The sequence below is a fragment of the Alligator mississippiensis genome, chromosome 12, assembly GCF_030867095.1.
Source record: "Alligator mississippiensis isolate rAllMis1 chromosome 12, rAllMis1, whole genome shotgun sequence".
NCBI lineage: Eukaryota > Metazoa > Chordata > Crocodylia > Alligatoridae > Alligator > Alligator mississippiensis.
In genome coordinates, this window is record NC_081835.1 from 28,464,540 (window position 1) to 28,608,718 (window position 144,179).

Here is a 144,179-nt window from a genome sequence, read left to right on the forward strand (position 1 = left end):
GAATAAGTGCCACCCTCCTCACTCTGCACCTATTTGATTTTTTTTATTTGCTTTCAGAACCTTGAGGTGCACTTTCACAGAAACCCCTGCACCACTCTGCCTGAAACCTGGCAGGCCTCATGCCCACACAAGGGGCTACCATCCCTGCTGCTTTCATTCCACTGTCTTAACATGTCCAAGTGATAGGAGTTTGTCTTTCAAAATTTTGAGGTGTACTTGGTAGCCGTGTACACCCCTGAAACATGGAAGGTGCCGAATTTTAGCCGATTTTGGATTTTAAACTTCATTGCAGAACATCAAAGTTTTTTTGCCTCCCTGCCAGCCATCTGACACCTCCAGGGAAGGAATTCTACCTGATCAACACATCAAAGAGCTACTCAACACAGCTGACAAAGACACTCATGGACCCAGAGGGACAGACTTCCATTTTCAGCTCCCTCTGTGCAAAAATGAAGTTTATTTCCCACCTATGGGGACTTTTTACCATCTTGTACCATCTACACTTTTCCCAGAGCCTGACAAAGGGACTTTGCTCCCGAAAGCTTGCAGAAAAGGACAATTTTCTTGCCATTTTCCAGTTGGTCTAATAAAAGGTAACATTTTGGAACCAAGAGTTCTAGTTTTTTGTATAACATTTTGAGATGCACTTTCACAGAAACCCCTACACCTATCTCCTTGAAAATTGACAGGCGTCATGCCCTCGGAAGGGGCTACCATCCCTGCTGTTTTCATCCAAATCTGCAAAAACATGACAAAGTTATAGGTATTTTAGTGGTTCCCCATTATAGTCTATGGCCAAATCTCCAAATCGGTGCTGAATATCCAAATCTGAATCGACCAGATCGAATCAGGACAGTGATTCGAATCACTGAATCAAATCACTGTCCCTCCGAATCGGCCGAATCTGAATTGAATACTTGCTGCTTTGCACTGGCCTAGTACTGACAGTATATTAAAATATAAGAGTCACAAATATAATTTAGAGATTAAGAGAAAATTGTGAACTCACTCAGATACAAACCTAAGCAAGAGCTGAACACAGAATAATAGCTGTTTTAAATGGCTTGATGTTTTAAATTACACAGGATCAAGGGCGTGTTTTTAGCTCTAATGTGTGATAATAAAAGGACACCGGTTTTAAACTCACCTCAATAAATTGTTACCCTCAGTTAATTCAAGCTTACAACAGAAGTGCAGTCACACTATCCTTTATGTGGTTTAAAGGATATTACTACTAATTGTAATTATTGGCTTATTAATCACAGGGGTTCTATTCACAAATCTTTCTAAACACAGATCAGTGACCACATAACCCAAGAGGTTTCTGTCCTACTGGGTACATTCTTCTGGTGATACTTATATCCCCCAGTCAGCTCATTACTACCACCCAAGTATTAAATAAGTAGTTAATAATACATTGTATTATCTGAGATTGCAATAACTGAACACCGTTTATTAGCTAAAGGGTGTAATTTAAATTTTAAAATATCTGCTTCTATAGAATTAAATACATTCTTTACATGTTCAATCTGCTACTTAGCTCTGCAGTGTCGGCTTCTCTCAGAGACCTGAGGAAGCATACTGTGGTACCTGGAAGCTTGCCTATGTCTATCCTAACCATGCACTTGGTCCAATAAAGATATCACCCACAATACTTCTTACCTCTGACAATTTTTACATATGTGTTTATTTAAAAGCAGTACTCCGCATTTCCATTGTGTCTTCTGGTAGGAAACTACCAAGTACTTTACATGCCTTTTTTTTTAATATCAAAGATCACTAGTTCCTGTAGTAGCTCCCACAGGGGATGGAATTTCCATGATAATTTCATTGTGATGTTTTTCTTGCCTATCATTACATTAGCTGAACCAGCAGGGTTTACTGTCCTCTCTCATATGTTGACGGGTCCATCCTCAAACCCAACAGACATCTAGAAAGGCAGGACAAGCTGAAGCCTTATCTCTGCAATGGCTTTAGCCCCCAGAGACCTACTCATCTGATCCCTGGCAGCCTAACTCTGTTGGAGCTGTAGGACCAATGATACAATAGACCCCTGGGTGAAAGGGCTCACTACAAAGAACAGAGTGTTGGGTTTTATAGTCTTTAAATACCAAATGTCAAAGGTTCAAAAGAATTAACTGTTACCATTTTATAGTGGAGGGAGATTCATCCATGGAGTGCCCCCTTCAGGCACCAATTCAAGGGACATGATACAAGCCAATTCACATTTGGTTTCCCAACACTTAAGTAAACATAATCTGCATTTTCCAGGCAGGAAACTTCAGCATATGACAACTGTCCAGGGTCTCAGAGAAAGTCAGTGGTGAAACTTGAAACAGATTCAGATTAGTCTCTTGATCCTGTGCCTTTCGCCACAAAACCACTCAGCCTTCTTTCCTCCCATGTACTTGAAAAATTATTTCATATCTTGACATCTGTCAAAGCAGCTTTCTGGTTGTACTGAACACATTTCACAGGGGTATCTGAAGGGAACATGACTGCTTCCATTCTTGAATGCTAGTAGTAAAAATGACTGTCATAATGAGCATACAGTGTTTGCAGTGGGAAATGTGGCCAGTCTTGCACACAGTTACACTGTAATGGGACTACTCACCCGTGCAAAGTTAAACACATATGTTAGTTTGCAGGATAAGAGCTCATGACTTGCAGAGTGAAATCCTGTCTTGGGAGTCAGTCACAATGCATGTTAATTGGAATATTCACTGGACTATAGATACCAGTGTGCATTTGTAGAAAGGATTGAAGAGATTGAGTGGAGCACAAATCTCTTTAAAGATCCTAACTCATTAAGCTCCCTTTTGCTTTAAAAGTAGAAAATAAGGTCAATAATAATGTTCACTTAAAATCATTAATATAGGTGTTATTTTGCTGAGGTTCTAGTTATATAGTCAGTGTGGAAAATGCATATTTTCCTTCGAATAAATGTTGTTCATCATTCATGTCTTCTCCAAAAAAAATGCAATGTGAAAAGAAAAGTCTACAGTAGAAAAATTCAGTCAACATTATTCAAAGTAATTTAATTTCCACTAATAAGGAATATAAACATATTAAACACAAACCAAAACATTTTTAAAAGACTGTATGGCATTATAACAGTGTTTTAGCTCAATACAAATGTAACTTGCAATTTTATAAAAATTATAAGAAAGTATAGCAACATTTTTAAGTAACACATCAGACAGTATAGAAAAAATAAATCTCAACATTAATAGTACTTTAAACATTTTCAATGTAAGAATTTTAAAAGTGCTTTTTAATGACAGTTTCACAACTCAAAATTAGTGCAATATGCCAAATACATTTTAAGCAAATATTTATAGCAAGTTGTACAATTTTCTATAACTAACAGACCAGAAGTCTGAGAACTAGTGTTAACTGAGGTAAGTATTTCAATTGCAACTAAACATTACTTAAGTGCCTTACAAGCTGATTCTATCACTAGGAAGAAAATATCGGCATCCCTTCATGTATGCACTGAACCCTAAACAACACATCATGAAACCAGCACTACATCAGTGAATATTTAGAAGTAAAATGGCTTCTCCAAAATATTTCAACTGCTTAGAAAACTTATAACTCTATGCCACAAACAGTATTTAATACATAGGATATTAACCTTAAGTATCAAAGCCTTTATATAGGATAAATGTACCTAATTAACCTTTCAGCGCACTATTTTGTTTACAATTCATAACATATCTAAAAAAGCCCCACTTCCAAATTTAATAGTTAGCATATCTTGAAAATTAAGCAAGCTTCATTTGGAAATTTCACAGTATGTTTATCACTGAATAAGTACATGACTTTGATTACCAGAAATGACAGTTATTGGCATAGCTACTGCCAAGCTCTTTAAGCGAATGAAAAAGGGAACATTAAAAGAGAAAAGAATCCCTCCCCACTACTATACACACTCTGATCCACTACAAACTGATAAAGGTAAGAGGCACATGGTACCTCTTAATCCGGGAGTACCTTCCAAAGCTGCAGAGAACTGGGCAGAACTATGCCCCAAGCAGTCCTGCCTCCCCACCCCCTTGTACCTTCCTTGCAAAGACTTGGGCTCCAGAGGCTCTGGCACCAGGGAAGGAAAATCAATAGGACAGTGCAGGAGCAACAGCAAGAGGTTCACTATCGCTGAGGGAAGATATTGACTCATTTTTTTGCCGCAGAGACACGTCCAGCAGCCTATGGTTTTTGGTGAGACAAAAAGGAAATGACATACCCCCTCCCCCCAGAAACGATATTTCTCAAAATGCCCTTTACTGCATGCTCTTGCACAGCGGCTGTTACTGTGCTTCCCCCCCAACCCAGACCTGAAGCCGAAGGAGAGAGGGGAGTATGGGACAGTGAGATGCCTCCACTCCATTCTGGTGTCCTCCCCTCCCCTCCTTCTTCAGCAGCCCCCTGAGGTGTGCTTCACTCTTCGCATCCTTATGCTACTCCACAGTTAACCTCTTCAAGCAACAATACTTACTTTTTTAACTGACATTCTTCATAATACTTATCTTTATTGAACTGAATGTCTTAAATGTTGATTATTCAGTCTCTTTTTGTTAAAGCCCTCACTTTTAGAGACACAAAAAGAATAATGTAATAACTGAATCCTCAGGCCTCCTATGTAGATTATGACAAGTCTTTTTATTCAATTCCTTTAAAGTTCATTTATAAAGGAAGAGTTTAGTCATTATGTGGAAATGGAGTAAATTATAAGCCAATGCATTACTTTATATAGGTTAGGCCTGTTGTCACACAGGCCATATGCTGCAGGGGCAGACTTCCAGGACCCTCCTGCACCCTGCATTGGCTGTGTGGTTGGCACATGGCTCTCCCCACCACATGGGCTGCATGTAGCCCCCACCTAGGTCTTCCTCCATCCTGCTACAGAAGGAGAGGCAGCTGCATGGGCCTGTGTGGGCCCACTGGATGGACAGCCCTGATATAGGTGACGGCTTAAAAAAGCCAAACTACTTTTTTTCATAGTACTGCATGTAAACATCAATACTGAATTGATCATTAAAGAACAACCGCTTTGTACCTCCACTGGATAAAAAGAAATAGATAAGTACTATAAATCAGAACATAAAACAATTTTACATCCAGTTTCCATTTGAATCTCTTTTTCTTTACTAAGAGCATTAGGAATTTAGGGTTTAATAGACACAAAATATTTTAACTACCTCCCAGTATCAAACTTAAGCATTAATTAGATTTTTTTTTAAATAAAAGTTATTTTTATCTCTTATTGACAGGAATGGTTAATAATGGTGGCCATACCTAGAAAAATTCAAGTAACTAGATCATTTACTAAACAAATGACTCTGATGGTATACATGTGAAGAGTGAAACTCTATTGCTTATCATTTCAATAATTTATATTTGGCAATTTTTACTCCTGGATAATAAATTCTTGGTCATTAGTGAGTTATATATTCATTTATTAATTTTTAAAGATTTCCAATCTATGTAAACATGAACTTTTTTGATCCTTCAATATTTTGAATTGCATGCTAATATTAAATGAGAAAAAATACTATACTTAGAGCAAAATATTCAACAGTGACATAAGATCATATTACTAGTACTGGTATAAACACAGAGAAGTATTATAGATTACTGAAGTGGGAAAAGATTTCTGACAACTGTTTGAATAAATATTATTCCCTAATCTCACAGTGAAATGTGAGAGATTGCACACCTAGAGTTGTTTGCATATTGTTGAAAATCTACTCCAAAAAAGTAGGTAAATTGAGTCACCCTTTCTATTACTCCTCTCCTCCCCACAGTCTCTTAGTATTCCTTCCTTTTCTGCTACTCTGTCCTCTCCACAGGATCTGAATGTCAAAATACATGATCAAAATCTGGAAAATGGAGGAGCAGCATAAAAAAGCTGAATCTGCATTTTCATTATTTTTAAAAAGATTGAGAAGTCCTCATTCCGGACCATTCTCGCTCTGGACTCTGCCTCCTTCCATGTACTAATGCCATTAAAGAGAGGCCTTGGACAGTCTTCAAATCTTACCCATGCAAGTCTTTTCAAGAAAACAGTAAACTCTCCACAAAAATAAGAGAAGGAATTAAAGCTTTCTATACCATATGATATAAAGACAAAGACACTGTTCTTAAGTACACACCTAAATTAAACCTCAAATATCTGCAGCTTTTCATATCACAGCTGCTCAAGAGGGCTTCAGGAGCCAGTCAGACATTTAGAATCATTTTGGGACCACCTATTATATTCAATTCTGTTAATGTTTTATAAGGCAAGTCAGTCTTTTGCAAATGTTAAATTAACCCTGATGGAGTTGTGGAGACTTCTTGTCCTTAAGTTTAACACACAATACAATTAGTAAGTTTTCTTTTCTCAAACTTAGTATTGTCTTACTGCAGTGACTATTTAGTTAAATCTGAACTGGAACCTCTAATCATCAGCTCTACCTTGGGGTTTTCCGCTCCTCTGGTTGCTAGCTCCTTGTTAATAAGTCGCAGGTTGTGCAAATTAAGAATGGAATCAGCAATTATCCGTGCTGTCCTCTTCTGATAGCCTCCAGATGTCACCATCAAGATAGGGATTCTGCGGCTTCTGGCCGCCATGAATACTATTTCATCTCTTTTAACGATTCCCTAGACATTTACAACAATAATTAAAAAATCAAAGTGAAATTATTTTAAATGTGATGGTTTAAGTTTTTACTATTACGTATTACCAGTCTATGGCTTATTCATTGCTACTTTTATGTTTGAGAAACCACTATTATGCCACTTATTTGTTTTATTTCATAACAGGAATTCAATGAAAAGCTGTTAAATAATCATTTCACATATACTTTATGAACATCCCATCCATTAGCTTTGGCTTTCTGTCCAACACCTTTACAAAGATTATTTATTATTGGCATCACACTTCTGATTTAAGGCCAAAATAGACTGGAGTCCTTCTTCTGCTAGATGTACAAATTCCTAAAAGGAGTACCAGCCCCAAAATTATATAGATAAAGAGTAGGAGAAAAAGCTATATTTCTCTTTCAGAAATATATAACACCCCCAGTTCAAGACACTGAACTTCATCAGGACCACTCTCATGCTTAAAATCAAGTGACTTCCCACAGATAACAAGAGAAGTCAGTAGCAGACCCTGGAACTCAACTCAGCCACTGGGTCCATATTCATTCTAGTCCATAGCATCATCCATCCTCTTTTAAAAAGAGTGCCACATTACTGCTATAAAATCGTATGCATATGTTGTGTTGCTGAACAGGGTGTTTCATGATCCAGAAAACAGAAAGTCTCAAAAGAGACTCCAAATGTTCCACACCAAAGCAATTTCTTATTAATAAAGGAGGAAAGGGACTAAAACAGCAAAGGAAAGCTTGATGACAAAAAGGGCAAGTACATCATAGAATTCAGCACAGAAAAGAATGGGCTCATACAATGAGTACAGATATACACAATTTCAAGAAAGCATATTTGGAGGAATGGGGGAATTCAGAAATTTTAAATGAAAAAAAGATAATTAAAATCCACATAAATAGAGAAAGTAGGACAAATATAAATGATAGATAATGAAAGGTGTTATCAATCTACTATAATGCTTGCGAAAGAAACTACAGCTTCAAGATGAACAGCTCAAAAAACTAAATGTTAACAAACTACACAAATGGAGAAAGCAGGGAGGGCTAGGCAATATGCAGAATCATGACATTGTCAAAGGGGCAGAGGAAATACCAGAGGTGATACAGAATGTGCCTACACTAGCCTGACATGCTAAGAACAATACTGCTCCTCATATCTATCAGGAAAGAATAGTGGAAAATTAGAAAAATGCATGCACACACCAACTGCTGAAACTTCCTTAGCCTGACGAAGGGTTTTTGAACCTGAAAGCTTGCTTAATAACTATTCTCCAACTATTTGGGTTGGTCTAATAAAAGATATCAAATTCACCCAAGGGACCTTGTCTACCTATGACCATAAATTTATAACTCCAGCAGATGAAAATAAACATTAATCTAAAATTGATACAAATGATTCGCTAATAATGTTTGGCTGTTTAAAAGGGTACCGTAAGACAACAAAGAACAGTAAAATAAGATTAAAATAAAACTACATTAAGAATGAAATGTAGAAGATGGTAAACTGCAAGGAAAAACTCTGACCTCAGAGGAAGATGGAAACTTATAGCTATGCTTTACCAAAATCATACAGATGCAACCTCAATAAATAATCAAGCACCACAATCCAAAAACAAGGATTCTCAAAAGAACATGCACTTTTCACATTATTAAGAATTCTGTAATTGTAAGACCAGTAATAAAAGAGTCTGTATAATAGGGGGAAAAAAACCAGCAACAATTTTGAGCTGCTAGAACACTTTCTGGTCCAAGAATCAAAATGCTTTACAACAGGGGTGAATTAATCCTCATAAAGTGATGGTCTACTGCAACACAAAGCAGCTTGCTCCATATCACATGTACTCCACGAGAGAGCCAGAAACAGAACTTAGATCTCCTGACATTCACTACTCTGCTTTAAACATATCACCTATTTTCAACTATGTACAACTGGCAGTTTAATTCAAACATTTTTAGAGCCAAAAATGTTGTACTACAGTCTTTTAGTTATAATTTCCTTCTAATTTTATTTTAAAAAAATTTTTTTAGTTTCAACACAGAAATTTTTAGATTCTTTTAAATATACATTATCTGGTAAATAAAGTATGCAGTGTATTCTGACTCAGCAAAAAATGTACTCCAAAACTCACTTTAAAAATTCTATCAGCGTAACTGATTTCTGATTAAACTCCTTTTTAACCTGCTTAAATATTTACATCATAGAATAAAATTAATAATAGCAGTTGTTCTGATGATTCTTCAGTTACCTAATACTTAGAGATTCATCAATTCAGCTTTGATACTAAACTTCTCTTCTATCATCAATGACAACAGAAAATGAGTATAATCACTCAAACCAACACTGAACATCAACCCTTTGGCACACTATGTTATTATTCAAGTTTCTGCCAAAATGTCTACATCCTGAAGTATTTTAGCTGATTTCATAAAGTACAAGACAAGAATCATTAGAAAAATACTGAATACAAGTGAATAAAACAGAGCTGGCTTCATGTTACCAGCAAAGGCATATTAAGCATAGACCTACGGACATTTAGAACTGCCCTAAATTATATGAAGAAGTGTGGGTTCCCTGGGTCCTAAAGGGACAAATCATTACTTAAAATGGCAAGGACTGAGCCAAAAGGTAACTGGCAGTATTCACAGGCCCCTGGGTTAATTAAATGGTGCAATGGGATCGGAACACAGATCCAAACAATCATGCAGCAGGATGTGCACCACAGGACACAATTTTGGGGATGATGGATCTCCCAATTACAACCTGCTGGTGCAGGCAACAGCATTCTTTTAACTTGTCAGCATATGTGGAGTCCAGGATTGTGATCCCTTGATCAGCTGCTCCCCAACACACCAAGTTCAAAGCCAGGTATCTGGCCACCCCACCTGCAGGGATGCTGAGCTGCCAGGCACACAGCTCTGCAAATGCTGGGCTGGGGTGCAAGTTCAAAGCTGGGCAAACGATCAGCTCCCTACCTGGCTCTTGCAGAGCTCTGGGCAGCCACATCCTGGTTCAAACTACCCCAGTCCCCATGCCCATAATAATCAGCTGATTTTTAAATCAGTCTCAAACTGGGCCAAGGCTTGTTGTTAGCACAGGTACTAGGGCACAATACATGTTCAATTTAAGGCACCATACAAACCAGCCATTTCATTATATGTGGCATATCTTTGTGGCTGGTTTGCCATTTTATGGCTCCATAATACATTGGCTGAACATATGGCATGTTGCCATCTACAGTGGGATTAACACGTTAATTGTATCATAAATGTAATGTCTTCCAGGGGCCACATTTGACTAGATGGCCCCATCCTCCCCACCAGTTTCTGCAAGCTCATGTCTTGCTGATTAGAATGGCATTGAAGAAGAGAGAGCTGAAGCTTGTCCAAGTATCTGTTTGCTGCCAGAAGGGACAACAGGCAGGTTAAAATGACTCTACAGCACATCTTATACTTGATGCTGCCTTCTACATATGAACACGGCCAGAGGAGACTACTGCTGACATTTCCTCCGCTCACATCTAGACAACACACTGACTGGAAGCTAGATGGTAAGAAACCTTGCATTCTCCATTAAGCAACACCTTGAGCCTGAGCATGGGCTTAGTTCTGCCGCAGAGAGGTGCCATCACCAACTCCTTCTCCGATAGGTGGCTGAGTCTGCAGCTTCTCAGAGCACTGCCGCACTGTCTTCTAGCTCAGGATCCCACCCCACACTTTGTGGTCAGCAAAACCTCTTTTCTCCCCACTAGTTTCTGTCCTTCTCCACCCTCTGCTCACTAACTCCATTCTTGTGTACCTTCTAACTTACCTTCTACCTTTAAGCAACACAGATATCTACCACTTTTTGCCCTTTCTTATATAGAAGATGTTGTTCTTAGGAGTCTCCTCCTGTACTCCATTGCTCCCTCCATTTCTGCCCACTATTCTTCTCTTCCAGAAGATGGGAAGTCAGAGCACATGTAGGGTCCTTTCTAAGCTAACTAGCAGAGACCTCTAGACATCTCAACTCCTTGCCCCTGCTTGCCACAAGAGCAGAGCTTGGAGAGTCCCAGCAGTTTATGAAGTGAAGACACCCAGCTCACAAAGAACTTAGCAGGCAGAGAAAGAGCACTGAAAAGGAAGAGAATGTTCAGACTAATGAGGAGGCTGAGAACTGAGGGCACGGCAAAGAACATTAAAATAGGTTTCAAGGAAGGAAGAAGGTATTGAGCAGGGAGGGATGCCTAGGACCTGTGGGACAGCCTGACAAATGAATGGATTAAAGGAATCCAAGAAATGAACTGATGATTAGAGGGCTCTGAAAAGCAGTGAATTAAGAGATGGAAGAGTGTATGTTATTGGATTGGTAAAGAGGAAAAATAACTGATTTTTGGAATGTGACAAAGCACTGAATTTATGAACTGGCTGAGAAGTAAACTAAATCAACTGGTGAAGATTTGATAAATTAGACCAGGGTAGGCAATGTTTTTTGGCTGGAGTGCCAAAAAAAACCACCCTGGAAGGTGCCAGAGTGCTGGCATGCCAGAAAAACAAAACGAGGGCATGGGGTACATATCAGGATGCCCTGCTTGTGCCTCTTGCCCGCCACCCAAAGCCCATGCCCCCCAGCCCTGCTGCCCTGTGCCCCGACCCAAAGCCCCTGACCCCAGCCCTGCTGCCCCATGTCCCCCCAAGGCCCTGCCCCCCAGCCCTGCTGCTCATGCCCCTTGCCTCCCACCCAAAGCCCTTGGCCCCACCCCTGCTGCCCCTGCCCCAAAGCCCTGCCCCGCAGCCTTGCTGCCCCTTGCCCACACCCAAGCCCCCTGCTGCCTCGTGTCCCCCAACCAAAGCTCCTGCCTCCCAGCCCTGCTCATGCACCTTGCCTTCCATCCAAACCCCTTGCCCCCCACCCCTGCTGCCTCTTGCCCCACACCCAAAGCCCCTGCCCCCCAGCCCTGTTGCCCCCGCTCCCCAGCCCAGGCTCTGTGGCTATCAGCAGCTACCCAGAACCTGGGCCGACTGCAAACATCTGCTGCCTCTCAGCTCCAGCCTCAGCTACCTCCCAGCCCCAGACTCAACCCTGGGCAGGCAGCAGATACTGGCAATGCTCCCCACTGTGCTGCCCTTGCCACCGCTTCTGCAGAGCAGCATTGGAACTTGGCGCAGCAGGGGGCACACAAAGCTGCCTGCCACTCAGAGCTCCCTGCTGCCCTGGCCACACTTCCCTTGCAGGCAGGGGCAGCAGTGAGGGGCACAACCCTGTGTGCTGCCCATGCTGTTCCCATGCACAAAGGGGAAGTATGAACCAGCAGCACAGAGCTTGCAGCAGCAGGCAGCTTCCCTGTGCGGCCCCTCTGCGCTGCTGCTCTGGGTCACAAATGCTGCACTCTTGGGCCTGCTACGCTCCCCTGGGCCCTCTGGAGTGCAGCATGTGCAACCTGGAGCAGCAGCTCACAGAGGGGCTGCACAGGGAAGCTGTCTGCTGCTGCAAGCTCTGCGCTGCCCAGGTCACACCTCCCCTGTGTGCATGGGAGCAGCATGGGCAGCATGCAGGGTTGTGCCCCTCGCTACTGCCCCCACCTGCAGGCAAAGTTTGGCCAGGGCAGCAGGGAGCTCAGAGCGGCAGGCAGCTTTCTGAGCCCTCCACAGTGCCCTGCTGCACTGGGTCCCACACATTACTCTGCAGAAGCAGCAATAAGGGGAGCACAGTGGGGTGCATCGCTGGTATCTGCTGCCTCCCTAGAGTCCAGGGCTGGGAGGCAGCTGGGGCCAGAGCTGGAGTGGGGAGGCACAAGCTGTTTGCAGTTGGCCCAGGTTTTGGGTAGCTGCTGATAGCCACAGAGCCGAGGCTGCTTGTAGCAGGGCTTCCATCCTCCCAGCCTGCTGCTGGGAGCTGGGGCGGGGAGGCAGCAGCTGTTTGTAGCCTCCCAGCTGCAGCCAGTCCAAGGTCTGGGGTAGCTGCTGCCAGCCATGGTGCCTGGACTGCTCCCAGCAGCCTGCTGGCAGCAGCTATTGAGAGCTGGGGATGGCAGCAGCTGGGAGACTGCAAACAGCTGCTGCTTCCCCTCCCCCAGCCTCAACCCCAACCCCAATGCATGCCGAGGAAAATGGCTTTGCATGCCATGCTCAGCATGTGTGCTGGGGGTTGCCAACCCCTGAACTAGACAATACAGAGACATGGAAATTTAGGGTTTCTTTCTAAGAATTCAAAATTTAGCAGAATAAGAGGGAAATACTCTGATACATAAATACCCTAGCTGAACCAAGTAAAGATGGGATGAGAAGCTGAAAACTGAATTAATTAGAAAAGTAAAAGGATACCTGAAGAAAGGAAAGAGTAGGAGCAGCACCGATAAATTAGATGAAGGAGACAAATAGGATTAAATGATTACACAGTATGGCTTAACTGGTGTAGGAGATGGGAGAGAATGCGGAATGGCTTTAAGGAAATCAGGAAAGTATGAATGATGGAGGGAAGAATTAATATTTAATTGTATGTGGGGGAAAACCAGAGAATGGATTGTGCAAGGCAATAAAATGGATAGAGAGGAAGAAAAAGGAAGGAGCAGACAGAGGCATAGGGAAGGTAGCTGAATGGAGAGAAGAGAAAATTGATTCGCCGATAACAGAGAGAGCAGATTTTTAAAAGGAATGGAGGCTTTAATAAACTATGGTGATACTGAAGCAGGGAAATGGAAGGTGGGAATAGCTGAAATTAGAAAATAAGAGTGAGAAACAAGTAAGAAATAGAAGACTGCAAGCATGTTGAAATAGAGCAAGGGGGACTTGGAAGAGTGAGACTAGGTGTGAGGGAAATATGTAAGCATATTGGATTTTTTGTTTTGGGGATGTGTTTTGTTTTACTTTTTGGCTTTTTTGGTATGTGTAGGATTAATTTAATTTAACAGTGAAAAGTTTTTCTGATAAAGAATTCTAAACACTGCTAAATACTCAGCAAGCTTGCTTTATTATATATGACATTTTTAAAGTGTTAAAATCTTCCTAAATGTGACTGACTATCTGATAATGTTCTGGAGAAAAGACCCAATAACACACCTCAATTCTTTTTTTTTTTCTTCTACTGCTCTCATTTAATATTGTTAGCTATGGGCTAGAATCGGGAACTATATTCATCCTTTCCTGGGGATGGAGAGAGAGGAACCTGGCATTTAGCTGAAGAACAGTACAATGATAAGGGTAGAGAGAGATCAGAAAATAAACTCTGCATGAAGGATGCAGTTTGGAAAAGCAGGAGAATTCAATACAAGAAGTGTGGTTGTGGCATAAGAAAGAACAACATAGTTGAGATCCAACACAAGGCAGGAGACCAGGAACACTGGTTGAATGGGTGAGACAAACTTCAGAGGTAGTCTCAAACCTTTAGTGTTGAAAGGCAAAGCTACAGTAGACCCAATCCTCGGTATTGGTATTTAGTGCATCCCGCCCCTCCCCCAACCAAAACCACAAAGTTTGCTGAAAATCCCCAAAAAGGGATTGGATGAATTCTTGGAGGAACGGGGCATCAGTAGCTATTGAGCATGGGGGTTAGGGATATAGCCTCTGAATTAGAACCTCCTAGACCTTAAATGCTGGAGACTGCAAGTGAGAGGAAGAATGAAAAAAAACCCTCATCCAAAGAACCTTGTCTGCCATGGTCATACCCAGTTCATTCTCCCTTTTAACATCTACTCTCTGCTACTGTCTGACACAATACTGAGCAAGATAGACCTATGGTCTGACCCAGTAAACGGTAGTTCTTATGTTCTTATGAAGAAGAAATATTATACAAACCTGAGGTGAAATAGCTAGACCTCCAAGTGGATCACCATCGAGGATATCAGTTCCAGCATTATATATTATTATATCTGGTCTCGATTCATTTAATGCCCCTTCTACATGTGTTTGTACTTTCTGAAGATATTCTGTATCCTCTGTACCCCCATCCAATTCAATCTTCCGCTTTATGGCTCCTGCAAGAAATGTTTTAATAGTAATGGATCAAAGAAACAAAATTATTTGCTAAGAAAGAAAAAGCAAGATTTACACAAAAGCAAAAGCGAAAAAAAATTACATGATTTATCAAAATCTTGTCAATAATAATATATTATTATAAATATAATAATATTTTCATAGGATCTTAAGTTTAAAAGATGATTTTAGCTACTGCTTTCTTGAAAGAAAATAACTGGTAAACTACGGCATTACAACCTGGAAACATTTTTATGTTTAGAAGAAAAAATATCATGCAAAAATGAATAAAAGAGACTTGCCTTTCTTAGCAAATGATTAGCAAGCAAGTAGAAAGTGGTTGTTGAATAAGGGAAACTTTCAGTCAAATTTATTCCACAAATATTTGGCAAGTAAGAAAAAAATTAGGAAAAACACCAAACTAATAATGGACCAAGTAGCTAGCAGTATTAAAAGAGATAGATCTGCCCCAAACAGCTTACAACGGAACATCCTACAATCAGATCTGTATCAGCAAAACTGTGCCAATTTACTATCTTGATGTCAATTATGTTCCACACAGATACTGAGGTCTGCTGTGGAAGATTCAGTTTGGTCAAGGTGCTACAAACGCACGTAATAAGGCAACAAAGTCCCAGAGGATGGTGGAAAAGGGTAGGAGATCAGGCCCAAGGTTTTCTGTCTTTGAACTAGAAAATTTAGAATATTTAAAAAATAAATTAAAATAGAAATAAATCATTCAAATAAATTTCAGATTTTGCTTGGTAGAGGAAATGGAGCCTCACAAAGTATTTAACAAAATACACTGTGGCCTAAAATTCTGACTGGAGCCTCCGGAACCACTGAACAGAAATAAAATATATGATGAATACTAATTTGCCCTAACAATCTTTGTGAGATGAGATGCACTGATTCATTCCAGTCCTCCAGCACTGTAGCTAAGTGTTCTGTTTCCTTCCACATTTTTTGTCCTTTTCATCTTTTACATTCTTTCTGATATTATTTTTCCTGATTTCCATTCTTGTTGCTTCATAAATGTTCATAAAATTATGCACAGCTGCACATAACTTTGGACAACATATAGATCATGTTCTGAGGAAATAATGTTATAAACTGAAAAGAGTTTATAAAGCAGAGGAAAAGAAAAGATAAGTACTGGTTAAATAAAGTAATTAAAGAGAAGTTATGACAACCATGGAACCTTGTTGCATAGTTCTGCTGTTGGTTGAACTAATTTTTACACTGTTTAGTCACTGCTAAGTTTTAAGTAATTACCTACTACCAGTGCTGCCCCAGAGATTTCCCTGGGGCTTGAGGTCAGGCAAGTCATGTTGGCTCATAAATCTTCAAAGGCATTCAGATGCCTAACTCTGATGTAGGCACCTGATTCCCCATTAAATCAATGGGAAGTAGGTGTCTAAATACCTTTCAGGATTTTAGCCTTCCCTGTCTGTGCAGCAAGTCTACATATTTAATATCCCTATCCCCATGGACAGATCTAGGATTTTGAAAAGGGGAGTGCAGATTGTGTGGTGCATCATCACAAATAAGTCAATACACACTTTTCTCTACTTAAAAAGAAATTAAAAGCTTTACTAATATGCTAAGGGCCTAGCTCTATATTATTCAGTTTAAGTTTAAATCACAAACAAATATAACTTCACTGAACTGTGCCCTGACTTGCTAGATAATATATGAAGTTTAAAAAAAACCACAACTACCTAGGGAAAAATAGTCAAAAGAGTGTGTTTCATTAGTCCTGTAGTTGTTATAGTTAAATATACATTAGGGCTGTTTAAAGCTTTAGTAGCTGACTCAATTTGGAGGAGATGTGGCCCGATTCGGGGACCAAATCATGAATACGAATCGAATTAGGAGACCAATTAAAAGCTCCGAATTGATTTGAAGCATCCGAATCGATTTGGAAAAGCTTCAGAAAAGATTTGACCATAAACTAAACAGGCAGCTGACACAGCTGTCTCCAGCTGGTAAGTCTGTTGGGGTTGGGGAAGGTGGGGGGCAGAGAAGGGGCATGGGGGAGGGAGGGATTGGGGCTGGGACAAACTGCTCAGCCGGGGGGGCACGGGAGCACAGGATGCAGACGCGGGAGCACTCAGAGCTGAGGCTCTGCCCTGCTGCTACTTGCCCAGCAGGGGTGGGATGCAGGCACAGCTTGCTCCAGGCAGAAGGGGGCAAGCGGCAGCAGGGCAGAGCCCCCATTCCCAGCACTGCCACGCCCACATCTCACACCAGCTGGCAAGTGGCGGCAGGACACAGCCCCCGCTCCCAGCGCTGATGCGGGCATAGAAGTGCTGGGAATGGAGGCTATGCCCTGCTGCCACCTGCAGCGAGCTGCACCTGCATCACGCCACCCCCCACCCTGCACCAGCTGGGCCAGGCAGAGGCGGGCACAGCTGGAGAAGCCATGAGAGAAGCCCCCATGGCTGCCTTGCCCAGCCCCATCCCCCACCTGTCTCAGTCTCCTGGCACTTAAAAAATAAATAAATAAATAAAAAAGCTCGGCACTGGAAGCAGCAATAGGGGCCTCCCAGGGCTGGTGACAGAGCCCCGCACCCCCCCGTTCCGCAATGCAGGGCAGTTGGGGGCAGCAGGGATTCCCCCCCCACTTAGCACCCGCACGGGAGCTGCCCCATGGTGCAGGTGCAGTGTGGCTCAGCAGGGTGTCACATGCTGTGTGGGAGCTGGGACAACTCCACCTGTCAGCCAGAGCCTGGCACCAGTCAGCCCCAACAGCCCCAGATCCCGGACAGCGCACAGCACCCTGCTGAGCTATGCTGCACCCATGCAATGTGACAGCTACTGCGCAGGTGCCAAGTGCGGGGGGGGGCGGGGGGGCGATTCCTGCTGCCCCTGTCTGCCCTTCGCTGTGTAGGGGGACTCTGCCACAAGCTCCCAGAGGCCCCATCCCCACTGCTGCAGTCACAGAGCTTAAAAAAAAAGAGCCGCACTTACTGTCTGCATTTGGGACTTGCGAGGGCTCATGGCAGAGCCCCCCCCCCAAGCAGTGTGGAGCCATGGCAGGTAGTGTGGCTAGGCAGGGTACTGTGTGCTGTCTGGGAGCTGGGGAAGCTCCACATGTCAGCCAGAGCCTGGCACTGCTCAGTCCCAGTGGCCCCAGCTCCCAGACAGTGTGCAGTGCCCTGCCAAGCCACACTGCACCTGCGCCGTGGGGCAGCTGCTGCGCAACTACCAGGCAGGGGGGCAATCCCTGCTGCCCCCCACTGTGCTGCACTGTGCTTCACAGAGGGGCTCTCCCATGAGCACCCAGAGGCCTAATCACTGCCTCTGGTGCCGGTGAGTGCAGGGCTTTTTTTTTTCCCTCAAGTGCTGGGACTAGGCTGGGGCCGGGCGGGGGATGGGATGGGGTCAGGCAAGGCAGTCATGGGGGCTTCTCCCACTACTGCCGCCTGGGAAGAGGCAGGCACAGCAGAGGAGCCACGGGAGAACCTGCAGCCGCCTGGCTGTGCCTGCCTCTCCCAGGCCAATCTGAATCACCCAATCTCTCCGAATCAGCACTGAGCTTCAGAAGCTGATTCAGCCAGATTGATTTGGGACAGTGATCCGAATCTCTGAATCTAATCACTGTCCTCTGAATCAGCCGAATCCGCACTATTCACACAGGCCTAATATACATCTCTTATTCCGATTCATAAAACAAAATCTAGTCTTCTTAAGTGTCTTTAAAGTGACTCCAATACTTCACTGTCAGTCATTTCCATACCTAATTTAATATTACGACACCTAAGTTAATTTTTTTAGCTAGAGATAAAAAGTCTCTGAAACAACACTGTGAACTGACAGCTGTTACCAGGAATGGCTAACAGAAAGCAAAGTTGCAGAAGAAAGGCTACTATGAATAGTGGGACATCATGACCATTAAAAGGAAGAGAAAATCATTAATATCAGAGGAATGAAGAGACGTTAGCAGGGATCAAATAGATTATAATGATCCATGAAGTCAATTGACTGCCTCAGAACTTCGTTTAATTGAAATGCCACCGCTCCTCCCAGGCTGTTGCTTTTAAAGTTGGGGTGGATCAGGAATCAAAGGGAGGTGCAACTGTACCACTGCACCACCCCTGACCCTGGATCTCCCCTGCCACAAGGGAATTGTGAAGATAAACAAAGATTATGAGGCACTCAGATACTACACATAACAGAGCCATATGTGATGGATAACTTGGCTACTAATCAGCAGGGATTCTAGAAATCAGTTTGCTATAGAAAAATACGGAACTTGTGTGTTTACAGAGAATCTTTAGAATCACTGGGGGGGAAAAAATGTACTGAAAATAATAGGCTTATGGCCACTGTAGCAGCCTGCTGGGGAAGAGAAGTCACCAGCACCCAAGGAAGTTGCCAAGATGGCAGCTGCCCCCTCCTCTCTCTGCCACTGATTGGCTGAGAGGGCTGCCTGTCGTGCAGCCCCATCCCTTTCCACCAATCAGTAGTGAGGGGCAGGGCCATATGAACAGCAGCCCTTTTGGCCACTCAGTGGTGAAGGGCAGAGCTGCCACTGGGACTCCTTAGCAAAACAGTTTTTCACATTGTTTTTTTTTCCCTAAACATAGTCATGATTTGCTAACATAGGCTTGGCACTTAAAAATCAACTAAATGCTTTGTTTCTTGGGAAACATTGCAACCTAGTCATAGTCCACATGCCAGAAATGTTGCCATTTAATATGAGTAAAAGAATGCATTGGCCATTCTTTCAAAATTCATCTGTTAGTAATTTACTGTTGATAGGCAGGATGTACTGTGGATGATCATTATTGATGCAAAACTTTGAAATGTGTATGCCTGAATGTAAATGAATAAAGGTTTTGTAAGTAAAAAAAAAATCCAGTCCTGCATGTGTTTCTTGTCAATCATGTAAACTAAGCAAGTGTGCAGTTTGTAGTGACAGTTACATTAAAAAAAATGAGGGCTATATTATGATAGTGTTAAAAAAAAAAAATCAAACCTGGCATAAATTTCTCTATCAAATATAACCAAATCAAAAGGTTAAACACATTTTAGGCTTTTGCCTTTTAATTTGACTAGTCCCAAAATTAATTATGACATGCCATCAAACTTGTACCATGGTTTTTAACAGCTGCATGAGTTTTATTCGTTTCCAAACAGCTTACAAGTTATTTAGAGATTCCTCAGTTTCTACATGCTTATAAAATTACAACATCTTCTCTAGTTATGTTGTAAATTACAATTCTGCAGGGAACATGATCCCTAGTTAGAGTTAGGTCATCCTGAATGAATTATTTTTCAGAATATTTAGTCTAATAAAAACACAGAATCAATTCTAAGTAGTGACAGTTGTCACTAAATCAATAGCAGGTGTAGCCTATTATTCTGATGTTTGGCATGCACTTTCCAAATATACTGCTAACAAGACTTTGTAACCCTGACACTTTGCACTCCAGAAATTCATCCACCACTGAGATGATCTTAAATAAACCTAGTAGGGGTTTTTTTCCTCCCTAATGACCAATGTGTTACAGATGCTTTATATATTTTCAGGTAAGATTACAGGACACTACCCTATAATTACCCTACCCTATTACTTTGCATGAAAAAAAATTTTTTTTTTAAATATCAAGCATCTAAGTCTAGTATAATATTTAAACAAATACAAAATAAAATCCTTGCCTCATGCATAAGGCCTTACTGAATTCGTGGCAGAAGTGGGGCATGCTGCGGCCCCTTTAAACTTGCCATTTTCCCCCCACATCCCCCCCTCCCCCACACTGATTGGGCAGGTGCCCTGCTCCTGATAGACAGGGAGGTGAAAACTGCGGTTTTAAATACGATACCATTTTTGTCTCCTTCCGCTGATTTGGCTGAGGGGCCCCGGTGGGCCCTCTGCTTGCTGCTGACTGCAGGGAGGCAAAGACAGCACCATATCCCTAAATTACCTGGACATATGCTGGGAGGAGCAGTAGGCCAGGTCTGCCCAGTGACACAGGTTCCTAACCTGCATACAAGACCTGCATCTAAGACAGAAGGTATGCAGTCCCACTAGAGGAAATGCCTTACTTCACTTGGTGCTGGCCACATGGGAGGGACTTGGTGGGGGATCTGCAGGTACAAGGTAATCTAGGTGATAGTGACCACCTGTTGATAGGATTCAATATTCCGCAAAAGGTGGGAAAGACAACTAGTAGGGCAGAAGTGCTAGACTTCCAGAAGGCCAACTTCAATGAGCTCAGGAGATTATATACAGTGGGACTGGGAGATAATAACATCGGTGAGTTGGGAGTCCAGGAAGGGTCCAAGTTCCTCAAGGGACTGATCCAGCAGGAACAGAGGGGTACCATACCAGTACACATAACGGGATGCAAAAGAGCCAATAAACCTTCTTGGCTAAACAGGAAAATCCAGGAAAGCCTGCAGGGGAAAAGAGAGGGTTAGAGGCTGTGGAAGCAGGGGACAGCCACCAAGGAGGAGTATACCTGCTTGGCTCACACTTGCAGGGAAGCAGTGAGGAAGGCCAAATGAGAAATGGAACTCAGGCTGGCAACAAAGATTAAGGGTAACAAAAAGTCCTTCTTTAAGTACATAGGGAGCAAAAAGAAGGCACAGGGTAATATAGGGCCACTTTGGGATGGACTAGCACAACTCGTAACAGATAGGATAGACAAAGCTGAGCTCTTAAACGATTTATTTGCATTTGTGTTCCTGGACATGGATACAAACACACCTCCCAATGAGACTTTAGTCTGGCTTGAGGTAGATACCAATCCACCAACGGTTAGCACTGACCTAGTGAAGGGGCATTTGGAGAGGTTGGACATATTTAAGTCGGTAGGCCCCGATGATCTCCACCCAAGGGTACTAAAGGAATTGGCTGGTGTCATAACGAAACCACTGGCACAACTGTTTGAGCACTTGTGGCACTCAAGACAGGTCCCAGAGAACTGAAAAAGGGCTAATGTGGTCCCTATTTTCAAGAAGGGGAGGAAGGAGGACCCGGATAATTATAGGCCGGTTAGGCTCACCTTTATTCTTGGCAAGACTTTAGAAAAAATCATTAAGGATCACAGTTGTGGAAAGCCAGCAGGTAAAACAATGTTAAGGGGCAACCAGCATGGGTTTATAGCATGCAGATCCTGCCTGAGTAACCTGGTCTCTTTTTATGACCAGGTCACAAAGTGCTTAGATGCAGGAGTAGAGGTAGATGTTATTTACTTGGATTTTAAAAATACTTTTGACAGTGTCGCACCCAATTCTTACAAGTAAACTAAGTAGCTGTGATGTGGATTTTTTCACGGTCAGGTGGGTGGAAAACTGGCTTATGGAATGAACACAGAGAGCGGTGGTGGATGGGTCAGTTTCTCCCTGGAGATATGGGCAGTGGTGTCCCCCCAAGGCTCTGTCCTTGGGCCAGTACTGTTCAATATCTTCATCAGTGATTTGGATGAGGGTGTAGAAAGCACTTTGCCCAAATTCACAGATGACGCCAAACTATGGGGTTTAGTAACCACACTAGAGAGTAGGGAGCGAATTCACGTGGATTTGGATAGACTGAGGAAGTGGGTGGATCAGAATCAGATGCAAATTAGCAAAGATAAGTGCAAAGTGCTATACCTGGGGTGAAGGAATCTCCAATATACCTATAGACTGGGAAGTACTATTCTAAGTAGCACAGCAGCAGAAAGGCATCTTGGAGTCATAGTCAATGCAAAGGAGAATGAGTTGCCAATGTGACAAGGTAATAAGTAAGGTTAACCACACTCTTTCCTGCATTAGTAGGTGCATCACAAGCAGGTCTAGGGAGGCGACAGTTCCTCTCTATGTGGCACTGGTAAGGCTGCAGCTGGAGTACTGCATCCAGTTTTGGGCACCACGCTTCAAAACATGTGGATAACCTGGAAAGTGTTTAGAGGAGGGCTACAGGTATGGCTGAGGGCCTGCATGTAAGATCCTATGAAGGCAGATTGAGGGACCTGAATCTCTTCAGCCTCTGCAAGAGGAGACTGAGAGGTGATCTTGTGGCTGTCTACAAACTCATCGGGAGGTCAGCAGAGAATAGGGGATACTCTGTTTACCAGGGCACCCCCTTGGGGTTACTAGAAACAATGGCCATAAACTAAAGGAGAGCATATTTAGATTGGACATCAGGAAGATATTATTTACAGTGAGGATTGCCAAAATATGGAATGGGCTTCCAAAGGAAGTGGTGTTTTCCCCTACCTTGGAGGTGTTCAAAAGATTAGACAAACACCTGGCTCTGGTTACTTGACCCCAGCGCTCTTTCCTGCCCAGAGCAGGGGGTCAGACTCGATGATCTAATAGGTCCCTTCTGACCCTAGAAATCTATTAAATCTATGTTTAAAACTGTAGTTATTGCTTCCATGCCAAACAGTAGTGAGCTGCAACTGGAGTAGTGACCTACCAGTCAGCAGTTGGGGGGGGGGGGGGGTGCAGGGGGATGTACAAATTAAAGGAGCCATAGTGTGCCCCACACTATGGCATTGAATTCAGTAGGGTCTTATGCAGGGAGCGGTACATAGGAAAATTTCTTTCAACATCTGACAGAAAAATTACTCATCAGAAAAAGTTATGAAATGCTATTCCATCTATGCTTCAAGTAGGATAAATACATAAAGTCAAAAGCCCGAGAGAGAATTGATCACAGGGTTTTCTGAGCTGTGTAGTGTGGAGTGTTAATGAACAGGGCTCATGTTCATTCTTTTGCTGAGGAAGACAAACAGATACATGCACTGGCCAAGATCAGAAGGTACGGGGTGCGCTCACATGTCTCTCAATGTACCAGGGTTTTTGGTTGTAGCCATGTTGGTCTAAGGACATAGGCAGGCAAGGTTCTTTGGGCAGATGTGATATCTTTTATTAGACCAACTGAGTAGTTGGAAAAAAGCTCTTTGCAAGCTTTCAGGCACAATCACCCTTCTTCAGGATAGGGAGTCTCTGCTATTCTGAGAGTCCAAGGACAGAAGAGACTCAGAACAGCAGAGACTCCCTATGTCTGAAGAAGGATGATTGCATCAGAAGGTTTGCAAAGAACTTTTTTCCAACTACTCAGTTGATCTAATGAAAGATATCATATCTACCAAAAGAACTTGCCTCCCAATGTACCAGACATTACTAAGGGCACCAGAGCTCAGCCATCCTTCATTGGCTGTCCAACACAGGCCCCCAACCCCCTGCTGTCCCCTCCACATGGGGGGAAACAGAGCCCCCTTTCCTGGCCCGTCAAGCTGGGGTCTGCCCAGATGGGGGGAGGCCCTGCATCATGGGGGAGGGGCTCCCCATCCCTGCCCAGTTGCACAGCCCTGCCCCCTGTAAGTCTCTGTCTCTGATCCACAGCAGGGAGAAGAGAACAAAGTCTCCCACCCGGTCTCAGCCCCCCCACCTGGGGCTAGAGTCTGCCCAGCAGGGGGGAGCCCTATGCTTTGGGAAGGGTTCCCCTACCCGGCAGCGGGCATAGGAGTGCTTTATAGAGGCAAGGATCAGGTCCCACTGCCCGGCACAGGCCTCTTGGTGCATCCCAATGGAGCTCAGCACCAGTAGCAGACCCCAGCTCAGAGGGGGGTGAGACAGGAGTGGGGGAAACCACCTGGGCAGACCCCAGCTCTGGGGGGCCAAAACTAGAGCTCCTCCTGCCCCCTGCAGGTCAGAGGCAGAGACTTGCAGGGAGCAGGGCTGTGCAGCCAGCCCTGCTGGTGGGGAGGTAGGAGGGGAGAACCCCCAGCGGAGTCGGCCCCCCAGCTGGGCAGACCCCAGCTCAGGGGGAGCCTAGGGCTGTGGTGGGGGGCTCCATTCCCCTGCCTCTCCCCCCCCCCACCCCCCCAGCTGGGCTGTTTAACTGGTGGCCACATGCCACAGTTGTGACTCCCCAGTCACTTTGGCTGCAAAAGCAGCCAGAGTCTCTGGACTTCCCCTCCCTCCTTCAGCTTCAGTGTTCTGTGACTACCTAAGGAGCAGTGCAGCATGGCACAGCATGGCGCAGGGTGCTCAGGGTGAGACCAGGGCTGGCACAGTGCAGCGATGGGAGTGAGTGGAGATGTCAATGTGGCAGACAGCTCAGGGGCCTGTGTACCCCACTGGTGCAGCCTGAAGGGCATGCAGCCACTTCAAAGTTGGAGAGCTCAGAGCTACCTGATAAATTATAAGCTAAGCAAGTGCCTTTGCAATTGGTCCCTGTGGCCTACCAGAGAGGACTATGACCAACAAAGCTACACTGCCAACGTTAAGTGTCTCTCTCTATATCTAGCTAGTTCCATTTTATAATAAACAAGATTATTGAGATGTCACTCTCTCTGTTTTGTCAACAAGTTCTGATCATTGCTGCTGTTTTTCTTCATTGTTTGCAAATGCCTCAAATCAAATGGAACAAACATAAAAAGGTGGATGCCTTTAGAATTGATAGGAAAATGCCCTTTTACTGAGTTGAAAAAGTCTTGTTTAGAAATTTGGGCTCTATAAACTTTGACTGCATTCAAGGCAAGATTACATAGGAACTCTTGGATTCTTAGAGGGTCTGCTTCAGGTTTAGAGACTCTGAAAGATCCAGTAGTCAACTGATGGATCCATCCTAAGGCTAGAGGACTTGGAGGTTTCCAGTGTTCAGGGAAATTGATGTTCTTGTGGGTTTCACTAAGAGCTGTGAGGTCTTGGAACTCTATTATTTGCTGGAAATTTCAAAAAAGTTTGTTTCAAATCAAATACACATTAAAAGAAAATGACATTTTCTGCAAACTGGAAACCAGGTTTTATTTTTTTTTCTGACAAAATATGATCCAGGCATAAGAACTCTTAAACAAGTAGTAATACAATATACTTCTTATCAGACCAAATTTAGGAGACAACTGGCCTTTTAAATAGGACCAAACTACCAGTAGATGGTGTAACTTGGTAAAAATGATGAAAAACTCATGCCCCCAGAAGTAAACATTTAAGACAAACACAATGACCTAAATGGATTACTTTGAAGTTGACTAAAAGTAGGAAAATACAGCCAGCCAGCTGTCCCTAAATGCAACAAAGAACTTTGTTCCCTGATGTGAAAAATATAGAAAACAAATTAAACCATTCCCATTTCTGTTTTTAATTTGTATGGTTTTCAAATACCGCCCACCCCCTAAAAAAACTAAACAAAAAGCAACCCCCACAATCTACCTCTAAAGTCTGGCCTATGCTATAAATTTTTGCTAGTATAGCAATGTTATGTGTGTGATACATGTGATATGTGTGTGTTTCCTAGTCTACCAAGAGCCCTAGGGCAAACAGGCATAAGACTCCTCTTACCAACACAGCTAATTTCAGTTGGGAAAAAGAGATGCTGTCAAAAGCACTTTTTTGCCAGTGTAAACTGCATCTCCTCTATAGAGGCAAACTTTCTGTTTGGTCTTGACTAAAGGAAGAAGTATAACTACAGCCTCCTTCTAAAAGAATGAAGTACATCTCAATGACTTCTTTTAATCAAGTTGTATGCAAATCTCAGCCAACAAAAGAACCAGAAGGAAGGGACTAATCAGAAAAGACGGACAATGCAAATGTTTACTGCAACCATTTGCTAGTTTTGCCATTATGACATTTATTTTGCCAACGTCACCAACCTTTTGCATAACGTTGCTGCATACCATATTTCATCACAGAATGAACGTAATTTCATTACAGGTATCTGCTCTGTTACAATTAAAAAACAACCTTTAGGATCATATCAGTTCAAAAAGTACTTACGTTTAGCAAATCCATCCCCTGGATAAATATACCTATTGTATACATCCATGATGTATACCCTTTGATCATCCATGAAGTCCCTTTCATGGCCATTCCCCTAAGGAGAAATTACAGTTGGTTAATTCTAGCAAATCCATGAAGAATTAAAAAACCTGTGAGCATTAAGGAAATAAAGATTACAAAGATGCAGTATTTAAAGTTCCATACACATTCACTTACTGGTTTCCTTAAAGGTTTTTCTCTTATATCAGTTTCATATTCAGCTTTGTTAAATCAGCATCATAATAGGCATCTGAAGATTTAGAAGTATTACAGTGCCCCTTGTAAAAACTGGGTATTGTTCTTTAGCTTTCTTACTGAATCATTCAGTGTCACAATGAAAACCTGTGACCAAGAGCAGAAAATCAGATCTCCCAACTTTTAGCTCTGTAACTGAACCAACATCATTTTATATTCCAGAAATTTGGCCACTATTCAGAGGAGCTTAACCAGGATCAGAGGTTTTTTTGATAACCAAAAAAATTTAAATTGATTTTCAGGAAAGGTCATAGGGGAAAAGATTCATGTAATGTAACAACACATTGTAACATTGTATTTTATCACTATAAAGATAATAATTTCTACTGAAATATTAGACTAGGGAATAAGGAAGGATGGGGAGGGGGGAATCATATAATTTTGCTTCCTCTCTCTTCTTTGAATTCCAGTATTATATTAGTAGCTAAAATAAATAACACCTTCATTTTTTCTGGACAACAAAGGTAATTAGTCTAACAATACAGACTGAGCAGTTTGTAGAACAAGTCCACGTGCTTCCACCTCTTAGATCTTTATTAGGTAGGATTTATGCTGAAAATCCTAGTACCAAATATGAGATTTGCTCTTGGTATACATAGTAAATCACTTCTCCAGTAGAAGGTATTCTGTACTCCACAAGCCTGGAGTCAGGCTTTCCATTGCAAATACTGAAGGTCAAACTCATCTCCTGTAAAGACAGCTGTGATGATTATGTATGCTGAACTAATTATAACTAGTTTCTTGTTTCTTCTGGGATACCAAACAATACTCAGAAATAGCATGCTGAGGAATTATATGCAAGAAAAAATATGTTTATACTCTGGCCACAAGATGGAGCTACAACTCAGTTTAAATTTGCAACACACTAATTTATTGGGATAGTTTTATCCCTATAGCTAAGAACCATAAAATATAATTAAACACCAGGGCTGTTCTGAATAATTAATAATCAAACGCAGTAATTGATTATTTGATGAGTTTCTATAACCAGTCATTCAGATCATATCCATTAATTTTTGCTGACTGAATGTTTGAGAAAGTGGTGAAGTATTAGTAAAAACTGGAACTAGTGTAATTAATACATTTTTCTAAAAGATCTACTAGTTATCTATAGAACTGAGCTACAGTCCCTGTAGCTGAAAGAGAAGCCAATATGACCTTGTCTCTGCTATCCTCTTTTCTTTAGTTTGCAAGACAACTGTAGAGGTATACATCTTTTTCTCTCAGTGACATGAAGAAATCACACACACACACACACACACTGCATTAATAAATGTAAGATGTGCATGTGTGAGCATATGTACCTAAGTGTGATTTCTGCATCAAGCTGAGAGAAAACCCTGACCCCTCCCCCAAAATGTCTGAAAAGCAAAGAAAAATTTCATATGCATAAAAATGTATTTCTTGTATTAAAAGATTAACTTGAATTTCAGTACTATTAACATCGGTTTTAAAAAGTGAAACTTAAAAATAATCCTAATAAATTTGTAGTGGTTGAAATGTTACTGTAGCCATGATGGTTAAAAAATGTATTAAAGATATAACGGGGAAGTGCTGTTCTGCTTTGTTTTGTGATAGCCTTTATTTAACCAACAGAAGAGTTGGGAAAGAAGTCTGACAAACTTTCAGGCACAAAGTACCATTCTTCAGGTCTTGGAAAGAAACTAAACTAAATAACAGAAAAAAATTCTACTTCGACATCTTGTATTCCTTAAATGATTGTTTTTATTTATATGAAGTTAAGCAATTGCCTTCCTTTTTTGCTATCAGCAAATCATTATTTTATTTCAGCCAATGATTAGCATAAACATTTTTCACAAAGACAGCCCAGAGTCTAAAATGAATGCCTAAAAGCTTAATGGGTTTGGATTTACAGAACATAACCAAACAGAGAGTGTGAGTGTGGAGCACAACATGATCAACATCAGCACTAAATAACCTCCTTGAGGATAAGCTAAGCACTGACCAATAGCAGCTTTATAGGGCAAAGCATACGAAAAAAAGATTAGCCTTTCATTGTGCCCTAAAGGCCAAAGTATTCCTGCTACATGAACAGAGGTAAATTCTGGAGTCAAGCACTCTCATTCTGAGTCCCAAGACAAACAAAGGAAGGGACTATTCAAAGATACAACAGCTAATTGGAGTTGTCAAGATAGGTGGTCTCTTAGGGATCTAGACCCAGACTGTATTGATTTTCTCTATGTAGGACTGCAGCTGGAAATGAACAGACAGCCCACTGCAAAAGTCACAGACTAAGTAGCATGTGTTCTGCTTGAGAGCTCTACTTTATATTTTAAATCAAGGAAATTTACATCAGGGCTTACTTAGTCTGCAGAAGAGAAGACTGAAGGGGAATATGATTGCAGCCGTTCGCTACCTGAAGGGTGGTTCCGAAGAGGATGGAGCTGGACTGTTCTCAGTGGTGGCAGATGACAGAACAAGGAGCAATGGTCTCAAGTTGCACCAAGGGAAGTTTAGGTTGGATATTAAAAAAAACTCTCTCACTTGGAGGGTGGTGAAGCACTGGAATGGGTTACCTAGAGGTGGAATCTCCATCCCTGGAGGTTTTTAAGGCTTGGCTCAACAAAGCCCTGGCTGGAATGATCTAGGTGGAATGGTCCTACTTTGAGCAGGTGGTTGGACTAGATGATCTCCTGAGGTCCCTTCCAACCCTAATTTTCTATGATTTTATGTTAAACTCACCTGCGCCCCCAGGCTGGATACAGACTGCAAGAAGCCCCCCTGGGCCAAATCTGGACACAGTAAGAATGGCAGGCTAAGTGGTGGTTCTGGGTTTAATACTTCCCTTCATTGCCAACACATGTGCCCATCTGTGGCTGGGAATTCAGTAGCAGGTCCATCCCTAAAGTCCTGCAAGACTAGGTGAGATGCCTCTATGTGCCAAATCTGGCCCACAGACCACATATTTGACATACCACTAAAAAAATCATTCCATGCCCAGAGGATGCAAACAAACAGATTAAGAGTGGTTTGATAAATAAAAATAAAGTAGGGCTTGTGTGTTTTTTGTTCTTATAAATAAGACTTGTTTAGGAATCCATCCAAGACATTCCTTAATCTAGCTTTTCTTTAGCTTATTGAATTCAAAACATCTAACCGTGAAATAAGCATGCACAAGAATGCAAGATGATCTTCACTCACAGAACTCCAAGTTCAACTGAGATATACAATGGAAGGGTTGCCCTTACCAAAGAATGCTTTAAAGTTGATTGTAACAGCACAACATGTCGGAAGCTGCAGTGGCAAGAAAAGATTGTTTTCTTTGGCTCTCTCCTCAAAAGTAAGAGTTCTAAGGGATAAATCCACAAAAGAAGGGCAACTTACAGTTGTTCATTTCTACTGGTAGAAAAACAGCCCAGAAGCTGGAGCATATGTGCGTTCCATCCCCATGGCTCAAGAGCTACACAGGTGAGCTCTCCAGCCAGGGGCACTAGAAGGCTGCTCCCTGGCCCACTAAGTTAAAGCACCACCACTGGTATTTTGAAGCATGGGGATGCTGACATGACACCAAGGCTGCTGTAGTATGCTAATTAGCAAATCAAGTCTGCTCCGACACATGCTAACTAGCAAGTGTGAAAGCAGGCATCCGGCATGTGTATAGGTGCCCTATCTGCCTGTCAGAGCTCTTATCAGGGGAAGTCTCTTAATATCAAAATGTGTGCATGGCTGAAATATGTGTTCCCTTCTCTACCTGAAAACCTAACAGCAAAAGGCACACATCAGTTTGTGAATTTTTTGTCTCTGTAAAAAATAATTGTTGTCTGAAATAATTGTTTTTGGAACCCAGAACACACGATGGTTAAAGTGTGGATGTAACCATGAGCTTTACAAAGCCTTCACAGTTGCATTTGCTCAGAGACAAAACCAAAGAATACCAAAAAGGAAGAATTAATACTTCCAAAAAGAAGCAAAAAAATAAAAGCCAGTAGAATGGGATACTGTTTCCTATTTTCCAGTTCCTGGTTTATCATGCAGGAAAAGATTTAGATATAATAAGATGATTCCATGCGATTCACCTTGAAAAGAGCTGATCTGAATAAATTATTTCTCTCCAGAAGGTTCATAATAAATAGGGCTGTGTGAAACAGCACCATTCCGATTTGACTTGCATTTCAAGGGAACAGCGTTTCATTTCAAATTTCATTTTGATTTGAAACTGCTGTTCCGTTTCATTTTGTCGAAACAGTTTTGCTGTTTTGACGCTGTTTCAATGTTTTGCCCATAGGCTATTATGGGGAAACTCGAAATAGCCTACAACTGTGTCATTTCTGACTTGATTTAGATGAAACTTGCAGGAAGCCTGCCACATTTCAAGGAGATAGGTGGAGGGGTTTGGGGGAAATTGCACCTCAATCTGAGGAAAAGCAAAACTCATGACATTGGTGACACTGTGTGTGTTAAGGCGCAGCATGGTGAAAACTGCAGAGGTGGTGGCCCCTGCTGAGGCCATGAAGACTGCCAGCTTTGAAGGAGATAGGTGCAAGGGGCTTCTGGGTTCTGGGTGCTGACAGGCAAAACTCGTGACATGGGCGATTGTGGGACTGTGTCCGTCTTGGGGCACAGGGGGGTAAAAACTGCAGGCCTGTCAGCTGTCAAGGAGATAGGTGCAGGGGAGTCTGGGTTCTGGGGCCCCGCACCTCTGGCTGTGGACAGACAAAACTCGTGACATGGGTGGGTGACATTGTGTGTGTGTTAAGGTGCACCCTCACTCAACTGACACCGAGGCAGAAAGCAGGGAGGTTCAAACAATGCTGCCTTTTATGCAGTTTTTCCATCCCTCCCCCAGAGCACTGGGATTGGAAGGGACCTCAGGGAAGGATCACAGTCAATAAAGAGAGTACTCCTTCCCTCCCACCCCTCCCTCTCCTTACTTTAGTTTCTGTTTCCCTGCAGGCAAGCCCAGCTTAAGCTTCGAAACTTGAAACATTTCAAAAATTTCGAAACATTTCAACTTGCCTCATTTTGTTTCAAGGCTGTTTCAAAGCTCTCTGTTTCGTTTTAATTTCGCTGTTTCAAGCTCGAAATGAGTTGAAACAGCATCAAAATGAAATTACTGGCAAAATTTCGCACAGTCCTAATAAGAAACCAAAAGTCAAAACATTTCAATTACTGATTATATTTACACAGCTTACAAGTACCCCCACCCCAACCTTGCAGAAAACAGAGACCCTCAACTCAGCAAAGCATTTAAGCTTTCCGGAGTGAAGTTTAAGGCTCCAACATGCTTTACTGAGCAAGGAAAGACTGCTGAATTTTAACTTAATAAGCAGCAAGAATTTATGGATTCATCCCTTTGCTTACATGACATAATTTGTCTGGGAAACTTTTATGGGAAAAGAAGACAAATAAATTACAGGGATACATCCAATTATGTATACAGGTATGTCACAGGGCACTGAGGTGCCCTGCTCCTGAAGAGGGGAAGCTGCCGGGGAAAGAGCTCTAGCAGGGAATAAAGAGCCCAGCTGTGGGTTGCCTGGGCAACGAGGAGGTCAGCTGACCAAAAGGGGCACGGCCTGGCTCCCTTATAAACCCAAGGAGCTGAAGCCAGAGGCAGTTCCCTGCCAGCAGCTATTGAGGAAGGAGCTCTCTGCTGCAGAAGAGAGGAGAAGCCTGCTGAAGGAGCAGCACATGATGGAAGTGGGATGAAGAACCCCGGTAGGCAAAGCGTGATTATAGCCGGGCGGCTTATGTTTAAACTATAGCCAAGAGGCTCGAGTTTGTGTTGCTGTTTATCACCGGTGGTTTGGCTGAGGCTATTAGGGGTTGGAGGAGGCCTCATAGGGGACTCACAGCAGTGTGAGGACCCAAGCGCCAGTGAGGGCGCAGCATTTGGGGTGCATAGACCCCAGCTTCAGAGAGGGGCAGTTGAAAAGCCCCAGAGAAGGGGGCATTGCTGAGAAGCCCCAGTGCAGGCATGGTGAGCCCCTGAGAGGGGGTGGCTTTACTCAGAAAAGCCCTGAGAGGGGGCACAGGAAGAGAGAGAGACAGGGCTGTCCAGAGCCTGAGTGCCAGAGAGGGAGTGGAGACCAGAGAGACCGAACAATGTCTATTCCAGCTGCGAGGTTTGGGGTGTGGTAAAAGGGGTGTTCGGAGCCACGCATAGCCCATAAGGCTAGGGTGCCCCAAAGCACCCGTTTGCAGGACAAGACCCACAAGGGGTCCGGGAGTCCACGGGGCCACAGGTTACAGCAGACCGCATCCAAGAAGACGTAAGGCAGCCTCCCTAACATATATTGGAACATCAAAGATGCGGCGGGCGAGAATCTGAGGGTACCCTTGGGCCAACTTGGCATGGGAAGGGGGCCTTGAGATCACGGCTCTCCTGTAGGACCCTGCCGTGACAAGATAAAACAACAGATAAGACTTCAGTACTTCCAGCTCTCATGATTTTACTGGGCATCTTACCATATTTAATGGTTCTTTAAACCCCAACTACTGGAATCAAGTAGTTAGGGCAAGATCTCAACTTCCACTAAAAACAGGAAATTCTGAACTCTTTCAGTCCTGAAGACAGAGAACTGAAAACAAACAGTACATCCTAAATGCAGGAGGAAAACAAAGTCAACCCAGAATGGAGTATTATATTTTCTTACTGCATGATTTTAAGTCCATCTTAATGATTTCTGAGGTCTGATTCATTTTTAGACACCTGGCAATGGCAACACTGGCATTAATATTGTTTGTGAATGATACTCGCTCTACAATCAAGCTTCTAGTATTTCAGCCTGGAGGTATGATGACCAAACTAATCACCCAAAGCCAAAATCCACATCAATCACCTCTTGGCATGCTCCCAGCAGAACATTTCTCAAGTGCACTCTACTTATCCATTTCTGCTCTGCACAAGTCAATCTAGAGAAGGACCTGGGAAAGGCACCCAGATGGCTCTATTGCTGGTGTTCTCAAGGAAGGGGAGGGTGAGGGTCAGAGGGGCAAGATCCTACAGAAAGCTGCTTTGGAAAGTGCCACAGAACAGCATCTAATAAAGTGAGTTTCAGCTCACAAAAGCTTGTGCTATATGTACTTTAATTAGTCTACAAGGTGCAAATCTACCTTGCCTTCTAAGTACCACAGAAGCCTTATATACATACCCTTAATCTGCAATATAGGGAACCTGCTGATGACATGGCTACAGGACCCTTAAACTGGTGAGCAACATTAAGAACACCCCCCTTTGCACCTCTGAATTCAAAATCCTATCTCAGTATCTCTAAATGACCTTTGCTGGCGCTTTTCTTGCCATGTGAGGCAAAAAAGTTTAAAGCCCACAGCTTAAGATGCAAGAGATAAAAATCATGAAAAGTTTAGAAGCTAAAGTATAAGTGAGCAAGTGACCAAAAAATGTCAGTAAAGGATGAACAACAAACAATAAAAATGATATGAATATTTGACTAAACATAATCTAGGTAAGCTAATCGGCACTTGAGAGAATCATCAACTGAAGCTGAATATCAATGGTACTTTGTCAGAAACTATCAGACTACTGATTGGCAGACAAAGAAATAGATAAGAGCAGATTTTCCAGTAGCTTAAAGCAGGGGTATCAAACATACAAACTGTAGGTCTTAGACCAGGGTGGGCAAAACGTGGCCTGCGGGCTAGATGCGGCCCACCAGGCCATTCTCTCTGGCCCGCGGGGCCCCTAAAAAATTTAGAAAACTAATATTTATCTGCCCCTGGCTGCCTGTCATGAGGTCCTCAATGGCTTGCTAAATACAGTAAGCAGCCCTCCACCTGAAGTAATTGCCCCCGTCTTAGACCAACCAAGGAGCCAGTCTGGCACATGACTGGACCTGGAGCTGTGAGGATCAGCATGGGGTGCACACTGCATGCAGCTCTCCACCACCATACTTACCATGCACACTGGCTTCAGGGCTAGTCTGGATTGGGCTACGCTGAAGCCAGGGTACAGGGAAGATCCAGTACAGCATGCACCCCATGCTGCCCTGCTAGTGTCACATGCTGCACTCATAGTGCCAGGTCCAGCCTACGCACCATATGCAACATGTGTCAGCCCCTCTCTGGGGTTTGCACTACAAGTGCCACAAGGGCTGCTCCATATCACATACAGCACCAACAGTGCCAGATCCAGCCTATGAACCACGCCAGCCCTCTCTGAGGTTTGCGCTACAAGTGGTGTGCAAGCTGCAACTCTGTGCTTGTAGTATGGCACACTGCCTACTGGCCCTGAGTGCTGGCTCTGGCATGTACAGATGGCCTGGGGTTCAATTTGGACCGGCCCCAGAGCCAGCACAAAAGACCGGGTTCAGTGGGGTATTGCATGCAACGTGTAGCCCTTGCAGACTCCCTGCACTGAAGGCAGCACCCATGAGGCCAGGTCCAGCCCTCACACTGACTGCAGTGCAAGCCCCAAAGTGGAGCCATCATGCACCGACTGTGGCCCAGGAACATACTACATGCAGCACCCCAATGAACTGACCCTGCATGCTGATTTTGGGATGATGTGATCCAGCCCGCAGACCTGCCCAGGGGCCCTCACCTGGCCCACAGTACCAGATGAGTTTGACACCACTGACTTAAAGAAATGAGAAGCAATTCCATAAGTAGAGTGAGAAAATATTTTAATAATATAACATTAATTTAAGAAACATCAGGTAAAGTAATGAAATCAAATATATTATCATGCTTGATTTGATGTCAACAATGCTAAAAATTCATTTCTAAATTAAAGTTTTCTGTTGCACTAGGTTTAACTTTGCACTCTGTAACTTAGATTTTTATGATCTTATTGTTATATTATAAAGATATTATAAAGATGATATCTACTGATGACTTCTTTTTTTGGCAAAGCACATTTACAGTACTGAATAGAAGAATCACTCACCTGATGAGCATCCAGATCTATAATTGTGGCCTTAGAAACTCCTTCTACTCTTTCAAATAAAAACTGGAATTATAGGTTCCATGGGAAAAAAAAAAGAGTTATGAAATTGAATGAGATCAAATTAGAAGCTTGATATTCACATCATATATTTCAGTTTTGAGCTGAACACAAAGCGTACATGCGCACACACACACAACCACACCCACTTTTCACAGTCTAGCTCAGTGGCCCCAGATGCCTGGGTCCCCCGAGGAGTCAGAACTATGCCACAGGAGCAGCAGCACAGGATTTTTTGTCCCAAGTTTCCAAAGTAGGTAAGACATCCTCAGCATCCCCTCCTTCCATTCTATGCTCAGTGGCACATCCCCTTCCCTCCTGTTCCTCCTTCCTTCTCTCTACTTATGCCTCTGAGGAAGGGGAGACGCACTTGCCACTGATACTATCCATGGCTGATGTGGGGACCAGAGAGGCCCCAGAGCCGCTCCTGCCCCACTCCAGCTGGGGCTGCAGGGATCAGCTGCATAGCAAGCTGGGCTCATCCAGAGACAATGGCAGCAAAGGGAGTGGCCCAGGAGCAGGCAAACCCATCCACTGCAGCCACTGTCCCTGGCTGAATCCAGCTCCCTACACAGTCACTCCCTGCAGCACAGCTGAAGCACTGGCAGCAGGCAGGTTTCCTCTTCTTGCACCCAGAGATGTGAGTAGAGAGAGCCAGGAAGGGAATGAGAGAGGAGGGGACATACTACTGAGCTAGAATAATAGAAGAGGGAAGGGGAGATTCTTACTGCTTTCAGGGACTTAAAAGAAGTTCTTAGCTGCTTCTCCTGCAGCATGGTCTGCCAGTCCCATTGGAGGTGGGGGGGAAGGGAGAGGGCAGGAGGCAAGGCTACAAGTGAGGGAGTAAATCCACCAAAGGTGCAGGTCACTGCTCCTGCACCTCACTTTTCAAAATCCTAGATCCCTCTAAGCGCGCGCGTGCACGCACGCACGCACGTACGCACACACGTGTAACAAATTAACAGCTAGGTCATTCTGAAACTTCATTATAGAAAGTTTATATATGGAAGAGATATGGAATTATAGACTATTTTCTGAGGTTATAAAACTATCTTTTTGAGAAGCTTATGGACCAGATATACAAGAATACACAAGTCATATCTTACATATGACCCTATTTTATAGGCTGCTTTTCCGAGTTAGGTCTTGTAACTAAAAAAAAAGTACTGATTTTTTTTTTTTTTACTGTATTTATTTATTAAGAAGATGCAGTGCAGGTTTATTGTAATCAAGGACTTATATTTCTCAAGTATTATGTAGGGAATTCACCATATCTTAATTATAGTGACACGTCAGACTATATTCATGTAAAAAAAACAAAACCTCTCTCTCTCTCTAAGAGTTGGCAAATGTTCTGGTAGGATCAACTTGGCTGAAGTTATTCATAAACCAGCACTGAAATGCATTTAATTGCTCTTCCACATGGCTGAGAAAGTATATTAAAGATATTCAAAAATGTTTTGAGGCATAACCATAACAAGTCTTAATTGTTAACACATGAATGGCAGACATATCTTCTGTACTTGGGTAAAATATGGTAGAATTTTGGCCTCCCAATTTGCGCTGTAATGAGTGGGAGACTAACTTCAGATTAATCTTTGAGATGCGCAGGCTAGCATACACAAAACCAGTTATTTCTGATATTATTTTATCTCATGACTTGTTATGCAAATGTACTCCTGTGAAATTTTAAGTATTTGTTACAAGAGGTTCTTCCTTCAACTTAAGTATACTTGCTTGTTTGCAGAAAATACAATACTAAATATGGTCAAGCATTCCAGAATTTTCCCCTTCCCTGTCAGAGGTTATTTTAGAGGCATCCATACTTTTTGCATGAAACTTTATAAGCCGGATACTGTGACTGGATCTGGGAGGGAGGATGCCTTTCTTTGACTGCCGTCTTTGTTGCAAACAAGGGATACTGTGGGTCCAATTGCAAGATAAGGACAGCTCCCACTGAGGATTTTAAGAGATTATTAATCTATGGTAACTGGAAAGTATTTTACAGAGAGAGAATTGTGACAACATTTTATTTATTTTCAAGACATCTGAACTTGAAGCTCTTCACCGCATATCTAGCACCACTTCAATGGTAATCAATAGGGCTGTGTGAAGCTTTGGTAGCCAATTCAATTCGGAAGAGATTCAGCCTGATTTGGTGGCCAAATCTCTGAATCTGAATAAAAACTGGAGATCAATTTCAAAGATCCAAATTGAATTGGAAGCCTCCGAATCAATTCAGAAAAAATTTGGCGCTGCTTCAGAGATTCAGCCATAGACTAAACAGACAGCAGTTCTCACCACGCTGGACAGAGCTGCGTCCAGATGGTAAGCTGGTTGTGGTGGGTGGAAGGAGGATGGAAGGGGTGTGGGGAAGGGAGGGATTGAGGCTGGGACAAGCTGCTCAGCTGGGGCAGGGGAGTGCAGGACTTGAGGGAGGGGTAGAGGGGGGTCGCAGGATGCAGGCATGGCAGTGCTGGGAGTGGGAGCTATGCCTTGCTGCCGCTTGCCCCCTTCCGCCTGGACTCTTCCCAGGGTGTGCGGGCCCTGGGATCTGTGTGCGGGATGACAGCAGTCTGCTGCTGCTGGCAAGCGATATTAGTTGTGTATTGAACAGTTTGAGGTACAATTTCACAAAAGCCCCTGCACCTATCTCCTTGAAATTTGGCAGGCTTCACAACCTCAAAAGGGGCTACCACCACTGCAATTTCATCCAAATCAGGCAAGAAATAACAAAGTTATAGGCATTTTTATGATTCCCTGTTATAGCCTATGGGCAAAATATCAAAACACATTGAAACAGCGTCAAAACAGCGAAACAGTTTCAACAAAACGGAGCAGTGCTTCGAAACAGTGAAAGGAAACACTGTCCCTTTGAAATGGCAAAACGGAAGTCGAAATGAAACGATGCTGTCTCACACAGCCCTACCCCATGCCCCTTCCCTCCCCGCTCCACCCACTGCAACAGACTTACCAGCTGGAGGCAGCTATGTCCAGAGCAGTGAAGACTGCTGCCTCTCTTTAGTCTATGGCTGAATCTCTGAAGCGGCACTAAATCTTCAGATCTGATTCAGCCAAATTGAAGCAGGGCAGTGATTCGAATCTCTGAATCGAATCACTGTCCCTCCGAATCAGCCGAATCCGAAGCGAATACTTGCCGCTTCGCACAGGCCTAGTAATCAATGCATACATTATATGCTGTAACATCAGACACTAAACAACATTCAGATCAATCCCCTTCTAAATATTGGGTGTTTTTGTTCCTATCAATTAGGATATAAATGAGATTACAGTTTTGATTACTCTAAAATAATATTTTTTTATTTACACAAAAAGTAGAGAATTTTTTTTTTACATTTTCTTACCTTAATAGCCAGTGTGATATCAGCATATGCACAAAATCCTCCACCTTTATCACTTGAACAGTGGTGAAAGCCACCCCCTAAATATAAGGGGGAAAAAATTACAGAGTAAAAAGCTAGATACTGTGGAGTACAAAATGATCACTGAAAATACAGGGTCAGTGAGTAAGCTGAGGTCTTTCTTTAATTGAACAAAGAATCTAAAATTTCCAGCCTAGTGTGGTGCCTACTGGTCATAATGTTTGGCTTATTAGGTCCCAAGATAAAGGAGCTGTACATGCTGAACTTAAATTCTTGCAACTGTACAAAGAATTTGACACACATGACACGGATGTATAAATGCAAGGTAGAGATCTAATAGGGCAGCTGTGGCATGAGGCAAGCAGGCTGTCATGCTGCTAGGGATGTGAAAGGTTAAATGATTGTTTAACCAATAAGTGCAGCAATAACCAGTTAGCATACTGGTTATCCTTTAGCTCGGGGCCTGTGCAGTCTGGCAGGGCTTGCCTCCTCCCCTTGTGTCCAGTCAAAGGGCCAAGTCAAAGTGTTATAGGTTAATCATTTAACTGATATAATAAGAGGAAGTTAAATAAATGTTGTTAAAGTATTTACATCCCTAAATGCTGCTGTCAGCTATTTTTGCACCCCCATCCCAAAAGGCATTGTCCAGGGCTGCTACCACAGTCATGCTACTAATTCAGGGTGTCTCTGTGCTTTACCAACTCCTAGTTATGTCTGCAGGGCCTGGGGTGGTGTGGGCACTAAGGCCCACCATTGACAGCCCAAATATTGCAAGTTTGAGGCCATAGCAGAAGTGCTAATGGTGTGGCTGTGTCCAATTCCAATTAATCTGCAAATTCCGCTAAATACCTTGTCATAAAAACACAAAAAAGAAATGAAGTTGTGTCTGCAGGTTTAGAGTAAAACATAAGGCCAAGTCTTTCCCACTTTGAGGAAGATGAACAACAATTATGAGGGTGCTTCAGAAACAAATGGCAATTTCAAAATAAAATCATTCTGTGTGCAACGATCATTTCCTGAACCACATCACTGCTCTACATAGTCATATATAAGAAGGCAGGCCAGAGTAATTCCATAGCAATACTTAATGATATAAAAAGGAAGCGACTAAGAGGTGCAGGCATCTGTTTTATTATTTGTGGGTTTCGTTTGTTATTTATACTGAGTATTTACTTTTGGTGTGGGATGAGCTAGCAAATAATAGGAAAAATACTGAAAGAGACAGATGTATTACCATACATTTTATATAGCAAATCTGTTTTTGTTAAATGTTTTTACAGATAAAAATTTGCACAGAATTTTTCTTTTTAAGCACGACAGGTTGCACAGATGCTCATTACGTGGGAATTACTATCTTTAGAAATGGTACAAGACTATACAGAGATAGTGGTTAGAAACTTCAGCACTGGTGGCTTCCATGAAGTCCACTAAACAACCTTAATATGATACACAGTTCTGCTTTTATAAATACCACCCCTTTTTGCTCTGTTATAGAAAAAGAACCATATTGATTTTAATTATACCCTTACAATTTATTCAATTCAATTAAAACAAGCAAAATAATCAGTCATTCAACTGGCCTGCTGGAAAATATTCACCAAACAATTAAATATATATGTAACATCAACACTATTATTTCTCTCAATTGTCATTGAAGCACAATAGGTTTTGAAGTTTTGTACGGACGGTATTTCATTTCTTGATTGAGGAAATGGCTATTCTTAATTCCCATGTAATACATCTTTTTCTGAAGGACCCTATTTTTTTTTAATACTATGGCAGAATTGTTGCTATTGCTGCACATATATTTAGCAGAATAGTGCAATTAGGTGTCACTGTTATTTATTTACTTCATGAAGAGATTTGCATGCAAATGTACTGCTGATAATTGATGTTAGGAATATAATATATGTGCCCATAAGCCTCTTTCATTTCTCAAATCATTTGCTTTTATTACTTCACATTTTATGTTTACTGTGTTAAATATTTCAGTTTTGTAACAAGATAAACTGACACAAAACAGCAGAACACAATCTTGCAGTTCAATTACATGCAACATCACTGGTTTTTTGGGATGCTAAAAGGAAACTGTAATGCAGTAAGTCACATAGGTAGAAACTTTAAATCATAGTACGGTCAGAAATACTGTCTCAAGTGACAATAATTGGATGGGTTGGAACATGAATCTTCATGTGCAAGTGAAAGGCGTTTCTCTATGTCCCACTAAGATAAAAGCTTCCATAAAAGCTGTCTTCTCTGAACAATGGGATGGGGGATCACATTAAGGTTAGAAGTAGAAAACCTTACCTTGCTTCCTAAGTACAGTAATTTAAAAATATTTATTTTTTCCTTTATCCAAAGCATTAGCTACTAGCTACAATTGGATGCAGGATGCCATAATACACTGGATTATTGTCAGTTGTGCTACATTTACTTCTGTTTCTCCAATATTTAACTGATGTTTTCAATTAGTTGCAGTCAGAAAAAGGTGAAAAGACTTTGTTTTTCATAGGTTTCATACAGTACAGCTACACCACATAACAGTTAGGCCGGTATAGATACACATTAGGGCTGTGCGATATTTCAACTGCTGTTTCGTTTTGAAGCTGTTTCGATGCATTCGAGCTCAAAACAGCAAAATCGAAACAAACCAAAAGGCTTCAAAACAGCTTTCAAACGAAATGAGGGCACTCAAAACGTTTCAAAGCATTTTGAGTTTTGAAGCCAGGCTTGCTGCAGCTAAACAGAAACTAAGGAAAGGGAGGGGGAAGCTTCCCCCAGCTCTCTGATCATTTTCCCAGGTGGCACAGGCCCCTGGATCTGTGCGCTGGGTTTCAGCAGGCTGCTGCTGCAGTTTCAGCGGCAGCCTGCTGAAACCCCACACACAAAACAGGGGCTTGCAGCCCCGGGGAAGAGCTGGGGAAATGAACAGAGACTCCCTATGCCTGAAGAAGGGTGACTGCACTGGAAAGCTTGTTAAGAACTTTTTTCCAGCTACTCAGTTGGTCTAATAAAAGATATCACACCTACCCAAAGAACCTTGCCTGCCTTCTTCAAGGATTCTTTGTCCTTAAGAGGAATCTACCTTCTCAGGTAGCATTTCATCTGAGTAGTTCAAACAATGTTAAATCCTCCCAGAATGTTCCTCCTTCATCCTTATATTTTTTTAGAGCTATAAATGTATACAATTACAAACCAGTCCATTGGAAAATTTCCACTGAACACACTGATTATCTCAAGATATTTTTTTTTAATCACAATTACTCTTATCAGCAAGCTAGAGTAACATACACCTATGTGCAGAGAGTCCATATTTATTATAGTCCCCATCAATGTAGTTTCTGAATATTATACAACTTTTAATAGATTTATCTCCCAATAAAACTCAAGTGAGATGGGGAAGTACCATTATCTATATTTCCCAGAGAACTGAGGTGTAAAGGAATTGCCCAAATCCTCAAAGGTGCTTAGATTTCAGTGGCCTTCAATTACATAGTAGTGTCAGAGAGTTATTTTTGTTGGTGATGTCTTTTATTGGACTAACTGTACAGAGGAGAGAGTTTTGGGGCAAGTATGAAAGAGTACCCCAATCACCGAACCACGCTTCTCCTCCAAAACAGAAACATAATAGGTTTGCAGACTTTAGGTTGTATGCATGGGTAGAGATCTAGGATAAAAGAGACCATGTGGCACACAATCATATCTAACACAACACACATTTTTCTCCAGTTACACAGAGACTACAAGCTTTACTAATACACTAAGAGCTTAGTGCTATACTATTCAGTTTAAGAACAAAGAAAAAACAAATAGAACTTTACTGGAATGTGCACTAAATGGTAGATTATATATTATGTTTAAAAACACAACTAACTAGAGAAAACACAGTCAAAAATATTTTTTCATTAGTCCTATAGTCATTACAACTAAATGTACATCTCTTATTTATATCCATAAAACAATATTTAGTCTTCTTGAGTGTCTTGACAGAGCAGCCCACTATGGGTTATGTGAAATGGGCCATATTTGATTCGGATTCAGCCCGAATTGGGGACAGTGATTCAATTAGTTGATTTGGGTCACTGTCCCGATTCAATTCAGCCGAATCTGAAGATTCAATGCTGATTCAGAGAATCAGCAATTCGGCCATAGACACAGCTTTAAATGTTTTTTCTACATACCTCGAGGTACCAGGCGTGGCTCATGAACGCTGCAATGCTGGGGTGGATGGAGCGTCCCACTTCCGGCTCTGCTGCCAAGCACGCAGGGGACACCCCTCCCCCCACGGCTTAGTGACTGGCCACGGGGGAACCCTAGGTGCTCCCCCAGCCCCAGGAGGCACCAGTCGCCGAGTCGGGGGGTGGAAGGGATCCACCATGCACTCCCTGGCAGATCTAGAAGTGGTTTTGGTTCGCTTCCGGGTCCACTGCCAAGCATGCTGGGGATCCCCCCACACTCCCATGGGATGCTCCATCCACCCCAGCATCAGAGTATTCATGAGCCACCTGGTACCTTGAGTATATAGAAAAAACATTTAAAGCTGTGTCTATGTCCGAACCATCGAATCTTTCCAAATCGATTCAGAAGGTTCTGATTCAAATCGGAGAACTTAAAGGGTCCTCTGATTCAATTCAGATTCGGAGACTCAGTTGCCAAATTGGGTCGAAACTGCACAAAATCAAGTCAGCAACCGAAGCTTCGCACAGCCCTACAGCCCACACTTTACTGTTACTCATTTCCACACCTGAGTTAATATTACCACACACAAATTAAATTTTTTAGCTAGAGCTAAAAACGGTCTGCAGCACTGTGAAATGGGACAGACATTACCAGGAATGGCTAACAGACAGTAAAATTACTGAAAAAAGGATAATTTCAATAGTGGAACATCAACCATTAAAAGGAAGAAAGAGATGGTCATTAACACCTGTGGAGTGGACAAAAATAAGATTAGCAAGAATTAAGTAGATTTTAATGAGCCATGAAGTCAACTGACGCCCTCAGTGCTGCATGAATAGAAATGACCCTGCCCCTCCTCAGCATTTGTTTTTAAAGTTTGGGTAGAGCAGTAATCAAAGGAGGATGCAACTGCACATTGCTCCCCCCTGGATCTGCCCCTGGCTGCCTGTCATCCTAGGTCAGGAGTTGTCAACCAGGGATATGCCTCTCCCCAGGAATACTTAAAAAGGTTGTATGGGGTACACATGGACAGGTGGCCAAGCAGGTGGGGACAAAGCATGCCCTGAGGCATGGCAGCAGCATCTCCCCCGGTGTGTACACCTCTTACCCAGGATGAAGGGAAGGGACACATCGGGCACTGCCAGCCCCACACAGCACACTGTGTGCTTGGAGCCAGCCTGCCTGCCCCCCACCCTAGCTCACTCTCCTGACTGGCTGCTACCCACTTACAGCAGGGCTGCAACAGTCTGAATGGTGGGGGGGGCAGAGAGGGGAAGTGTGTTTTGTGCCCACCCCCATGGTGCACAATTTGCCAGGCGTCAAGCCTGTCAGCAGCCTGCGGAGCCACGACTGGGCATGAGAAAGTGGCGTGGCACACAGCCAAGTGGGGTAGCAGCAACCATCGCGTGTGAGCCCCCACCCCGTTCAGCCCCCCCAGCACCACCACCACCCACTCCCCCAGGAGGGCCTGGGGGCGCATGCCCCCGGATCAATACACAGGGCAGGGCAGGGCAGTCTGTGGGCCGCTACAGGCTGGGGCCGGGCTGAGGTGGGAGGGGGTTGGGGGAGCTATGGCAAATTTTGGGGTGGCTGCAGCCCTCACCATAGCCCCGCTCTCCGAACACAGCCTGGCCCAGCCCTGGCCAGAAGAGCCCAATGCAGCCCCGGCCCCAGGCCACAGCTATAGCCCGCTCCACCCCCTGTACAGATCGAGGGGGAACACAACCCGCATGCCCTCCTGGAGGTGTGCACAGTGGTGGGCAGCACCACCCCCCTGCACAGTCCAGTCCTGCGACCTGCTTTGGCTCTGCAGCACCTGCCCCAGCCCCAGCCCCACTCCCTCCCTCACTTTCTTTGCGACTGGGCTTGGGGGGCACAGATCGAGACTCCCACAGTGCACGAGGGAGTTGGACAGCAGTAGGGGCAAATCATTCATCTCTGCCCTATTCCGTCCTGCATTGTGGGGGTCTCAATCCCCAGCCCCAGCCCCACTCCCTTCCTCACTGCTGTGGGAGGGGACAGATTGAGGCCCCTACAATGAGGGAGGGAGCGGGGTAGGAGCAGGGCTGGGATGAGTAGGGGTTGAAAACCCCTTCCCTAGGTGGTTGTTTAAGAAGCAACTGTCAAGGTTCTGTTTCACCAAATATGTGATAATGACATTAAACCAGGGTTGGGCAATTATTTCGGGCAGAGGACCACTTAATGAGTTTTGGCAAGCCATCAAGGGCTGCATGACAGGCAGCCAGGGGCAGATAAATATGAATTTTCTAAATTTTTTAGGGGCCCCGCGGGCCAGGTAGAATTTAGTTTTATGATATAAATATTGATATTTACAATTGCCATACTGATTACTGCTGCTTTGTAGTTAGTAATGAAACAACAATTAGTATTTTGTTCCTTCAAATGAGTCCCTTATCCTTTATTCTCTTTTCCTAGAAGAACATGACTATATTTTTCATTTAATCACAAAGCAACAATTTGAATTATAAGGGATGAGGAAAAATAAATCCAGCATTCTATTTTTTTTCTGTAAATTATTTCAGATCCTTATATTTATCCTCTACTCGTCTGTTCTAAGGCAGCCAAGAGGAAATAACATGATTCTTTAAAAAAGCAAAAAAAAAAAGAGTTGTTAAAATATCTTTCAGTTAATTACATTTGGACTTACCCACATTGATTGCCCAGCCTCTATCAATGGCAAGTTTTCCTGCCTTTAAGAAAAATACAATAAAGATTTCATGAATGAGTGAACACCACCATTTAGTAATACAGTCTCTTATCCTGTACATTTCTCTCAACATTTCTAAGATACTTATTAATAGAATTTTTGTCACAGTAAGTTATGTTGGATCTATCCTTTAACACAGAACTTAAGAAACAAATTTTCAATATAACTGAGATGCATTTAATACTGAATCTGTATTTTCTTCTCTTGCAGTCATGCTCTAAAACATTTCTAGCAGAGATGAACACTGACACCTAGCAGTTGCATTAAAAAGTGCAGAAAACATACTTATAACAAAATTATCAAGATGGATCAAGCATTAGCAATAAAACTTGCAAACACAAAAAATGAATAGGACTGAATAGTAATTATACTCATGAATTTTATTCTGCTTTATGCAACAATGCTCAAGAGAATATATTTATAAGCACTGAATACTGGATATGTCTAGATACACTTCAGGTTCCAGGGGTGGGGGACTCAGTGCACAGTGATTCGTTTAAATTTTTCTTACAAATTAATATTCATAACATTGACTATCCTTAATTCTTTTCACTCTATTTCCTGAAAATGGCGACCACTGCTGTCTTGCAGACTCAAATGGCATTCAAAGTAGAAGCAGCAGAAAATAAGGGAAAGCTCTGCCAGAACAAGGAAAAGCTTATTTTTCAAAGGAAAATGTGAACAATTACCAAAGAGGAGACAGTTAATTGAGCATTTCTCCTGTTCAAGGCAGATATTTCTATTACTACACTATTCTTACAAATGCCTGGAAGGGCTTATTATAATTTTTTTAGCAAAATAAGACTTCCCTCTAATTTTTTTTTTTTTTTTTTTTTTTTTTTTTTTTTTTTACTTGTCAAGGTAATCAAACAGCTTAGAGGTAAACTGTTAACATTAACAAGTTCTTTGAGTGCCCCTTTAAATATTGCTTGTTTTAAAGGAAGCAATGTGTGAGAAAAATATTTTTTCCCATTCAGATGCTGCTAATTTAACCATATTAGACCTTGAAGAGAGATTTTTGTATTGAAGTCCAGTACCAAGGAGTTTCAGTAGTACATCACTACCACTTCTCATTTCATTCTAATTTCTGAGTATTGATCATTGTACCAGGTCAGAAAAACATCAAAGTACAAAAGGAACTTTATCAATGCCAGATACACTATGGGAAACAAAAAAAAGTGTTGTTTTTTTTTTCTGAATCCAAAGAGTGTATGGATTTATTGCTCAGTAAATTGAGATTATGCTGTTAGATGGTAGAAGAGTATTTCTATGGAAAAAAAGCAGTACTCAGGAGAAAGGGGAAATCAAAACCAATCAAAGAATGTTATTCGTATAGAGTTATTTATTTATTTATTTTTACAAGAAACACTTCAATGCTCATGATTATGGCATATACAGACACATAGCAAATAGACCATCCCTACTTCACAGATACTACAACCTAAGTAATTTTTTTCAAAGACCACATTTGAATAGTGAATTTGTTTGTATAATCACTAAAAGATGACAGCACAGGAAAACCCTTCCAATAGCTGTTTGATGCCTGGCTAGTGAACAACTTGAAATACCCAGGTTACATAAGCAGAACTGTTAAGACCCTAAACCGAACTCTAAGATTCACAGATGCTCTAGACTTCCTCCTGGTATCAGAGCTATAGCAAGATATTTCAGTGGCCAGGGCAAGGTGGGAAGGGCAGGAAGGAATTATGCTGACCACTAGAAAACAGGAGTGGGGACATGGGTGGGAAACCTTACCTGCCTCTGCACTCTGCGCTTGAGTGGCAGAACTGCTACAGCTCATGCCCAAGCATGCTATGACAGTGTGAGCTTGACCACTGTTGCTGAGGGCTGGGCTCACTACATGCTGGTGCAACAGCTTGGTCAGCATGGACTTCCCAGGACTGCTCCTGGTGCTCCCCTTCCCCCCAGATATGTTTCTGGGCTCAGGGATATGCTGCTATGATGTTCAGTACCAAGGCTTTGGCCTGGGAGAGGAGTGCATGCCATTCACTTTGCTAATCCCCTCTCCCTCCTGCCCCCAAAGATACCCTAACAGGACATGAGGCAGCATCTGCCCAGCTCCATCTGGACAGGCTATACAGAGCTGCCCCTGCTGTGGATTCCTTGGGGGGAAGGGGCCCACACAGATACCTCCATGGAAAAGACTCCTGGAGGGGACCATACCACCCACTATAACTCAGCACTTGGGTCTGGTGCTCCCCTCACCCGCTACTGCCTAGTATCATCTCTGCTAGCTACTCCTTTACCCCTTGGACTTTGTTTTTCCGCACTAAGAGGTGGGAACTCTGTAGTAGGCAATGCACTTCTGCCCACAGCAGTCTCCGTGGGGAGAGCTCACCTAATGGGCTCCAAAAATTAATTCTCTTGTCCTCCTATCATGAAATACTGACTCTCGCGATCTGTATCACACAGCAAAGGGGAGAACAGTGCAAGGCTCACAGGTAGTACTGAAGGACTAATAGAATGTTTAGCAGCAAAGCAAAGCTTTATGAAACCCAGGAGCCTGGGGAATTACTTTTCTCTCTTCCCTCCATCTGTAATGCTATAAAAGCTACAAGTGAAATTATACCCACAATTATTCGTATGCAATTAACAAAATGACATGGATTAGTTACCTGAGAACAGAGCTTGGTCCTACTTATTTATTGCTGCTGAAGGTGGTTATTTTAGATTTCAAAAGGATCTAAAGTAGATAAAGCTAGTGTTCCCCACTCATGCTTTATTCTACTTTTGCCTCTCTAACTTGGGCCACTGGTAATATATTATTTACAGTAATCCTCATCCATAAAGGGACAACTCTTGTGGGAGCTTGAAAATACAGGCAGATCCTATATTGTTTTTCCTTCATGCTCCCAGCAAATTAACCTGTAATACTTTATGTAAATAAGAAGAATATTCCAGCACAGTCTATCTAGTTTTCCCACAACTCTCAACATCCTTACATTGTGCAAATCATCTCAACTATTATGAGGGCAGAAGCCCTTTCATAGATTTTTTTCTTAAATTGCTCTTTATTCTTTTAATAAAAAATTTAGGAAACACTATGATAAGAAAATTAGAGGGCAGGGAGAGAAAAAGAGATACAGGAGAAGGAGAGCAATTAGGAAACAAGGTCAATGAATGACAAGATATTTTTGGATTTCAAGTAGAAAGCCTAACCCCATTTCTAATCAAAACAAAACACAACAAATTATGGCAGTACGTGTTAATCACCAGCTCCAGCACTGTATGTGTAGCCTTGGGAGAAGAACTTCTTTATCTTATTTTACAAACCAGAAGAAAAATAAAGATGGTGAAAGGACACATTTCAGAACAGACTGTAATGTCCACTCTTCTACCTCTGTGTTTTAAAACCTCCATCTTATGTTCTTTTTTTCAATATGCTGTTTGAGTCTATGCTCTGCTGCTATTGTTTAATTCTCATAAGAAGAGCATGAGTAATTTTTGTCTAAACCTCCATGTGTTAGAAACACTGTTGCATATAGGGTATGGACAAGTATATGTTTTAGCCACTTTAAAAAGAAAAGGGGGAGGAGCTATAGCTCGTAAGTGCACATCAGTTATTCTGATCTAAATTAGGGATATCTGACTTCTAATCAGTTGGGGGCTTCACACCACTGTTGCATCATGTCACACAAGCACCCCAGCCCCCACCCTCAGCTCCCCAGTCACAGACTCCCCCCACGTCTGCTGCACTGCAGGATCCTTAGGCCCATGGACTGAGCCACTAGGGCTGTACGAAACGGCTGTGTTTCATTTTGGTTTTGAATTCGGCCATTCCGGAGGACAGTGATTCATTTCAGTGTTTCTGATCACTATTCCATTTCAATTCGGCCAAATCTGTTTCAGAGTTTTGACACCAATTCAGAGATTCAGATCGGCTGGGGAGAGGCAGGCACAGCCAGGCGGCTGCAGGTTCTCCCATGGCTCCTCCGGCTGTGCCTGCCTCTCCCTGGGTGGGGGGAGTCACAGGAAAAACCCCCATGGCTGCCCTGCCCAGCCTCACCTCGCCATCCAGGCCTAGCTTCCCAGCACTTTAAAAAAAAAACAAAAAAAAACCAGGTCCTCCCTCAGCCTTCTCTTGTGAAGGTTGAACAGGTTCAGGTCCCGTAGCCTCTCATTGAAGGGTCTGCCCTGCTGTCCCCGGATCATGCAGGTGGCTCTCCTCTGGGCGCCCAGAACTGGACACAGTATTCCAGCTGTGGCCTGACCAGTGTCACATAGAGGGGGAGGATCACCTCCTTGGCCCTACTTGTGATGCACCTGTGAATGCACGATAGGGTCCAGTTAGCCCTGCCGACCATGACCTCGCATTGTCGGCCCATGTTCATCTTGGAGTCAATGATGACTCCAAGATCCCTTTCTGCCTCCGTGCTCTCAAGAAGGGAGTTTCCCATCTTATAAGTGTGTTGCCGGTTACTACTGCCCAAGTGCAGCACCCTGCACTTGTCCATATTGAAAAGCATCCTGTTTTTGTCAGCCCACCCTTGCAACCTATCCAGGTCTTTCTGCAGTCTCCCTGCTAGCGTGCCCACCTCACCCCAGATTTTGGTATCATCAGTGAATTTGAACAGGTTGCTTTTCAACCCGTCAACCAAATCGTTGATAAAGAAATTGAACAGTGCAGGCCCAAGGACCCGCCCTGGGGGACTCCACTGCCCACTTTCCCCAGGTCGAATATGACCCGTCCACCCCCACCCTCTGAGTGCAACCCTTCAGCCAATTAGCAATCCATCTGACCGTGTAGGCATCGATGCCACAGTCGCCTAGTTTTTTAACGAGGATGGGGTGAGACACAATGTCAAAGGCCTTGCTGAAGTCCAGAAAGACTACATCCACGGCGACACCTGCATCCAATGCTTTTGTGACCTGATCGTAAAAGGCAATCAGGTTGGTCTGACATGACCTGCCCCTAATGAAACCGTGCCGGTTGCCCCTCAGCATCACCCCTGATGCCGGCCCATCACAGATGTGCTCCTTGATGATCTTCTCAAAGAGTTTCCCCAGGATTGAGGTAAGACTGACGGACCTATAGTTGCCCGGATCCTCCCTCCTCCCTTTCTTAAAAATGGGGACCACATTGGCTATCTTCCAATCATCTGGCACCTGGCCCGAGCACCACGAGCGCTCGTAAAGCCGTGCCAAGTGCCCTGCAATAACCCCTGCTAGCTCCCTCAACACCCTGGGATGGAGAGCATCCAGACCTGCTGACTTGAACACATCCAGCCCCTCCCCCCTTGAGACAGGGAAGTGCCTCAAGTTCTTTTATTGGGTCGAGTACCCATAGGATTATTAGGCCTGTGTTTCCCCAAAGACACAGGACCCAGACAGTCCCTTCTTGGGGTGGTGGCAGCACACGTTACCCCCGGACTCTGTGGTGGGGCTTGATAGGGGATCTGCCAGGGTTTAAGCGCCCCTGGAGGGACACGTGGAGTCCGGAAGGTGAACGGGCATAGTGAGGTGGGAGGCTCAACGCAGGAGCTCCCCCTACTGGCCCGCCACACTGACAAGTAAAATGACTTGCACAAACTCATACAGCCACTTAATGACACAGCCAGGATTAGAATGAAGGTCACCTGACTCCCAGCCAGTTCCTCAGTCATTATTAGAGACGTGAAGGCCCGGAAAAAAACCAGAAATATTCAGGGGAAAAAACATTTTTTTCCTAGGTTTTTTTTTTTTTCTGAAAAAAATGGAAAAATTAAAAAAAGTCTTATGGAATATTTTCTTTTACAATAATGAATAAAATGTTTAAGACAAGGTGTTCATATATTGCTACCCTTTACTCCTCAAAAATGTTTTCTAATAACTATGTGATAGGAAGACTTTCATGTAAGACTATCTACAGTATCAGATCATTACAATTCCTGTACACCAAGGACAACCAGTACAGTAACAACTCTCAAATGCAAGAGGGCACTGCCATTTTCACAAGAGAAGGAAGAAGGATTCAGTGCCTTCTTTGCTTGTAGACTTCCTCTATTGTTGACTTTTGATCTAGAGGTTGGTGAATCTATTCCTGTACTCCTGACTAGGCTTCAAAGGACTGGGAGTGGACACTGGCAGCAGTATCCATTCATTCCTGGAGAGCAGGGACAGGCAATTATTTTGGGCAGAGGGCCGCTTACTGATTTTCAGCAAGCCATCAAGGGCCGCATGACAGGCAGCCCAGGGCAGATTAATATTAATTTTCTAAATTTTTTTACGGGCCCTGCAGGCCGGATAGAATGGCCTGGCAGGCCACATCTGGCCCCCGGGCTGCATTTTGCCCACCCCTGCTGTAGAGATTAGAAACAAGGAGCTTATTGTCCTGGTTGCTCAAAAAAGTCTCAGAAGAAGAGATGGAGCAAGTCTAAAGGTTTTGGAGTTGGAAGGAACCTGCCTTCTCTTGGCCCTGTGACCTTGAGATGCACAGAAGTACAGAAGCAGTACAAAGGAGCTGAAAGAAAGTATACTTCTTTATTGAAAGGTAAGAGTTTAAATTTATCTGAATTCGGTATATTAAACTACATTTTAACTGCATTACTATATTTTCATAACCCATGTAATTCAAACTTGAATTCCTACAAATCTGATGTTTTGTGACAAATCACCCAGTCTTAGCAGTGAGGTAAGGTCTGCAAGGCAGGGAAACTGTTCACAGTTAACTCTGAGGAAGGTTCTCCTCCATCCATTACTAAATTTGTACATGCAATAGCTTAGTGTGTTTATATATGCTAGCTAGCCACTAAATTACATTTGTCTTTTTTCTTCTTCCTCAGCAAAATGGTATGACCAACTTCTAGCATATGGAAGCATTTCCACACTGCAAGTTATTCTGAGAAAAAAATGTAATTAGCAAATACTATCAAATGAAACACGCATTTCCAAATGCTACTAGGATGACCAAACACACCCTTGTACGTAAAAAGTGTCCAGCAGACATTAAAAAATCCTTCACGGGTGTAAGTGAGGAAGATCATGATGATGAAAATGCAAAAGTAACTCTTTCCAACGTTCTCAATCTAGAGACTAGACAGTCACCTTGCTGGGGCCACCTTACCCCCAATTATCTTTCCTGCTTGGTGCAGGGGGCTGGACCCGATGATCTTCTGAGGTCCCTTCTGGCCTTACAATATATAAGAATCTATGAAAGTGCTGCTGTGGCTGCTCCTGCTGCTGCTTTTTTTTTTTTTTTTTTAATAACATCAGCATCACAAAGGGTTGTGAAGAAACCCTTTGTGATGCTGATGTCTTGATCCTCAAGAAACCAAATATTGCAACCAACTGTATACAAAAGACTCTCAATAGCTCCATTTGTAGAGAAGATGGCACCTGAAGATCAGGAAAAAAATGACCAAGCTCTTGCAAGTGCAATATATTCTTCTGGGACACCCCTGTTAAGAACTGAGAATGCATACTGGCACGAAGCTTTGAAATTACTAAGACCATCATACCATTTCCCCAGCAGACATTCTTTGAACAAGACTCTTGTACAGTCAGAATATGAACATGTAATACAATCTGTGCAAGGAAAAAAAAAAAAAATCAACGAAGCACTGTCTTGCAGTACTTACAGATGGAAAGACAAATGTGCGAGGAGAAGGAATCATATACTTTGTGATAACAACCACTCAACCAGTGTTTTTTTACCGAAGTGTTGGAACAGGCGAGAACAGGCATACTGCAGAGTATATCAGTAGTAAAATATGTGAAGTCCTACAGAAGATTGGGTGTGGTAAAGTATTTGCTTTGCTGACTGACAATGCAAGTAACATGAAAGCAGCATGGGAGATCATAATGGATGAATATCCACATATTACTGCAATAGGATGTGCATCCCATGGGCTAAACTTGCTTCTAAATGACATCATGAAGTTGGACACTCTGCAAAAGATCTACAGAAGAGCAAAAGAAGTTATAAAACATGTAAAAGCTACTCATATTGTCGCTGCAGTCTTTAAGAAGAAGCAGGAAGAAAAGAATGCAAAGAATAAAATAGTGACACTCAAACTCTGTAGTAAAACTAGATGAGATGGAGTAGAGATCTCATTTGAAAGTTTACTGAAAAACAATGAAGCTCTTCAAGAAACAGTAATAATTCTGGATCTTAAAGTACCCAGAAATGTAAAGAACACTGTATTTGAGGATGTCTTCTGGATTCAGCTGCAGAACTCCCTGAAGATTCAAAAGCCAATTTCTTCAGCAATCACTGCATCTGAATCAGACAGTGCACTTTTGTCAGACATGCCTTACCAAATGCTCAAGATAAAAATCAACTGTTTTTGAGAATCTAAGTGTACAGAAGAAACTTACAAGTACAGAAGAAAGACAAGTGAAAGACTTTATTAACAGATGGGAATCCAAGATTTAAAGGCAAAAGTGTTAGTGATGATAGCACTGCTACTGCATTTGACTCAATTACAAAACAAGCAATACACTTAGGACTTGATGTTGGAAAGGTACTTTCAAATTTTGCAGAGTACAAAACATCATCTGGGTCCAGCAATGCAGTCTGAAACTCTGCCAGGCATATCCCTCCTGCAACATGGTGGCAAGGCTTTTGCACGAGACAGCCTCCGACTTCTCTTGCTTCTCACCTGCTTCAGATTCCTCCATCTTCTGTAGCATGTGAAAAAACTGGTCTATGTTTGGAAATACTAACACCAAATCAAGAAACACACTAACACGTGAAAGAGTACAGAAACTTGTCTCAATCCGGGCAAACCTTCAGTTTTCAGAAGTCCATGAAGATGGTAAAAATGAAGGATCAGAAGAATCAGAAGCAGCAGAAACTGCTGATAGCTCAGAAAAGGAGACTGATTAGACAAAGTTTCAATGTAGCAAAATTTGTATTCAATGTGTCTTGGGTTTTTTCCCCCCTTTTTTCTCCTAAAAATGAGTGTTTTCTGTATCTGCTTGACACTGTGGAGGAGACTAAGTCCAGAATACATAATAACTTCCTTTGTTTTACTATAATGTTGATGGTTTCTTCTAGCTTCAACTTTAATTTTTTCCTGCTTCTCATAAACTGGCAAAAACTAAGACATGCTAGGTTCCTTATAGTTCAGCAACTTGTAGTTCCATTTGTACCAAAAATTAAAAACATTTTAAAGTAAATTCAAGTAGTAAATTTGTAATTATTTTCTAAATAAACTATACTTTTAAATTTAATAAATATACCAAACTTGATAATTTTATTAGCAAATTAAGTTATACATAATAGATTTTATGTTCTTAAAGTAGCAAAGTGAATTTAGATCTGTAAAGGATGCTAAGAAAGTAAGTATTGCATATATTTCTCTTTTCCCCCAAATTTCCATTTTTTTCCAAAAAAGGGGGGGGGGGGAAACGGGTCTTTTCCATGGCTTCACAATTTCCAAAATTTTACATTTCTAGTCATTGTTGCCTTTTTAAAAATTGAAACTGGCTAATCAGAAAGGATGAGAAAGATGACAGAAAAACTATGTATACAGTGCTTAACATTTAAGAACTGCTAAGATATGGTTACATGAATCAAAAAACTGGAAATTTCAAATTCAACCCAGATTAGAAACCACTGCAATTTGTAAAACTTGAGGCTGTTTATCATAATATTTTCCTAAATTATTTCAAGTTACAGTTATTGTATTTACAATGTATAGACTTTGTTTCAAAATGTAAAAATAGCATCCTGTATAATTTGAACTGAATATAGTTATAGAATTCTAAAAACAGCAGATATTTTCTCCTGGCACATGCTAGTTTTAAATATTTTATACAATAGTAATTAATTACTATATTCACAATTAAATATTAATGACCGTCTCCTCTGGGAACCTAACCAGTTTAATTAACATCAAAGAGAGTTTTTTCCATTGTATATGCAGTACTACTTCTTGCATAGCTAATAAGGAATCAAAGAACTATGGGTCAAATGTAGCCAATGACACTTGGTTATGTGTCCTCCATAACTTTAATGGGCATTATATATTTACCTTTAAATACAAAATTTGGCCGTATGTGATATTCCACATCCAAAAACCTAGCTTAAGAGGGAATACTACAGAAAATTATGCAAGTTCTACTTATGCACTACTGCTAGTTATGAGAGTTCTAAACCAGAAGTGTGTCTTGCCAAAAAGTTAGTTTTAACAATGCATAAATATAAACAAAGGACACTTGATGTTGCATTCTGGAAGCCTGTTTGTACTAAGCTCTGATTGATAATATTGCCACATAAGAAGAAATATGTGGGCTAAAATGCCTTATTCCATGCATTGTAAATTACATCTGATGCAGCATTTTTTCAGCACAGACTCTTTTTTATGGGAATACAGCCCTCTTCAAAGGTAGCAAAGATGTATAGAATACATAGTAGATGTTCCTGTTTTATTTTTGCTTTCTAGATTAATACAGAATTTCTAGCCTTACTGATTTAAATAAAAACCCTATGATAGTAGCATTAAGTAGAAACACACTCAAATTCTAAAGCAGTTTTCAGTAAGAAACCTTCCAGGCTGCTCTGACTACCCCTTCATTTTAGTTTGAGCAAACCTTTTTATATTCGTACCACTGATGAATCATGGATGTTGTTCACCAGACTAAGTTTCTGACCAACCGCTAAGCCAACATTGTCTATAAATTAAAGTGTGCACAGCATCTAAAAAGCGACGGGGGGTTGTAATAGATCCCTTGCTCCTTCAGTAGGATGGATCTCCAGCACTCACAGGTCTGATTAGAGAATCAGGGCCTCAGTCAATTAAGGGAACCAATACTGTTGGGTAGAGGGAAAAGGATAGACATGAACCTCAGTGATGAACTATCTCCTTTAGAAAATACTACCACATTTACCCAAATCAAACACAACCCTGAATTAAAGACAACTCCCTCCCCCCTCCCCCCCATTACATTCTATACATGGAAAATGCATACATTTGTTATAATTTTCCATGTATAGAATCTAATTATTAGAGGATTGATTTAAAATTGTCCCCAACACCACTGCAGCAGGGAAAACAGTGGTAGTGGGGTAGGCAGTGGGGGAGGTATTGGAGGGCATGCATATGGCAGGCAGTGGGCAGGTGGTAGGGGACAGGCAGTGTGGAGGTAGGGGGAGACAGGTACCTTGCCCCTTGCAGCCTGTCCTCCTCCCAGTTATTCTTGGTCTCCTCGCAGGCTGTACCCACCTCCCACTTCCCTCCTCCCCACCACTGCCTTGGGTCCCTGCCCCTTTCCCCCATCTCTCCTCCCCACAGTCTCTGCTCCCCTGTGCTCCTCTCCACAATCAGTTATCTTTATTCCAGCACTGGCAGGCTCCATCTTCAGCCTGGGGCATGGAACATGGCTACAGCCCAGCACTGCTGGCTGCAGGGGGGAAGAAATAGGAGGATGCACAGTCAGAGTAAAGGGGCAGGCAGCAGCTAAATGAGGGGGAAGGTCATCTTGGAATTGAGTAAATACGACAATCAGTATCCCCATACAGAAAGGGTAGTATCTTTCAATATGAATTACACAAAGCTAGGCAGAAGCGCAATGTTGTCATTAAAAAAGTACAACAGAAAGGTGTTACAGTTCATTTAATCTTAGAGATCTAGTTGACTGTAACAGGCTATCAACTTGCATTTCTCCCTGTAACATTTAAAAAGGACCAAAGCCTGAAGAATGCCCAGTCCTTTATTCACGTTAACAACAGTGTTGAAAGCAAATCAAGGGTCAGCACTAACAAATATTTACAAAACAGATCAAATTATCTTTGTTCTCACAGAAGATAATGTGCGGCCACAGATGGATTCAATATTTAGTTTATTACTGAGTGCCAGGCTGCTCTGACTACCCTTTCACTTATTAGTTAAAACAAACCTTTTTTTATGTTGTTTGTATCACTGATGAATCCGTTGATGTTGTTCACCCAAGATACAGGCTTTCAAAAAATATTAGACTTGTCTGTAGGATAAGTCTGATTGCTTCCACGTGTCTATTACATGTTAATTATCTATCACTGGATAAGAAAATTAGCATAGATGGCCTGCTAAGTTTATTTATGAAAATAATGTTAATGCTTTACAGTTTACTTACAGCCTCAGATCCTTACTATCCCTTAATATCTATTAGTTCAAAACTACAGTAGAGTTCTTATTCTTATGACTAGTGCTTAAATTAAAATAAAAGTATACTGCTAAATCGCAGGCAATGCTGTTCAATTAGTGACCTTATTGTAATATGAGAGCAGGAATATGGGGTTTTGTACCATTCCATATGTCCTCATTGGAGCAGCTAGTTAGAAAGGGAGAAGAAGGTAAGAATACAGTACAGGCAGTGAATTGTTCCACATCCACTGTGATTTTACATATGATCATTTATTTTCTGCTCATAAAGTTGATGTTACAGGTCAACATTTGTGAAGACAGAAAAATAAGTATTGTTGCACGGATTTCTCCATCAAAATGTCCTTGGTTTACAATTGTAAAGATGATGTTTTCCACAAACTCGCCTTAAAAACTTAACCTTGGCTCAGAAGGTTTCTTAAGTTATGCCCATATGGACTTAGCCATCTGTCATAGAAGTTCTGTGTCAAATTAAGCTCTTGGTGACACCTATTTGGCTCTACTACTTGTGGTTCAGAGGCAAGGATTTAACTAATTGGCAATTAGAATACAGGTGACTCCATTATAGATGTGCTGCCCTCTGTAACACCAAGAACAGTAAAAAGCAGTATGAGCTTACTTTAGACACTACAAATGAGCAGGTATGACCCTGAGTATGGTAAAGAAGATGTAAGATCATATCATTTTTACATTAATCACTTTTCTGAGCAGAAATCTGTTTTACCCTGCATGCTCTTTTTCCGTGCAGTACCAGAGAAAAAACATCAGCAATTGACATCTACATCTGCTTTATGCTATTTTATCTGTGCAGTGTTAAGCTCCCCCTCGCCCATAGAATCCATTGGTATTAACAAATAAATGAACAACAAGACAAAAATCAACAGAATTCCAAGTCTTTCCATGGACTCTGCTGTTTCTATGATCTAATTCAGGGCTCCTCAGTCTCACCTTTCCTTTCTTCAGACTAAAGGCTCCCCCTGGTGTTGGGAGACAACGCTTGTTTTTCATGTCCTCTACCCCTGATTGTATTGAAAGGTTGTAAGTTGTGGAGCTGGGTTTCTCATTTCTAGGAGAGAAATTTAACCTTCCTGCTGGGCCTGACCAAGTGTGGGACTAGTCAGTCCCTCACCAACTCAGACCCATTAGTAGAGGTGCACCAATATATCAGTTGTATATCAGATCGGCACCAATAAAAGAAAAATTAACATTATCAGCTATTGGCTTTTTTTTGTCAGATGTAGCCAAGCATGTTCTCCAATAATTTAATTACACTGGGACACCTGGGTTACCCGTCACCCATAGGGCCAGGGCCCCCAGATACCTAGGTTCCCTCCTGCAAGCTAGGTGACCCCAGATGCACCCCTATCCCCTCACTGGCAGGCCAGGCTGGGCTGGAGCAGAGCAGCTACCACGGTGTCCTGGGCACTGGCACGGCAGTGTGGACAGTGGGCTGAGGCGGGCACTGTAAAAGGCACTGAAAGCCACAGGTGACTGGTGCAAATAGGGATGGGTGGAGCTGAGCTGCCCAGCCTGGCACAGCCCAGCATGACTTAACCCGCAGTGCCCAGGGGGTCTGTCCCCTAGGGGCTGGGGGCAGAGCCTGGCAGGGGCCGGGACAACCCTTCTCCCTCGCTGTGTGTAGCAGGGTCCTTCCCCCAGCAGGAAGGAAACCTCTGGGAAGTGAGGGGGGAGAGGGTGGCACTTTCATTAAAGTAGTTCCAAGAGCTACTCTAATTAAAGTGCCCAGAGACCACCCAGCCCTGAGCAGCCTCAAGCTCAGGCAACTGTCCCCAGGCTGGGGTTGAAGGGAAGGGGCTGCAAGTGGCAAGGAGCACCTTTACATGTGTTAAGGGAGTGGGGGGACAGCACTTTAATTAGTGCAGCTCCAAGAGCCACTTTAATTAAAGTGTCAACATGGTGGGGGCAGTAGAACTAAAGCTTGTTTGACGAGTTTTATTATTAAACATTGGTTTTCGGATTGGTATCAGCTGATATGGCCGGTTAATGATCAGCTATCAGTATCAGCCAAGAAAATCTTTATCGGTGCACCCCTACCCATTATGTCAGTGGTTCTTAACTTTTATAGATTTGAGGCACCTCTTGTTTGGCTCGAGGCACCCTTCTGAAAATGCCAGCTCTTAAATTTTCACACTTTTTTTTTTACTACAAAAAATAACAGAACAACTTATCTGTTACAAAGAACTCAGAAAGACCACAACAGGTTAGAATGTTTTTAACACTATGAACTCCTATTTGAAATCCTTGGGTTTAATCTGGTGAAACATGTTTGCACACTTCATAGTGCTAACTTGCATGGCACCCTTGAAAGGATCTCAAGGCATGCTAGGATGCTGCAGTCCCCTGGTTAAGAATCACTTTATTAGGCATTAAGTTATAAAGAACTACAATGAGAGGTCACAGGGGTAATATCTAAAAAACTTCTTTAATTCCAATTAATCAAAGACAGTAGAAAAAGCCATAATAAAACTTACCATTATTGTTCCTCCTGTTTGGGTTCTTAGAGGCTTCAGCACCTTTCTCTGAACAAAGAAATTAGGAAGAAAGAAAAGTGGTGGAACTTCTGTAATTGTTGCCACTACAAATGACCACTACAGAAAAAAGAAAGAATAAATAAAAATTAATTTCTGAATAATCTACTGTCTTAATACCAAATGTTATGTAATATTCTGTAATGTATTACTACAGTGTGAAAGAATTTGTATGGCTGTAATACAGAGCACTCTCTTCCTACAAAAACAGCAATGTCTAAGACCAACTACACTTGGAAATTTTTAATATTAACTTCTGAGCAGCTTCCTTTCTTCTAACACCAGCAGGTTTTCAAAACATAATTTATGAGAAATATCACTTCTCTACTATCATGAGAACTAGATTTTGCATTCTTATGTTATATTATGACAAGAATATTAGTTTTCCAAATAGGTTAATAACCTAATTTTCAAATTGGTTAATAGCTCTAAAAATATCTAAAATGGTTCTTTAATGGTATTAACAGCTATCTGTGCTTACTACACAATCCGAAATATTTTTTCACTATCAATTTGAACAAAGGATAACAACAGTTATTCACAAATACTTTGCATAAATTAAACATACTAAAGAATTTACCGATTCAAGCTCTGGTAAGATTTATTTTGGTTATTAAACATTCCTGGAATTGGTTTTAAGGCAAACAATGTACTAAAAAATCAGATAATCAAGAATATGATTTGAAGGGTTACTCTCAAAATATTTACAATGCACAATCTTTTAAAATGCAACACTTGAAAATGACTTCAAATAATCTATACGAAACTGTATAACTGACTGTGCCACTTCCAAATGCTATATTTCAAAGCCTAAAGCATAACTAAGAAGGACAGGGTATGAATTATGGGGCTGAGCCCCCTCATAAGAGACAAGGGCCCGCCTGTAAGATTTGAAAATCATAACCTGGGGGAGCTCCAATTTTATTAGGGCATCGTGATGGGCAGCCTTTTTTGTTTGTTTGTTTGCAGCCCCACCCCAAGAATCAAAGTGTAATTTGAACCCTGACTAAGAACATATAACCTCTGCATTTCTAATAACCACCCAACATCTCATCAGAACATTCAGGTAACTTAGGTTTTACAAAATGGACAGATGCTGCATTCTTCAGCATAATGGAAGTTCAGGAAACTACACTTCTATGGCTATGTTATTTTGTGAGTTATACATAGATGGGATGAAATATAACCACTTATTCTGACTCTGGAACTCTCAAATGTCACATGCTTACAACTTCATACAAAATACATCTTGAAGGAAAATTTAAGCAGCTCATTCAGATTTCATAATCCTTTTATATTTAAAGAAAGTTCCAAGGTGAGGTTCTATATCTCATTCCATGTCAGAAAACAGTTGAATTTTCACTATTTCAGCTTTCCATAATTAATATCATAATTACCTTCATTATCATCCTTTAATGTGGCAAGACTTATTAAGATCTTTTTAAAGGTCATTGTAGCTTCTGGATATATGCAACTTAATGAGACAAGTTCTGTCTTACTCCATCTTAAGTGGAATTGCAACATGTCAACTGGGCCTAGTATAAATTCTGGTATCAGGCATAAGATAGCTGGAAAACATAAGAAAACTTAAAAAAAATGTGTTCCTATCTTCCTTTACTTTGTGTCAGCATTTTCCAACCATCTCTACTAAAGATACTGTGATGTAGTTTGTAAAGCTCTCAGGGGGACAGTGGCAAAAGTCATTAAGGTATCTGAGGGCCCTGCAACACATTCAAAATAAAGCTAAATAGAAACAAGTAATGGGGTTGTTATACATTTTCAAGCTCTAACTTTAAAGCCGGTTGGCTCTTTTTATAGCTAGTCATTTTTAGCATGTGATAATTACTTTGTACATGTGGTTGGTCTAAATTTATTGTGTAATGAACCAGTTAATTGTATAATATATGTAAAATGTAGCAGAGGCCTCATTGTAGCTTCTGAGACGCAAATTTGAGCCTCACTTCAGACCTGATCCCCTTCAACCCAGCTGTGAATTGGTGCCTGATTGTTCAGACTGGAGGTTCAGAAGCCACTGGACATAAACATTAGACACATCATCTTGCATGTCCCTGACTATGAAAGCTGGTATGCTATAACCTCACTAGCCCAATGAGCCTTTTAGTTTATGTAGACCAGGTGAGACTGACTATCCACTTCATCAATGTAATCTGGTCAAGGAAATGTATAGCTTTAGAACACTCAATACTGCCATTCACACAGTGAGAAGAAAAGAGAAGGTTGCAACTACTTAAATAGCAACCTGAAGAGGGGGGAAAAAAAACTAGAAACGGGAGAGGAGAGAGTCAAATTAATCTGACTCAATTAATTTGTCTAATATAAATAATTAGTCAACCATTCTATCCTGGGATTTTATGACAACGCAGCTGACTAAAACCTCTTCACTCACAGGTAAAGGTATTCACAGAACCCTTTCAAATAAAGTATAACAACTCTCAGTGCATGACTACATGCAATAGGTAGGTAGGTAGGTAGGTTCATTTCAGTCCAATTACCAGAATACTGGACAAGCTATGGGTGTGTAAAATAATGCAGGCCGTAAGGAAAATCTTGAGACCAGAACAATGTGGTTGAAGCATTGGAAAATATATATGTCATTGAAACTGTTCTTCAGAGGTCATGATCTCAATTAAAACTATTTTCACTCCCTAATTTATAATCAAGCAATGTTTGTAGCACATTCACATAACTGTTGGCCTATGATTTTACAACTGAATAAAGCAGAACACACAGGATGACTTTAGGACTATGCTTCAGATTGCAAGGTGAAGAGAGCTAAATATGTAACAATAAAACATACAAATAAGCAAGTAAAGGTTTATGATACACTAAGTACTTTTCAAAGCTACAAAGAAAAAAATTAACCAACAGCAAATAACTTATAAACACCTAGGTTTAGATACCTGATCCAAAGTACTCATAAGGGAGGTGCAGGCAATTATTTCAGCTGGAGGGCCACTTACTGAGTTTTAATGAGCTATCAAGGGCCACATAGGTAGCCCTGCCCCTTGACAGCTGCCCCACCCCCAGTCACCATATTGGGACCAGAAGTCCTGCCCCTAAACCCTGACCTTTGCCACCAGAAGTCCCTCCCTTTGCCCTGGAAGTACTCCTTTTGGGAAGGAGGGTGCTGCAATCCTGAAACCAAAAAAACACCCAAATCAGGTACAAAATATAAAACTTCTGCTATAATTTATTTTAATTTTATTTTAAAATATTATTGTACTGATTTATGTGCTCACTAAGTGTATGTAGAGGTCACTGCATAATAACTCAAAATACAGTCCTATTGTATATTGTGTGTGGGTGGTAAGGGGGTGTATATGGAGGGTGTGGTGGGTGGGTGTGGAGGGGTGTGGGGTACGTGGTTGGGGTGGGAGAGAGATGGGGCCGGGCCACCGACTCCAACACGTGCGGTTCTCACTGACAGCCAAACTGGCCACTTCATGCAGCTCACACCTTGTACCTGTGCTGCATGCAGTGCCCGTACAGCGCAAACCCTGGAGAGCAGCCAGTATGTGCTGCACACAGCCCGGGGGGCTGGCAGGAGTCCAGCCTGTGGGGTATGTGTTTGACATAGCCATGAAATTCATTTAATTATTTTGCTGTCTTGGCTGATGATAGACCTTAAAGACATAATGGGATCTCACATACAATCCTAACAATTCCGTGCATAGCAGGAGGAGTGACTGTGGGATTAGGGATCTGATCCCAATGCTGCCATATGCTGGTATGGGGGGAGCCCAAGATCGTAATTGCTCCTCCTGTACTTGCAAGTAACAGACTTTGCCATCATGTGCTCCTGCAGCTGGCAGCACCACTCAGCTAACCGTAGCTACCAGGTTGAGGAGTACATGAAGCAGTTGGCTCCCAGCCAGGGGAGTGCACAGGAGCTCCCATGTGCACCTCTGGCTGGGAGTCCCAGTCAACCAACTAGTGTTCCCAGCCATGGGATCATATGAGAGCAAGGGCTCCATGTGCTCCAACAGCTGGGAGCACCAATTTATTGGCAATCCCAGCTTGGGAGTGCATGGGAGCCAAGGGGCAGGGAGGTCCTGCAGCTAGAAGCCAATCCACCTACAAGAGCCCCCAGCCATGGAAGCACATGGGAGCCAAGCATTCTGACATGCACCCTGGCTGGGAGCACCGATGAGCTGAATAGCACTCCTAGCCTTGGGAATGCACTGGAGTCTTGAATGTACTCCCAAGGCTTGGAGCACTGGCCATCATGTTAAGGCATGATGGGAACCTGCCACAAAGTTCTCACACATTTTGTGTGTACTAACAAACTATGTGGCTTAAACCCGGTTTATCACACTATTAACTGAATGAACATGTGGCCGGGTCACTACTAAAGATATGACTAACTGGTTAATCACATATTAAGAGTAACGTCTGTTCGGGGCCTTGGTATCATAAGCACTGAGTAAAGGTTCAATTTTTACCTCCCACAGCAGACTGGATAGCATTTTATCATGTTTAGAAAAACCAAGTAAATTACTTCCTATTGCAATTTTGTTTAGGAAAAAAATTAAAGCTATATTCTGCATTCCTGTATATCTTCTATGGGAACTGCATGCAAGGAGGAAATATTTCTGGTCAGACTTGTTTGTGGCTCCCACATACATACTTGACTATTTAATTGGCTTCATAATGAATAGCCGTTATAAGGCTAGATCCAGATATGTTTAATAAGCTTGCTGCTTACAGCAAATGGCTATTATGAGAGTTGTTTATAACTAAAACAAAGCTATGAATTACATTTCCCAAATCTTATCCTAATGTTTTTCTTGTCAAATACACAACTAGATCTTTGATCAAACAAAGGAACAATAACAATAACTCTGCATTAGTTCCTCAGTGTGGGATTTTACCTCCTGATTTTTGCAAAGACTTATTTCTCAGCCAGACCACTGTACCAGTAACTCATATGCGTGAGTTTTCAATTCTAAGGTGAATCAGAAAGCTGTGATTTGTGATCCCAAAATGTTCTAGCTCAATTCTGTTTCATTTTAACACATAACCTGTTCTTCTTATGCTCAAGTACTTTGGTTTATAAATATAACCTTCAAAGAGTAAATGAGGTAGTCATAAGATTGTTCAGATATATGTCATTTTGGGTAATCCATACTTATAAATCCTTCCATAGATGCATAAATACTGAGAAGGTTGTGTGTGTGTGTGTAAATATATGAAATTTTAATGCTGGCTTTGACCATATTTGGCAAAATATGTACTAACGTACTTCCTTTACAAAATGAATTACTATTTTTACTTGAATCCAAGACAAGGTTGAATTTGAGAGGACCCCCCCCCCCCAACAATTAGATTCTATACATAGAAAATGTTATAATATTCTATGTATAGAACCTAATCATTGGAGGGTTGTCTTAAATTCATCCCCACCACCACTGCAGCAAGGGTAGCAGTGGTAACGGTACAAGTGGCAGGGGGGAAGGTAGCCTGACCCCTGCCCCTCACCCCCTTGTAGCCTGCCCTTCCTACCACTTTCCCCCACTGATGCCTACCCCCATTTTCCCCCTTGCCTCCTGCTGTCTGATTCCATGTCCCGTCTCCCACATAGCTGCTCCAGTCCTTACCAGGCCATACAGGAGCAGTTGCAGCAGTAGCAGGTGCTGCATGACTTGGCAGAGGCCAGGGTGACCATGTGGAGTGGGACCAGACAGTAAACAGCAGCAGGGGGCTGGAGGAGCACAGAAGCAGCAACAGAGGCAGCAGCTGCAGCTCCAACCCCAAACCTGGATTGGCCACAAAAGTCGCCAACCCACTTCCCCGCATCGCCCTGCACTTGAATCCAAGACAAGGGGCCTCTTCCCCCCCCCCCAACCCACCCCCATGTTAAATGGGAAAAGAAATCTTGTCTTGGATTCAAGTAAATACTATATTGTATATTACAATATTTGGGAGTTTCATAAATTAGGACATAAATAAGTCTGAGATAACTCATCATGGGAAAGTTACAAATAAATAATTTTAACTTTAGTAAACAGAAGTGACTTAAAACCCCTGCCCCAGAATATTCCCAGGCAACTTAAAAAAAAAAACAAGAGAATTATTCCATGTACTTGAATACTGTGATCTATTATGACTTAGTGAGAAACAGGTGGTCATCTCCAGATTTGTAAACATATAGGCAGAATATGGAGGCTGAATCTCAAGAATTTGTTCTCTCGTTCCAAACCTTTTTGAATTCAACTAAGCCCGAGTTACTTGACTAGCTTAGGGTTTCTCTCATGTGTTGGGTCTGTGGTTTATTGACAGATTTTTTCTTTTGTTTGTTTGTTTTTTCCAAGCTAACCCTGTTAAAATGCTTATAGTTCATTGCTCATGTGCCTCATGCAAACAAAAATAAAGGTTTAAGAGTGAAAATATTTCTGGCCAAATCTGTATTTCTAGCAAATCTAAATTCGTATTGTCAAAGTGTTAATTTTAAATGTTTTTCCAAGTCCAAGCCCATTATTTCAACATGAAATTTTGCTTTACTTTCATGGAAACTTTTGTAGATCCACCAACTATACACCAATTTGAGTGGCAGAATAAATCTCGTACTAGCAATTTTGTATGCAGTTGGAAAGTAATACTTGTCAAATACTGTGCATGTACCTGCAAGCCTAATGTCTGGTTTTTAATAGTGCAAAAGGTATGCCATTATTTTTTTAAAGACCAGCTTAGTAATTAATATTGGAGTAAGCACAGTAAACTTTCAATACCAATAAAGTTAATCTAATTTAGATAAACTGTTTCCATGTATTTCTTACCAAGTTAGCTGTCTAATGCTATTATGTCATTACAAATAATTTTCTATTACAAAAATAGCTTAGTACAAAACAAAACTAATATTACAAACAAAAGCACTGAGCATACAGAAACATCAAAAAGTACAAAGGCAGAGTACAAGCTAATGATGGATAATGAAAATGATTTGCATTCAACATGTAGTTAATGTAAGTTACTATATCACTGGTCACTTTAGCAAGACATCACATGTTAATGACTAAACAATGAATAACCGATTTGTATTTTATATTCTTAGTACTTCATGTGTATAGCAGAAGCACAAAATGATTTACTAGGATACCTCTCGAGAGCCTTCCAAGATATGGTTCTGTATGCAGTATAAAAAAAAATTAGAGAGAAATATATTCAACCATTTTGACTAGATGGAACCTAAAGTGATTTAATTTTCCATACAGTCAGTTGTTTTACAGTAAACATGTCTTCATGACATAATTCATGAACAAAAAAAAGTTTCTTCTGACATGGACATGAAACAATAAACATTAAGTACCTATCTTAAAAGTTATAGTCATTCTTCATTAAGATTATTAGATAAACTATTACAAATAATAGTATGCAAGTACTTCTTTTGGTAGACATTTGTTTTCATTCAGTTATCATGAGCTTTCTAATATTAAATCCAATTGCTTTATACTTCGCATGTGTTGCATTTAATTCTATAAATCACCTAATGTCAAAATGAGCCCAGTATCCGTTAAACAAACAAAAAACCAGGCTTCTCAAAGATGTAAAACACCACAATTCAATGAGCTGTCTCCATTTTTCTCCTACATGCTCTTCAATGGCTTTATACTTTGGCTAACAGTTTTTTTTTAATCTGCACTGATGTCAGAGGATTTAAAATTGATTATTAATTGCTTAGGAGTAATTAATTGTTATATGAAGGAAAGAATCTAGAGGATTTATTTTTAAATTTTTCACCCTGTTGCAATTGGTAAAACAGTAGCACAGCTTGCGTTATTCATTAGACATTTGAATTCTTCTTTTGTTTAATAGTTTCTAGGGTCGGAAGGGACCTGAACAGATCATCAAGCCTGACCCCCTGCCCTGGGCAGGAACGAGTGCTGGGATCATAATACCCCAGCCAGATATCTATCCAACGTCCTCTTGAAGACCCCCAAGGCAGGGGAGAGCACCACCTCCCTTGGGAGCCCATTCTAAAGCCTGGCAGCCCTAACTGTAAAGTAATGCCTCCTGATATCAAGCCTGAACCTGCTCTCAATCAATCTGTGGCCATTATTCCTTGTTATCCCAGGTGGTGCCTGGGGGAACAGAGCCTCACCTATTTTCCACTGGTCCCCCCTGGTGAGTTTATAGACAGCCACCAGATCCCCTCTCAGTCTTCTCTTGTGGAGGCTGAAGAGATTCAGACCCTTTAGTCTATCTTCGTAGGGTTTGGCCTGCTGCCCCCGGACCACGTGAGTGGCCCTCCTCTGGACCCTCTCAAGGTTAGCCACATCCCTCTTGAAGTGCAGCGCCCAGAACTGGACACAATACTCCAACTGCGGCCTGACCAGCACCGCATAGAGGGAAAGGATCACCTCCCTAGACCTGCTTGTGGTGCATCTATAGATGCACAACAAGGTGTGGTTAGCCTTACTGACTGCTTCCTCGCATTGGCGGCTCATGTTCATCCTGGAGTCAATAATGACTCCAAGATCCCTTTCAGCCATTGTGTTATTGAGAAGGGTGTTCCCCAGCCTATAGCTAAGTTGCAGGTTCCTTCTCCCTAGATGCAGCACCTTGCACTTGTCTGCATTGAATTCCATTCTATTCTTATCCGCCCACCTCTGTAATTTGTCTAGATCAAGCTGGATTCTGCCCACTTCTCCCCACATCTTTGTCATCAGCGAATTTGGACAGCGTGCTTTCCACGCCCACCTCCAAGCCACTGATAAAGATGTTGAATAGCACAGGCCCAAAGACCAAGTTCTGTGGAACTCCACTGCCCACATCCCTCCAGGCCAAAAATGATCCATCCACCAGCACTCTCTGGGTGCAACCACTGAGCCAATTTGCCACCTATCTGACTGAGTAGGCATTAATGCCGCAGTCACCTAGTTGTCGTTTTTTTTTGTGGTTTTTTTTATGAGAATGGGGTAAGAAACAGTGTCAAAGGCCTTCTTGAAGTCCAGGTAGACAACTTCTACCTCAGAGCCTGCATCCAAGGACTATGTGTGACCCGGTCGTAAAAGGAAACAAGGTTAGTCAAGCAGGATCTGCCCTCAGTGAACCCATGTTGGTTGCCCTTAAGCATTACCTCCCATTACCCCCCCCCCCACAGATGTGTTCCTTGATAAGTTTCCCAAAGGTCTTCCCAAGGACTGAAGTGAGACTAACTGGCCGATAGTTACCCAGGTTCTCATTTCTCCCTTTCTTGTAAATGGGGACCACACTGGCCCTTTTCCAGTCCACTGGGACCTGGCCAGAGTACCACGAGCACTCATACAGCTGTGCCAGGGGCCGTGCTATGACCTCAGCCAATTCGCTCAGTACCCTCGGATGAAGAGCATCCAGACCTGCTGATTTATACACATCCAGCCCCTCCAAGAGTTCCACAACTAGATCATCCGTGGTCCTAGGCATAGCGTTGTGTCCCCTGAGCCTGTCCATTATCCTAGTTGGGGAATTGTCCCGGTCCCTGCTCAGAAATATGGAGGCAAAGAACTTGTTGAAGAGATCAGCTTTTTCCTTTGTTGCAATCACCAGATTGCCAAGCCTGTCCTGTAGGGGCCCCACATTACCTGGTGCCTTCTTCTTACTCCCTATGCATTTGAAAAAGGACTTTTTTTATCCTTAATTCTGGTCACCAGCCCTAGTTCCGTCTCTGCCTTGGCCTTCCTAACTGCCTCCCTGCAATCACAAGCAACGGAGGTGTAATCTTCCTTGGTGACTGCCCCTTGGTTCCACTGTTTGTATACCACCTTTTTTACCCTCAGGCCCTCCAGGATGCCTTTACTGAGCCAAGGGAGGTTTTAGCACTCTTGCTACATTTGGCTCACGTTGGGACCGACTCCCTCTGAGCTCGGAGGATCGTCTCCTTAAGGAACAACCACCTGCCCTGGACTCCTATCTCTTTGAAGCTCCGACTCCCCAATATCTCTCTTACTAATCTCCTTAGCTCATTGAAGTCGGCCCTCCTGAAGTCAAGGACTTTTGCCTTACTGCTAGCTTTCACCACCCTGCACCAGATAGTAAATTCCAGCAGACAATGGTCACTAACGCCTAGGTCAGGGCGGGCAATTATTTTGAGCAGAGGGCCGCTTACCCAGTTTTGGCAGGCTGTTGAGGGCCACATGGGTAGCCCCACCCCTTGACACATACCCCACCCCTTGACAGGTGACCCACCCCCTGGTCACCATCTTGGGACCAATGTCCCAATGTCTTGGGACCGATGTCCCAGGGCCAGCACCAGTGGGGCCCAAAGCAGGGCGCAGGCTGGCAGGGGTCCGTGGAGCTGGGCTGGGCTGCACCAGCAGGGAGTGGGGAGCTGGCCCAGCTCCATAGAGCCCCTGCCAGCTGGGTCCCCACGCTCCTGCCACCCTGTTCTGGGCCCCAGCAGCACTGGCCCCAGGGCACCGGTGCAGGCCCCGTGCTCCCACTGGCTCCCTGCCCACTCACACCCGGTGCCCCCCAGCCCTGCAGTACAGGCAGGGGGCAGCACACAGCCCCAGCCCCCTGCTCGCCAGCAGGGAAGAAGTTGGTGCTGAGTGTGGGAAAAAGTGGCCCCTCACATGCCCCATGGCCAGCGCCCCATGTTGCAGGTGCTCGCAGCCCATGAGGGGCTGTCCGGAGCAGGCACAAGCAGCCCCAAGTAGGCTGCGAACGGCTGCAGCGTGGGACACCAGGCATGGGTAAGGAGGGGCCACTTCCCTCACCCCCGCTACTTCCTTGCCCAGGGTCCCCCTCCCCCCACTTACCTGAGCTTCGCATGCTGCAGTAGCCACGTGTTCCCAGCCCAGAAACCCCAAAAGGGGCTTCCAGCTGGGGGGTGGGGCTGGGTGGGCCCCGCTGTTGTTGGAACCCACTGGGCTTCCCCTGGGTCCTACTGCCCTTGGTTCCTGTCATTTTTGATGGGAACCAAGGGCAGAGAAATATAAATTTTCCAAATTTCTTTAGGGGCCCCATGGGCCGGTTAGAATGGCTGTGGGGGCTGTATTTTGCCCACCCCTGACCTAGGTAGTCGAGCACCCACAAATCCCTCACCAGGTCATTGCCTGTGGCAAGGACCAAGTCCAGCAAGGCATTTTCTCTAGTGGGATTATGTACCTCCTGGGTCAGGGGGAGGCTAAAAATCTATGTGAGCATTCAGACCTGGCTGACTCATCCTCCCAGCAGCTGTCTGGGTAGTTTAGGTCATCCATGACAACCACATCCTTACTGCCTCCATGAGCTGACCTGAAAATTCCAGGTCCATCTCATCCCCCTGGTGAGGCGGTCTGTAGTAGACGCCCACTATCAAGTCCCTTTCCCCATGACCCCCTTGCATTTTAAGCCAGAGCACGTCAGTTTGCTCCTGTTCTGAACCCATCCTAATCGAGGACATGTACTCCTCATTAACAGAGAGCGCTACATCCCTCCCCTCCCCCTTTTCTCCCTACTCCATCTCGTCTATACAACCTATAGCCCTCGATGTCTACTGCCCAGTCATGGGTAGAATCCCACCAGTTGAGGCTACCAAATTAAATTCCTAGACATCATCATTAAGAATGACAAATGATGCAAAGTCCAGTGTTTCAGGATGTTAATCAAAAAGTTTGCCACTTGTGCCCAGATCCTGTAGTCCCAACTCTCTGCAATTTTTGTATGAAGTTAAACATGCACCTGTCTTTACAGGATTGTGCCATCAGTCATCAGGAAGACCTATATACAACACCAAATTATTACCATGAAAAACATCAACATTGCCAACATTGTTATAAAAAGTAATCAGTAACCAGGAACTCAGGAGGATAACCAAAAAGTTTTTAATATTCAGAGATAAATATTTAAACTTAAACAAAAATAGGGAGAAAAAATCTTCCATTTATGAGGATAGCCTATATGTAATAAAAGCAAACTTTGGAATACCACCTAACATTTGAAACTTTCATATTGATAATTTCATTGGACTAGACAATTAGGTCTACCCTCCACTAGGTAAGGGAAAAAAAAAAGGATATTCTTGAGTTAACTAACAGCAGAAAAAAATTGCTGCTGAAGACAGGATAATTTGTAGTCTTCACAAATCAATAAATAAAAGTAAACCCAAATCTTTCTTATAGTCCTTATCTCAGCTAGGTAACTCTTGAAAACTGCCCTTCCTTTCACCAGAATTTACTGTTAACTAACTCAAGTGAACCCTTCTTAGTGAAGAGTCTACAGACATACTGCATAAGGGTGGAGGAGTACCTCTCACAACTGAAGTTAAGAGCTATGGGGCTGGAAAGGACCTCACGAGGTCTAAGCCAACCCCCTGCTCAAGGAAGGATCGTCCCTAAACAAGTGTTTTTCTACCTTATTCTTAAAAACTTTGCAAACAAATCTCTTGGCACAACTAGTAGCACAATGCCCAAAACATCAAAAACACCGTAACTTGCTACAGGTATAACAGGAGGACAAAGGCACTGTCAATGACCTACTTACTGCAAGTAGTTGTTAAATACACTCAAAAAAAATTAAAGAAGAGGACCATCCAATCATTACAGAGGAAAGTAAAACCCTATAATCCATGTCAATCTGACTGGGGTAAAAAACTGCTTCCTTTTCCCAAATGTGGTGATCAGTCTGACACTGAGATGAGAAGCAAGACCTTCTTGCCAGGAACCTTTGGATTTGTTAAGTCCTAGCAGGAATGCAAGTATACCCCTGTCAAAATCCCCTTAGCTGCAGCAAACATGTAATTTTCCAGGGGGGGACACCAAAAAAACCAGAACTGATATATAAACCAGCATCCATAGCATGGGGAGGGGGAGGAGGAAGGGGGGAGTGGGAATCCTTCCCAGCTTCATGTGGTGACCAGCTAAGCCCCAAAACATGGGATAATCAAATACCCTCCACTCTACACTGTAACCTGGAGAGTGCAAACCCAACTCCATGCATCATAACACTCTGACTGTACAGACATAACTCCCCTATCATCCTATTTTCGGCCCAACCCCACTTCCCTGGTAATCTTGTCCCAGCAATTTTAATCTTCTTTCATAAGCAATTGTGAAGCTCTGCTTCATTCTCCTGCTTCGGACTATGGTCTCACCCAATTTCTACCTGCTGTGGTCTGCAGAATCCATTTTGTAATTTCTGAGCAATGCATGTGTGTAGGTCTCCTGGGTTTCCAGTCTGTTGCTTGCTACAGCACACTCCACGTATTGCTACTCCTAAATCATCCCTGACTACTACTTCTTCAACCTCTTCTTGAAAACCTTCAATGAAGGAAATTTCACAGCTCCCCTAGGCAGTCTAGTCCACTGCCTCACCATTATCATAGCGAAAAAGTTTTTCCTGGTATCCAATCTAAACCTACTTTGCTGCAATTTCAAGCCATTGCTACACATCTGACTGCAAGGAGGAAGAAAAAAATGTTCCATCTTTTAATGGTAGCCCGTTAGCCATTTGAAGACTTCCCACAAATCGCATTTTCTGCAAGTTAAATATACTTGTTTCTCTCAACCTCTTGTCAGACAGCTTGCCTTCCAAGCCCTTTATCATTTTTATCACCTGCCTTGGAACCACTCACTTTTTCCATGCTCTTTTTAAAAAGTGGAGACCAGAACTGCACACAATTCTCTAGATGAGGCCTAACTAGAGCTGAATAGGGTAGTATTACTGCCTCCCACCCTCTTACACCTAATACTCCTATTGATGCAGTCCAAAACTGCATTCACTTTTTTGCAGCTGTGTCACATTGCTGACTTCTGTTGAATACAATTCACTAAAATCCCAAGATCTTCCTGAGCAGTGCTGATACCCAGACAGTTATCCACCCATTCTGTATCTGTGCTTTAGGTAATTTTTCACTGCACTGCACTGAATTTCATCCTGTTGTCTCTAGCCCAGCTTTTCAGGTCATTAAGATATTTCTGAATTCTACTCCTGTCCCCCAGTGTGTTTGCAATCCTTCCAAGTTTCATATCATCTGCAAATCTGGTCATAACATTCTCTAGTTCAGCATCAAAATCATTAATAAACACAATGAACAGCAGAGGACCCAGGACAGACCCGAGCTGGACTTTAACTTGAAACCTCCTGTCATTCCAATATTGATCCACTTGTAATTACCCTTGGCATGTGGCTATTAAACCAGTTCTCTATCCATCTTGTAGTTTCGTTTAGCCCACATTATCCAGTTTGCTTGTGAGGAGGTCTTGTGGAACTTTGTCAAAAGCCTTACCAAAGTTCAAGTACACTATATCCACTGCATTCTTTTAATCAACCTAAACGATTAATTTATTGACGAATGAGATCAAATTTGTCATGATTTCTTCTTTTGAACTCTGTGCTAGCCCATGATTGCCTTTCCTCCTTCAGATGTTTACAAAAAAGACTTTATAATTTGGTGCAGCAGTTTCCTGAGCATTGAAGTTAAGCTATAATTCCCTTCTTTTTTTTTTTTTTTTAAAGGCAAAAGAGGGACATTATGTCAACCCTTTTCCGGTCCTCTGGTTGATGTTGTTTGTCCTCTGAATTTGAAGATGACAATGACATCACTGATTAATTTGGTTTCTGTGAGCACCTGAGTGGATGATCAGGCCGATTTGAACCGTCTGTGGCACACTGAGCAAGAGATGACAATTTGAGCTGCTTGATGAACAGCAGAGTGCTGCTGTTGCAAGATTTCCACTGTTTGCGCTTCTGCTCTTCCTCAGCAGTTCTTCTCCGTTCATAGACTGTAGCTCCAGTATTAATGAGGCTTCACCAGGGGAAAGAATCATGAGTGCCATCTTTCCAAGATTTTGGGTCAATGTTGAAATGGCTCAAGGATGACTTGAGGGAGTTGGTGAAACTTTTCTTCTGGCCTCCCTAAGAGTGCTTTCCCTCCTTTAGCTCGCCATAGAAGATCTTCTATGGCAATCACTCCTCTGACATCCTGGTGACATGGCCTGCCCATCTCATCTGTGATCTCATTAACAGAGTTGAATCCTTGGAAAGCCTGCCCACGTGAGAACCTCAGTGTCTGAGACCTTGTCTTGCCATCTTATTCTCATCAGTTTCCTCAGACAGCCCATGAGAAAGTGGTACAGCTTCATAACATGGTGTCTGTACACCGTCCATGTTTTGCATGCATACATCAGGTTTGGCAACACAATGGCTTTGATCTTCAGTTTTGTTTGTTGATGAATGCCTCTACATTCCCACACATTTGTACGTAGTCTGCCAAAAGCCATACATGCTTTGGCAATTATGGTATTGATTTCATCATCAACATTAACTGCATGTGACAGTGTACTGCCGAGATATGTGAACTTGTCCACAGCCTGAAGGACTTGGCCATTCACGGTGATGGCTGGCTCTATGTAAGGCTTTCCTGATGCAGGTTGGTGCGTCACTTCTGTCTTCTTAGTGTTAACTGTGAGACCAAAGTTGTCACAAGTTGAAGAGAAATGGTCCATACTTTGCTGCATGTCAGACTCAGATTTACAATTCAGGGAACAGTCATCAGCAAATAGAAGATCATGAACAGTCACTTCCTGTAACTTTGTCTTCACCAGTAATCTCAAATTGAAGCAATTGCCATGAGTCCGGCATCTGATGTCAATCCCAGTCTCACAGTCATGAAAGGCATCTGTAAACATGGCAGAGAACATCATGCTGAAGAGGGTTGGGGCCAACACACTGGTGACTGGGAATGGTTCAGATGACTCACTCTCATCTAGAACATGACCAAGCATGCCATCATAGAATTGCCGAACCATTATGATGAATTTCTCTGGACAACTAAATTTTGCCATTATCTTCCAAAGGCCCTCCTGACTGACTGTATCAAATGTTTTTGTCAGGTCAGTGAAAATCATGTACAAATTGGAATTCTGTTCCTGGCATTTCTCCTGAAGTTCATAGATTCGTAGATTGTAGAGTCGGAAGGGACCACAATGGATCATCGTGTCCGACCCCCTGCCCCTGGCAGGAAAGAGGACCGAGGTCAGATGACCCCAGCCAGGTGACTATCTAACCTCCTCTTGAAGACCTCCAAACTAGGTGATAGCACCACCCCTCTTGGAAGCCCATTCCAGATCCTGGCCACCCTTACTGTGAAAATTTCTTCCTAATATCTAACCTAAATCCACTCTCAACTAGTTTACACCCATTATTCCTAGTCACTCCCTGGGCCACCTTAGTAAACAGCGCTTCCCCTATTCCTCGTTGACCTCCCCTAATAAATTTATAGGCGGCCACAAGATCTCCCCTCAGCCGTCTCTTGTGAAGGCTGAAGAGATTCAGCTCTCTCAACCTCCCTCCGTAGGGTCTATCACGAAGGCCCTAATCATGTGAGTGGTCCTCCTCTGGACCCTCTCGAGATTCCCCGTGTCCCTCTTGAAGTGCGGCGCCCAAAACTGGACACAGGACTCCAACTGCGGCCTGACCAGTGCCGCATAGAGGTGGAGGATCACCTCCTTTGTTCTATTAGTCATGCACCTGCTAATGCATGATGAGGTGCAATTGGCCTTGTTGATGGCCTCGTTACACTGCCGGCTCATGTTCATCTTGGAGTCAATTATGACTCCAAGATCCCTCTCTGCCTCCGAGCTGCTGAGAAGGACATTCCCCAACCTATAGGTTTGCTGGGGATTCCTCCTTCCCAGGTGGAGTACCTTACATTTATCTTTATTAAATTACATCCTATTTCTTTCTGCCCATTGATCCAACCTGTCCAAGTCAGCCTGAATCTGCTCCCTGCCCTCCGGTGTACTAACTTTGCTCCATAACTTGGTATCATCAGCAAACTTAGAGAGGGTGCTCTCCACGCTCTCGTCCAAATCGCTGATGAAGATATTGAATAATATCGGTCCAAGGACCGAACCCTGCAGGACCCCACTGCCCATCTCCCTCCAGGCCGAGAAGGAACCATCCACCACCACTCTCTGGGTGCGATCCCTAAGCCAGTTGGCCACCCACCTGACCGTGTAGGCATCCACTCCGCAGTCTGCTAGCTTCCCAATGAGGATAGGGTGCAAAACTGTGTCGAAGGCCTTCCTAAAGTCCAAGAAGATGAAATCAGCCTCGGCTCCTGCATCCAGGCAGCGCGTGACAATTAAGTCTGCTCTGCACGTGAGCTGACATGCCTAGCGCTGCATCACATGTATTTGTATAAATGGCAAAATGTGCATCAGTGCTGAGAAAATGGTGGCGGTGCAGTTTTGAACTAAAACACCTTCAATGTGTTTTAGTTCAAATGCGTGCCACCGCCATTTTCTCAGCACTGACACACATTTTGCTGTTTATACAAATCTATGCATCACAGCACAACATGTGTACAAATGCCCTTAGTCTATGGTCCTGCGTGCTTTCCTAAAGCTAGACTGACTCTCAGGCAGGAGCCCTTCTTCAATGTGTTGCACAAGGTGATTCAGCAGAATTCTAGTGAGAATTCTGCCAGCTATTGACAGCAAGGAGATGCTCCAATGGTTATTGCAGGATTGTCTATTGCCTGTCCACTTGTACAAGTGGACAATGGATGCATCCTTGTACTCCTGGGGTATAGTTCCTTGAGTCCACATTGACTGGAAGAGTTCAGTCAATTTCAGAGCCATGTAGGAGCTTCCAACCTTGTAGACATCTGCTGGTATAGCATCTGCTCCAGGTGCTTTGCCATTTGACAGCAGGTTAATTGCTTCCACAGTCTCAGTCAGCATTGGAGGATCAGCAAGAAATATGTTAATGTCTACCTGGGGCAGCTGATCAATTGCCTCATCACTAATTGATGATTGTTCATTGAGGATGTTGTTGAAATGTTCTGCTCATCTCTGCAATATTTTTCTTTGTTAGTGAGAAGCATGGTTCCATCAGCACTCAGTATTGAAGATGTTCCTGATGACCGTGGCACATAGCTTGTCTTCAGAGCATCATAGAAGTTCTTCATATCATTTCTGTCTGTGTAGGACAGCATCTCATCTGCCCTGTTGCTCAGCCATGAGTTTTGTTTCTGAGTTTGCATTGGACAGTCCTCTTGATGCTATTGAAGGCTGCCTTCTTAGATGCTGAAGTGCTGTCTTCTAAGCAGGCCTTATGGAGCCAATGTTTCTCATTCAACTGTCTCCCCAGGCCAGTATCATTTTCCTCAAACCAATCTTGAAGTTTGTGTGGCAGAAATGAGGGTATTAGATGTCACTGGGTACATAGGGTCTGAAGGATATCCAATTTTCCTCGATGTTACTGGAGGATGCATCAATTGTTACTAGTTGGCTGCATAGTTCTTCAATGAATGCCTGCTTTATATTCTCCTGTTTCAATTTGGAGACATTAAGCCTTTTCAGTGCTTTTTTGCCTTATGGTTGTCTACTAAGATGTAACCAGATATTCAGCTTGGAGACTATGAGCCTGTGGTCAGTCCAACATTCTACACTTCTCAGGGCCTTTGTCACTGACATCCTGTCCATCTCTTCTCTTAATGATGACATAAGCAAGGCATGGGTGCATCCAAGACGTCTTGCTGTGGTTTTGGCAGGCAGAAGACTGTGTTGGTGATAAGGAGGTCATGTTCTGCGCATTTCCCCAACAGGAGGAGCCCACAGCTGTTGTATTTCCCAAGGACAATTTTTCCAATGATGCCTGGCCATGACTAGTGATCTGCACCAGCTCTAGAATTAATGTCACCAAAGATGAGCTTATCTGCCTCTGGCACTTCTGTAATAAGAGACTCCAGGTTTTGGTAAAACTCGTCCTTAATAACATCTGGGTTGGTCATGGTGGCTGCATAAGTGCTGATAGCTGCACAGCTTTGCCCAGACAGTGGGAGTGTCATTAACTAAAATCTGTCATTCACTCCCTTTGGGAGATTTGTAAACTTGCTGACTAGCTTTGTTTTGATGCTAAACACAACATCAACTTCACATCACTCTTCTTTACTAAGGCCACTCCAAAAGAATCTGTAGCCAGCTCCTTTTACAGTATGTTGTCTTTTATCAGCTAGGTGAGTTTCACTCAGGGCCACTATCTGAATGTTGAATCTGGCCAGTTCTCTATCAACTAAAGCTGTTCTTCTCTCTGGTCTATCTGCTATTGTACAGTCCATTAGCATATTCACATTCCAAGCACTGATGGTGAGTGGTGTCACTTTTGTCTTTTTTTATCTTTCTGTGTGATTTGACCGCTATAGTGGGATCCCCACCAACCACACTATGCTGACCAGAGTTAAGGTGAAGCAGACAATATTTAGGGCACCTTTTCTAGACCCTTCCTCATACTATGGAAGTGAGCAGTGATCCTAAATAGGGCTGCTCAGTCACCCAAGGGGCTGCCAAATTCCACTGCTGCTTCAATCCAGTGAAATAAAACCCTACGCCCTGAGCCACCTGTGTGCAGGTCTGCAGCTACAGCTCCCAGTGCATCCATACCTGCTGTTTGCTGCTCGCCCATTGCCACAGAACTTCAGTGTATCTATGGGAGATATAGATGATGTCATGAATTTTATGCAAGTTGGATTTAAGTGAGGGAAATTTGCATAGTCACCCTCACTCTCTTATCCAGGCCTGTCTAAATCCAGTGCCACGACAATATTGAAATGTCTCGAAACAAGTCTGGATGCAGTGGATGGCCATGAGGTCCTACTGCACCTGAACTGATGCTTTACACTGTCCACACAGTTCTTGCTATATGCTTTCACAGCTGAGGAGATGAGCATATCTGCTCAGCCGCCTGATCCACTAGAGACAACTTTCCAGATGGAGCCAGGTGTAGCTGTCCACTCTAGCCAACAATCTGGCCCTGCCCTTATTCTTATTTTGGGGTCAACTACCTTAGCCTTTCCCTGCCAAGAGCTAACCCACAAGGCAGCGTGGGCTGGGGTTTCAGGGTGTCCCAGACTTGCCCGTCCCTGGGGTTTGGCCCTGGTGGCACCTTCTAGGGGCTGTTCCACCATCAGCTGTCCCACGACAGTGACCCCAAGCCCCAAACAGGGTGCCCTGCCAGCCTGTGCCCCGCTTTGGGCCCCACCAGTGCTGGCCCTGGGACATTGGTCCCAAGATGGTGACCAGAGGGCAGGGCACCTGTCAAGGGGCGGGGCACTTGTCAAGGGACAGGGCTACCTATGTGGCCTTCGACAGCCTGCCAAAACTGGGTAAGCAGCCCTCCGCCCGAAATAATTGCCTGCCCCGATCTAGAGTGACTCTGAAATAAGCATTTCAGCTGCAGGTCTTATTTTACAGCTGTAGACTGTGGCATGCATAGTTTAGCCTTCCGGACTTTATTTTATCTATAATTGTGCATTCTTGTTTAAATGCATGCTTGTACTTTACATAGGGGTGGCTTTTTTTTTTTATATATATCTACTCACATTTCATTACCTTCAAAATACTATTTTCTGAAGGCATTTCTAAAGATCTTAATTTCAAATCTACTTGACATAGTAAATGATGAAAAGTGAAAAATCAATTAACTATTGTCAAGACCTTTTTATAAAAGATTAGAAGAGTAAAAAAAATTGTAATCATCAGTTAACTTTGAATATTAGCATAAATATTAGTGAGGCAGCAACAGAATGTATAAACAACATTTAATAAAAAACATACAATGTGACATTTATGGCAAAGGATGTATGATGTGGATAACTGACTAGAGGAAGTCTAAGGATGTCAGATGTTTGTTGTTTCAGCTTGAAAAACATTACTGCATATGCCACTGTTTTTGAGAAACTGATTCACTGCTGTGAATTGATGCACAAAGGTGCATTAGTTACAACCAATGCAGTAATTTTTTAAACTGAATTCTATTGTCCATTGCTCACAATGGAATAGCCTATGTATCAAACATTTTCAGAAGAGTATATCCTACTGTGGCAAAGTGGGGCTCCCCGACTAGCCACAGTGATAGTTTCCCCACTTGCCTTTGAGGCACGCCACTCACCTGACTCACCTGCCATGCCTTGTTCTTAATTAATTACGACGTTAATTAAGGCAGGAGGCTGCCCATTCTTGCCCAGATGCCAAGGGGCGTTAACTGCGGTTCCAGTCCTCCCCTACACCACAGCCCAAGCCTCGCAGATGGCATCCACAGAAGTTACTCTCATCAGCCCCCACATTGGGCCCCAGAACCCTCCAAACAGGACCCCTCTAAGATCCCTCCATTCAGGCAGCCTACCCCACCCTCCTTCAGGCTACCTAGCTCCCTGAAACTGTTTCCCCTCTTGGGCGTGGTTCCCCCAGGACCTCTGGCTGCACAAGCCATGGCTTCTCCTCCAAGGCCAGTCAGGACCCCAGGCCCTCAGCTCTGGGCATCCCTCACGTTGGGCCCCTGGCCCTTTTGACCATTCTGGTTCTGGTTCTGGCCCTAGCATGGACCAGTCGAGGGTACTCTACATCAGTCCTCTGAGCCTCTAGCCCCACTCTCGCTCCTGGGTCCACCTTCTGGCCCTACTAGAGGTTAACCCACCTGGTTGTGGGAGCTGGGGTAACTCGCACCACAACTGGTATTCCAGGGTCTCACGGGGACTCTCACTCCCCCTGTGGAGCAGCATGTCATTGTGCTCTATCTATATAAACATACTGAGCTCTCAGCCCTCTGGTTTTCCTCCCCCTTCACTGAAACTACTCATCTCTGCCCCCTCACTTGGGGTCCACTCCATACCGCCCCCTCACTTGGTGCTCCATACTACCCCCTCACTTGGGGCCATGGGGCTTCCCTCCCTGGTGGGTTCAGGTGGCCGCAGCCGTGCCTGTCCCCCAATCTCCCTCCTCAAGGTCTTGCACCCCACAGGGCTCAGGTGGCCTGGCCCCCACTCTTCCTCCTCGGGGTATTGCACGCCACAGGGCTCAGGTGGCCGTAGCTGTGCCTGGCCCCCACTCTCCCTCCTCGAGGTCTCTCGGGTTCTTGCACCCCACAGGGCTCAGGAGGCTGCAGCCGTGCCTGGCCCCCACTCTCCCTCCTCGGGGTCTCTCGGGGTCTTGTACCCCACAGGGCTCAGGTGGCTGCAGCCATGCCTGGCCCCTCCACTACCTTCGGTATTACCAGACCCACGCCAAAGGTGAAAGCAAGGGTTAAGGCACCCCTACCCACCTTTCACCGGGCTGATAACTGGCCTGGCATTTCCTGGGGGCTCCTGCACCACTGAGAGCCCCACCAGGACAGCCACTCCTGGCAGGGTGCAGTTTTAGGTCATGCCCAGGACCAGGAGCCTCCTGACCATCCCCTACAGATTCTACCTTTACCTCCAGGATGATACATGAAGCCTCACAACCAGGCAATGTTGCTGCCTCCCCTGCCAGCAGGGAACTGATGTTTATATAGGCAGCCAGGGATCTAAAATGGCTGCCACAATCAAGCACCTGCTGGCTGCTTGGCTCAGGTCTTAAAGTGGCAGGCACCAACAGTGCCCTGCCACACACCTTCCCCCTTAAAATGGTACCTGGGGAAGGTTTCCCCTGCTGCTCCTCCAAAGCAGGCTCTCCTCCAAGCCTGTGAGAGCCCTCAATTGGTGAACACCTCCAGCAGTGCTCCGCCACACACCTCCCCCCTTAGAATGAGATCTGGGGGGGCTTCGCCTGACTGCCTTCCCTGCTGGGCTCTGCCCCAGCCTACTGCAGCCCCTCAAAGGTGCTCCACCACACCTACTTATGGGATAGTGGAAGGCAAAGTACTTAATGTAATTTTTATTTCAATGTTCACGCGTATAAAACAGTCAACTTTCTATGTTGTACATATCAAAAGTGGAAGATTTATATGGTACCAAACAGAAAAGTATTTCATAATTTATAAAGGTTTAGTGTTGTTTAGTTATTTCCTTTTAAAATGTCAGAGTGCTGACATGAATTAATGGGTATTGGTTGTAGCTATGTTGGTCTAAGGGCACAGGCAGATAAGGTTCTTTGGGTAACCAGCTGGTCTTTTATTAGACCAACTGAAATGGTTGGAAATATTCTTCTTTGAAAACGTTCAGGTACAAACACCAGCCTGAAAAGGGGTGTTTGTACCTGAAAGCTTACAAAGAATAATTTTTCCAACTATTTTAGTTGATCTAATAAAAGATATTGGATTTACCCAAAGAACCTTGCTGACCTGAATTAAATGAGTACAGTATTCCTTTACAAGGCACAAATATTGGAGCAAGATAGATTAAAAATGATTATAGCCAATTCCTTTTAAATTAATTCATTGCTCAGAGATCACAACATTCCCAAGGGCTACATCTTACAGATCACAGCTCTCCTTTTTCTAACAGATGTAAAGAAACTCTTGTGAAGACTGACTCTTTTATAGTGACAGAGATTATATACGTACAGATACTAAAGAATACACATTATTCAATACAAGGGAGACCTATACATACAAAAATCTTCCTTGTGACCTATGCCTTTGATCCTAAGAATACACATTATTCAATACAAGGGAGACCTATACATACAAAAATCTTCCTCGTAACCTATGCCTTTGATCCTTCTTACCTCCCTCCAACTGTCCTTCAGTCTGCTTTCTCACTACCATCTTGGTCAGTCTGCCTCTGCGGTTGCTGCTAGTACATAGTACATCTGTCTCTCTTTGGCAGCTGAAATTTTTCCAGTGACACTTTCTCACATCTAAATTTTTCTATAGCATTATCATGACAAGCATAAAATACTCCCAACAGGCACATCACTTCTATATTCCCAGAAATGTGAGTTTTTATAGCTGGTCACAGCATGGGCTTGGAATTGCTATCGATATATCTATCTTTCACTTGTCTGGTATAAAAGGGCAGACTTTTTGCATGGGGTGCTTAAAGGATGTACATGACCCCTTTAACATAAGAACACAATGTTTTTACTTCTAAAACTATATCTTTCTAGCAGACTATTTCCAAGCAAATAAGGGAACCTGAGGCACCTGCTCAGAAGTCCTACCTTTTAAATTTTACATTCACAGGAGTCATCCTGACAGAGAAATGGAGGGCACAACAAGACACACCACTATCTTATACATTTAGAAGTCTAGACTTCCCCTAATGAAACTGGCCTCTGTTCATGACAATTATATTTGTTTTGGATAACAGGGAACTATTCAGATTTTTTTTTTTTTTAATCCAAAAGTATGAATGTGAATAAATGTACAAACTTCCATCCTAAGTGGACAGAGTAATAGTATAACAGCATAATCTCTTCCCACTCTTTGTGGAAAGATGGCATTACCTTTATTTATGGGTATTGTTAACTTGCAAATAGTGAACTCCCCTTTAAAAAAATACAATCCACTACTTCTGGCATTCTAATATTATAAAAGCCTTAATTTTTCTATCTGTCTGTAATGCTTTATTCGCACTCCGATTGGCTGAATGAAACAACCAATCAGAGTGTGAATACAGCATTGGGACAGGAAGTGGCAACGCAGAGGAGCACCACCATGATGGTGGGGACACAGGGGACAGAGGGGGAGGCAAGGCCAGCTGTGCCACCCTCCCCTGCTCCCAGCAGAGTTTGCCTCGCCCCGCCCCCCTTGCTCCTAGGAGGTGATGGTGGCATCACAAGGACCACCAGCACTGGCCTCTTTCCACCCCTCCTCCTATTGTTGCTGCTGCCTGCAGGGCAGACTTGGCAGCAGTGAGGGGGAGGAAAAAGTATGCCATGGCAGCGGGGCAGCAGGGTGGAAAAAGAGTGAGCCCGGGCTGACGCGGTGGGGAGAGGGCAGGAATGGACCCGGGCCTCGACGTTGAGGGAGGGGGAGGAGCTGGCCTAAGCGGGTGGGGGGGGGAAAGATGGCCTGTTACAGCAGTGGGGGTGGGAGAAAGGGGAGGAGCAGGCCTCCTTCCCCAACTCGGGCCCAGGCCCTCTCCTCCCCCACCCCCATGTTGTCCCCGAGCCCACTCCTCCCACCACCACAGCAGGGATGAGGGGAGCAGCCCCAGACCCCAAGTGGCAGGAGGGAAGTGGGGAGCAGGCCCAGACCAGAGGAAGGGCAGGACACATGGGGCTCCATCCCCACCCACTCCCTGTCCCATCATTCTTGACAGGCAATTGGCTAGTCAGTCACAAAAGTCTATAGTCAGTTAGTTGATCTGTTACTTTCCTGATGCTCAGATGACCAGTTTGACTCTTAATGAAACACAGCCCACATTTTTTTGGGACCACTGATCCATCAAAAAAAAATCAAAATTGCAGTTAATTGCTGTATAAAGTCACTAAAATAAAACAGTCAGGGCCGGGCTGCACGCACATGGGCTGTGCTGTAGGGGGCATGGCGTGGGGCAGCACATGCTGGAGACACCTGGGTTCCCTCCCCGGGGCTGGGACCTCCTCCCCTGCTCAGCCAGGAAGGGGCTTCCTGCCTGCATTAAGCCCTTTAAATGTGGCGCAGGCAGCAGGGAGCAAGCAGGGCACAGCCTCTTGACTGCAGGGCCCCCTGCAGCCACAGGTTCTGCAGAATAGGATGGGATGGCCCTGCTTACAACACCAAACTACTCTTTTTCATATACATTGAGTAGCTTGATAGCCTATTTGTATCATGAGTAAACTATGTGTTAGACAATGTATGAAATATATCTCTCATACCCCCTGATGAGGCTTCACGTACCCCCTAGGGGTACATGTACCCCTGGTTCAGAACCGCTGCCTTAGACAAAGGAATGCAATGCTACAGAAGCAGCAACTCCAGCTTCCTTGCATGCTGCAGTGGCAATGACAACACAAACAACTCCGAGCTAGACAACAAGATTCTCATTTAACAAACCTCACCCTTGTTCCCAAATAAATAAAAGTGGATATTTTCTAAGTGGAAATTTTGTCATATACATTAATCTACTGACTCATTCTTATCCATATATAACTTAAAATATCGTCCAAGAATAGGTAAACTTTTACATTTAGAAATAGCCAGTCAATGTTCTTTGTTCAATATCAAAATGTAAAGTTGTATCAGTTGGCACTGTAAGTCTTCAAACACAGATAGCCTGCATAGAGATGTAAAGTTTCTAGAAATTTTGAAGCCATGTAAAAAAAAAACCAGAAATTTTGGAGAAAATTGAAATATATGCAATACTTATTTTCTTTACACCTTTTACAGATCTAAATTCACTTCGCTACTTTAAGAACATAAAATGCATTATGGATAATTTGGTTTGCTAATAAAATTATCATGTTTGGTATATTTATTAAATTTTAAAGTATAGTTTATTCAAACAATTACAGTCCTTGGAAAGGTCTTTGAAAAGATTATGAAGGATAATATTTGTGGGAGTCCAGCAGGAAAAATAATGCAGCAGGGATACCAGCATGAATTCGCAGCAGGTACATCATGCCTGACCAATCTGGTTTCTTTTTATGACAGGGTCACAAACTGTGCAGAGGTGGATGTCGTTTTCTTGGATTTTAGTAAGGCCTTCGATATGGAATCTCATCCCATTCTCATAAATAAAGAGGCTGTGACATAGATGTTTACATGGTCTGGTAAGTGGCAAATAGGCTTAGCAGTCACACCCAGAAAGTGGTAGTAGATGGGTCGGTATCAGCCTGGAAGGACGTGGGTAGTGGGGTCCCGCAGGGTTCAGTCCTTGGACCTGTACTCTTCAAAATCTTCATCAGTGACTTAGATGTGGGTGTGAAGTGAATTCTGTCCAAGTTTGTGGACAATACTAAATTGTGGGGTGAAGTGCACACTATGGAGGGTGGGGAATGATCACAGACAGACCTAGACAGGTTAGAAAAGTGGGCAGTACACGATAGGATTCAGTTCAACAAAGACAAGTGCAGAGCGCTGCACCTAGGGCGCAAAAATATCCAGCACACCTACTGGCTGGGAAGTGACCCTCTCAGCAGCACAGAAACAGATGGGGATCTCAGAGTCATAGTGGACTCCAAGATGAACGTGAGTCATCGGTGTGATGAAATCAGCAGCAAAGTTAACCATACTTTATCATGTATCGGCAGATGCATGACAAATAGAACCAAGGAGGTGATACTTCTCCTTTATGCGGCACTGGTCAGACCGCAGTTGGAGTACTGTGTCCAGCTTTGGGTGCCATACTTCAAGAAGGATGTTGATAGACTCAAGAGGGTCCAGAGGAGGGCCACTCGTATGGTTAGGGGCTTACAGGACAAGCCCTATGAAGAGAGACTGAGGGACCTAGACCTCTTCAGCCTCCACAAGAGGAGGCTGAGAGGTGATCTTGTGGCCACCTACAAATTCATTAGGGGGATGCAGCAAGGGATCAGAGATGCTCTGTTCACCAGGGCACCTCTTGAGGTAACAAGGAACAGTGGCCACAAACTGAAAGAGAGCAGATTTAGGCTAGATATCAGGAAAAACTTCTTCACGGTAAGGGTGGCCAAAATTGGGAATGGGCTTCCAAAAGACCTGGTGCTCTCCCCTACCTTGGGATTCCTTTAAGAGAAGGCTGGATAGGCATCTGGCTGGGGTCATCTGACCCCAGCACTCTTTCCTGCCTAGGCAGGGGGTCAGACACTATGATCTGTTGAGGTCCCTTCTGACCCTAGCATTTATGAATCTATGAAATTTACTAACTGAATTTACTTTGAAATATTTTTAATTTTTGTTACAAATAGAGCTACAAGCTACTAAGGAACCTAGCTCCTCTTAGTTTTTGCCAGTTTATGAGAAGCAGGCAAAAATTAAAGTTGAAAATAGACGAAACCATCAACATTATAGTAAAACCAAGAAAATTATTATGTATTCTAGACTTAGTCTCCTCCACAGTGTCAAGCAGATATAGAAAGCACTAATTTTTAGAAAAAGCTGAGAAAAAAAGAAAAAAAAACAAGACTCATTGAATACAATTTTTGCTACATGAATCTTTGCCTAATCAGTCTAATTTTCTGAGCTATCACTATCAGCAGTTAGTGCTTCTTCTGATCTTTCATTGTTATCATCTTCATGGACTTCTGAAAACTGAAGGTTTGCCCGGATTGAGACAAGTTTCTGTTCTCTTTCACATGTTAGTGTGTTTCTTGATTTGGTGTTAGTATTTCCAAACATAGACCATTTTTTTCACATGCTACAGAAGACGGAAGAATCTGAAGCAGGTGAGAAGCAAGAGAAGTCAGAGGCTGTCTCGTGCAAAAGCCTTGCCACCATGTTGCAGGAGGGATATGCCTGGCAGAGTTTCAGACTGCATTCCTGGGCCCAAATACCTGAAGATGTTCTGTATTCTGCAACATTTGAAAGTACCTTTCCAACATCAAGTCCTAAGTGTGTTGCTTTTCTGCAAAACTCTTGTTGGTCTAATAAAATATGATACCTCTACTACAAGTCCTGATTGCTTGTTTTGTAATCCAATCAAATGCAGTAGCAGTTCTAGCATCACTAACATTTCTGACTTTGAATTTTGGATCCAAGAAATTTTCAGCAGCATGAATAGAATGGCAACAAAATTCTTCCCGTCTGTTAATAAAGTTTTTCACTTTTCTTTCTTCTGTACTTGTAAGCGGAGATACACTTAGATTCTCAAAAACAGTTGATTTTATCTGGGCCATTTGGTAAGGAACGTCTGACAAAAGTGCGCTGCCTGATACAGATGCAGTGACTGCGGAAGAAATTGGCTTTTGAGTCTCCAGGGAGTTCTGAAGCTGAACCCAGAAGACATCCTCATCAAGTACAGTGTTCCTATTTCAATTTTTCCAATTTTTTGGAAATAAACAAAAGAAAGTCCTCAGAAAAAAACGGGGAGAAAAAGTTTTTTTCTGAATTTTTCTGGTTTTTTTCTGGGCCTTCACATCTCTAGGCATACAGGATTGTAATTAAAGCCTCTCCATCCCTTGAGCATTCCCTGTCATCTTTCTTTTCTATTCCAGTGTCACATACACATATAAGTATGAAGCCCCCCTTTTGCAAACAGACACAAAGTAATCCCTAAACAAATACCCTTCTGAAATTACATAACAAAATCCATAAACCATTAAACCAGCCATTATTTACAGGACATCCAGTGTACAATATTCTGTTTTTTAATTCTCTGTTCAACAACTTTTCAACTATAGTAGTATTATCCTTTGCTGAAGTAAAATAAAATGTACCCTACCCTTATAAAGACTTAAACCCTAGAACTATGAAGGAAATTAACTGTGTTTCAAACATTATTAATTCTTTATGCCCACTTAAATTTGCTGAAAAATTATTTTGCCTATGGCAAAAGAAAAAACAGAAATTAGTACAATTACCAGGACAATTTCACTGCATTAAGTATTTTTGAGGAAAGAATATGCAAGAAGAGACCAGTTAAGCCGAGTCGAATCCAAGCAATAAGACTAAAAAATTCTGATGGCTGGCTCTCAAAGGCTAAAAGAATTTACTTTCAGATAGTTTGATTTAGATTTAACTTATTGTGGAAACCCAGCATAGAAGTATTACTTTTATGTTTCTTTTAGGATTATATGGCTCTAGAACAGTGGTTCCTAATCTTTTCTTTTTCTTTTTTTTTTTTTTGGGGGGGGGGGCCATGCATCTGTGCTGCGCTCAGCAATGAACCCAGAAGTGCCGTGCATGGAAGTGCCAGCAGTGAACCCAGAAGTGTTCTACTTGAACGCTTCACGACCCTCCTGAGGGTCCCCCACGACCCTGATTTGGGTCACAACCCTAGGTTGGGAACCGCTGCTCTAGAAGAAAACCAGCTTCTATTATCTACACAGTACCATAGTTTATTTTTCCCTTCCACATTTTGAATCCTGCACCAGTATATCTGATCCTTCTCCAACATTCTTCATGACCAAGTTAAATTTTAAATGTGTTTAGCATTCCAAGAAGAAATATACAGTCTATACAAGTTTATTCTACACTGAAGCTGGCAGTAAAATGATCAGCAATACTGGTTCTTAGGGTATACATTTTTCTGATCTATTGCAAATACAACTCACTTTTGTAAGTTGTACAACTTTCATAAAAATGTGTTGCAAAATATATATTTTTTTAAATGCAGATAAAAATAATGCTGCTTTCTGGAAAAAAAAAAAGATGAAGAAAGCACTTAAAAAGAAGTATTTGCACCAGGAATTAGAAAAATAGATGGAAGTCTCTGTTCAAAGACAAATTAAAGCTGTCCTAAACAGCTGAAACTATAAAAAAGAATTATGTTTCATACAAACAGTGGCAAGATGATATGAAGGGATAAACATCAGACCAGTGCTAAGCAAGCACATTCAACCAGAAGGTAGGTAGAAACATATGGTCCAGTAAGGTAAAGCCAGGATAAATCCATGGAGGGTTTTAGAGCTTCATCCTAAACCACTGTTGCCAGACACTGTCAATGGAAACGCAAAGCAATTAGAAAGCACAGTGAATTTTGAAATAGACCTCAAAAGCCAGTGCAGATGTTTGAAGACAGGTGTAAGCTGGTTGCATTTCTTAATAAATGAATAAATACATACACTCATACATACATACATACATAAATAAATATACACATACAGACATGCTAGGGCTGTCAATTAATCATGGTTAACATAAGAGATTAACATGTTAATCAGTGTTAGTGTTAATTTTTTTAACACATTAACCGCACACATGGTTTTGTAGCCCATACCCAGACTCCGCTCCACTACCATCACCATTGCCTCTGGGCCACCCAGCGGGGCAGTGGTGGCAGTGCAGAGGACCACACGGCAGCCCAGGCATGGGCTCCAGGCTACTATAGCAAGTGGGGGGCGGGGGGTGAGGAGGGGCACACACAGGCACAGACAAGCAGCCAGAGCCTGCACATGGCCAGGAACGCAGCCCGGTGGCATGTAAAGCACCACCCAGGTTAGTCTGTGGGGGAGACGGGGTGTGGGGGAGCAGATCGTAGCCCCTGTGCTGAGGGAGAAAGTGGGGCAGAAGCTGGGATGAATGGGGCCCTAGGGCTGGGGCGGGTCATGGGATGAAGGGACATGGGACCCCCAGATTTGTGCATGGGATGGAGGAGGGCTGTGGGCTGGGACTCTCTGCGCCCTGCTGCCTTTGCCCTGGGAGCTGCATGCTGGCTGTGCCATGCATCCCCTGCCTGCCTGGCACCAGGAGGCACAGCATGGTGTCGTGTGGCTCCCAGGGCATTGGCAGCAGTGCACAGAGCCCCAAGCCTACAGCCTGCCTCTGCCCTGCACACAAATCCAGGGGGCACATGCCTCTCGTGCCTCCCCTGTGGGTGCAAGCCACTGCAGGAGCCACACATCCCCCATGCCTGGACCATGGCTCTGTCCCACCATCCACCAGGGCCCCGTTCACCCCAGCCTCTGCCCCTGCCCCCTCCTTCCCTCACAATGGGGGCCTCAACCTGCCCCCCTATCCCTTCCCTCCCCTGTTCCCTTTCCTCTCTACAGACTTACCTGCCGGGCAGTGCTTGTGTATGTCTGCATCTGCCCCTCACTCCCAAGCCACAGCCCCACCCCACCCCTCCCTGCTGCTGCCCCTCGCTCCTGACCCACACTACCCTGCATCCTGCCAGAGCATGAAAGAACCCCCCTCCCTGTGCTCTAAACCCCCCACACACACCCACAGCCCTCCATGCTTTCACAAATTCCCATACACACCCCACACCAGCCCTCCAAACATACAAAGTACCTGCATAATTTTACATAATTTGAGCTTTTTGTGCATAATTATGAGTTTTTAGTGGTGCAATTAAAAATGCAATTGATTGTGACTAATTTTTGTAATCATGCAACTAATTGCAATAAAAAATTGTAACCATTTGATAGCCCTAATACATGCATAAATAAATTAATAAATGAAATGAAAATATACATCCCACTTTGGATCCAAAAGCATCACATAATTAAGTATTAAAAACAAAACTGATAGGGTGGAACGAGCAAACTTATTCAAATAACTGTTCACCAGGGCATGCTTGGGGAAAACCAGGAGTAATGGCCACAGACTCCCGGAAGATGGTTTCAGGCTTAACTCTAGTAAACTTCTTCACAGTCAGGGTATCCAAACTGTGGAATAAACTCCATCCAAAGGTGGTGCAAGCACCTTTCTTGGAAATCTTCAAGAGGAGACTGAATGGTCACCTCACTGGGGTCACGTGATCCCAAGTGTCTTTCCTGCCTAGTGCAGGCGGGCTGGACCCAATGATCTTGCGAGGTCCCTTCCAGTCCCTTACAATCTATAAATCTATTATAATAATAATTATAATTTTTTCTTCATCCTCATTTGCCCTTGTCTGTTATCAAGTGTGATATTAATCTATACTCTCTGAAAGTCTTGGGCCCTGTCAGCACTAAATCTTTTTAAGCGCCTATCCCTGTGGGTTTTATAATAATTAATAATGACAGATCACTTGAGAAAGGAGACAGTAGCATATCATGCATGCCAGAGTTTGAAGACCTGGAGCTTAGAAGGAAAAAGGAGAAGCAATGCTTAGGCATGGCAAATCAGTACAGCACTGAGAAAGGTTTTAGCAAAGAAACCAAGAAAAGGGAACACAGACGCAAACTGCAAAAGTAGCCAACAGCAGCTGTTCAAAGAAGAAGAGGGCAGGCACAACCTCAAACTTCAGAATCCAGTATAATATCAAGGTTAGACAAAAAAGCCAAATGGGAAGACTCAGTGAAAGATGAAAGTAGTGGACATGGATTTATATTATAGGATGCTTCTGTCTTTGTGATATGATGAAAGGTTTATAAATATTTATAAAGTTTACCAGAAAAGTGAAAGGAAAGCTTCACTGTCAACTCTGCTAGTATGCACTGAGTATGCGATCACAGATATACTTTCAGGAACACTGCCTTCTCTATATATCTGCAAAAGTTTCAAAATGTGACAGTTTCCTAATTTTTGACTGACTATATCTTGTAAAGATTGAGAGGAACCTAAAACCAGCTAAAAACAAATAGCACTCTTTCTGTTGACTTGTATTTTAGTGTTAGCATAAATCCCTGTATACATGTCAACATACTTCTACTACTTTTTTCCCCCAACAAATTTTAAATGAGCAAGTTAAATTGCTCTTTTTTCCTTTATGTCCAAACGTTATTTCTGCTGTTACTTGTTTCTAGGAAAATGTTGCAGGACACCATTAATGGCAGTCAAAGATAGCTCAATTATCCTCTTTGCAAGATACAAAGCACTAGCCCCCTAATATGTATTTGGCAGAGTCACAATTTTACTGCCAGCTCCTCAACTCTACTGCTTTCCGCTTGATTTCAACAGTAACAACTGAGCTTTTATATCTTGTAAACTAATACAGAGAAGGCCTGATTTTGCAACAGGACATTAAAAAAATTAAGACGAAAAAACAATAATATAATTTTAGTGAGTTCCTGAACTGTTCTATTACAACAAGGATTTATGTTAAATTATCAGCAGTTATATAAAAGGTAAAGGGAAGAAACACTATGTCACTGAAAGGTTTCAGGACACCACACACTTCAAATCCAAAAAGTTTATTCCAAAGACAATCAGTAGGTACAACACCTTCAGTTTATTCAAGTAGCGCCTTGTGTGGACAACCAAGAGATCTTCTTCAGTAGCTTCTCGTGCCTGAACGATCAAATCATCAGCAATTAGTTTTTCTTCTGAAACAACAAGAAATTAAAAAGAAGGAATTAAAGAATGATTTAACTTTCCAGTTTTCCCCCACCCTGGCTGTGTTTATAGTTCTTACTTGAATTACACCAAAACCAGATCTTTGACTCAAAGTTAGTGCTTCCAATGCAGACACTGCATACAAACTATCAAATTGTTACTCATATACTTAAAATATGACAAAATGTGTGGAAAAAAGAAAAATGCCATGATAGTCATTCATACCTTTAAAATGGTAATTTTGTGTTTAAACTGGAAAAAAGCGGTACAGATTTTAGCTAGAGAATGGGTAATGCTAGGTTAAAAAATAAATGTCTCAAAGTACCCTCAGCTTAAGCACAAATGCAATCTGAATATCCTAATACTTGTGTAATCATTTATTCACTGTAATTCTTTAATACGCTCTAATGAAAATTCCACAGCCAGGTGCTAGCCTTTAATACACTAGATCACTTAAGCAGAAAATACCAAATTCAGAGGATAACAACAACTACTTAGGTGTTCTGATAAATGAACATTAAGCTTAATTGCTACACTTTACATTGGTAGACCCCCACTGATACTGAATTAGCACAACCTCAAAAGAGTTATTACTTGCTCTCCATTGTGAGTGACCAAAAGGTAACTTACTTAAAACTTAGTTTTACTGGTATAAACTATTAGTTTCTTTAGTGTCACCCAAGAAGCATTCATATACAGAGAGACAGAACATTTGCATGTGTTTAAGGATGCAGGCAAATATATTTGTCGGAAAGTATACAAACCTTCATTTCAGTAAATTAGGAATAACTAACCAATTTAAGTCATACCTGATTTGTGCGTGGTGATTAATATTTAAAACAGAACTATGATGCTACCAGTTATCACACAAGTGCTCACCTGGGATAGCATCAGCTAAATTCTCCTTCCATTTGTATGTAGTCTGAAAGGAGCCTTTTTACTGCATTTGACAGATTTTGTTTTCCACCACCATGAAATAAAATATCAACATCTGCAAAGTCTGACCTCAGAGATCTTTGTGCTCCTCCTGTTCAGGGCTTGAAAAATGTTACCTCATACATTTACGCAGGACAAACAGAAATTTTGTCTAAGTGACTGGATCCAAAGAGCCAGTAACTTGGCTTTTTGAGATGCACAGAAGGGTAAGTTAAAGAAAAGTGTTGTTTTCTAGGAAGAAATAAATAAGCAAATGGCAATAAATTTCCCAGAACTCAAAGGATGAAATGAACGGAGAGATTAAGAGGCCATTTTCTCCATTATACTGTAAGAATGGTTTGGTACACTACTGCTTTTCCTGTAGAGGGTGGGGTGTCAAACTTATGGCCCATGAGCAAGATGCATTTCACAGAGCTCTATCTTTTACACTGTGGGACTTGTAGAGAGACTAAGAATTCAGGAGCAGTGCTTATTGCTGAAATCAGAGGAACAGAGCCCCACTGGGGATGCACATCGACAATGGGAGGCAAGGAAGAGCTGCAGTAACCCCCCCCCCCCCCCACCACCACCACCACCACACGCCCCCAATGCCACATCCAGGATCCAGCCCACAAGGATCCCCACAGTCCAGTCCTGGCTGGGCAGCAAGGTGAATTTAACACCCCTGCTTTAAAGCATAGACTTTGGACAAGAGATGTGTATAGGCAGAAGGATCTGTAAGTGACACATATACAGAGAGGGGTAGTTAGTCGCATTGGACTAAAGTAAGACAAAGGACAGGGTAGAGATGCACCTTACAGACTGAATCAGAGATGCGTAAGCTTTTGTGAACCACAGCTCATTTCATCTGATGCTAAGAAAGGCTTTGCACAAAGCAGGCTATCAAATGGAGAGAGTGATTTGAGAGGTGGGAGAAGAGAACAGTGTGGAAAGGCAAACAAATAATAAACCCATAGGGACAAAGGGGTCACAAAAGCTAATCCAGGTAATGGGATAAACTGCCAGTTTGTCCTCCATGGCTATCTTGAGATTGTCATCATTCTCCAGGAGGGGTAGGAGGTCATTAATGAAAGGTGTTCAAGCTGAGGGCTGTGAGCAACAACTGTTGGCTTTGTCTCAGGGCTGGTACTGGAGCAGGTCAGAGCAGGATCTGACTCTGGCTTCGTTGATTTGTGTGGCTACCGTTTTGGGATTATACTGTAAGTGTAGGAATCCTGCTCCAGGTCCTTAAGGTGTGCATTCCAGTTAATGGGATCAGAGCAGATACAGCTGTAACATACACAGAGCTTGGTTATAAATTATGAGAGTCTAGTAGTGTATCTCACTATTTGATAGCCTGCTCTGGGCAGATCCTTTTATAGCATCTGATAAACAGAGCTCTTGCTCAGGAAAGTTTAAACATATCTGATTAAGTTAGCCTACTAGGTGCATCTCTACCCTGCCACAGATATACAGAAAGCAGCAACAACAGAAAAGCTTAATAATAAAAAAAGCAGAAAGCCCCAGTGTTTGTTAATTAAGAGGAAGGGATTGAAGCCAAAATTCATTAAGGGAGGGCTTTAGGAGAGGAAAGCTGTAGATTGGAGGAAATATTAGGATTCATTTGAGTGTATATACACCTGACGTAGGCAAGCAAGAGTTAATTGGTGTTCAGGGACAGGGAGAATTTACCAAGGGAGAAGTGAATGCGTGACTAGGCATACATCCAATATAAATGGACTAGGCATGGATCTGGGATAGCCACTGGCTTGGGAGTAGGGAAAGAAACGTATTTTTGACCTAGGCTAGGAGGCATAATCCTACAGTGAAAAAGTATTGAATTTGCATAAGCCTGATCCTGAGGTTAATACTTACAAATCAAACTCCCTACAGGATTCCAGCTTATGCACTGTCATCTGGGTAAACAGCAATAATAGTGCCTGCCATCAGAAATCTTTATCCCTTTTATCAGATGGTCTCAAAGCAGTTTACAAACATTAATTATCAAAACAGTATTATGAGGTTGGTAAAAAAAATAGATATATACAAGTTTTCTTTCTCCTAAAAACATGATTTGCTACTTAATTTATAATATATTGGGTTCTATCTGCAAACTCAAAACTCTATAACTCTGCAGACTCTATATATTTTAACCCAGCAATGCAGTCATTAAAACTTTTTTATTCTGGAAGCCAGAAGGGAATAGTCCCTCTCCTGTTATACAGGCAGTCCTCGACTTGCGTTTTGCACACTTACAACGTTTATAAATTGACACCCTGTTTCAACTTTCTGACATCAGTTTCAACTTTACAACACTTGATCAGACGCTACACCACACTGGCAAACAAGTTCACTGTGTCGCCCATCTCTCTGGAGAACATCTGTCCAAACTTCCTTGAACACTTCCTTTAAGTAAGCAGACAAGACTCCAGAAAAACCTGCAGCCAAGACTCCTGAGAAGACTCCAACCAAGAGCCCTTCAAAAAGTCCAGCAAAGTCACCTCAAACAAGTCCTTCCAAATCAATATGCTTGCTATTTACAATACAAATACATTAATGTAGCTACATTACTCATCTATAATTGATTGAGTATAAAATTCTGGGTTATTTTTGGTGAAAATAGGGTATCCGGCCTTGGTTCAGGAACCAATCCCCCATTTATAACATTGTTTCCTATGGGAAATTTGGTTCCGAGTTACAACGTTTTGACTTAAGATGTGGTTTTCAGGAACCAGTTGTATGGTAAATCCGAGGACTGCTGGTACTATTCTAGAGATTCAACCAAAGTGCTTCAGCTACACAAACACAATGCAATATTGCTCTTGGAAGCCATGCATTTCACATGCTTCTCACTTGTAGCATCAACAGGAAAAATGTATCCATTTGCTCCAGCAACACTGTAGACAAAGTGGCACTCTATTTTCAGGATTAGCCTTAAAATCAAACAGGAACTGCAACTGCAAAACAATCTACTTTTAAAGGACATGTGGCAACAGCCCTTTAATTTTGCTCCTCTTCCTTTCCACTGTCATCTAGAACTGATTAAAAAATTATATGTAACCACTTTGAAAACAAAATGAATATTATGTTAAATGTAAAACATTAACTACATCCTGCTCTTTAAAAAAATAGTCAGCTAGGAAAAGTGATCAGTAGCAAACGTAAGTCATTAGAGTCTGTCAACTGTTTGATGGCATATATAAATGTATAATGTCAGTCCAGTTCTCTGACTTGCAGATAAAAGGCCAACTAGCATTAAGCTGGCAAGCCTACAAAGACTCAGGAGTGACAGCTATGGAAGTCAGACTGTAACTTATATCATACCTTAGAACTGGTATGATACAGAAAACAAAAGTGTAGTTTCAACAGCGTACCAAGGAGGCGATTTGTGCTCTTCAACATGCAGCTCTGAAATCCTGCATTTTGCATGGCACATTCAGAATATTAACTTCACAGATGAAGGGGTATGAAAGCATACACATACACATCTTTATAGTCTCAATCAATTCTGAATTAGCTTGTTTATCTTTAAAACACAGAGTACAAAAGAAAGAATAATCTTATATGAGACATTATAAAAACTTCATTGACCTCTTTAGTATCCTCTCTGTACTATACACAGGTTCTGAATATTTTGTTTGAAAAAATGCATTTGACTACTTGTCAGTGGAAAATGGGAAACTTTCTGTGGTGACTGGAGTTATGTAGGCTAAGCAACCAATTTAGCAGAACAGCAGCTAGAATTAAAAGGTGTCTAGCCCCCAATTTGAAAACAGCCTATTCTTTGTCTTACTGTCTTCAGATTCAGATGTCATCCTATACCAGTGGGGCTCAGCCTTTTAGAGCAGCAGGCCAGTTGCTTGGCTGCATCATAGGCTGCCACTCCCCTCTAGCAGGGTAGCAGCTACCAATATCAGCACGAGATGGAGAAGGGATGGAAGGGTTCAGCAGGATGGCACAAGGCAGGGAAGAGGATGTGGAGGGCCAAAATGCTTGACAACCCTTGACACAGCATGGGCGCAACAGGAGGTACGCCTACCCCTAGGGTTACTTGGACTGGTCCTAAGGGGTGTGCGCAAACAGGAGGGGACAGAGTGCCGCCACCTCCCAGGAGTAGGACCAGGGCAGGGCGAGGGTAGTGGTGCTCCTCCGCAGGGCAGGGAAGCTCACACGCAGCAGCAGCCTAGTGAGCTTCCCCACCCCACAGACGGACGCCGGTGCCCTCACAGCAGCCCGGTGCGCCCCCCCTCCCCGCTCTGCTCCTGAGAGGCAGTGGCACTCCATCCCCACCTGCCCACGGTGTCCGGCCATGCACCACTCCCCGCCCCTTGGAGTTCAGCCATGCACTAACCCATCCCCACTCCCGCTCAGCATACAGCCGCACGCTCTCCCCCGGCATCTGGCCACCGGGGTACTTAGATTAAAAAAGGTTGAAAACCCCTGGGTTATGTCATGGGGCAGATTCAGTCTCTTTGGGGGTTGGATAAGCCAGGTTGAGCACCATACGGAGTTCCATTTGATCAACATTGTTTACAGCTTTATTGACCAAACTGAACTGAACAAACATCCTTACTTTTATTTATATTATTCAAATTTATGGGGAGGGTGAGATTGACAAGCATGCTCCAATACTTCTTGGACTGCCAAATACACAACGTAACTCAAATACAGCCACAACTGCTTTGGATGGTGCTTTGCCAGATGCTGGCATGGAAAATAGGATTATTCAGCCAAATCCAGGCTTCAGAGAGAATGGATGTGGGATCTTTAATGTCAGATTAGACAGAATTTCTGTTTCTAAAGGTCTCATTTGCAAGATCCTCAACAATTAGCCCTCAGATATGTTAAGGGCTCAAGTTAAACTTACAGAGATTTAAGCTTTACAGACATTGAAATATTACACACATAAAAATACTCAGTTTGCACAAATTCTATAAAAAAACAAGCAAATAAAATGGTAATGTAAAGCAGTATTTTTCTGCATTAGAAATTACCACAGTAAAGGTTTATAACTCCTTGCCTAAAACGTCAGTTTTATTAAAAAGTTTGACATTATTTTTACCTTTCAAGAAATTGATTACTTTTCCCCATTTTCCTGCATCAAATGGATGTAACTTCTCCAGTCCCATAAACGTGATATTGTAATCCGGAGAATATACAATTGGCCAGCATGCTGATGGGACATCATGATACAGCTCAGTTCTGTGAGGCCTAAAGAAGAGAGAACCATTTCTAAAGACTGATATGAGAAAAATCTAATACAACTGAATGAAGTCTTCCAAATGGTTAGGATTAAAGTTCTGTTCAAATGCTGCTTTCCAATCAGTATTCAGCTTCTCTCCTAGCCACATAAGGACGTTATCTCCTTAGTGCTCTTTTCTGCAGTAGGAAGGAAAAAGTCCGACTTGCCTAGTGACCACAATTTAGTAACATGTCAAAACACGCAGTGAAAACAAAAGATTGTGTATATTAACTCTTTCCAGCAATTAACTTAATCAACAGCAAGATTCAATCCCATTTCTATCTCCTTCTGGTCTTCTCTGGGTTGGTTAAAGACTAACTCATGCTAAATTTAAAAAACATACAAGCTACTCCTCACATAATCTAATCTACATCTTATTTTGCATTAATAGACTCAACTACCTCAAAAGAGGCAGTTAATTAACTGTGCTATTCTGAAGTTAGGTAGAAAGCAAGGCAGAGGCGCACCTTACAGACTAACTGGATCAGAGGGCCCTGCTACACGTTCAAATGAAAGCTGGATAGAAACCAGCTATGGAGTTGTTACATAATTTCAAGCACTAACTTTAGAGCTAGTTGGCTTTTTTTTTTTTAGCCAGATAGTCATTTTTAGCAAGTGACAATTACTTTGCACAAGTGGCTAGTCTAAATTTATTGCATGATTAGCTAGTTAATTGTGTGATAATTACTTCGTACTTGCAGTTGGTCTTACTCCAAGCATGTGGCCTGTCTAAATTTACTGCATGATTGACCAGCTCACTGCATGATACATGTAATGTGTAGCTGGGGCAAGGGATCCTTAAGCTTTTTGTGACAGAGAGCTCACTTCACCAGATGCAGGGACGTGAAGAGAGCAGACTATCAAACAGAAGCTCTACTTTTTAGAAGAAGAGAATTTAAATATAAGAGACAGGGAAAGAGAAGAACAAAGGAAAAGGGACAGCTGAGAGAGGCAGAGGGGGCTGGACACAACAGTAAAACGAGGGCTGCTTGGAGACAGCTGCAGTGGCCAGCTGGGTTCCCAAATCTGGTGGTCACTGCAAGCTTTCACTGCAATGTCTACAAAATACATTTGCTGGGAACTGAGTTGCAGAGTCAGTCCAAGAGAACGGGGAGAAGGTGCTGCAGCCCCGGTGGACCTTTCCTAGAGACTCCTTCCCACGTGCCCCTGTGACGGCGGAGATAAACATGGAACTGGGGCACGGCACGGCACAGCAGGCACGGACCCGACTGGCTCACACGGGGCCTCTGCAGGGGAGGCTACTGAGTCTTACCCGTTACCTGGACTGGCTTTTACTGCTTCCCCCACCCCTCTGCCTCCCAGCAAGCCCGCGCCCCTCTGGCAGGGCACCTGGGACTGGAAGGGCCCAGATCCAGCCCCGGTGTCACAGAAGCAAGTTGCTGACACGCAGGAGGCCGGCAGCAGGGCGGCAGTTCAGGGCCAACCTGCGAGGAGAGTCGCGCCCACCTCCCCGTGCCAGCGCCGGGTGCGGCCCGCCGGGCCGGGCCAAGGCTCCTTCCCCGCCCCGGCGCTGCCCCGTGGCCGCGCACACAAGAGCCCCCGGGCAGAGGGAGGTGACGACGGCTCGGCCGCGGGCCCCGGCCCCCCCGTCCGGCCTTTCAACGGGCCCCGCAGGCCTCTTCCCCCGGCAGGGACAACGCGCCCCGCAGCCGGCAGCGCCGCGGCGGCTACTCACATAGCGCCTCCCGCACCCGCGCCCGGCCGCGCCGCCAGCACCACGGCGGGAGGGGGCGGCGCCGGCCGCGGCGGGGGGCGGAGACACGGGCGGGGGGGAGGCTCGGCGGCCTCTCGCGAAGCGGCGGGGCCTCGCAGAGTCCCTGCGGCCTTCCGGGCGTCACGCTGGGCCCCGGGATCCGAGCGGTGTCTCCGCCCCAGCCCCCCAGGCTGCCCCCTGCTCCTAACAGCAACTCCTCGGCAGCTGCTTCTCTCCAGCGGGTCCCGGCCCTACCCCTGAGGTGAAGGCCGCGCGCGATCCCCGCACTCGCGCCTCCTGCCAGGCCCCGCGCGCACGGGCAGGACGGAGGCGCGAGTGCGGGCTAGACCCGACCGCTCCTCAGTGCCGGGGCGCGGGGCGCCTCATCCTGCCTCCCCCCGCACTGACGAGAAGGGGATCGCAGCGGCGGGGCCACTTGCGGCCCGGAAGAAGACTCCCACGCTTGGCCGGGCTCCCAGCCCAGGCTGCCCAGCTGGAGCCAGGAGCCCCACCAGGTGCTGGGCTTGGCTCGGGGCTGTGCACGCGGGCCCTGGGGTCTCATGCACCCACGAGCCTCAGGGATTGTGGCAGGGCAGGGTGTGGTGGGAGCCGGGTCAGCTGATGGGGCTCCAGCCCAGGGGAGAACCTGGTACAGTTTTTAAGTTCTAACTTTATAGCTGATTTGAGCTTTTTATGGCATGATAGGTGCTTCGCATGGGTAGCTGGTCTTAAGGTAACAGTGCAATTTCCTTAAGATTTAAGGTAACAGTGCAATAAATCAGTTAATTTTGCCATACCTGTAACATGTACAGGGGCCTTTCCAGGGTACAAGATTTCCAGGGTAGGTGATTGCACCACCTCTGGAGGGAACTGTGCTGGCAGGGCATGGTTGGGCAGGGAGCTGCTCCTGGGCTGGGATCTTGCAGAGGTGACAATGTGGTCCGGAGCTGGGGCAGAGCTGCAATCTGCTGCCTGCACACCATGCCCAAAACCAGCCCAGCAACATGGGCAGGGGCTGCTGGAAAATGAAGTTCGCCATGGGCCCAAACCAGCCCACAGGCCGGGCTTTGCCTGCCCCTGTGCTAGTGGATCTCAACCTTTCTTAAATTTGAGGTACCCCCCTTATAAAATGCCAACTCTTCATTTTCATTGTTTTTATGACCACAGAAAAGTAATAGAGCAGTTTTTCAGTTGCAAAGAACTCAGAAAGGCCACAACAGGTCAGCATGCAATTAACACTAGAGACTTCTGTTTGAAAACTCTGGGTTTATTTTGTGAATGACATTTGCACACATTTGCGTGGCACCCCATGCCATCCTTGAAAGAATCTCAAAGTCCCCGAGTGCCATGGCACCGTGGCTGAGAATCACTGTCATGCAGTTAAACTGATTCTCACTTATCCTGTGCGTGGATGTAAGTGGGGTGCATTATACTGTATCTGCATTTGCACTTTGACTTTTGTTAATGGGGAGAGATCACAAGCTTTCCTTGTTACTTTTGCTTCAGTTATTCTAGTTGCTGAAGAGTTAGTTATAACAGTGTATGCAAGAGGGCTACCATAAAGTCTATATTATTGTTTTTCCACTTAAGTTGATCAGGGTGTTCTGCCATTTTCAATTTATTACTTAAAATAAAAAGAGAATATATGTTAGGCCTATACAAGGCCTATCCTTTGAGAGCCATGTAATCAAGAGAGATGCTGTCATGCATGTGAGAGCAGTTTTAATCCAGCCAACAAAATTCACTAGCAAGCATGCTAATATTAGCTAATATTAAGGCTTCCTTACACTGGAAAGTTATTGATGAATATAAAGTCAGCTAGTTTTTAACTTTTAATGTTGTACTGCTTGAGAATCTGTACAGGATTGTTAGCAGCAGACAAGAATTATGAAAAAAAAATCAGTTGAATATGAAAGGTTACACAGTGAACAAGATTAGGGAAACTGCAAAAGATTACAGAAAAAGTAATTGATGTAATGCCATGAGAGGTAAAAGGATAAAACCATAATATTAGGATTTTTATGTCAATTACATCATAGGATTGACATTGAATAAAGGTTTAATCCTTTACAGTTTTTTTCAATAGCATTTTATACCATTTTTCATCTGAGGGTCATACGGCACTTTAAATTTTTGTTAGGCAGATAGCTATAATTTCCATTTAAAAAAAAAACAACAGAAAAATAGTTACAGAACACTTAAGTTTCTTGGTAAACAGACAAGTCAGTAGCATGGAGAGAGAGAAATCCAGAGTGAAAACCCAGCTCCTTTGAAATCAGTGACAACATTGATCATTAACTTTAATGGATCCTGTATTTCATTACGGGAACCCAATAAACGTATTGTGTGTTTCATCACAGCCTTCTGTAGCCACCTTGCCAAATTTATTAAATCGCATGTATGGCTCAGGTAAAAATGCAGATTCTAGGTTGAGATCTCCCGAAAAAGTTGCACCGTTCCTGATTTTGGAGCCTCTTGACATATGAAGAAAAAAAAAAGAATTCCATGTCAAAAGTCAAATTATAGGAGTGTTTAGCTAATCCCCTGCAGACAAAAGAATTTCTTTTTGGAAAAAGCACAGCTGATCAATAATGCCACTATAAAATCAGCTAATCCGTGGCAACAATATTCATCAACCGAATGGAGAAAAGATACATTATTTTCTTGCTTAAAGAGAAATGTCTTCCATGAGAACACATAATAAAAAGTCTTCCACCTTGAAATATTTCAGTTGCTGTTCAGTTTTGATAGATGTCTGGACTTTACCTCAACATTTATTTAGCAGCAGGAAACAATTATCCCAAAAAAATCATTCTGTCCCTTTGACATTATCTTTTAATTAGCATTTATTTTGATGCTGGCCTTTATGCGCATGCTTCCAAACGTGAGTTCACTCATATTCACTTATTATTTCTGACTGATGATTCTTTAATGTTTAATGGCAATTAGGATTTGAATGTTATTTGTTTAACTGGCCCCAAATACAATTAATTTTTAGATATTATTATGTGAGAAGATTTTTGTGGGTGATACCTTTTATTAGACCAGCTACATGGTTGAGAGAGTCAGACAAGCTTTCAAATGCAGCACTGAAAAAGAATGCACTGCATTTGACAATTTGTCTAAGTCTATTACAACTATGCAGTTGGTCCAATAGAAGATATTACCCACAAAAACCCTTGCCCCTCACATATTTCCTAGACCATCATGGCTACAACATTACTCTGATACTACCTTAACTTGGTAAATGTTATTATTTTATTTTACACTGTAAGTAGGTTACTAACCCAGCTTTCTTACTGAGGCCAGGCAGGGTTTGCAGACTGTATTTTACCAGAGCAGCCTTGTCCACACAATAAAAGAAAAACAGCAAACAAATGAACAAACCTAGTAGGAGGTACACAGGCTCAGTGCTTTTCCCTAAACAGCACTCCTCCTCTCTTCTCCCTCTTCCACTCTTTTCCTGGAGCTTTAAAACCCCTGTGTGGCTCCACCCTAATTCCTTCATCACATACAGTTGCTGTCAGTCTTTTAGCCAGGCAGACTCCAGGGGTGATGTGTAGAGGGTGCACGTGGGTACACATGCACCCGCTGCAAAAAGGCACCACCGACGGGCAGTTGCCGCTCACTGCCCCACCACTGATACCATCAGTGGTGTCTGCGGACAGTCCAAGATTCCTGCGGGCCACTGCCAACACTGCCGGCAGTGTCTGCAGGTGGTCACCGCCCCTTGGTCAGCACTTGCCACCCACCCCTCCGCTGCCAACAGCGCCGGCAGCATCTGTGGGAGCTCCCCCGCTTACCACCACCACGTTCCCACCACCACCGCCATGCCCCCACAGACATCAGGGGCACATGCTGCTCATGGCAGACTCAACTGTTCCAGCTGAGACCTGTAGCTGGGTTTTAGGCTGAATAGCAGGCTGAGTACCTCCTAAAACATACAAAATAACTTTTTAAACTCAATTAAAGATAAGCTTAACTTACAGGCTTGCTTCTTTTTCACTGAATTCTCTAAGTTGTTTTTTCCCCCCATATTTTCTTTGCCATGAAACAGTTATTTGAACTATGGTTTCCATATTTCTCTAAGTTTACTTAGCTGTTAGTAAAATATATCTAGCAAAAAAACCTCTTCCCCCAGACATTCTGTTTAGCTATGAAATACATTTGTTTCCATTTTTGCTCCTTCTCTGCTCCACAGTATAGTAGGTTTGCCTAGATGTTTTTGAACCCTCTGATTGCCTTTCAGCAGTGCTGATAGCATAGAGGTGCCCTGCCAAGAGTTCTATCTTTTTCTTTCAATGGCAATTTCTATGATAGCAATATATCAAAGACTGCAGAGGAATGCAGTGGAACCTCTTCTGAGATACCTTATAAACAGAACGTTCCATAAAGATTCAGTTTAAGAACTGTTGACTTACTGGAAACAGGTCCTTTTTGGTTCCAGACAGAAAATAGGCAAGGTGATCAATACATACCTACCTTGAAAGAGATGCACATTGTTTAGAAACATCACAATTAGAATGTTTTGTAATAAAGCCAATAATTGGCACACAATTTAAACATTTTGGATTTTTATTATTTGTATTGTGATAATTCATATAAGCCACAGGTCCCTATGACAAGTTAAGAAATGGAGGTGGGAAGGAAGCAATTACAGTAAAGCTGGGTAAATAATGGAGTTTTAGTTCATTGCCAAAATATTTTAATTTTTTAATGTTTTAGGTTGTTTTCAAAACAAATGCAAAATCTGTATGAATTTATGGAATGTTCTGGAGTCCCCAGATCTATTACGTTTACTGAAAAAAAAGTTTGAAAATTTTTTGCCAAGTTTTCATCTTCATTTTCAAAATAGGAAAAGCAATTACAACTAAATTAAGCTAACGCAGCAATTCATCAGCAGATCTGGAAACATAATACAGGTCTCCTGTTTCTCAGGATAAGTATTTATACTTAATTAGATATAAAAGAAAATCAGCACTATGTATAGTATTGTTCTGCTGTCTGAAATTCTTTAGGATCCTTCAGAAAGTACTCAAATACATATTACAAAGAAGCAAACAGATGCATTGTAACCCATCTTATATGCAAAATGTTCTCTTTAAGTCCTGGGTCTATTTGTGCAGATTCACTTAAAAGATCAGGATCTGTAATCTGAAATACTATTTTAAAAGTAATAGTGGCTTTGTACAGACCACAAGAGTACAGATGTTCAGGCTTTTTCTCCTGTAGTAACAATGGCAATTCCAAGAGAAAAATAACCTGGGATTGACTAAGATTAAATCACTCCAGGAGAGTTTCTCTGGGAGAGCAAAGATCTATAAATGCCATGGCTTCTCTCAGAAGAAAATATAATATTATATTCAGTAATTATATACTGAATCCTCCAGTATTCCCCCTTCCCCTCCTCCCAGGGAAATAGCGTGTCCCTCACTGGACTCTGCTTCTTCAACAGAGATCAGAACACATCTCCTTCACAATCCCCACATTGTGCTGGCAAATACTGGCTGACCACGGACAGTCTGGGTCAGCCAGTCAGAGCTATCCTATGCACTGCTGCCATCTGTCTCCAGGCAGACTAAGGAAGCCTGCAAAGCATCCTGAGATGTCACCCATGGCTGCAGTGTCAGCACTGCAAGTTTTTCACTCTTCAGAGCCTCAACCTGCAAATGTCTATACATGTAGCTCTGGCTAAGTGTCTTTACCAGAACAAACCTTGGAGAATTCTGCCAGATTATTTGAATATATGTACATAGCTATAGTCCTCCCACTTCTCCCCTTCCCCCCAGAGAGAGAGTGTGTTGCTTACTGGATTCTGCTGTTTCAAAACACTCCTGCTTCATAATCCCCACATTGTCCTTCAGGGAAACACAGGCTGACCATGGGCAGTTTGGGACAGTCAATCAGTGTTGCCCTATGCACTGCTGCAATCTGTTGCCAGGCAGACTAAGGAAGCCTGCAGCTTATGCTGAAATATGTGCCCAGGACCCTCCCATCCTGCAGTGTTAGCACTGCAAGCGCTCCGCTCTTCAGGTCCTCAACATTTGAATGTCTTTACATGCAGCTCTGGGTAGGTTTCTTTACCTGGAGAGCAAACCTATGAGAATTCTCCTAATTATTTGAAAGTGTGTACACAACCAGCATTGCTTCTAGAGACAGAGAAAATGTGACTAGTATTTTGTACGGTTAGCTCTCATAGTTCTAAAAAATGGATCCATGACTTCTAATTTTTGACACTGCACTGTCAATAAGGCACATTATGAAGAGATTCACATTTCTGTGAAACATCAAAGATACTGTGTAAGACAAAAGCATGACCTTTTATGGAAAATTATGTATCTTTACAGTCGTTGAGTATATGTGAATTATATATCCAGAAATCTTTAATCCCTGACAATGATAATTCACAACAACTCCTGAGTGCATTTTTGTGAATGGAATTGTTATTTTTGTAGCCATATCAAATTAAGACTAGTTGCAATTTCCAGAATTTTCCTGTTTCTGTTGCTTCTGCTATTTCATGGCTCCAAATTATAAACAAAACAAAATAAATTCCTGCATTTGCTCCAGTTTGTTTGGATTAATTGACTTGCATTTTTTATTTCCAAGAAGACATGCTTACTATAGCCATGCATCTGATCAGTAGTACCCCCAAGTTAGTGACAGTATGAAAATGAAATTGTTGTTTTGGGCATCTGGTCCTGTATGAATAAAATAAAATGACTTACTTTTCAGTCTGAATCTTAAATCCACTTTCACAAAGCATTCCTGATTAATAACATTTACTGGATATGGGGCTTAAGTACCATATTTCAAAACTCAGTGGACAACTGTGAACTATGCTAGAGATGCATTACAGTACTTAATTTACATAGGAAAGCCAATGAGACTAGGTAAGTACGTTATGCAATGCAAGTGTGTGACAGATCCAAGAGCAGGGGCCTTTATACTTGTAACTTTTTGTCCCGCGACACACTGGAGATCTGTCATTTCAGAGCAACCTTGATTAATGAAGTTTGCTTTGCATGCAAGCTGATGTAAACTGCGCTGCATTGTGTGCAGTTGTTTAAGCAGCAAAATGTGCATTAGCATGCAGAAAATGGTGCTGGTGTGCATTTGAACTAAAACATCTTTGTGTTTTAGTTCAAAAGCATGCCACCCCCATTTTCTCAGTGCTGACGCACATTTTGCCACTTATACAACTACAAGCGACACAGCGCCAGGCACTTTTCCAAGCGCCCAGCACTGCAATGCTTGCATGTGTAAAAATGCAGGAGTCTGGAGGCAGAGCTTAGTCTCCAAATACTAACTCTACCACACTGTCATGCAGAAGTGGAATAATTTCTGTTCTGATTACCACCCTGATCTCCCTTTCCTATTAACACAATAAAAGTGGGCTCTGGAGGACCTGGCACACTAAGGGAGGGCTTGATTTTGTTTCAGTGATGAGCTGTAAAACTCTAGATCTGTGAGCTGTGTGTTATTGAGCTCTGCCATGCAGAGTTTCTTGTAAAATTATCATGAGTATGGATTTTTGTATTATATAATGTAAAGAAGAATGCTACAGATAACATAAGCAGTAAGATACTTGGAACAACCTGAACAAAATGGACTTTTAGTTTACAGTAAGACTTTTTTTCTTTACAGCTCTTTCATAGCACCTCATTACTGGAATTTCCAAAGGAGCTCTAATTGATTCTTTTTAGACAAAAACATTTTGGGAACCTGTGCTAGGATCTCTTTGATCCTAGAAAGCTTTTATCTATTACAGGTGATATGTTTGAGATTAGACAGCTACTTCCATAATATGTAGAAAATGTAAAATTATTGATTTCTAAAATCCAGCGGGTCTGGAAATAAAAGTATGTACATTTTAAAGCTCAGAAGGTGTTGTAGTTTTTCCATAGCAGCATAGCTCACAGCTGCTTGAAATGCAAGGTTGTGATGCTACTTAAATATATCATTATTCTTCCCACAGTCTCATCTTCATGACAAATAACCTAAGCCTGCCTCCCTTGTTGAAAAGCATTTAGCTAATTTCTGACTTGTTAAACAATATAGTCTGATAGAACTAGCTACCAAATATCATCTGATTTGTTCAGCTGCAAAATGAGACTAAGTGATACAGTCGGTTTCAACAGAATATAGAATATATCAATCACATTTATCATTTATTTAAATCAGAACCATAGCCATTTTAGATTTCCTAATCTTAAATCTCTGCTTAGGGCTGTGAGACCATATGATGAAGATGAGATTTGATTTACTACTTCATGCTGTATTAACAGAGAGACAGTGAAAATTCATCTAGTGAAACGAAATACTTTCAAAATGAGCAAGAGTTCTCAAATCAAGTGTTAATTTGCAAGTCACTGTAGAGGCATGAATAGCTACTAAATGGGGTGGGTGTGCGCAAGAGGGAAATGGAACAAGTTTAATATGACAAAATCTATATATATAGATCCTCTGATTTTCCTGTGTCTTCTTGTGCAGGCTCATAGACATATTTAGAAATGTGTATTTCTAAAGGAAAATTCTGAAGTCTGGAATTCTGAAGTCTGTAAAGCCCTTCAGTATCAGTCTGATTGAAAGACACCATATGCAGAGTGTACAGTTTTCATAACATTCATAACCATAAAAAGAAGCAAATAGATATGTTACAAGCCATACATCCAGTGTTCATATATAATAAGTAATGCAGATTCAGATAAAATCAGTTAAATTGAAATTTGTCCTATTCTTACTTCTTACAGCTGTTCATGAGGGAGAGCTATGGTGATTTCTTTATGCTACATAAAATACATAAGAAAGTTGATAAGTAAAGCAAGAATATAATTTTTCTTTCCTATGTAAAATAGTTCCCAATTACTTCCACTGTTCAAAACTCAGATGATTGATCTACAGCAGCTATTGAAAATATAATACTTTGGTAAAATATTAAAAATGAATACTGTTTCTTATTCAGTGAATAAGAAATTCTATATCTCAGACTTCCCTTTTTCCTGTCCCTTAAGATATAGTTCTTATTTAGATGGAAACAACATATTTCATGTCATTTGATCAAGGATTTGTAAGTCCAAGAGAAAGGGATTTGGAGAAAAGATTAACATGGACCATTGGAAAAACTCTGCCTACCCACTGGAAATTAACAGTTTTAGATGTGGATACCTGCACCAGATATTCAGAGTAAAGCAGTCAGTGTAAATAAAAAATACTGCAGCTATGGAGAGGGCATAACTACCAACACCAACACAAGCAGTATGGGTGAAATGGCAGACTTTAGCCGTGTTTTGAGAATGCCCTTAACGAGCCCCATGTGGCAAGTTTATGTATCTGACAGTGAAAGGAATGGATGGGAGTGGATTGAAGTGCAATGGAAAGGCATATTATGCATTTCTGTAAGTACAACTTTGTCTAGACGGGATACTATATACTTTATAAGATTAAGCTAAAAACAGTCAAACGCATTCTGAAGAGTATTCATCCAAAATGTTCCAAATTCCCATCCCTTTGTAATGATGAAGTAATCTGTCAAAGATATATGATCCTAAAGAAGGGAACTGAATTATATATGGCAATTACTTTAATGGAGTTAAAAGGTCAAAGGCCAATATTAAAAGCATATACAGTAAGCCTGTGCAAAGCAGCAACTCTTTGCTTCGGATTTGGCCAATTTGGAGGGACAGTGATTCGATTTGGTGATTTGAATCACTGTCCCAATTCAGTTCGGCCAATTTGGATCCAGAGATTCAGTGCCAATTCAGAGACTTGGGCATACACTATACAGGCAGCAGTCCTCCATGGTGCTGGACACAGCTGCTTCCAGCTGGTAAGTCTGTGGTGATAGGCAGAGGGGGGAGAGAAGGCGTGTGGGGGGAGGCAGATCAACACCCCCACAGTGAGGGAGGGATTGGGGCTGGGGCAAGCTGCCCAGCTGGGGTGGAGGGTGTGGGACTCGAGAAGAGGGGCTCCCATCACTGTGTGCCACCGGTCCGGGAGCTGCACTTCTGGTGGCTCATCCAGTGGCTCTTGCCACTGGTCTGGGAGGTCATAGGAGTGGGTGTGTGCCCCTGGATCTGCGCGGGGTGGGCTGTGCTAGACTGCACTCTGGAGGGGCTGAGGACGGTGCTGGGAGTGAGGACTACGCCCTCCTGCGCCTCCCTACCCTGTGCCTCCCTACCCAGCCAGGGCAGGGAGGCACAGGATGATGCCACTTCACTGCCTCAGATGAGTGGTGCACAGTGGCGGAAGCCACTCCAGCTTCCCCGCACCTCCCAGACAAACCATGGCTTTGCCCCGGCTGGGCGAGCAGTGGCAAGGCATGGGTGGGCACATGCACCTGGATCAGGGCAGGGCTGGTGGCAGGGGCTATAGGGAATTTTAGGGAGGCTGCAGCCCTGCCCCATAGCCCCTGCTCCACTGCACTCTACGGGGCAGGCAGAGCCAGGGCTCAACTCCAGGCTGCAGCTGGGGCTAGCCTCCACCTCTCAGAGTGCAGCCCAGCGGTGGGCGCCTGAGGGTAGCCTCCAAAAGCACAGCCCAGCCCAGCCTGCTCAGTGCAGATCTGGAGACACGCTGCTGCCATGCCCTCCTAGACCAGTGGCAAGAGCCACCGGAGGAGCCACCAGAAGAGCAGATCCCAGATCAGCGGTGCACAGTGGTGAGAGCGCCCCTTCCCAAGTCCTATGCATCCCAGCCTGGCTGGGTAGCTTGTCCCAGCCCCAATCTCTCCCTTGTTGTGAGTGCATTGATCTGTACCCCACTCCCACCTCTTCTCTCCCCTCTCTGCCCACCACAACCGAGTTACCAGCTAGAGGCAGCTGTGTCCAGTGTCATTGAAAACTGCTGCCTGTTTAGTCTATGGCCGAATCTCCAAATTGGCACTGAGTCTCTCTGAATCGATTTGGAGGCTTCTGAATTGATTCAGACCTTTTAATGGGTCTCCCAAATCAATTCAGATTCACAGATTTGGCCTCCGAATTGGGCCAAATCTCCTCCAAATTGAATCACCTACTGAAGCTTCACACAGCCCTAATATACAGGTGTATGTATATTTTTCCAACTACCAGCAGCACAGAAAACATATGCAACTGAATAGGGGTTCCTATAAGTTCCAAACAGAAGTGGCTTAGTATGGTATATGTGCTGTTGATGATAGGAAAATCACAATAAAATAGAATAAAGATATAAAATATGTATGTGCTTATTTTAAAATATAAAGTGTACCCTTCATAATATCACAGGGAGCTATACAACTATATCATGTTAAACCAAGGTCAATATTTTGTGGAACATAACTAAAAACAACAGAAGTCTACCAAAACCATGCTGCTATATAGAACCACATGAGCCATTAGGGCAAAAGCTTATGTAAACATATTAGCTATTGGTTGTGTTCCTGGTTCAAAAGGTTTGTGTTTTAGAACAATAGAGTAAATTAATTCTAGAGTCAAGGGTCTTTCAGTTGTAATTCCCTACTAGCAGCCCTCAGGCATTTTAATTTAGGTACTGTTACTTTGGATATCTTCTCTGATCTTAGCTGTCATGGTACAGCTTGGAGAGGTTAGCTCTCAAACAAGGTGCTCTCATTCGTATTAACTTACAAAGTTTTGAAGTCCTATTTCATGTTTGGCTGGTGTAGACAGAACCATTCTTGCATGGTTGTTCCCAATTACATGAAATGCACTAAAGCAGCTCTGACAGAAGCTAGCAATCAGAGAGGCTGATTGCTCAAGCTCAACGAATAGGGAAAGGTAGTTGCAAAGAAGCTATTACAATGGATCTACTTTATGTAATGGGCCTCTCTAATCATTGGTGATTCCCTACTGGGCAGCCAGACTCTGCAGTTCCAGAATCCACCCACAGTGTGGTGCAAACCATCCAGGTCGTAATCTAGAATCTCTGTTCTGCTGCTCTGTTTCTTCTCTATATCTGTACAATCAAAGCTTTATGGATTGATGTATTATTATTTAATGTTTGTAAGGCCTTTAGATACAATGGTGATGAGAGCACGTCGCAGAGCACTTAGGTGCCCTGCTCCTTTTAAAGAGGGGAAACTGCTAGGGAAAAGCCCTAGCAGTGAGTGAGGAGCCCCAGTTGCTGGTTGCCAGAGCAACCAGAGTTAGCTGGTGACCCACACCTGCCAGCGGTCAGCTGACCAGAAGTGGCAGGGCCTGGCTTACATTTAAACCCCAGGGCTAAGGCCAGTCTGGTAGTTCCCTGCTGGCAGCCAAAGGGGAAGGAGCTCTGCCTGGGTAAGCAAAGGGGAGAGGCCTGACTGCACAAGCAGCTCCTGATACTGTGGTGGGATGGACTATTCTAGAGAGGGCGTGGAGCGAGATAGGGCCGCAGACAGCCCAGGGAGGACAAGGGGGCCAGAGTAGAATAAGGCCCAAACCAAACGATGTGAGTACCATCTGCAAGGCTTGGGCTGCAGTGTAGGGGAGGAAAGGAGCTGCAGATAGCACCCCCTTGCATCGGGGCAGTAAATGGGCAGCCTCCCACTAAATTAATATCTTCTAATTAATCAATTAACAACAAGGCATGTCAGGCGAGAAGGCGGGCGGTTGGCCCATAACAGGTGGGTGGGGTCACCAGTAGACGGACCCCGAAGAGGTGCACCTGTCATAGAGCAATATGAGGACCTAGGTAGATTTGCCTTACTCTGACACAATTTTAAGTAAATAATGTTTGCTCTTTGGAAATAGGTATATCAGCTGAGCAAGCATTACCATGAACATGGGAGAGGAACTTCACTAGGAGCGAGGGAATTTCCCTTCTGTTTACCTCATTTGCAATCTTGCTTAGAATTAAAAAACTGAATATGCTTTTCATATATCCCAACAAACTCTCCCTCATTGTTCCAGCAGAAGGAATGGCTCATTCCATTTTAATTTTTATTCTACAGAAAGTTACTTCAACAAGGATATGTGCTGATCTCCAAACATGAGAGTAATACACATCCCACATTTTTGAGGTTAATAGGCTTCTCATCAAGCAAGTATGTCAATGACCAGCAATTAGCACCCACTCATTTAGTCATGGTGATTACACCAATTCTTGTATTAACATTGGTTTAATTGCAGCTTACATCATCTTGATTGGTGGCATGTGGTGCTTTAATGACTTATCTTGGTTCTGTCACCTACAGAAAAGCTGGGAAAAAACAATGGCTAAGGCAGTTCAGCACCCTGCCAGATGACCCACTGTGTGACAAAAACTTACATTTCTCTTTCCTACCCAGTTTCTTCTCTGTAATCCACAGGTCAGAGATGCCAATATATATTGCTATCTCAAAGTTAACTATTAATTTGTTCATACTATCTAAGGCAGGGGTGGGCAAAGTGTGGCCCGGGGACCGGATGTGGCCTGCCAGGCCATTCTACCTGGCCTGCAGGGCCCCTAAAAAATTTAGAAAATTAATATTTATCTGCCCTGGGCTGCCTGTCATGTGGCCCTTGATGGCTTGCCAAAACTCAGTAAGTGGCCCTTTGCCCAAAATAATTGCCCACTCCTGATCTAAGGACTTGCTGGGGCCTGGTGACAGAGCAGTTAAGATGCCCTGCTATGACTCCAGAGGAATGATTTCAAGACCTACTCTAGACTTGTGCTGAAGGCAGCCTCTAGTTCAATGATTCTCAACCTTTTTGGACTTGAGGGCCCCCTCACTCCTTACCTGAACCCCCTGGCCCTACTGGTGCTCCTCACTCCTGAGTCACAGCCCCCTGGTGCCCCTCACTCCCAGCCCACAGCCCTCCACCACTCAGCCCTTCCAGTGCCCCTCACACCTGACCCTCTCCCCCATGGCCCCAGCCCCCACCTTATGTGCCCCAGACCCCAATTTCTGTGCCCACAGTGTGCATGGGGCTGCAGCCTGGCCAGACCAGGCAGGAGATACCTCCGTTTTTCTCAGGCTGCCCGTGCTACTCCTCACCCCACATGCCTTCTGGGGTACAGTTGTGGTCTGATGGGAGCAGTGACAGCAGCTGGGCCATGGCGGTGGGTAGAGCCACGGCAAGGCAAGCGAGTGGCTGGCAGTGGGAGGAGGTGAGGACAGCGCCCCCCCTGCCCCCCACCAGTTACTTCTCGCACTGGTGGCAGAGCTGCTTGTGGCGCTGCTGGCGTGAGGATGCCAGCAGCAGTGGCAGCAAGAAGTCTCGCCACCCCACTCTGCTTGCCCACACCAGGTCCTGCCTCCTGCAGCCATGGTCCAGCCAGGCTGCAGCCCTATGCCCTCTGTGGGTGCAGAAATCAGGGGGGAGGACACATGCCCCCTCCAATGCATTGCCTATACCCCTCCTCCTCCCACTTACCTGCAGGGAGTTGCAGGAGCTGCTGTCTACCACAGCCTGGTGACATGCATATGGAGCCCCCTGCTGGCCTCCTCCTGCTCCTCCCAGCCCCAAGCATTTTTCAAGTTTGTTCATGAACCTTTGATATGTTCTTGTGATCCACTTTTGGGTTGCAACCCACTGGTTGAGAAACACTGGCCTAGTTGATCTACCTGTCAGTGGACACACACTGGCTGGGAAATCAGAGGCAACTGAATGTGACTCTACCCCTATTGCTTCTGTGTTGTCGGCTACAGCAACCAATGTGCCTTATCTATAAAACCTCAACATTTTGAAATTCTTTTTGAAAAAAATTTTTTTTCAGATTGATTGCAATGTTTTATTTAACATTGTCATTTTATTTTTTAATGTAATATCAAATTTAAAAAAAAATTTCAAGATGAGAAAATAGAAGCACCTCATTCTGAAAATGGCAAAATCAGAGGTTTCACACTTTTGGTCTTTTGGAGGGTATTATTTTTCCAAAAATAAATTTCAATTAAATTGTTATGCTTTTACAAAGCATTTTGAAATCAACACAAATAGATTTTGGATGGAAATTACTTCCATCAAAGTTTTTCCAAACAGCTCTAGTGTGTAGGGAATGAACCAGGGAAATGTAGGAAGAGAATGGATGGTTTCGTGGTTATTACAGTAAAATGTTACTGGATTCTAACCTTGCCTTTGCCATATAGCTTTTTTGTTATGCTAGATAAGTTACTTAAACTAAACCCTTCATGAGTGATCTCTAACTGTATGTGTGTCATTTTTCTGAATGCCTGACTTGAGACCCTACATTCTGATTTCCAGAAGGGCTGAGCACTCCTAGTTACAACTAAAGCCAGCGAGAGATGTCCTCAGAACATGAAAAGTGATATACAATACTATATCATCTGAAATCTCAGGTTATATCTATCTCATAGGTAGGGGTCTACCCAACTCAAGGAGGCAGTCAGCTGAAATTGTGGGCAAATCATGGGCTGCCATTTCCCAGGGCTTAGCATGGCCTCCCCCCCAAACCTCTGATTGGCTGAAGATCCCTGGTGGCTGCACCCCCACTACTGATTGGTGTATAGATCTGTCCATCATGTGACCACACCCCTGAGAGTGCTGTCCATCATGTGGCCCTACCCCTTACCAGTTATTGGTGGAGAGAGGCAGGGCTGCACAACAGGCAGCAGCCTCAGCCAGTCAGCAGCAAGGGGCAGCAGTCATCTCAACTGCTTGCTTTTGTGCCGGCAGCCTCTCCCCACCCTTCCACCAGGTGGGTTGCATGGCCAGGAGGACCACTGGCTCCTACTGGGGAGCCAGCATTTTATTTTTAGTAGGGGTTTTTTTCCCCATGGATTTCTCAGAGTTTGCCCAATTTTGCAATTTCTGCAGATTCTGTGCAAAGGTGATTTGGGTAGGTTCCTAGTTATAGGTATCTCAAATGGAGATGCAAAAGATGCTGATTCTTAACATTTAACTCATTCTGTGCTTCAGTTCCCTATAGGTAACATAACAATATAGCCACCTTAGAGGTTTGTTATGAATTAGTATTCATTTATGTTTGTGAAGTATACAGACTCTACATTGATGAGTGCCCCAGAGAAGCCCACAAGGACATTAATAATTCTATTGTTAAAGCAGGGTTTGAATAGTGTGCAGCAAATAAAGTGGGTCTATAAATGATGAACAATGAGCAGTATACAAAATACTGAGCAGCTGCTCACCAACTGAGCGCTGTATGCCCTATGCACTGAATGAAGCAGAGGCCCTGGAAAAAAGATAGTGTCCAATCAGGCAGTTACAAACTGAAATATAATGCATAAGCACAAGGGGGACCACTTTAAGGTTGCACCTTTATTCTGACATTTTCTAACTTTTAAGTGTTTGTCTTTTTATCTTATTTCAAAATGTCCTTTTTAATTAGGGCATGTTGTTTGTATCCTCTATATATATATGTATGTGTGGTATAAAGAGTTGAAATGTGCTGGCTGTCATGAAGCAAGCTGCTACCTTTATCTATATATTTATTTAGATAGCTATATGAATTAAAATTAGAATTGTTCAATTCAATTTGTTTTGTTCTTTAAGTTCTCAGAAGCAACTAAGTCTTCAGATGGGTACTTGTTTTTAATTTTGAGAACTTCTAAATAAACAAATGGAGGATCACTGACACTGTAATGAGATTATGCATCACTGATTACTTTTATCTCATTGTAAATACTCCATTCATTTGTTATGAGTCCATTGCCATCCTGAGGATATCACAAATCCACATGCTATATTTTGGATTTTGGTCCAACTGACTAATATGTAAAATCACATATAACTAAAAATGAATTTCCTAATGAATACACAGCTATAGAGGTTGAAGGGAATAAGCTAGCTGATTTGTCAGGACCTCTGATCAAGCATGACCAGCTGGGCCAAGCATCCGAGGTGCTACAGCAGCCCCTGATCCTTGGCTTATGCAACAGCCCCAGTTCTCCGAAGCCAACTTGGCTGCCGAAAGCACCACTGACCCCCTTATAAACATACCTGCAGCCTCAGGCTGTGGGCGTACCTTGACCCAACCTCAGACTGTTTTGGCAAGCCTCGTGTTCACAGCTCTCCCTGTTCTCCTGACTTCTGACCACAGCTTTGGCTTTCCTGACCTTTTCATCTCCCCTGAAACTTAGTGCTGGCTCTGCTCTTTCTGGTTTCCCTAGCATCCTGACTCAATTTGACTTCTTTGACCCTGATCTCAGATTTTTCTGGAACTTGGCACCAGCTTTCTGATCCCTGGCTCCTGGCCTTGGCTTATGTCTTGGACTACATCTCTTGGATCTCCTTTCTTGGTTCTCCCAGGACTTGGTCTCATGCTCTCTGCTCCACCAACCCAGGCCTCAACCCAACAATCCAGTAACATGTGTCCCCATCCTGCTGACCTCCTAGTTGTCCCTCAGGGCCTATCCACCAGCCCAGTCACCTACATCCTAGCTGAACCCTTACAATTCAGCTTTAAGTTGACCATTTTTCCCAGAACTATATTTCTGATTGCGCGATGTGTGTTGTATTTGCTTTGTGTCAATTTTTCCTTTTTCTTGGGATAGAATCATATTAAAATTGGGCTGGATTGGACCTTGCAAATACAGCTAGTCCTACTCTACAATGAGTATGCTTGAGAAGAGCTAATGTTGGATGAATAGTGAGGTTTGTTTCAATGAAATATGAAACTTTACAGACATCATTCATTTTTAAATATTTGTTTTAATAAATGTAATAGTCAATAGGCTACTTGTTATACATGTTATGTAGCCAAATTTCAGAGGTTTGCAATGCAGAGCTATCCACTGAACTTTAAACTATTTGCTGTTGCATTTAGCTTGTTTCTGAACATTCATTATGAATGAGATTTACAAAAACACCTGAACAGCACTGAAGTCAACAGGAGTTAGACACCTACTTCACTTAAGTGACTTTGTCAATCCTGCTGAACATCTCCCTGCACCGTTAGGTGGCTATGTATTTCTGTACATCTGACCTTGAAAGGTGACACAGAAGACCATGAGAACCTGAGTCTGGACAATGGATTTTCATATTGTGATTTTCTGAGTCTGACCAATACATGATGGTTCAGAGCCAATTTCTTCTTCTTTTTAAACAAGATCAGTGGTACAACTAGGGGTAGGTAAACAGGGCATCAGCCCCACATGCCAATTTAGGAGGGCATCAGAATGGCAACAGCAGTAGCAGCCACAATATAGGGAATCTATGCAGCAACAGCAGCAGTTTGGCACCCCCATCTCCTGCCTTTAATTCCTAGAGGGGAACAGAGGACAGGGTCATTGAGTTCAACCCCCTGATATTGTAAGCATCACATCATATAATCTCTTCCATATACTGACTGAGCTGTATCTTGAAACAAGTTAGGGACACTGTTTCAAAATTGTGCTGCTATGATAGTTTAAAAAACACTTTCTGACTCAATCTAGGCTTGTTCCTGGCCAGTTTCTCTCCATTTGCCTTGAAAGCCACACAGGGAATATCCTTTCCAAGGACCAAGGTTTATGCCTGTCTCAGCTCCCCAGTTGTGTGGCCACACCTGGCACAGCTTAGAGCACTGACTCCAAAATGGACATCTGCTCAATCCCTCTGTGCTTTGATCATGCTCTCCCTACAGTATTATTGCACTCCACTGTTTGCCTCCTGTCCTTGGGTCCCACCACTCGAAACACTCTTTTGGGCTCCAGCACAGATAGTCTCTGCCAGAACCCCTTTCTAGGAAAGAATGTAATTTGAATACATAAAAATTCCTTGGGCCTACTCACAGTGCATAAAGGTAAGTGGGTGCATACATCTTTCCAGCATCTGGACATGTTTTTACATGAAAATGTACTAATCAAAAAAAAAAATGTAAGGGTTAAGAGCTGTGTTGTGCATAATTGTTTTATTTATCCTTTCCTAAAGGCAGATTGAGGATGTGAAAAGGCCAAGTCAGAACACTGAGATATGACTTAATATTCAAATCATTATGCCAATTTTACTACTTTGCAAAAGATAATCTTGACAAAGATCTGTATTATAGTTAACCCATGCAGCTCCAGGTAGTTCAGTGGAGCACTGAGATGGTACACACTACAGTAGAAAAATTATCTGTGAAGCCAAAAAAATGGAAATTACTTACTAGTAACTGGAGTTCTTCAAAATGTATTGTACATACTCACAATCTTACATGTGAATAACACCTAAGGCTTTTGTCCACAGACTTCTATTTTTACCTTAGCAGTACCCACACAGTCTGTTCCTGAGTGGTAAAGAGTAGACCACAAGCCCTCCAATCCTCAGTTTCTTCTCAACTGTAGTTTCATAGATTCATAGATGTTAGGGTCGGAAGGGACCTCAATAGATCATCGAGTCCGACCCCCTGCATAGGCAGGAAAGAGTGCTGGGTCTAGATGACCCCAGCTAGATGCCTATCTAACCTCCTCTTGAAGCCTTTTTTCAAAGAGACAGACTCCAAAAGGAAAAGAATGCGGACTTCAAATGTGCATGTGGACAACACATCTTGAAGAACACCATGAAAGGAGGTCACAGAGGTAGCTTGAGTCCTGGAGGAGCATACTTGCTCCTCCACAGAAAGGGGGTCCCTATTTGCTAGTTTGTAAGTCTAGTACAACTGCAACTCCAGTTGAAGAGTCTCTGAGAGACAGGTAACCCTTTAGATCTCCTAGCTATGAAAAAAACAGATATGGGGACCTTCTAAAGCAGGGGTTGGCAACCAACAGCACACAGTGGCAGTGTTCAGTGGAGAAATGATACCAAGGAGAAGCAGCAGCAGCAGCTGGGTCCTAGTGCTGGCTCACTTCAGACCAAACTAGGCCATTCTGGCTTACTGTTGGAATAAGTTGAAGACTGATGTTCTAAAGGCTTTGGTCATGTGTACATAATAGGCCAGGTATCCAGGTTGTGGCTGTATTGGTCTAGAGGAAAAGACAATGAGGACTTGTAGTAGAGACGATAGCTTTTATTAGACCAACATGATTTTTGCAAAAAAAATGTTCTTCAATTGCAAGCTTTCAGGCACAAACACCCCTCATCACTCAGGCATTGCAGAAAAGATTGTAAAAGTTCTCCTGGGTAGAAATGAAAGTTGATATTTCATAGGATTTGAGAGAGGAATCAATAGATGTAAAACTCCTCTGGGCAGTCAGTTCATAGCTCGCGTGGAGCCTCTCACCTCCTGTGAGGCTCTGTGATGATGCAAATTACCTTGAAACAAAGGCAGGAGCATGATCTTGGGTTTCAGGTGGTCAGAGTTGCTTCCTACTTGGGAAAATATGAAGATTTCATTTAAAAAAAATCAGCTAAAATTTGATATCTTCCATGTGTCAGGGTTTTTTTCTGGGGTTTTTTGGGGTTTGTTTTTTTTTGCAAAAATCTTGTTGGTCTAATAAAAGATATCTCTACTATGAGTCCTGATTGTCTTTTCCTCTAGACCAATATGGCTACACCCTGGATACCTGACAAATGGAAAATATCAAATGCACACAATAGCATTCTGCTTGCCACAAGTCTATTTCCAGAAAGTGCCATGCCAGGAGCATTTGGAGAACCAAGCCCCTCATCGTGGTGTATTGACATGACACTTCTCAACCCATTCACTGTTCTGTTGTGAGGCAGGTGAACTGCTGAAAGGTGGATGCAGTACTGAATGAACCAAGACCACTGCCAAGCAGCCTCTTCTTTGAGCAGGGAGTACATGATGCCACTTTGCTTGTTTATATAATATATAGACATAGTGTTTTGTGCTATTACCAACACATGTGCAGGTAATGGCACTAATGAAAGGAGAGAACTCATTGCAGGCTGTTTTACCACCCTATGCTTGAGCCCCTTTATATGAAGGATGTCACGACCCAGTGAGTTTGGTGCCTCGGCACTATGGAATTTTCTTGACACACGAGAGCCTCTTGCACAGCGAGGGTTTTTGCTGCATGAAGAACCCACGTGCAGGAGGGAGTTCCCGCCAATTTGCAAGCTGTCTTTGCAGGATGCATTTTCTCTTTGCAGCACAGAAATGCACGGTGCAAAGAGTTCCCGCCATTCGGATGCAAATTCGTGCCCCACAATTGGCTAGTGCTAAATTATTCACACGTGGCGGCCGGTAATTGGCTTGCTGGCCGTTTAAAAATTAGTGCGACTTCCGCCCAAGTCGAAGAGCTTTGAGCATGCTGCAGAGTGCCTCTAAGAGATCCGACTTGCAGCTAGCTGATCGATAGACTGATCACCTATCGATCCTTCTTCCCGTCGCCGAACGCAGTCCCAGACTTACCCTTTTCCCGCCGGCTTGAGTTACGGACGAATTTACTGGCATTGGCCTCGCCAGCTGGAGCAACTCACATTGTTGTCCAGACGACCGAACCGTTTCCGTCGCAGCCACCCGCGACGTAAGTAAAGTTTTTTGCAAACATTAAGCCTTGTCAGCCTCTCCATTCACCAGCCTGCCCTGATGAACGGGTAAATTCTGAATCACCTTGAGTCGGTTCAGCCCGGCCGAGACAAAGGACTATTTCCTGGGGTGGCTATGTGCCCTGAATTTACAGACTGCTGAGATGGTTTGGAAGACATCTGGCACCAGGAAGGTTCTAGAGGACTGAGGTACCCCACTGTAGGAATTAGGTCCTTACACCAATATCCTGTCACTTCCATCCCAAATTGAGGTCTCTTTAAGAGACAGATCAATTGTAGGCAGGCTTGCAACAATCTGAGTGCATCTACACATTCAATTAATATGAAGCAATAAACTCTAGAACTGTTTGTGCCACAGTCAACTGCTCCTGGCCGCAGACTCTGCATGTGTTCCTAGGACAGCAGCAGTTTGTGCTGGGGCCAAGCAGCCCTGGGCTGGCAGCGGGATCAGAATCAGCCCCAGGCTCCAGGTGGTGGTGACAAGAGGCAGAGAGGCTGTCTGGGACACAAGAATGCTAAAGTGCAGAGCTATGCTGCAGGCAGTCCCCACACTTTATCATCCTTGTGCCCCAGCCAGCCCATCATTTTTTGTCTACATGTGTGTTTCATCACACTTACTTACTCTGCCATAAAATAAGACTGTCCCTGACAGTCCTATTCTGCAATGGAGTTAATGAATTTACTGCACCATAATACCAGTGCACATGTAGACAGTGACACTTTTCTGCAGAGCTAATTAGTCAACACCATAGTAAAGCTCATGTGTAGATGTAGTCTCTAAGGTGTAGCCTGGCAGGGCTATCACAAAAGTGCAAGATGCCCCAAGGCCCAGGAGCAACAGCCCTTGAATGCCCTTCCCAATTGATGATCAATGTCCTCATTTCACAGAAACGCTTCTGTGGGAGGAATGCATTGGCCAATGTTGTGGGCAAGAGAGCCCCTATGTAATCTACAGACTGAACTAGGATTAGGATTGATTTTTGGCAGTTTACTATGAGACCCAGTAAACAGAAAATGCCCATGGTTGTTCAGAAGCTGGCTGATGTATATTCTGTTTTAGCACTTTTTATTCACCAGTTGTAGGGCTTTTTATTAACCAGCTGTCCAGGCCAGGTAAGACAAAAGCACAGTCTGTAATTTCCTGAGTTGCATAGCCATGATCTTGAGCACATTTATGAAGACTGTTGGGGCAGCAGAGAGGTCAGAAGGGAAGACCCAGTACCAGTGTTCCCTCTAAGCTGTGTGCATGCGCAGCCGCACACAAGTAAAAATTTTGCTGCGCACAAACTTTTTAAGACCGTGCACCCACCCGGAAAGGAGCTGGGCACAGAGTGCAGTGGAGGCACTGCGGCTGGCATGGGACACTTACCAAAGGTAAGCTCCTCGCTCCTCATGCAGGGCAGGCAGCAGCTCCTCCCTGAGGTGAGGTGAGGCAGGGATGGGGACAGGGACGGGAACGGAGGCTGGGGCTGGGGCTGGAGGCTGGTGCAGGCTCTGCCAGCTCCAGGGAACTGCTCCGCACCCCCTCATTGTCTCGGGGAGCTAGGAGACACTTGGTGTCAGGGCTGGGGAGTGGAGCAGTTCCCCAGGGCTGGCGGAGCCCAAACCAGCTCCCAGCCCCCAGCCCTGCCTTGCCTCACCTTGGGGAGCATATTTGGATAGAGTGCTTTCACCAAAACTTTAAAAAGAACAAAACCATTGAACTGGTAAAACTTCATTGATAAAAATACAGAACCAGAGTTGTATGACGTTCTCATGCAATTTTGGCAACCTTAACCTCTTTTGCAGGTGCAGAGAGAGATTTTCTGTACTTTACTTGATTCAGATAGTTCTGACAGGGAGGAAAGGTGAGGGTGTGGTGTTCTACGTCAAAGAGCAGTACACGTCCTCAACTAACAGGATGGGGTCAGAGGAGGGGCAGGCTGAAGTGCCCTGGGCCAGAATACGGGGGGGTCGTGGGGAAAGGGACTTAACGGTGGGGGTCTACTACAGACCACCCAACCAAGGGGAAGAGCTGAACCATGAATTCTCGGGCAAGCTTGCGGAGGCAAGGGACGTAGTTGTCATGGGTGATCTAAATTACTCGGATGTCTGCTGGGAGGAGCAGTCAGCCAGCTCAGACTGCTCACAAAAGTTCCCTGCCGAGATACAGGACCTCCACTTAACCCAGGAGGTGCAGTCGTCCCACCAAGGGGAATGCCCTCCTGGACCTGGTTCTGGCCACAGGCGATGACCTGGTGAGAGGACTGCAGGTTCTTGACCACCTGGGTGGCAATGATCATCACCTACTGGAATTCACCATACAGCACAGGGTGTCAAGGGCCTGCAGTAAGGCAGTAGCCCTTGACTTCAAGAGGGCCAACTTCAACAAGTTGAGGAGATTGGTAGGAGAGGCACTGGGGTCCTGGAGAGTTGGGGAACTGGGTGTCCAAGATGAGTGGTTATTCCTTAAGGAGACAATCCTCTGTGCCCAAGGAGTGACAGTCCCAATGAGAATCAAAGGGGGCAAGAGTGCTCAAAAGCCCCCCTGGCTCACCAAAGGCATTCAGGAACACCTGAAAGTCAAAAAAGAGGCATACACCCAGTGGAAGGGAGGGGCTATCACCAAAGAGGAGTATACCTCCATTGGTCAGGCTTGTAGTGGGGCTGTTAGGAAAGCTAAGGCAGATACAGAACTAGGGCTAGTATCAAGGACAACAAAAAGTCCTTTTTTAAATACATAGGGAGTATGAAGAAAGCACCGGGTAACATGGGGCTCCTGCGGGATACACTAGGCAATCTGGTGGTTGCACCAGAGGAAAAGGCAGACCTTTTTAACAATTTCTTTGCTTCCATTTTTTTGTGCAGGGACCAGGACTCCCCCACTGAGATTCAGGATGGACTCAGAAGAGACTCTGACAGGCCTAGGGTCGGGGAGGACTGAGTTAGGGAACTTCTGGAGGGGCTGGACGTGTTCAAATCAGCAGATCCAGATGCTCTCCACCCCAGGGTGCTGAGGGAGTTGGCAGGGGTTATTGAGGGGCCCCTGGCATGGCTTTACGAGCGCTCGTGGTGCTCTGGCCAGGTGCCAGATGACTGGAAGAGGGCCAATGTGGTCCCCATTTTCGAAAAAGGGAGGAGGGAGGACCCGGGCAACTATAGGCCCATTAGCCTTACTTTGATCCTGGGGAAGCTCTTTGAGAAGATTATCCAGGAGCACATCTGGGAAGGACCAGCAGGGGGAGACAATGCTCAAGGGCAACCAGCATGGGTTCATTAGGTGCAGGTCCTGTCAGACCAACCTGATTGCCTCCTACGATCAGGTCACAAAATCATTGGACGCAGGTGTTGCAGTGGATGTAGTCTTTCTGGACTTCAGGAAGGCCTTTGACACTGTCTCCCACCCCATTCTCATTAAAAAGCTAGGCAACTGTGGCACTGATGCCTACACAGTCAGATGGGTCACAAATTGGCTGAGGGACTGCACCCAGAGAATGGTGGTGGACGGGTCATATTCGACCTGGAGGGATGTGGGCAGTGGGGTCTCCCAGGGCTCAGTCCTTGGGCCTGCACTGTTTAATCTCTTTATTAGCAACTTGGACGAGGGGGTGAAAAACACCCTGTTCAAATTCGCTGACAACACTAAGATCTGGGGTGAGGTGGGCACACTAGAAGGGAAGGACAGGATACAGCTGGACCTGGACAGGTTACAGGGTTGGGCGAATGAAAATAAGATGGGATTCAATACTGACAAGTGCAGGGTACTGCACTTGGGCAGTAAGAACCAGCAGCATACCTATAGGCTGGGGAACTCCCTTCTCAAAAGCACAGTGGCAGAAAGAGATCTTGGAGTCCTTATTGATTCCAAAATGAACATGGGCCGCCAATGTGAGGACGCAGTCAGTAAGGCTAACGGCACCTTGTCATGCATCCACAGATGCATCACAAGCAGGCCAAGGAGGTGATCCTCCCCCTCTATGTGACACTGGTCAAGCCACAGTTGGAGTACTGCGTCCAGTTCCAGGCCCTGCACTTTAGGAGAGATGTGGCCAGCATCAAGAAGGTCCAGAGGAGGGCCACTCGCATGACTTTCCTACTTATGCAGGGGGTCGGACTCGATGATCTGTTGAGGTCCCTTCCGACCCTAACATCTATGAATCTATGATCCGGGGACAGCAGGGCAGACCATATGAGGAGAGGCTACAGGACCTGAACCTGTTTAGCCTTCACAAGAGAAGGCTGAGGGGGGACCTGGTAGCCATCTACAAACTTACCAGGGGGGACCAGTGGGGAATGGGAGAGACCCTGTTCACCCGTGCACCTCCTGGAGTAACAAGGAATAACGGTCATAAATTGTTTGAGAGTAGGTTCAGGCTGGACACTAGAAGACACAATTTCACAGTCAGGGGAGCTGGGATCTGGAACCAACTTTCAGGTGAAGTGGTGCTGGCTCCTACCTTGGGGGTCTTTGAGAGGAGGCTTGACAATTACCTAGCTGGGGTCATATGAGCCCAGTATTCTCTCCTGCCCAGGGCACGGGGTCGGACTTGATGATCTACTTAGGTACCTTCTGACCCTACATCTATGAATCTATGATCAATTATTACTTCATTTAAAGTTTAAACAGAATGGGATTAGAAAACTTGTTTTTTCCTTTCAATCTAGAAATAAAAACTAGATACATGAGGATGAGAAACATTAATACTAAAATCTTGAAGAGTACAGCAATAACAAACAATAAATTTATTAATTGTGGATAATACTTTTTAATAAAGCATTTAGTTTTGAATGCAAAACATAACTCTTTTGTTTCTTTGGTATCCAGAATTTATAAGAAATTTTCTTTAATGAAAAAAATTAAATATTTTTACACATTTAAATTGCTTCAGATTTTCATTCAAAAGCATCTTGACAAAACTATAGTAAAGATATTCAGCATCTAGTAAATCAGAAATAGGTTTGTCAGTTATGGTCATGATAAATTCTTATATTTTAAGTTTTTAGGTGTTAAGCTACAATTCATTGAGTCCGGCCCATAGCTGTCGCACAGCACTCCACTGCACTGCTCTGGTTAGCATGGAGAAGGGTGGTGGCCAAACCCTGCCCACTCTCATCTGGACACTTACTTTGGGACACTTACAGGTGGACTGCGCTAAAAGGGGGAAGCGGCACCGAAGCAGTGTGCTCATGGACTGAAGCAGCGCGCTCATGGACCGAAGCAGCATGCTCATGGACCACTACTCCTTAGAGGGTACATTGCCCAGTACTGCTAATGGTCCTGAGCTGTAAAAAAACAATGGTATAATCTGTGTGAGGTATGGATTTCAATATGAAGATAAGTAACCTGAAATTTGAGAGATCTTAGCAGCTTGTTGTTACAGAAATGAAACAAAGACAGCTAGCCTGATCATCTTGAATTTCAGCTTGGGAATGTACTTATTCAAGCTTCAAGTCCATGATCAGTCTCCATCATCCTTTTCTTTTTGGTATCAGAAAGTACAGGCTGTAAACCCCTTTCCCTCTCAAATGGGTCTCTACCACTCCAAAAAATAACACTGCTGAAGCCTGCTGAAAAAGGCTAAAAAACTGACCCCTGAAAAGAGAAGGAGTGCGGGGGCTGTGGAGAAGCCTGCCTGAGTACTGCTAAGATAAAAAAAAAAGTATCCTTCTAAAAGCTGAGGGACTGAGCTCACCTACTTGTGAAAATGTGTGGACAACAGTTAGAATAAGAACTTGCTTTTAACCAAAGCCATTGAATACAAATACGGTACTCACAGTGCAGTATCAGGCTAAAACTGAAAACATACTGAAAGTCTAATAAAACATGTTCAGAAATAGATAAAATGGAGAAAATTTCAAGTTATGCAAACTACAGCATAGATACCTTATTTTTTGCTTTTAAGTGGTTAAATTTTAAAGTCAACACTGAGAGGAATTTTAATAATTTATACAGGAATACCTCATTTGTCTTCTACTTTTAACCAAGCACTTTTCAATTTGAAAGGGTCATTTGATTGTAATTAAGCCAAATGTTACTGAATAATTCACTCCTCTTTTTTTGCTTCAGTCTGACACATTAATTAGTTTGAGCCCAAAGGCTCAAACATTCAAATAACAACAAATCTTTATTCAAATAATTGTTAATAATCAAAGACTGTGAGATGTTAGAGTAATGAATTATGAACAGAGAAATTTTACTTGTCAAATAAAAACTAATAAATGAAAAATAATTTTTTTATCAAACTAAATATTTCCAAATCAGGTCTACATAAAAGATTTTACATTGGGATTTCATGTGTAGTTTCATTTAAAAAATACAGAGCTAAAATTAGCATTCTTGTAATTAATTTACAAAGTTATTGCATAAAGACATTAAGAAAATAATTTACATAGAGAAACTGTGTTTTACAGCAACTTTGAAACCATTTTCCTTCTTTCATGAATTATGTCAGATCCCTTGTTACAGAAAACAACACAACACTCCTGAGGCCTATCCAGATGAGCCTGCACATGTCTCTCACAGCATCTCAAACTCCTTTGAGATGCTGCAAGAGGCACATGCAGGAATGAGAAAATGTTCCCCACACTAAAAATTTGCAGCGCAGGGGCAAAATCAGACCCCTGGCCAGGGGTCAAAAAACCCCCACAGAGGATGCCCTGAGGCAACCGGAGGCTGGGTCCTCCACAGTGATGCTCTGGTAGCAGCCAGAACATCTCTATGGCTGGCTGGCCCTCGCCCTGGTGCTGAAGCATGCTGCCTGCCTTGCAAGCAGAGAGCTGAACCCGGGCTCCAGTGCTGGCAAGTACAGATTTGGGGGGAGCTGGAGGAGTGGGGAGGAGACCATGGTGGGGATGCCCGCTGGCCCTGACTGCTCCCCCAGCCCCCCCGCTCCCTGCCCCACCCAGCCCCTTCCACTGCCTGCCCCCCAAGCCCACTCAATCCCTACCCCACCTGGCCCCATCTCTCCCCATCCCCCCAAATCCCTGCCCCACCTGGGGCCAGGCAGGGCAGGTATTGGTGGGGCTGAAGCAGCCAGTGAGAGATGGGGCAAGATGGGGTAGCAATCCGGTGGGCTGGGGTAGCAAGCAGGGTGAGGCATGTGGGCTCCGCAGGTGGGGGTGGTAGCCCCTGCAGGGGCCATTTGGTCCCTGTTGGGGGGGGGCTGGGGCCCATGTTGGGGAGCTGTAGCCCCTGTGTGGGGGCTGTAACCTTGTGGGAGGTTGTAGCTCCTGTTGGCGGGCTGTGGCCCCTGTGTGGAGACTGTAACCTCTGTGGGGGCCGTGGCCCATATTGGGGGGGCTATGGCCTGTTTGGGGGTTTGTAACCCCTGTGGGGGCCTATAGCCCCTGTGTGGGGGCTGTAGCCCCTGTAGGGGGGGCAGCAAAACATAAAATTCACTTTATTATGATGATAGAGACACCAGTAGGCTTCCATATGGCTCTAACACTGTAGATATATCAATGAAACATTGTCCAACTGATCACGGTCTCTCTGTCCCTCACTCTCTCTCTGTATATATATAGTGGCCTTTTGTTTTAATTGTGGAGGAACATGGATTTGGGGGTATTTTACAGAGTGACTTTGGGATTTTTTTTATCAGGGTTTTTTCAGTTTTCCAATAGGGAACACCAGAATTCCTGCTAGGGAGGCCAGTAGCAGGACCCTGCCTGCTCAGAGCTGGCACCTTGGACCCGGCTGGAGGTGGCTGACCTCCTGGACAAATGGGACTAGGAAGACATGCTTTGACAGTTCAAAGCAGGCCACCACACTGGGAACATCTTCTGGGTGATAGCTGTCCAGATGGTCGGGCAGGGAGCACACATGGCAGTAGTGCTGCACAAAGACCAACTCTGCAGCCACAGTCCACTGGCAGCTGGCCCAGAGGGGCAGATGCCTCTACTGGCTGCGCAGTCCTCATCCGGGTCTGGCAGGTGCACAGCAGGTCACAGCCAGGCATTGCCAGGAAAGCAGGGGGTTGGGGGGCTGGAGGAGGGGGGGGAGGGAGCCTTCCTCAACTCCCCATTTATTCTCCCCACCCCCTGTTTGTTCTCCCCACTCCCAGTTCATTCCCCTAGCTCCTGGCTTGCTCCCCCCACTCTCCGTTCATTCCCCCACCCCCAGTTAATTCCCTCTGTCCCTCATTTGTTTCCCTACCTCCCTGCTGGCTCTCCCAGCCCCCCCACCCCCTCACTCACCAGCAGTACCAGAGAATGAGCAGGAGGCTGGAGACAGCCCTGGAGACATTCCCCTGCTGTCTCCAGCCTCAGGAGAGCAGGGGACAGCAGGGGAATGTCTCCAGGGCTGTCTCCAGCCCCCTGCTCTTTCCCCGCCTTGTCTCAAGCCTCCTGCTCACTCCTCTGCTGTCTCCATCCTCCTGAGGTGCTGGCGATGTCTGTGGGAGCTCCCCACTTACCACTGCCACCATGCTCCCTCCGCCACCAGTGACACCGTGCCCCGCCAGCTGCCGGGGGCATGCAGTGTTCATGCAGGGGACCCACCCCTCCTAAGTAGCCCTCACACCCACAGTCCCCCCACATCTACCCACACAGTGACTCACATCCCCCCCACATCACTCCACACCCACCCACATCCCCCCACCCCTTCCTACCTGCTCCTGCAAACCCCACATCCCCCCCATCACACACCCACCATGTGATAAGAAACCCAAAGCAAACATCAAAACATACAGATATTTAGGATTTATTTTATTATGATGCTAGAGACACTGATAGGCTTCCAAATTTCTTTAACATTGCAAATATAGCAATAAGACATTGCCCACCTGATCAATCCCCCTTTATCTCTTTCTTTTGTTCTAATTGTGGAAGAATGTGGATTTTGGGATATTTTAAAAAGTGAATTTGGGATGCTGCTTCAGCAGTCTAGCTGACACAAGGGGCTAGTGTCCCCAGATACCAATTGCCTGGGCCCCAGAAGCTCCTGAGGTCAAGTAACCCTGAACTGCTGGCCAGGGCAGGTTTTTGTACTGCTGGGGCCAGGACAAGGCAGCTTTTTATACTGCTGGGGACATCACAGGTGCTGGCCCCAGGCTCTAGCTCCCCCTGGCTACAGATCTGGGAGAAGCCAAGCAGGGTTATTTTGCCCCAAGTGGCACAATTTGCTCCACAACAAAGTGCATGTCTGAGCACGTGCACTGAGGCAAAAAGCCCCAGCTCAAATCTGCACTGCTTCTATATGAGCTGTGTAACAGGAGGGAGGTCAGGGTCACCGTGCAGTCCCCTGTCGCCTTCTTTACCGTGTCTCATTGCCGACTGGCACCCTCCGATTCTTGCCCGCCACGACTTTGAGATATATATATATATATATATATATATATATATATATATATATATATATATATATATATTATAGGGAGGCTACCTTTTGCCTTCTGGTCCATGGTTGTCCTGTTACGATGTCACGGACATTGTTCTGTTTCTTTCTGTTTCCACGCCCTCTCTGGCGCTTGGGCTCTCCGCAGTCCCGTCTCTCTCTCTCTCTCTTTCTGCACCCTCTCTCCAGGGCCTCCTCAGTAATTCTGCCCTCTCTCCGGGCTCACCACGCCTGCACTGGGGCTTCTCAGCAACACCCCCTTCTCTGGGGCTTCTCAACTGCCCCTCTCTGGGGCTGGGGTCTGTGCACCCTGACTGCTGTGCCCTCATTAGCGCTGGGGTCCCCACACTGCTGTGAGTCCCCTATGAGGCCTCCTCCAACCCCTAATAGCCTTACCCAAACCACCGATCTCAAATAACAATACAAACATAAGCCCCTGGGCTATAACATAAACATAAACTGCCCAGATATAACTACGCTCAAGCCTACCAGGAATTCTCTATCCTGCCGCAGTGACAGACATTGCCTCCGCATCCGGTTTCTCTTCTCTTTCCTTAACCAAGAGCTCCTTCTTCTCTGGCTGCTGGTAGGGAACTGCCTCCTGGCCTCCTGCCTGGGATTTATATAGGAGTCAGGCCCTGCCCCTTCCTACAGCTGGCTAGGTGGGTGTGGGTCATTATTTCCCACTAGTTGCCTCAGCAACCAGCACCTGAGGAGTCTTCCCTGCTCTCTCAGTAGCAGGCACCTTAGTGCCCTGCTACAAGCTGTTGCAAGCGCACATGCTTGTATGTGTGGATGTGCCCCATCAATGTAAAATAGGCAAATATTGGGCCAAATCCAGCTTACTTTTGTGTTTTGTCTGCCAAAATTAATGTCATCGCAATAAACCTGAAAAGGGTAAGAACAGAATTTGGCCCTACAAGGAAACTATCTGATAGTCTAAATTTAGATAAGGAGATGAAAGTTACTCTCAGAAGAACACATAATCTTGCAGATTTACACCATTTTGCCATGAAACAAAACCTCTAGTCTTGATTTAACCCAAGATCTATATCCCATATTACAATATGAACTTGTTCTTGAATTGACCACTATATCTTCATCCCTCTAATTATTATCCTTACTTCATAGATTAGTAATCTGAGATAGTGTGAGCTTCTAATGTTACCCGGAACAAAGACAGAAAACAACAGCTAGAAAGAAATGGGTGAAAAAGAAGAAAAAAAAGCCTGAAAAATCTTGAGGAGAAACATTTGCAAGAAATATAAAGAAATAACATCAACAAAATGCCAGCTAGTTTAAAAAGACATGAATAAAAATAAATTTAGAAGACTAATGGTGATGTGACTGGTGTGACAATAATAAAAAAATAAATACAAACTGATGATATTGTGTGGAGAGCAGCACATTTTTCTGATAATTCAATAGAAATGCATCTAGGAGAATATCAATACACGGCATCAAGTATAGCAATAAAAGACAAGATAGAACCATCTTTTCTTCACCAATGTAAATATAATCCAGAGTGAAAAAAATGACAAGAAAATTTTAAGGCCAAGATTTTTTTCCAATTTCCTTCATCAGAAACAGAACAGGTTTGAGATGGGAACTGAACTAATTAGAGACAAGGACTCACTCTGTATATCTCATATGACATGGAATGAATAAATCTGCTGGTCCTTGTAATGGCTTTATAGTTTCATAGATTGCATAGACAGATTTCATAGACATTAGGGGCTGGAAGGGACCTCGTGAGATCATTGAGTCCAGCCCCTTTGCCATAGGCAGGAAGTCAGCTGGGATCAAGTGACCCCAGCAAGAAAAACATCCACATGTTTTTTGAAAGAGTCCAGAGGAGGTGCCTGCAATTGGTGCCTATATAATTGTAGGCTGCAATGAAGTCCCCCCTGAGTTTTCTCTTTTCCAGACTGAAGAGTCCCAAGTCCTTCAGCCTCTCCTTGTATGGCCTCCAGGCCTCGGATCACATAAGTAGCTCTCCTCTGGACTCTCAAGCTTCTCCACATCCCTCCTGAAGTGGGGGGCCCAAACCTAGATGCAATACTCCAGTAAACCAGCTGCGGTCTCACCAAGGCCGAGTAAAGTGGAAGGATAACATCCCTGGTTTTGCTTGAGATGTGTCCGTGGATGCATACCAAAGTTTGGTTTGCTTTGCTAGCCACAGCATTGCGTTGGTGGCTCATATTCATTTTGTGGTCAATCAAGACCCCCAAGTCTCTTTTGGTCGTGATGCTACCGAGCATAGCACTGCCAAGCCTGTAAGTATGTTGAAGGTTCTGCCTACCAAGATGCAGCACCTTACATTTCTCTACATTGAAGGCCATCAGGTTTTGTTCAGCCCACCTTAAGAGCATGTCCAAGTCAGCCTGTATCCCCAGTCTGTCCTGTAGTGTGACTATTCTCCCCCATAATTTGTGAACTTTGCCAGTTCGCATCTGACTCCTGAATCCAGATCATTAATGAAGATGTTAAAAAGTACTGGCCCAAGTACCAAACCCTGAGGGACTCCACTGGTCACCCTGTACCACGTTGATTTGTTCCCATCAACTAGTACTCTTTGGGTCCAACCCCGTATCCAGTTACCTAGCCATTGAACCATAAAATGATCAAGGCCACAGTTCCCCAGTTTAACCATGGGGACATCATGGAGAACTAGGTCAAAGGCTTTCTTGAAATCCAGATATATGACATCCACGCCATCTCCCTTGTCCAGGGCATGTGTTACCTGGTCATAGAAGGAGATGAGGTTGGTCAGGAAAGACCTGCCAGTCACAAAGCCATGTTGGCTGGCATTCAAATGCTTGCCTTCCATTAGTCTGGTTTTGATGGATCCCTTGACAATTTTCTCCAGGATTTTTCCAGGGAAAGATGTCAGACTGATTGGTCTATAATTCCCAGGGTCATCCCTCCTCCCTTTCTTGAAGATAGGGACCACATTGGCTCTTTTCCAGTCTTCCTGGTCCTTGCCCAAGCACCACAAATTTTCAAATATCTTTGTCAAGGGGGGATGCAATGGCTGCCAGCTCCTTCAAGACTCTCATGAGCATTCCATCTGGGCCCATGAGCTTGTGAATATCCAGTTTCTCAAGGTGTTCCCTCACCTGACCCATATAAAAGTTTAAGTCTTTTCTATCCCATTCTTTATATATTATTTGCATTTTGCTTTCTGTTGGGCATTGAACACAGGCTTTCACTGAGCTGACCACATTCTTTTCCTTAAGTGGTTACAGATAATGTAGAACACAGTACATGGGGGTAATGCTGATTTTTTATTTTAATGTATATTAACCTTGTATTTGTCAAACATTGTATTTCTTCAACCATCATGATGCCCATTTGTCTAGCTTTGTTTCTCTGTAGTTTCTCACAGTCTCCTCTCATGTGAATTTACACTCAATAATTCTGTCATCTGGAAATGTTATTAACTTCATTGTTCTAGTTTTCTTCCTCTCTCCATGATACTTGATTAATATAATAAATAACAGCACTGACAAGGAAAATGCACAACTAATGACTAGTCCCTCAGATATAATCTGGTGAAACCATCTGGATGGGGAGTCTGATTTGTCAGAGGAGCTAAGCACCTGTGATCTTCATTGACTTCTGTGGAAATTGTGAAAACAAGGCTGCATATTTTATGCAATTGTTGCCAGCCTTGGCCATTTTCAGGAGGCCTAGGCCAAGCTGTGGGAGTGTTGCTAAGACAGAATGCTCAAAAATGCTTTCAAATGATGGCAAGTAAACCTTTGCAGGTATGAACACTGGCATACTTAGCAGAACTTGCAAAATAATCAACAGACCCAGCTAATTAAGCAGTGGCATCTACAGTTTAGATTCAGCAAAGGGCCTAGGAGATACACACACACACACACACACACACACACACACGGAGATACATACATACATACATACATACATACATACATATATATATATACACACACATACATATATGATTGCTTTATCAGTGGGTCCAAAGGTGGCTGATGATGAGATTAATGCAGGGTTGACAGATTGTTGCAACTCAGGCATGTGTTTCTATTGGGGGTGTGTGAAATGGGCTGTATTCGATTTAGATTCAGATTCAGCCCGAATCAGGGACAGTGATTCGACTAATTGATTCAGATCACTGTCCCCGATTCGATTTGGCCGAATCCAAATCTGAAGGATAACAATTTGATTCAGAGAGATTAAAGGGTCTCCTGATTCGATTTGAATTAGGATATTCGGTCACTGAATCAGGCCGAATCTCCGCCAAATTGAATCAGGAACCGAAGCTTCGCACAGCCCTAGTTTTCATGGGGAGCTGTGGCTCTGGATTTTTTATTCAGTCCATGGCATGCTGTTTCTGCTGCTCTAGACTAGTCTATACTTAAATAAGTTGAAAATATCTTGAAACAAATGAGATGACATTCTGTCTGGAATTCTCTATTTAAAGTTTGATGTGCTATTTACAGGGCCATTAAATTATTCAAAGACACCCTAAGCACTTTTCTTTTGAGGTTGATATTAAAAGCTCCTGTTTAGCTTCTTATAGGACAATGTTTGAAGCTTCAAAAGCCCTCTTAGGTATTTAATTTGGACAGGTCAGTTTACAGAATTAGATCTAATGGAGCTTGAGGGTAGAAGCTGAACAACATGAACTAAGCATGAAAATCCATTTCTTTTATACTGTTTACTGTAGGTATAATAATCAGTATTGGCAAGGAATGTATCCTTGTCAAACTCTTTTAGTTCATTCTGGACATCAGAGAATTTCACAAAGAAATATTTGGCATTTCAATACAATGTCTCTAGAAAATAACTATACATTTCTTTAAGGAAAAAAAACCCATGTTTTTGGTCATATTGTTTAGGTGTGAAGGCGGCCTTAAACTGCAATATTTATGTCTTAACTTCAAATGTTCTTAAGTTTATGAATTGTAGCTATTTATTGAGGCAAGCCATAAATCCAAATAAACTCTATTCAAGGTCATTATAATATTGATTTATAATGAATATTAACTATTTATGCTAAATATTTTAATCCAAGGCTTTCAAGCTGTCACATTTCTATGAAAATTGCAGGTGCATATAATATGTTTTAAGATCTGGAAATTTACTTTTTCAAAATCTGTTTATCAAAAGACATGCTGATATGTTTACTTCTGATACAGAGGGCCATATGTGGTGAGGTTAAAGCTAAAGCAGCAGATTCATTGCCCAAACATGAGCTATTTACATCACCTATATATTTACTACAAACTTTTAAATAATATTTAAAAGATTCTCTTGTGCATTTTGTCTTATCCTCCCACACCAACTCTTAAAAAAATATTCAGCTTCACAGGGTTCCAGTTATATCACAATGACAAATGTATAACTGATTAGAACCTGTCTGCCTCCACTTAGTTCTCCCATCAGCAGCAAATATTTCCATCATACTGTACTTTCTAATTTTTTTCAAGAAAATGGTGAGTGTACCTTGCTTACCATTGAGCCAAACAAAAAGCATCTGTTTATTTTGTCTTCTGCTGATGCTGTAAATGCTAATATAGTGAACTTTAAATGTTTTATAAACACTAGCAGCATCTTTAGAATATGACTATTTTTAAAAAATTTTACTTCAGGTAACAAATCAAGGTATGCACAGAACTTGTGCATTATTTATACAGATGTTTTAGAATCTTCTAATTAACATTCTCAGAGTACATATACATTTTTGTTGTTTAAATTTCAGACCAAAGTGAAGCTAGGAGAGTAATGGGGAAAAAAACAACCCAAAAACCCAAACTCATGAATATTTATTTGCCATATAAAAGAATCTCATTCAGTTATGTTTTCACATCTTTTGTGTTCATTTTCCATGAACGTTTTGCGAGATTGATCTTTATTGGCACACATATTTGCATGAAGTTTAACAACAGCTTCTGGTGGTTACAATGTCAACATTTTAATAATTCCATACTATTCTCAGTTCAGTCCAGTTGTGCTTTGCATAACAAAATATATGGCTTTTTGAAAGTAGCATTTCTTTTTCATTCAAGCTTAGTATACTTTCCAAAGTATTACAATCAATTGTAAATATGTACCAGCAGGTGCATGTAACATCAACCATTTCTTTTATAGAACATTTCAGAGAGAAGCATCTCCTACAATGCCTAGGATTAAAGTTTAGGTCGGGAAAAATGAACAAGTTTATATTCTAAAGTCACCAAAATACAAATTTTAAATGCATTTATGTATCTGATGCAGGTTCACAGAATCATAGAAAATTAGGGTTGGAAAGGACCTCAGGAGGTCATCTAGTCCAACCTCCTGCTCAAAGCAGGACCATCCTCAACTAGGTCATTCCAGCAAGGACTTTGTCCAGCCAAGCCTTAAAAACCTCCAAGGATGGAGATTCTACCACCTGTCTGGGTAACCCATTCCAATGCTTTACCACCCTCCTAATGAGAAAGTTTTCCCTGATATCTAATCTAAAGTTCCCTTTCTGCAGCTTGAGACCATTTCTCCTTGTGTTGTCATCTGCTGCCACTGAGAACAGTCTAGCTCTATCCTCTTTGGAACCCCCCTTCAGGTAGTGAAAGGCTGCTATCAAATCTTGCCTCAGTCTTCTGGGCTAAGGACAGACATTCAAAAAGCCTGAGCCTGAATGGATTCAATCTTTGCAGGTTAGTCTAACCTGGCTAGGCTAAATCAGTTTTGTAACCAGACAGACATCCCAGAAATGCAGGCACATGCCTGCAGTGGCTCAGGCTAGAAGCCAGGAGGTGCTAGAGTAGCCCGCTCTTCCTTCCACAGCATTGAGCTGAGGGGTGGGCATGGCCAGGCCCTGGCAGAATGCTATGATTAACCCAGCAGAGAAGTGATAACAGAGTTTATCACCCAATTAAGAAAACAGAGGGACATTACCAGCTACTTGTTGATTCTGCCTGTTGATTCAGCACTGAGGAAAGTTGTCTGCTAGCTAATATATAGACACCTCCTCAGCAAGGCGGAGGGGAGGGGAGAATTCCTGCTTAGCAGGGAGTGGTCAGGGAGGGGAAAGCAGCCCTCAGTGTGTGGTGGAGCTGCGGCTGGGAAGCAGAGGGGAGGGGCCAGCCCTTCTGTAGAGAGCCCCACCGAGCCCAGAGAGAATGCCAGGATGCTGGGGGTGTCTGGTTTATCTTAAACCAGCAAGGGGTCTTGATAGACATTGCATAAACTGGTTAAAGCCAAATCAGTTAAGTCTGATACAAAATTCAATCATGCTTATCTCAAACTGGTTTCAGTCATTTTCAAACTGGTTTATGTACACCGAACATCTGTTCTGTTACAGGTTTTAACCAGTTTCTTATCACTTAAACTGGTTTTTGTATGTAACAGGGAGCTGGTGGCCCTGTTACAGAAGAGTAAAGAGAGTAAAGGGAAACTTACCAGACGCTGTGGGACCAGCTGGTGAGATGATGTCATTTCACCAGTGCCAGGAGCATTTGCAGTATCGGAGATCGGCACAGCTGGTAAAGTGTCAATTAACGAGCCCCTATAAGAGGAGCTAGATGTGATTAATAATTTCCCCGGAAGGGGAGAGGAGCCAGAGTTGAGAGACAGTTGCAGTGACAGAGCCAGTTTCCTGTGTGGAAGCATGGGCAGTGTGTCCAAAGGAAAACGGAAACCAGAAAGACCTGCATAGGTTGCAACAAAAGGGGCTAGCAAAAGCAGGATTCGTTTCAATACAGACAAGTGCAGGTTGCTGCACTTGGGCAGTAGTAACCAGTAGCACACTTATAAGCTGGGAAACTCCCTTCTTGAGATCACGGAGGCAGAAAGGGATCTTGGAGTCACCGTTGACTCCGAGATGAACATGGGCCAACTATGTGAGGCCATGGTCGGCAGGGCTAACTGCACCCTATCGTGCATCCACAGGTGCATCTCAAGCAGGGCCAAGGAGGTGATCCTCCCTCTGTACGTGACACTGGTCAGGCCACAGCTGGAGTACTGTGTCCAGTTCTGGGAACCCCACTTCAAGAGGGATGTGGACAACATTGAGAGGGTTCAGAGTGTGAGGTTCGACCTAGAAACTACTATGCAAAGCCTAAGCAAAAGTGAATGTTATGTGACGAATGCTCATCTGCAATGATAAGGAGCAGACAGTCTTAGATAGAGGAAGCTTGAAAACAAAAACAGAATCAGAGGTACTGGGACAAAGAGCTCATTAAAATACTAAAAATCACACCCCTAGGTGGGGAAGATATATGCTAATGAAACATATATGTATGTTAATGAAATACATAGCTAAAACACTGGTATAGAGACATGCTCAGTAAAGAACTCCTTGTGTCACTCCTTTATAACCAATTAGCAAACAAGGATGCATATGAAGATTCAAACCCTTGTATATAAGGGGCTTAGTATTGCATATCTAGTGTGCTTGTTCAGTGAGATTATTCCGCTTGCACCTTTTATTGCTAGCAATAAATCTTCTTTATACTTTCACCCCTGGTATCTTTATTGGCCTTTGCATACTGGGCACGAACCCAGACTTGAGCTGGGGCCTAACAAGAGGAGGGCCACCTGCATGATCCGGGGACAGCAGGGCACACCCTATAATAAGAGGCTACAGGACCTGAACCTGTTCAGCCTTCACAAGAGAAGGCTGAGGGGGGACCTTGTGACCATCTATAAACTCACTAGGGAGGACCAGAAGGGTTTGGGGGAGACCTTGTTTCCCCTAGCGCCCCCCGGGATAACAAGGAATAACGGCCACAAGTTGTTGGAGAGTAGGTTCAGATTAGACATCTGTAGGAACTACTTCACAGTTAGGGCGGCTAGGATCTGGAACCAACTTCCAAGGGAAGTGGTGCTGGCTTCTACCCTGGGGGTCTTTAAGAAGTGGCTTGATGCCTACCTGGCTGGGGTCACTTGAGCCCAGTGTTCCTTCCGCCCAGGCAGGGGGTTGGACTTGAAGATCTACAAGGTCCATTCTGACCCTACTTCTATGCTTCTATTATTCCCTAAACACAGGTGTTTATGCATTTATTAATACTGTCTCTTGGCTGCCTAATATTCCCACTCTTCTAATTTCTCCATGTCATTTGGATTTAGCTCTGTTCTCTAATCCCACAGCTTTGCTGTCTCTCATAAATGTAATCCTGGTAAACTAATATTAAAAAATACCAGTCAGTGAAAAACTGACACCAGTCAGTTGCACATGGTGCAAAGAGACTTAAAAAAAACAACTGGTAAACAAAGCACACAGAAATCTAAATAGTCCCAGGCTACACTAACCAGCATGAACATGCATGATTATCTAATTAACAAAGCACTCCTCACAACCATATTCTTTGGGGTTAATTATACTAACTCAAAGGTGGACAACATTGGAATAAACACTATCATTTTAGGAGCCAGGACTGTATGGAAAGCTCCCTTTCTCCAGCTGGAATCCTACAGATTGCTGCATGCTTCTGTGCAGGTAACTTGGTTCACCTGCATAGTTCTCATTGTAGAACTTCAGCATTACATTTAATTACTCTGGAATGAAAATTGATGATTTTTTTTTACAGTGCATAAAGCAAGACAATACTTGCTATTCCATTATTTCTTTATTACTTTTCCATCTAATGTAGTTATTATTTTCAATATATTGTACTATAACACCTACAAGTACCCATGAGTATTGAAGCTGTATTGAATACATCCTTTCAGGCTTACAACTAGTCTCCATCCAGGTAATAATGGAGTGAAAGCAGCTATAAAACTGAACATTATGGACCAGATTCTATTCCACTAGACATGTAAGCTGCTTGTGGTACATATTCTACCCTACCTAAATCCCTGAAAAACTGAGGTGGCTTCCCACTGTTTTCCTATGATTATGCATTAATATATTTTGGGGGGATTTGAAAAAGGTAGAATGGAATTGCACTTAGGCACCTACATCCACTTATGTGCCTAATAAATAGAATAAAATCTGTCCCTTTAATAAATTCTACCTTGTTTCCCTTGTCCTTCCCTTCTCCCCATAAGTAGCTCTACAAGGTACTAGACATAAGTCTCCTACAAGTAAGGGATAAATTATGTATTTTTTTAAATTAAAGCAGTTGATTAATGCTAGTAAGGAATGAGAGTTCAGGTTTTCATCAGGCTTACTTCGTTTTAAATTATCCAGAAAAGAGTGCTCATACTTAACAGTTCATTGACATAAGGACCAGATCTGGCATTCTTTGCACAATGTAATTTCTCATTGATGTCATTAGGAGTTTTGAACAAGGTAAGAAGGATTAAGTCCCAAAAGAGAAACCTATCACTTTTTTAATTTTGTATTCCTATCATATCAATCAATTTGATGTATAAGAATTTCCCAGTTTCCCAGATGGTAAAATACTAAAGGCCTTCTTAAATTATTTAGGATAAGTATGATAACACTGAGAATATTAAACAGGGTATCATCAGATTAAAAGCAAATGTTCACTTTACAGTTTACCTACTTTCTAATGTACAATTAGAATATCATTGTGTTGGGACTGCGTGTTGTGGGGTAGTCTCTAGGAAATAACACATCTGTAACTCCCCAGTGAAAGGCAAGGATGGGGTACCATAAGGCCTCGGCTCCTGATGCCTTGTGGGTACCCTGTGGAGGGGAAAGGCACACCCTGACAGAAACGCAATAGGCTTGGGCAACACCACAGGGGCCAGGAGGGCCCAAGGCCTCAGAGAATGAGGCCTAGTGAGAAGCCAAGTTAGGAGTCTAGGTTCATCAACAGAAACCTGAGGCCCAAGTGGGCCATAAGGCAAGTTAGGGGTCCAGGTGTATCAAAAGATGCCTGACACCTGAGTGGGCTGTAGGCCAAATGTGAGATGCCCAAGGCCAGAGAGGGTCAGAGGCCAGAGTCAGCCCAGAGTGTGGGGCAGTAGGCCTGACACCCATCATAGAATAGAGCCTGATTTGGGTGGCCTGAAGGTCTGCAAGGGGTCAGGACCATCCATGAGGGAGAGGAAGCCTGAAGGGTTGTACAGAGGAGGGTCAAAGGGGCCTGAAGGGCCATACAGATTACGGTAGCGTGCACATGGCCCCAGTGGGGCCACGACTTCACCCCAGTGAGGACGGCAGAGGGGCCCAGACACATCTGAGGATACCTGAGGCCAAGTTTGGGCTGGAAGCTGAATGCGGCCCAGCTAAGATACAGGGGGAGTTGGAAGTGGTCTTGGATGCTGTCTGTGAGGCATGGGACACAATGTAGGGATGGTTTGGAGCCATGTATTATACCCTTGGCATCAGGGCAATAAATGGGCAGTCTCTCACCTATGAACTACTTTTTAGTTCCAACAAAGATGTGGCAGGAGAGTCAGGTGGGCAGACTTCCCTAGACAGGTGGACCAGCCTTGTGACAGCCCCCTGTCACAATAATGTTATGACTATTCAACTATTATGACTATTTTACACCTGTTTCTTTTCAAAATGTATATAACAGAATATTGGTTTGGTCTTTAAACACAGATTAGTGCTGCTCACATTAATGAATTAATAATTAAATGTATGTGTGATGGAGCAGCTTCAGTGCCCCATCACTTTAAGGGCTGAAGCAGGCAGCCAGCAGGTGTCTGTTTTGGGTGGCCATTTTAGAGCCCAGCTCTTGGAACTGAGGAGACAGTTTGTTAGCAGCTGTCCTGAGAGTAACATCACCTGGAGGGGCTACTGCTCCTGGAGCATCTTAGAGGTAAGGGCTGGGGTTATGGGAAAGGAGGAGGCCCCATGGTCCTGGGCATGACTGGAAACTGCACCTTGCGGGGAAGGGTGGCCTGGTGGGACTCCTTGTGGTGAGAGAGTCCCC

At 43.4% G+C, this 144,179-nt stretch overlaps 1 protein-coding gene and 1 long non-coding RNA gene across 5 annotated transcripts; one reads left to right on the top strand and one right to left on the bottom strand.

Moving 5' to 3' along the window:
* Positions 1-3,012: 3,012 nt before the first annotated feature.
* Positions 3,013-102,217, bottom strand: HDAC11 (histone deacetylase 11). 4 transcript variants are annotated; one of them, XM_006275175.3, is made up of 10 exons: positions 101,767-102,214; positions 99,891-100,039; positions 93,803-93,903; positions 60,413-60,529; positions 45,775-45,817; positions 38,910-38,986; positions 35,488-35,550; positions 26,322-26,418; positions 14,424-14,602; positions 3,013-6,645 (listed from the first exon to the last, which is right to left on the bottom strand). In XM_006275175.3, coding segments are annotated over exons 1-10 (1,059 nt in total). In that variant the 5' UTR covers positions 101,769-102,214; the 3' UTR covers positions 3,013-6,414. The 4 variants fall into 4 exon arrangements, with proteins under 4 accessions (XP_006275237.2, XP_059571809.1, XP_019350992.1 ...); XM_059715826.1 differs by lacking the exon at positions 101,767-102,214 and adding an exon at positions 101,538-101,659; XM_019495447.2 differs by lacking the exon at positions 101,767-102,214 and adding an exon at positions 101,421-101,527.
* Positions 63,594-88,732, top strand: LOC132244506 (uncharacterized). Its single transcript, XR_009456023.1, has 3 exons — positions 63,594-63,652; positions 86,729-86,847; positions 88,419-88,732. It is a non-coding gene; the product is annotated as an uncharacterized LOC132244506 (long non-coding RNA).
* Positions 102,218-144,179: the final 41,962 nt, after the last annotated feature.

What these genes read in the sequence shown, in the direction of transcription:
- HDAC11 (XM_006275175.3), bottom strand. An exon ending in GCTACTTGAATAAACTGAAG is followed by an intron (nt 60,530 to 93,802) that starts GTGTTGTACCTA and finishes TTTTTTCTGTAG; the next exon opens with TGGTCATTTGTAGTGGCAAC. An exon ending in AGGCTGGGCAATCAATGTGG is followed by an intron (nt 38,987 to 45,774) that starts GTAAGTCCAAAT and finishes CCTTATATTTAG; the next exon opens with GGGGTGGCTTTCACCACTGT.